Source organism: Platalea leucorodia, assembly GCF_965183815.1.
Source record: "Platalea leucorodia genome assembly, chromosome: 1".
NCBI lineage: Eukaryota > Metazoa > Chordata > Aves > Pelecaniformes > Threskiornithidae > Platalea > Platalea leucorodia.
The window spans coordinates 150,940,572-151,062,467 of record NC_138823.1 but is presented as its reverse complement, the minus strand read 5'-3'; the positions used below and the strand labels follow the sequence as shown (position 1 = coordinate 151,062,467).

Here is a 121,896-nt window from a genome sequence, read left to right as displayed (position 1 = left end):
AGCAGAAACACAAAAACATTTGGAAACAGTTAAAGTCTGGTCTTAAATTTTGTCTTATGTTAAATGACAGTACAAATGAGAGAATTTGGAGTTCTAGACAGCTGGAGACTTTTTCCCTCTCGGTATCTGTGTCTGAAATACAAGTTGGATATTTGGAAGACTGTATGGAATGATTTTACATCTCTATAATAAAATACTATGGTATTTTGTGTAGCTGACATCCAACATTTTAACAAAGAGGGTAAATCCTTGTGATTATTGAGGCTTTGTTTTGCTTCTATTTTAGTTGTACCCATATGTCTGCTTAAACAAATTTTTAAAGACTTAGTGGCACAAAGCTGCCAGCTACACATTCCAGTATATGAATGGAAAAAATATCTTCAGGATTTCCAAAAGGGCTCAAATGGCACAAACAGGATTTGAAAACTTCTTGATAAGAAATAAATAGAGAAAATTAGGTCACAATTTCTTTTGTAATAGGTCTACTTCTTTTCAGCAGTCGTCTTAATATTCACGACTTGAATATGCTACGAAACCTGGGCATGCTGTAATTTTCCTCAAGTGAAATTTAGATTTGTGGTTTAACAAAGATGTTACGAGGTTTCTATAGGATTATACGCAGGCTCACGGAAACTTGGTTTTAAGGGATTGAGTACCTGTTTTAAAGGCAGAGGGTCTGCAGGTACGGCAGAGAGGGACTGCGGATGCTACAAATGCGAGTGCTACTCTGGAAATGTGTCTTTGTTTTTGTAAGCCTCTGAACAAGGAGGCTGGCAAGTTGGCTGCAAACGGTCTGTGGTTTCTGTTCCCTCCGTGGTAAATATAAATAAGCGCCAGTAAATCTTTATCGGTAAGCAAAGCCAAAATTGTTGGAATTATGGAGAGCTGAAATGTAGTGCCCAGAAGGAGCGCTCCGGATCCTGGCGATGTTGGCAAAGCTGTTCCTTTACTTTCTTCTGATTTTGTTAACTTTTACAGCAAGAGTACAGAGATCACAGCTTTAACGCAAACTTACCAACCTGGGTTTAATCATTGGCAATTTTGTTCTGTTTTTTCCTCTTGGCCCTTGTACAGCGTTGGTTTAGTAATCTCAGTCGTACCAGGAGGGGGAACGGGATAATTGACTCATCTCGAAAAACAGCGAGACGCCACAAATCTGACACAAGGACGTTTTTCACTTCCCTCTCAATGGATGCTAGAGGCGGTGTGTTTCTGAAGCAAGGGGTCAAGAGCTAGCGTTTGATCCAGATGGAGAAGCACAGGCACAGCGTTTCGTCCCAGGAAAACAGACCAGCTCTGAGGGGTCCCTCTGGCCTGTTTGCTACATGGGAGCAGCAGCGTGGTAAAAAAGGCCAGGAGCAAGTTTAATTTTTATGCAGCCAGTGTTGGCTTCAGGGCTTCTTGTTTTAGAAAATGGCAACTGGGGGCGGTTCTGCTTGTTTTATGTGTGACCTCTGGACATTTCGTGGTGTGTGTCCCCTTTCCTAGATAAACGCTACAGGCTTATTCTTAAGAAACGATGGTTCCCTGAAATTGGGCTAGGCTTCAAGTGGTGGGAGCAGTCACCATGTTTAATAATCAAAGCACACGTTTGTGATGTGGAAATTGCACAGACGGAAGCGTGAGCTGAGACCACTCCAGCGTGCACGTAGGCCCTCTCGTATTTTACTCTCTGAGAGCTTTACGTACCAGGTATGGGTTATGCTTCCCCACTAAACCTACTTTGATGTAGCTTCTGGAGCCCTACACCCAGATACTGCCTGCCCTGTGTTAGGCACCATATGAACATGGAAAAAAACGAAGTCCCAGGTTCAAAGAAGTTCAATAAAAAAGTCGGAGAGATGGCAGAGCGGTGCAGACCAGCAAGGAGGTGCAAGGAGATCCGGTGAGCACAACTCTTCTCGCCGACCGGCCCCAGCGGCTGTGCTGGCATAATGGGGCAGCCGCTTCTGGGATTCAGCACCTCACAGGAGGAGTGGGGGGTTCGGGGGCTTCCAGGCAGGGCTTCGGCCCGTGCTGGGTCGTGCCCAGGCACGGCTGAGGGGTAGGAAAAGGCTGGTCCCGGCAGCCACGGGGCCGGCTTGTCTCGGGGAGAGGACCGAGCGGTGCACGTATGAGCTGGGCTGGGCCCCTTCCCGTCGGAGCCGGGGGAACGGGCCTTGGCCCCTCGCACTGACTGGTGCGGCTGGAGGCAGCCTGCCTGAAGTCGCATTTGCAGTCCTGGCTACTACTGATCGTCGGACACAAACGGGATCTTTTGGTTTGGTTGGGGTTTTTTGTTGTTGCTGAAGGCTGGCCTGAAAGCTTTGTTATTATTGGTGCTATCTGGATAGCATGAAAGAGCAGCCTCAGTTATTGGCCCTGCTGGGGTAATATTCCAGATGTTTTTCTTTACACAGCTGTTAAGGAGGAAGTAGAACCAAAACCAAAGATTGATTTGAACCATTGTTTTGTCAAAAACCAGAACTCAACCTGAATTATTGTCTTCTTTTGACTGCATTGAATTCAGATGCTCGTTGGCCACAGCTGGATCCAGCCCCAGCTCAAACCAAACCGAAGACGGCGCAGACTGACCACGCTTTGGAGTAGGTGAGACGCCGAAAGCCAAGAGTCTGCGTCTTGCAATGAGTGCAGCTGACGTTACCTTTATGCCAATAACAACTTTATTCTGTTGTGCATGTGTGCATATGTAGATTATGTATTTATCAAGTGCTGTAGCGTATACCAATTTATTTTAATAAAAAAAGCAAGCTTACAAAAACACTGTTTATTGCTTAATTTGAAGATTAATGACAGATTAAAGAAAGAAGTCTAGTGATATAATACCAAAGTTTTAGCGCAGTTAGATGCACGGTTTTACTCAGGCAGGACTCTCATGCATCTCAGGAAGCTTAGAATTTTACATTTCAGATATAGTGTTTTTACCCTATTTTGTGAAAGTCAAAAGAGCCTGATTGAATGCAGACTACAAACTTGTTCACTACAAACCTAGTTAAACATGAAATCTTGCTGGGATTAGCTTAATTGTTCCCTAAATGAAAAGGCTGCTTTGTACACAGACTATAATTTTATGCTTGCCAGATAAAGAAATGTGAACCTGTCAGGAGACACGGGAATTTGCCTGTGTAGGAGTATCGCTGGGCCAACTGTCTTGCCTTTTATGCGATACTGTGGTGTAAAACACCACTCCGCTGGTTTCGTTTTACAGAAAATAGTCTCTGTGGTGGTATCCTGTGGGAACTGGAGTATCGAGTTCTGTTTTCCCTTCAAAAGTCCAACTACATATGCACCCCGCTTCTGCAGCTCCGCGCGGCGTGGCTGCCAGGCAGCCGCGGGGGCCGGGGGACGCCGCGCGGCGGGGCAGCTGCCAGCCCAGGCGAAGCAGGAGGAGCCCCTCTTTGCCACGGCAGGGACTGCCAGAGGTAACGCCACAGCGCCTGAAATGAGAGATGTGATTTGCGGTAAGATTATACAGTAACCTGGTAAAAGAGGAAAATACTTTCTTATTCCATTTTTAATCTTCAGAAGTTTATGTGACACCTCTGATTATCAGACACTATTACTCTGACTGCAGTCTTCTGTTTTCCTTTTGGCTTCCCGACTGCCTGCCTGAAAGCAAGAGTTGCTGTAATTAAAGCCTTTATTCCTTATATAAATGTAACCGTAAAAGATGTGGAGTTCCCATCTTCCAAAGCTACCAGACCAAGCAAATAAAGACAAAATTTCTGCAACTGTTCTCAAGTGACCTATTCTGGTTAATCTCGTTTCCTTTCTTCCGAACCAGTCTTCTCAAAAAGCCTCTCCGTGTCAGGGGCCAATAGTTGAACACGGGCAATGTGGCGCAGAAAGGAGAGGCTGGCCAGAAGCGCTGGAGGGGAGAAGCTGGGGCACTGCCGGGCTCTGGACCACCGGGAAGCCTGCAAGCCTGGCGCAAAGCTGAGCAACCTATGGGCGAAACCAGCACGGGAAGGTGATTTAAGCAGCAAGGTGTCGTTTACTCCCTCTTAACTACGAGAAGGAGCCGCCTCCACCCCTGTGCCCCTCACTCAGAAGCGTTTAGCAGGGAGCGGTTAAGTTACCCTCTGTGCCAGGTAAAGCGCTCCTGAGGCGCAGTTCTTAACCCCATCGTGGCAGACTCTGCACGTGGTTTCCCTTCCCAGGGTCACGGTCTGATCGTAGCTCTCGACTTTGTGGTCTCCAGAAGTCATCTTCTGAAAAGTGGTATTAAAACCTGCCTACTCTTGGGAGTCCGTTCAAGTCCCGAGGTGTGCGTGGCTGAAGCCTCTGTGTATCACTGACAAGGTGGGTGCATTCTTAATCCAGAGCCTCCTTCACGTTCACCTGTGTTGCACCAGAGGGACGGCGGTGGCTGGCGTTAACGCCGCTACCACTGGCAAAATGGGATGCATTTGTACACCTGGTGTTTGTGATTGTCCTTGCGACCGCATTTAAGCACCCCCAGTGAGACACTCGTGCTCAGATTTTCTGCGGGAACTCCTGGGTCGCTCCCAGCTACGGTAACTTGTCAGTCACAAAATCGAAGTGGAAAACATGAGGCCAGATTCTCTCGAAATCCGAGGGAGCACTGCAGGGAGGCAGTGCTACTGCTCTGTTCCCTGCACAGCTCCACTTAGAGCAGCGGTTACTTGGCTTGGGCTCGCTAGCGTCATGTAAAATCCTTATGGATCCTCATGGTTCCAGTGTTCAGGATTGATGATTCTTCCTTCTCTTTTAGCATCTTGCGAATAACTTAGAATTTTTTTCATGCTAATGCAACTCCCTCTCTTCCTGGTAAATTGCCTCATTTTGTGCTATTGGAAAGCGCTTAGTCTGGATTGCCTTACTATTAGTACCTAACGGCTGCTGCTGCTTTCCGTATTATGTGTATGGGACAAGTATGAAATAGCAGCAGATAGCTGACACCACTCCAACCCCTAAATGAGTGATAGTAGGAACTCTCCCTACAGCTAGCCTCAAATGACTTTCATCCCTACCGCTTACAAACGCGGGGTTGTTCATGCAGTTAAGCAGTGTGGCACAGATGAGAGGGCAGCGGATCAAAGCGCGGTGCTGGCGAAGTTAGTAGAAACGTTTCGTTTTTATTTTAACAATATCAAAGTTCTACCTCTTGTCTTTCTGGGCCTGGGAAATTAGGAATGCCTTAGCTCTGAAGACCTTGTAATCTAACGCCAGGTCTCGCTGACTTTTACGGTCGAGCTCTAGTGCCTCGTTTCATGTGTGGTCCCTTTGACTTCAGCACCGCTCCTCACAACGGGGCTGGCAGCTCTGACCTGGAACCAAGCTGATGACTTCTCTGGGCTCAGGGTCTGGCTTTCAGATAAGATGCAGTCGGCAAAGATGATAAATATTTCGGTGAGTGATCAAACGTGTAAGAGCTGTCTGGTTATTATCTTTGGATTAATATCTGAGATCAGCATCTGGGAGTGAATTTCAATGCAACGGCATCTAAGTCCTGTCAAGCACACGATGACAGTAAATATGTGTTGCTGATAAATCTATTGACTCCGTCTAAATTATTTAATGCAAATTGTAGGATCGTGTTAGGCTGCCATGCCCTTTGCTGCTTAGCTGTTCATCCAGGTTTCATTTCTTTTACACCTACAACGTGTTCCCGATATATCTTCTCACACACTTTTAAGTAATTTCCCAAGTGCTCTCAAAGTGGAGGCAGCAATTCATCTCTGTCACTTTAGGCAATTATTACTGAAATCTCTAAAACAGTGTTTCAGAATAATTAACCTTAATTAACCTTAAGCCTTAAAAGATTTTCTCGTGTTGCTCAGCACGCCTGTAAGCTGCCAGTCGTACATTTGTAAACTCGGAGCTGTCAAGCAGTTAGTAAACCCATATAAAGCGTGCTCTGTCTGCTTTACTGATTTCGGCTCAAGCAAAGGCACAGCACTATATATTTCAACTTGTAAACCGCGTATCTTGTTTTTTCGTTATTATATTCCTGTGTAATACTTTCCAAACTCTATTTTATTGTATTCCACAGTTAAAAAGCCACCTGGTTATTCCTTTTCTATTCTTTTTTTTTTTTTTTTAAACAATCTCTAAGCCTTTTTGCATGTTTTTGTAATGTGTAAGACAGACTCAGACGACAGAGGTTTCAGAAGACTTGTGCAGCTGGTAGCTTTTTGATGATTTCATTTCACAATTCCTTTGGAATAAATGTGGGTACTAACGAGAACAATGAGTAAAATGTCAGTTGTCTAAATATAAGTGATCTGTTTTAGAAAAATATTAGCACTTTTGTCAGTTCAATTACACCTGTGCATCATTGTACTATAGCAGAGCAGAGAAATAGAGTCTAAAACAGATGTATGGTAAGTACACAAATGGGGTGAACCAAGGAAATATCATAAATCCTTTATATTAGAACATTTAGTGAATGTTTTAAAGACCAGCAGATGAGAGTATGTCCAGCTGTTTTTCGAACCCTGCGAGGTGATTAAAGGGAAGAGTAAAAAGCTGAAGTGACAGTACTGAAATACGGGAAGATACGTGCACGTGATTGGGAACACACAAAAGGAACAGCTAGTTCATGGGAACGGCAAGGCTGCCATGCATGGGAAACAGGGGAGATGAATATTTACCACTTTCTCCAAGTGGGAAAGCTGGTTGTGGGGAATCTCTGTAAATATCTTCTTACACAGGAAGTAAAATTGTATTTATTTATCTGAAGTAAAACATTCACTGCTCTTCTGAAAGAAAAATGAGAGACATGATGAGTTGCAAGACTACAGCCAGTTATGAGCAGCACCTAGGGTCTTCGTGAAACACTGAAATACTGAGTGCTAGAAAAGGATAATCAGCTTTATGGATTTTTAAATTAATACGAACTGCTACTCTCCCACTTTTGCTGTACAGCCTGGGTTTTAGAATGTCAAGAAAGTATTTGACATTTACAAGAGACTGCAGGCACTAGTACAAATCATTTTTATCCATTTATCCATTTTAACCACCACGCTGAGTGAATTGTTGGCTCTCTGCAATTACTCTCTGTGCTTCTTGACAATATAACCACAGATTATCATGAATTCTATTAATAATGCAAGGTGGAAGCTCTGTTCTCCGAGTCTGTTATTTTACTTCTAGAAAAAACATCTAATTTCTTACAAACCCAATATAAATAGGCCAGCTGACAAGTATCCCAAAAGAACAGAATATGCTCGGAATAGTGAGATTTGAACTGACGTATTTTTGGCAAAAAAAAGTTGCAGAGGCTGTATTTGTCTGAAAGTTTAAAAATAGGAGCCTTTGTCATACATGGCAGGAGAGGCCAGGTTGAGTCATGATTGATGTCACTTGAAAGAACGCTGTAAGCTTAGAAAATGACATCAGAATCATCAGAATATAGTGAGATTTAGAGCGGTCCCTGAAGCCAGGGTGCTGGGGATTCTGAAAGATGCTTTGCGGATGATACACAGCGTGCTGCCAGACATCAGCTGAGTGGGAGCCAGGAGCAACGGTACTTTCGGATTACGTTTATAAATGATGGGTATAATTTGTTTTACTAACATTCATTTTTAGTTAAATGCATGTTTCGAACTGTTTTCAGATTCGGTGCAAGCCCCCGGTTGAGGCTGGAAGAGCAGTCTGTCACTGCCTGACCTCTCCCCTTGCTCACCGACATGACACGTTTCCAAGAGCAGTCAGGAGCGCTTGCCTTGTTACCACAAGTCTGCAAATACAGCAGGGTCTCTTTCCATTTACTCTTCTCCAGTTTTAGTGCTCAGTTCCTGCTGACTTTACTGCTGAGCATTTATAAGTCAGACTGTAACAGTACATATGTATGTTAGAAGTATTTCTTTTAGCTCCCAGGCTAAAACTAAACTTTGTCTGTCTGTCTGCTACTGCTAGTGTTAAAATGGAAGTAACAAAACAGAAAAGGTGCTTGGATTTCGCTTTATTAAAGATAACCAATAAATCATGCGGAGCTGGCTGTGGTCTAGGTCACGGAGAGGCTGTGCAGAGCTTTTGCTGTGCAAAGTAGCGAGCCTCTTTGGAAGAGTTTCTTACATTTCTCCTTTATTTCCTACACATAGCAATCCTTTGCTCTTTAGAGTAAGTTTAGTGTGAAAATGAATTATTTACTGTAAGTGCACAATGCTACTTTTGATTCAGTTAGATCTGTTTTGCTTTTAAATAGCTTTTAAGTGTAAACATAAATTAAACTGCAAATCACATTTCTAAGTAGATTTGTACTTATTGCAGTTAGCAGCAGCATCTTTTGTTCCTAAAAATTATAGATATTAGTGAAAAAAGGAGTTGTACAGTTGCTCGGCTACATGCCTTTGACAATACTTTATGCATAAACAGTTTTCCTACTAAAATGAGTTCATTCCAGGAAAAGAAGGAGTTATCACGCAAGTGACTCCGTGAGTAAAGCATGCTTGTTAGCTAATAGCTGCTGTTATCTGCCATTTAGATTTGCACATTGTGCTCGTTCCTGTTCCGTTTGAAGAGCCAAGTGGTGGATGAATTATTCTTGGTATTCCTGATTTTTACTTCAAGCCAATAAACACCTGTGTGCGACTGCCCTGCCGGAGCCGTTCCACGAAACATCTGGGCATGCTCCAGCCCTGGGGCTACTGGCGTTCAAAACGGTCTTCCCTGATCCTGCTGCTCATTGCTGCGGCAATCTGCGGCCTGATTAAGCGCAGGAATCGGATCAGGAATCCTGTCACTCCCGTGCACCCAGCTCTCTTCGTGGTAGAAGAGGCAGACAAAGGGACAAAGGCTCTGGTGGATTATGTGAGTGGTGAGGGAGAGGGAACTGTGTGCGATTCCTTTGAGAGCAGAGAGTTTTCCGTGGGTCTTCTGTGTTATGTAGCGCATAGAGAAGACCTGCACCGGAGGATGAATCATTGCGTAGTAAAAGCGAGCGTGCTCTGTGGAATCTGTACTTTCTTTGTTGCAGCGGTTGGAAGTATGTAGTGAATGAAGCAGACAACTGTAGAGAACATGTTTTCATGATTAAGACATGAGTGCAGCCCTGGGGAACTGAATCGTATCCCTGCCTTTGCCACAGATTTCCTGTGTGATACTAGTCACTTTGCACATGTGGTTGTTAATTGTGTTTTTCTTGGTGCTTGGTATGGTGGAGTGTAATTTGTAGAAGTGCTGAGCACTTGCAACTGCAAGCTGTAGGCAGCGGGAGCTGTGCTGTGACTGTAAGCGCTGCTGTGCAATGAATACTGAGAAATCAGGCACCATGCATCTCAATGAGGCAGTCAAGAAAAGCGGAGGCAGGGATTACAAAGATTAATCTTCATGAGTTCAATTTACATGGCTGGAGAACAGCTTGAAGAGGCTTGTCCTTCTTAAACTCGTCCTTCCTTGTACCTAAAATCAGAACAGCAAATGTCAAGCTAAATACAAATGCAGTATTTATGAACAATTGCTAAGTTTAAAATACTTCTGCTAATCCGAGAATTAGTAGGTAGTTTAGCACTTGTCAGTCCTTCATCTGTCTTGCCTTTTTTATCTTTTTAAATTGAGATACTATTGTATCACTGAGCAAACAGTCACTGAAGAACCCACTAATAAAGCAATACTGTGATTACATGCATGTTTTTACAGACTATATGCAAAGCAATCGCTAGGGATTCAATAGCCTCTGTGTATCTTCCCATAGTCTTAACATTGTACAGCAAAAAGATGGCACTTTAAAAATACTACACTGTTCTGTTGGTAAGAGTTGAAAAAGACACACAAGACACTTTATGGGAAGGTAACTTCTTGAAGTGAAGAGTTACTCTTCTGCTTAGTCTCAAAATAAAACATGACAGTTTACATAATGTGGTGTATCTTATAAATCACAAGAAAAAATGTATAGCACATAAATGCACAGATATCCTTATATCAAGAAGGACAAAGCAAAAAATAAGTAGCTTTCATATGAGAAATGGAACAACGAGAACAGGAAAGCACATAACTCACAGATTTCTGTAGTATAAATAGCTTTGTCAGCTTAAATATACTTTGTCACTCCTTGATGCTGTAATCCAATTCCAAGGAGAATTATGATTTTTTTTTAAGTGCCGTTTATTTAGCATGTTTACCATATTTTATTAGAAAACTCTTCTATTCCCCCATTAGTTAATCACAGCTTTATAAAACATTACATTTGGAAGTGTCTGTTTTATATAACTAGAAGAGGTATGCTCAGTTCCACCAGAGGTGTTAGTTACATAGGTGACCAGAAAATTACAGGAATTTTTTTTTTACTTTAGTAATCGCAAACACATACTAAAATGGAAAACCAATTATTGTCTACATTTTGTTTATTTGAGATGTAGCCTGTATTTTTGTTGGAACACAGAGCCACACACTCAGGATGCAGACAAGGCACTGAAAGTGGAATTCAGGCAATCCAAATCCACAAAAGCGGTTCAGAAAACCTCTGCTTTACCGACTGTAAAATCTGAATTCACTTGGCTCCGGTTTCGGTCCTGTCAGTCTCCTAAGTGCCAAAGCTTCGGTTTCTGCGAGTACACCGAACTCTGAACGTCTAGCTACAGCTTCTTTTAACCCCATTAAAGACAAGCCTGCCCTCGGTTCCCTGAGGGCTTCACTTCACTCCGGGTGCCCTGAGCACACCTACCACTCACCGGCACCACCGGCTGCTTCCAGGAAGGGTCTTGCTCATGGCCTGGGCTCATGGCTACTTGGCGAGTGCCCGTGAACTTGTGGGGTTGCCTAGTACAGTGGTGAGCTGCGGAGGACTCCGGTTCCTGCATGCTTCAGAGTCACTGCCTTACTGTTCTAAGCTTCAGCCTGTTTTATAGAAGGGAATCCCACTGGACCGGGACTGTGGCTCCATGAGGTGCCCTGGGAGAGTGCCTCGGAGCCCTGCACCCGCACCGGCACCCCCAAGCTCCCGAGCGGAGTGGAGGGGTTCAGAAACACCCCCCGTGCTCACCATTCCTCTTGCCAGACTGGAGAGCCGAGCACAGCATGTCTGTATGTGCATCGAGGCACGCTCACATAATCAGAAAGCAGTAACATGTTTTGAGATTCATTTGAATATGGTCTACTCTCGGTCACAAGGGCAGCATATATAATTATCACCAAAAGTGGAGGTGAAAAACATCACCAGATCATCCTTTACTATTATCAGTATGGCAGACAACACTGAGTATTTTTAATTACTGTATTCTACTTCTATATGGAATAAAATTAAGCTGAATTGAATTGTACAGTCTCAATACAGTGAGACAGATTGCAAACAATATTCCCCCCTGAAGATTCTACTCAATCCTTCACCATGTGGAGTATTTAATTCCAGTTTTGCTTACTTTAAACTGAATGGAATTTTTGTACCGAATTAGGACAGCTAAGTCCTTCCACGCAGAAAACTACTGAGCTCACTGGATATTTTTCTGTCGTGGTGCCAAACCATACAGCAATCATGCTGAGGATATGGATGGAAGAAAGGTTGTTCTGTACAGTAATTCCATATAGGAATCACTATTGATTACAGAGAGGATACTTTATGGGCAGTGGTAAATTATGAGGTTTCTCTTGTAAGCGAGAACATTGATTTACATGAGTAATGCAAAGGCTCACACGTAAGCTGAACTCAAACTTTAACTGTCAGCCGTAACACATCTATTTATACCACAGATCTGTGCTTAGCCACTTATATTTAATTATAATCAGTTGTGGTGCCTCCATTTTCTGTGTTTACTCAGAGAATCACATTTCTGAGGTCAAATGCAATGACAGTTATACTGGAGTTATTTGAAGACATGCTTAGTTGTACATTCTGCGTGTATCTGAGGACAGAATTTCTGGAGAAGAAAGGATGGGTACGATTCGTCAGTCCTTCCTTACATGAATAAAATTTCACACACATCAATTTTAGTCAGGGCACGTCTGCGCTGCACAACACAGTGCTGTAGAGAGATAGCCAAAGCAGCTCAAAAGGAGCCAGTTCGGGTAACTGGAAGCAGTTTAACCACATTGCTTAATGCCTCACATTGTCTAATTTACCCTGTTTTTTAGCAAAGTAAATTAGCTTTGGCAAAGCATTGCACAAATAGGCTAGCTGCTTCCACTCCATGAGCCAGCTTTGGCACCAATTTCTACATCATACTTATTGTGCAGTATAGCGTATCTAGTAGGGGATGCAAAGGACTGCTTGCGTTAAAATTTGCAGATTCGGATCCTCAAATTTTATTCTGCACTTATTCGTTTTAATGGCACAAAACTTTTATTAACTCTTAAATGTCACTGCTTCAAATTTAGTGGTGTTACTGAACCAAAATATCAAAAGAATAAAATACCATTATAAATGAATCACTAAAGCATATCATTTTGGGCTTACCATGCTTAAATATGCTTATATTTACTTGACAGCAGTAGCAAACTGCTAATTGGTAGTAGATTTCTTCAGAATCTTAAGCCTAATTGCTTCTGACCCCTGGCATACAAAGACCATCCGTATTTCCAGTGTGAAAGGCTTTATGAAAATCAGAATAAATCACAAAATTTTACACTGAAATCTCAGCAGAAAAATGTCATTAATATAACTAAACTATGTTTTAGAATGTCACGGGTACAACATTTTTTAAAGGGTCTGGTAAAATCAAGTTTAACTGTCTTGACAGTATTGTTGATGGACCAAATTTTTCCTTCTATGAAATCGATGACAGAAATCTATTGATGACAATTGGAGCAGATACTAAAGTCTTGCCACATATGATTTTCCAGTAGGGACAGAATCCCCTTCCATCTCTGGGTAATTATCTCAAACTACCCAGTAAGACAGTCTTTTGGCATCATAATCAGCAACCTTTTTAATACCAAAGCAACAGATGCTAACTTGATATTCCAGGAAAAGTTACGTTCAAACTATTCAGTGTTCCCAAATCTAAACAGAGCACATGTGCACGCATTTTGAAAAGTGGCCTGCTTCATCCCCCAAAACTTTACATTCAGAGTTGAAGGCTTGCTGGAAATCAACAGCTCTTGTGATAAACTGAAATATTCATTTATGCATAAATCGGATGCAAAAAGAATAAAGGGTTTTTTAAAATAGATAGTTTTAATCTCTATCTCTGCTTGAGCTAAAAAATAAATTAAGATATAACAGCTATATGCAACTCTTTCTACAATAAAATAACTAACTACCAAAATGTGGGAGAGCTTCAGATCCTCCAGAGCAACCTTAATGATTCTAAATTTCAACTAAAATGCTTGATTTTATACAGTTGTTACCAGAAGAAGAAATGGAAAAAATCAGAGGAAAAATGTACCCATATGGAGGACTCTAATATCCATGGCACAGATCTTGAGAATAATACCAGAAAATTGGCTGAATTAACTGCATCAGAATGTACACTATGCAAAAAGACATGTATGTGTAACACGCAGTTCTGCTTCTCTCAATAAAAATAATTTTGATAAAAAGGCATCTTTCCTCCCAATTTGAAGTTCTACTGAAATGGATTTGGAATCGAGCTATAATCCCTATTCTCATCCACACAGGACTTATTTTTCAGCCAAGTTGAGTGAAGACGTCAGTATCATCAAATGTATTCTACGGACTTGAAGGAGAGTTGCTTTTTTATTTTGTTTTGTTTAATAGCTCACACAGTACAATCACTATGAAACAGAAATTTAGACAAGTAAATTATTTTTCTACCAGGCACTGGATTAATGCTCAACCTTGCAACATCCAACTGTTGCTCCATATTAATTTTACAGCCAGTCGCTGCTCAAACCCTGTAGCGATTTGGCTTTATTCTGATCTCCACTCCTCTCACAATTTCACATTTTCCCATATAATATTACCGTACCACCATAAATGATAGAAGCAGTCTCTTCAAAACCAGTGATTGCTCCAAGGTGCTTGAATTTCTGCCTTAAAATGACCTACAAAGAAGAGAAAACGCCCTGATGTCAATCTTGGCTTTCCTTCTGATTATATAACGGGGAAAAACGATTTGGAGATTTTTTTTTTTTAATTTTTATTTTTATGTTACTTTTCGTAAAAACTGTGCAGGGAACTACCCAGAATTACTACTGGTGATTGCCTAAGTAGTGAAGTGGGGTTAGCACAGTAATAACTGGAAGCTGAATACCTGAAAATAAAAGGATTTTAAATTCTCTTTAACTATGTAGTGTCTTTTGCATGTTTGTATTAGCACCTAGTGTGAGAATCCGGTCTTCATGAAACAGCCAAACTCTCTTTCCTGATTAATATCACCAAGTTCCAGTCCAAAATACTTTCCACCAATACCTCTCATTTTTCCTCTAGGAAAAGAAATCCGTAAATGGAGACTACTTATGACATTCTATTTCTAATTTTAAAACAATCTCCTTTTCACGCTCCCACCCCAAAACAAACAGCTCAATCCTTTCTCCCTTTTTCCCCCCTGAAAAAGGAGGCAAGTTTTAGAAAGCACTAAGAAAGCAAGAGGTATTGGGGCATGTTAGTAGCATTCACTTGCAAAGAGTTTATGTTTGAGAGCTAAAAACACTGTCTTCAATCACAGTACAAGACACACTGCTCTGCAGTATTACTTAATATCAAGTTTTTTCAAATTTCTAGCACCACAGGCTAAACAAGTAACTAATAAGTGTAGCTGGCAATTTTTCTTCCTACATTTTAAAATAATTTTCCATTTTTTGTTTTACTAGCCAGAAAGTCAAAATCTTTTCTAAATTACAAAGGTGAAAAGTGGTTCTGGATACCCCTGACTTAGAGTAAGGTGCTCTAATTTGCAGGGTCACCACTTTGTCCATTCCACTTCGCACACACTATTTTAGACAAATATTCTGTTGGTTTTGTTTTGTTTTAATTGAATCTCTGCTACTTTGGAGAAAAATATCACTGTTGAAGTTCCATATAATAATATGGATATCATATAATAATATATAAATATAAATTAGAATGCCTGATTTACATTGAAGCCTTAAAAGGCTTCTGTATCTTCTTGATGGCTGTACAGAAACTGTATTAACTTTGTAGTTATAATCCACTCATAAAACTAATGCAACTAACCAATGAGCAAGTTTTAACAGACATTATATAGCTTCTATGAATACTGAATTGCTATACTATTAAGGTCAGAATAATAAACTAGTTCTAGAAAAAGCACTTTATATAAACATCAAAATGCATAGACATTCTTTCTCCCTGGAAAAATATAAGCAAAATTTAAATGTTTTATGCAGGGAAGAATCAATCATAAACATAAAGAGAATCAGCCATTAATCCTTTCTGTGTGTAAGGGGTTGTACCAGTACATGAACAAATTAAGGTGGCTGATGGAGTCAATACTTTGGTGACTCCTCCTGTACAAGTCAGCATTTTAAAACAATTTGAAATTTATTCACATACTTAAATAACTCTACTCCAGAATATCTCTCTCTGAAGCTTTCTCTTTCAGTGTTACTGTGTACACATATTTTAATAGCAGAAATTTCAATACAAAATATTACATGAAGAGGGAATTGAGGTTGAAGATGCAGACAGATAATGTAGAAATTAAAAAGAAAAATCCTTGAACATAATTATCCCCCACTAAAGTATTACAAACCCAGGAAAAACAGCCTAAGTTTCACTGAAAAGATATCCCACCATGTTATGGCCCCTGATAACCTGACCTATATCTTGTTCTGATGCTACAAAGAAAACTTGTGACTGAATTTACTACGTCTTTAAAAATTGGAGTCTTCTAACCAGGTACTCCAAATATTATTATGACAGAGTCACAGTCATCTGGTTACTACACCATACTGACTACTTCTTCCAAATTATACTCAGAAATATTCAAAAGATCTGGGCAGTAGTAAACAGAAATGAACAGAAGGGAATAAACAACCATCTACAAACAGAGGGAAGCACAGTCGAGTAACACAGCTCATATTCTGAAATATTATATTCTTTACTGATAAAAACTTATTAAATCATATTCAGTCTTGGACTGTAAACCATGATTCCCATCTGGAAGCCATTTCTAAAAAAGAACAGCAGAATCTCTGTTATTGTCATTGTTGAGAAAATAACTATCCAGATATTGTTAATCTGTAACTTACTAACCAAAACATCGTCCTGCTTTATTTTCCTTGAAGATTTTTGAAGTTACTGTCTTTTTGCCAGACACCCATGCACAACATTGCATACCTCTTTGTCCCTTGCATTCAGTCCCATTTGAAAAATGGTCTTTTCTATTTTTTAATTTCTAGGGCCAAGACAGTGCATTCCACAAAGTCCAATCTTTAAAAAAAAACTCACTTCAGATCATCTGGCATTTTTGAAGCACATAATTATTCGGAAAACAAGAGGTAAGTAGGAGATCAAAACACAGAAATCAGAGACTCAGTCAAAAATGAATAGTCATTTGCTTTCTAAGGACTAGGTTTTGAAAATTGTTTTCCATAAAATTGTGCTTAAAGAAAAGATATCAACTGATTCATCATGTCCTCTCCCTCTTTTTACATTCTCATGTAGGTCGCCTCTTGAGCCGAAACTCTGCCTTTCCAGAAAACACTAGTCCCTAATTAAAAAACAAACAAACAAACAAACAAACAAACAAACAAAAAACTAACAATGGATTACAAGAATTTAAGATGTTTGTTAACAACTCTAGGCACCTCAAGATTGCATTTCTACTGATGTAAAATGAAATAAATGCAGCACAACTGGATTTTTTATTTCTCTAGCTAGCCCTTTTCACCAAAACAGTAGGACTTTTGTTTGGTTTGTGAATGCCAAAAAGATGTAAATTTTGCAACAAAAGCAAGCTAATGAACAATAAAAGGAAATCGATAAGTATTATTTTGTTTTCTCCTGATTTTCAACTTGTCTGACAAACTGCCCATGAAGCTGACCAGCTAAACTGCTATTTAACAGAAAGAATAGCTGGTATTATTTACCTTGAATGGCTCTTTTATTTTATGTAAGCTTCTACAACTGTTTTTTACAACTTGTATTACTGTTCTACTTTAACAGTAATAATCTACACCCTATTCTACAATAATGTGAGGAAAAAATATACGAGAAAAATTGCTTACACATTCTGGCTGCAACTTTGAGATTGTAAAAAAAATTTCCAATTGCCCTTCTCTCCATGTTAACAAATTCTTCATATTCCCCGTTTCTTTGTGCCAGTAACAAATGATCTCATCTTTGACTACGCTTAGGCAAACATTTCACCTACTGTTTTATAAAATGTATTTTACATTAAAAATGTAAAAATAACTTGCAGTAAAAAGTCAGTAGAACATAAATGTACTACCACTAATTTATAGAATTAGCCAAACATGGAGCAAATGCCACTGCTGGGTGGACCCAGTTCCTGAGTAAGCTGCTTTTGAGAATACATTACGACTTCATTGCCTGGAAGTTATCGCATGCTGATTTTGAGTCACCAAGAGAATACTTTCATAATTGTTTAAGTGAGTACTTAACACTAGCTTTCAGACAAAATTTTCTATCCATTTATACTCCTGTGCTAGGAGGTATTAATAGCATTGATCAATCTTGTAAAAGCTAAAGCTAATATTCTTCAGCCTGGTTAAGCGAGGGAGTTCCTAAGTGCTTATTTTTTAGTGATAGCTGATGCAAGAAGGCATGACTCCTTGTCATCCAGCAAGACAAGCCTGAACGCAATCAAGGGGATCACCCAGAGCTTAACTACCAATGCATTAACTGCAGCAATGACTTGCTACAGCCAACGTGTCTGAAAACGTGCAAAAGACTATAGAGCGCAGAGACTATGAGCAGACAGCAGGAACAGAAATAGTTCATATCACATAAGGGAATGAGTGAAGAGCTTTGGTACTGAAGAACGCAGTTCCCAGAACTCAGTGAGGTGTAGGGCAGGCATGGCAGAGTACGTGCGTGTGACCAGGCACCACCGGGAATCCCTGCACCCACAAGCTCTGCCCTAGGCTCCCTAACCTTCTCATCTGACTTGAAGTTCAGGGAAAGAGTTCATGAGCAGCAAAAGTGATGAGATCTGATTTCTTATGGAACTACATGCTTTGTCCCTTAATCTTCTGCTGTCCACCTTCTCCGTAAAACACCCATTGGGCAAGGCTGAGGTTACTCAGTTCATGGTATGAACAAAACACGACTGGCTGGTTGCTGCAGAGCATGATCTGCAGTTCATATGCCTGCCTTTACCTCAGCAAGGGCATTAATTTTGCTTTCCCCGCCATACGACTACCTCAGGCTTTACAAAACTTGTAGGAGCTTAATTATTTCCAAGACCACAACCCTCTGTGAAATATGATCCAAATGTGGTTCAAACATCACTTTGGAAAGAGGAAGAGGACGGGGACCAAAAGATAGAGACTTTGTGCTATAAATACTTTTTTTTTTCTTTAGAGATGGAATTTGATTTTATAAGGGCAAACTGCAGTACTATATGCTTAAATCCTGCAGAAAGCTACAAACTCATCAGCTGAAAATAAAAGTAATGGATTAAAAATGGGTTGTATTATTCAATTGCAAGGTGACAACAATGCCTAATATGATCTGAAAAACATATGCAACCCCAGAATGTAGTAGTTGAGGAACTTCCAAAAGAGATGAAGACTATTAATGCCATTGTAAAGGGTCCTGGTGAAATGTCCTTAGAAATAGTGTCAAATCTATTTAAGAAAAACAAGCTCAGACTGGAACACAGGCAAATAAGGGATACTAAGATGGTAAGAGAAATTAAGAACTTGCAGGTTGAGACTAGAGGAACTAAACTTGTTCAGCCTAGCAAAGCGAAGGCTAAGAGAAAATAGTCTAACTCAGAAACTGGGTGTAAAATCTAAGTAGGAAAAGTAGCCATTGCAAATAAGGTAAAGGACTAGTGTTGGTGCAAGAACAAATAGACACAAACTAGTCATACAAACTGAGGTTAGAAATTCCATCAGATGGTTTCTAGTCTTCAGAAGTTAGAGCAGTCTTCCTATGAGTACAGCTGAGCTACAAACTCAGTATTTGCCTGCCACAAAGAAGAAAGCGGAAAAGCACCTCCACCCTCTAGACCATCCACAGCCCTTTAGCTTCTAATACCAGATCCCAGCAGCATTCCTCACTGCTGGCTTGCAGGACGCGTTCTGCTTTTTCTTTTTTTGACTTATCTGTCCCCACGGGAAGTTCCACTGGTAAAGAAGCCTAAGCTAGTTAGCGAAGCTCCTTTTATGGCCAGTGGAGATGCATACTCTGAGGGCAAATCATACCATCTATCTTAGCCACTGAAATATCTTCTTTCTTTCCTGCTGTTCAGTGGAACAGAGTGATCTCATTTAGGAATTCTATTTCTTACTCCACCGACTTCTTGCTTAAAATACTCAGCTCTGTGTGAAAACTCACTGTCTTCACTCCCCACCACCCATGGTAGATCATACTTTTACTCCCTTTCACATTTTGCTGTTTGCACCTTCTGCCCATCAAATTCAACTTTTTAATGGTCATTATTTCAGTAAAAAGAAGATATTTAATTCTTTCTGGGAATGCCTTTATACATAGTATTCCATAAAGAAAATAAATTGCATTAAGTCTTTACGCAGGCTTTTTACTAAAAATGCTTTTTCATTTTCACCTAATCAAATGATTCATTTTCTATCTTCTCAAAGTTATGCAGTGAAACAAGGAAAGCCAACGCTATTCTTAAGTCATTATTGTGCAAACTGTATGTACTTATCTGTAGTTACTGCTTGAAAGTTTCAGTAGGTAAAATGTATATGGACAATCATCTCCATGAAAAAATGTATTAATCCCACACTATTATTCTTTGAGATACATCCCGCATACATTCCATGACCTTCCTCATTATTAGAGGTTTCTTACCCAGCTGAGCTCCGAGTTCGTAAAATAACTCTTGGCTACCTCAACTCTGTGTTGTTGGGACAGCTAGTTACTTCTGTCCTTGAAAGGATTATTTTCCTAAGCCTTCGGAAGGACACATATACTGGAAAGCTGAACATAGCTTCCTAACCTCAACTAGTGTGCAACAGGTAACCAATCCTTCCTAGGTCAAACCTAAGCCCATTTTTATCATCTGATAGGTATTTTGGCAGACCCAGATAATGAAACCGGAGGGGGATTTACAGGTGCGAAGGGAAGTTGGGAAAAACAGTTCTTACCTGCTCAGTGGTACAGAAGAGGAGGCAGGGAAGTGGGAGTGGAGTAGCAGCTTTATAACTTAAAAATTTATCCAGAGCGATAGCTCATTCACACTATGGATCAACAATATGACTGGGGAAATAACACTAATTTCCATTCTGTGTTTGGGGTGCTTTGTTTGCATGTTTATAGCGTTGTGTTGCCCTCAATATTTGAAAGGAGGCAGTGTCCATACATATTTATTTCCTTTATTTCTTTCAAGAAACACTAATTTCACCTTGCATTTTCTTTAACAAAAAGCATTTCAAGCATAATCTGTCACGCTGCCTCAAGAACTAAAAGTAGTCAATGTTAACCTTATTAACTAAACCTGTTTTCTTGTAATGAATAAAAGCTAGTGAAAGGTTTAAGCTATACTGGCTAAAATTCAAGCTAATTCAGGTATTTAGTGGTCTTCATTTAAACTCTGGTGTAAAGTAACTCTAATCGCCACGTTATTTAATTCCAGACCAAAAACATACAGCTTGCTTTGTTATTTTAAATGCAGCTGCTCTTACCTTCCGAGGAGACGTGCCCTACGCTTCAGCCTCAGCCTCACTCCCTCACAGGCCGGCAGCCACCGCCGCTCCCGGCCTCCTGAGCAGCGCCAGCTGCCTCACCCCGCTGCCGGCTCCCAGCCCCTTTCCCGAGTCAGGAACGTGTGTTTTCCACAGGGCGAGCCCTATAAAGGTGCCGCTACCCCCGCACCACCGCATTTTGAGGGGCACTGTGGCAATGGGGTGCCTCCGCAGCACCACCCGCCCATCGCACTCATCCAGCTGCTCTCCGGGGTTGAACCCCTTCGGCCTTCCCCTCAGGGAATCGCCCTCCGGGGCACACCGCCGTGGCCTGCGCCAGGGTCGAAGGAGGCGCAGCCCGGGGTCAGCGGCCCTTCCCCGCCGCCGGGCGCCGCTTGTGTTTACCCGCTTCTCCCGGTAACGGCTGCCGCCGGGCCCCGTCCCCATAGCAACGCCGCCGGCCTCGGCCGCGGCCCGGCGATGGCGGGGTCCGGCGCGGCTCAGCCGGGGCAAGGTACGGGGGCGAGCGGTGAGGGGCGTCCGTCCGCCGGGCTCCTTGCGTCCCTGGGGGCTCCACACTGCCGCCGGGCTCCAGGATGCCTCCCGCCTGCTAGGGCAGCCCTGACCCGGCCTCTGCCCCGGGGCGCGGGTGGGCCGGCGCCATGCCGGGCCCTCCTCAGGAGCGAGGCCTCCCTGCGCCCCTCTCACCGCGGTGGCCCTCGGCCCCTCCAGGCTTCACGGGCGGGTCTGTCACCCCGCTTCTTCCTCCATTTAAAGAAAATGTCTGGGGGTGTCATTGTTGGGGGTTGTATGCATCTGTCCCCCAGCACATACAGTTTTTAACAGTGCCATCAACGTTACAAGGAGAATCTGAGACCCTTTCTGTTACAGCTGTAACAGAGACCTCATGCTATCAGCTCCCTGAGTTTCTAATAGCACCAGGAATTAATTAATCAAGGTGAAAAAACCCTGTGTTTTCACCAGATTTCCCTATTTCTTTAAAAATATTTGCATGTTCTCTTCCCCACTCAGGGGATTTGAGCGAGATAAAAGAATCTAATCATTCATAGATATGTTTATTTCAAATTATAGCATCCACAGCGTATTGCATTTATCATTCGAGAGCTCAGTTTGGTAATTCTCTGACTGTGTTTCTTTGCTAAGGTGTACGTCTTTGATACTAGTTGAGACCATGGGAGCGGCATTGGCAAGAGCAGTTCAGTGGACTGCTGCTGGTTCTGGAACTGGCACACTCGAAATCACCCCTTTGAACGAATCTCTTCTAAATGAAATTATTAAGTTTGCAGAGGACTTCAGCACTAGACATCCTCAGGAAGCAGCATTTGTCTTCAGAGAGCCCCTTGAGTGGAAAACGCAATTGGGATGTTCAGTATTTGGAGAGGGTTATGAGATAAAGTAAGTCTGAACTGCAGTGTGTTTTGAAGCAGAACTATGCTCATTTAGCATAAAGAAAGCCTTAGTGTATTTGGGAGGCTGAAATGGGTGGGATTTTTACTGGTACATATTGAAAATTTTGAGTTAAAATTTGTAGGCTTTTTTGAGAGTTTGAGACTATTCTATCTTGGTTGTGATACAGACCTGTTTAGTTAGTGATTTATACAACTTGTACTGTCTATTCCTAAAACTTTTTACAACATGCGTGTAACAGTGATTACCTGTGTGATTTCTGTTAGTGTTAGGAGTGGCTCCTGTGTGGTGGGTTGGCCTTGGCTGGTCACCAGGTGCCCGCTAGGCCACTCTATCATGCCCCTCCTCAACTGGACAGGGGGAGAAAAATATGATGAAAAGCTCGTGGATCGAGATAAGGACACAGAGATCACTCACCTATTACCATCACAGGCAAAACAGACTTGACTCAGGGAAATTAATTTAATTTCTTGACAATCAAAAGTCATAGTAGGATAATGAGAAATAAAACCAAATCTTAAAACACCTTCCCCCCACCCCTTCCTTCTTCCCAAGCTCAGCTCCACTCCCCATTTTCTCTACGTCCTTCCCCCGTGTGGCGCAGGGGGACGGGAATGGGGGTTGCAGTCAGTTCATCACATGTTTTCTCTGCCGCTTCTTGCTCCTCAGGGGAGGACACCTCACACTCTTCCCCTGCTCCAGCATGGGGTCCCTCCCACGGGAGACAGTCCTCCATGAACTTCTCCAACATGAGTCCTTCCCACGGGCTGCAGTTCTTCACAAACTGCGCCAGTGTGGGTCCCTTCCATGCGGTGCAGTCCTTCAGGAACACTGCTCCAGCCTGGGTCCCCCGCGGGGTCACAAGTCCTGCCAGCAAACCTGCTCCAGCGTGGGCTTCCCACAGGGTCACAGCCTCCTTCGCGCATCCACCTGCTCCAGTGTGGGGTCCTCCAGGGGCTGCAGGTGGATCTCTGCTCCACCGTTAACCTCCATGGGCTGCAGGGGCACAGCCTGCCTCACCAGGGTCTTCACCAGGGGCTGCAGGGGAATCTCTGCTCTGGCACCTGGAGCACCTCCTCCCCTCCTTCTTCACTGACCTTGGTGTCTGCAGAGTTGTTCCTCTCACATATTCTCACTCCTCTCTCCAGCTGCAGTTATGCAGGGGTTTTTTTCCCCCTTCTTAAATACATTACTCCAGAGGCGCTACCACCATTGCTGACGGGCTCGGCCTTGGCCAGCAGTGGGTCTGTCTTGGAGTCGGCTGGCATTGGCTCTGCTAGACATGGGGGAAGCTTCTGGCAGCTTCTCACAGAAGCCACCCCTTTAGCCCTCCTGCTACCAAAACCTTGCCATGCAAACCCAATACACCCCTGATTAAGCACAGCTGTTTTACTGCTGATATTGAGGCAAATTAACAAGCAGTCTTGCATTACAGTGTCTTTGTGAACAGCCGTCTCCAAGTTCTAAGTAGGTAGTTTTAATATATTAACAGGGTTTCAGCCTTAATCAAAATAGCCGTTATACTGCTGTAGTTTAGTTATCAAATATTCTAACAGTTCTTCTTGAACATTAGTGCTGAAAAAGTGATGATAATCGAGAGGTTTGTGCTTCTTTTTTAATCTGGTGCTGACTGATTTTGCAATGATACCTAAGACTTACACGACAATAACTATTTAATTTTTGTCATTCTTTGACCAATGACATAGCAAGGTGCCATGAATGCACAAAATCATTTTTCTTGGCTAAATCACAAAGCTACTGGAGAATTTTTAGAGTTTTCCTTGATAAGTTGTCAAATTCAGACTCCGTTTAGATAACGCTGTAGAAATACCCTAATTCTGAGAAAATATTCCATTCCCTTCCACCAGAGAGTTCTTTCCAAATAGAAATATACATTTATATCATTTTAAGTCAGTTGTCATTTATGAACCTAATAGTCAGAAAATCACTCAGCAATCTTGTAGAAGGAACATGCAGGATATGAGTGAATATTTTGTGAGGCCAAACAGCAGGTGTGACCAGTCCTGTAAGAATATTTTTTCACAATTTGGCCTGTCAATATTCTATTTAAAGATGTTGCCAAGGTAAAGCAAATGAGTTACAGGTGTCTGATTTGCTGTGAATGAATCTGTTTACCTCGGAAGTTTTCTGAAATACAGTTTAAAAAAATTGCATATGCTTTATCATGTGAAGCTTGAATAACATTGAAGATTCTTCTCTAAAATTTGCTGCTTATTGAAGTTCTTATTTTAAAAACATATAATTTAATTTTTCTAGAGGAGCCACTCTTCAGTCTGAAGCCAAAGGTAAAGATGGCCAACCGTTGCTTCTCCTCACGGAATCAAGTCTCAGAGTTCGCAGTTTTGACCAGCTGTCCTGTTTGCTACAAATCGCTATGGAAGAAAAGTTTAAGGAAGCACAGGCATGCCTTGAAGGTTTCCTTTCTTCTTTTTTTTCATCTTTCCTCTTTCTTAAAAAATATGTCTTCTCCTTCAATTCGTGTTTATGAAATGTGAAGAAACAAAGGCATGCCTTCATTTTAAGTATGTAAGAAGGTGTTGATTCATGAAGGTGGCTAAAGGTGCTGATCCAGAACTTAATGAAGTTTCTATTTCTTCTTTTATTTTCACCGAAATCAGTAACAGAGAAATCTGGAATAAAGTTAAAATAAAACTGTTGAATCTCATATACAAATTCATGTATACTGATTAATACTGCAGCTATTGCAACAGACAGTAGGTTTAAATTTTTAAAAAAGAATGTCTTATTGGAGGCTAATAGCAGTTTTTCCTATGTTTGTAGTTTAATCCTCTTTCAAAGTGTTACATCCTTAAAAAATAGCCACAGAAAAACTTATATGCTTAAGACATTCTTACCTGCACAAGGTTCACAGTGAGCACTTCCAGCTCCTTCTCACAATGGTTTTGAAATATAGGTACGAGTACTTCTACTGTGTCATATTCAAGTCCTAGATTTTAACTGACAAGACGACCCTTGATATGCTATACTGGATATCCTCCTGTCATTGGAGGTAGAAGAGATCAGTAATATTCTTTGATAATATTAGTAGAAATTGCATCTGCAATACTAAAATATAAATGCTCATACTGGATCAGACTTCAGATCCATCTAATCCAGGGTCCTGTCACTGACAGCAATCCGTCATGAAAAATAGGGAAGAATAATACAGACAGGGTATCGTGCAGAGGCGTTCACAGATGCATGGGACTTCATTTGCAGGAACAGAGCAAAATATTTTCATAAAACCCATTGACATGCAGTTATGTCACTGTTTATCAAAAAGAACAGCTGGCATAGCTGAGGAAGTAATGGGGCCATTGGGAATGCTGCTAGAAAACTTTAAAGATGTTCTTTAACACTAAATCATATTTCTAAAATGATCAATTTTCAGTGAGTTAAACCCAATGATTTCCTGTTTTAGTGATCAGCCAGGCATATTTTCTGGAAAGGGGGCTGTTGATAAATGGAAATATTTAATATTCACCTCTTGGTTGAATGAATCTTAATCTTTGTTGTGAAAAGCAGTTTTGTTTGTTATGAAAAATTTCTTTTTGTTCTTAGTGTTTTCATATTTTTAAAAGTGCATTTGAAATTACAACAGAGGGATATGAAAGAATACATCATACAGTAATATTTGATGAATAACTATGCACATTATTAGAGTTCTTATGGTAAATTAATAGCATGAAAATTATTCAGCAATTGAGATAAAAAGTTTGTCTTGCCTAATAATTTTTAACATAGTATCACATTATATGATTCTGTTTCATGTTTACAGCTAACAGAGATCCTATAGTGAAAATTCTTGGCCCTGAATATGGGACTGTTGAAGGAGAAGATATGTCCATGTTGCATTTACTTGACAAAGTGAAAAAAGATGATGACCCTGAAACAGAGATGAAAACAAAAATCTTTGTTCTTCTTCATCAGCTGGATTTGCAACTGCTTGATAGTTCTTTGAAACACATTTCACAGTAAGTGCATTTCAAATGGAAGCTAAACATGCCAACCAATGCATTTTTTTTGTTTTATTGTTAAATCAGATTGGTTTCAACTCACAACATGTGCTTTTGGTGTGACATAAAGAAATTTATTGAAATAACTCTCACTGTTCAGTAAGTTATTGAAAAAACATTTTTTTTTCTGAAGATTTTGCTGTAGGTGTGGGTATGCAAGTGTGGGTATGCAAGTGTGTGCCAGCGAGTGTGGTTTTTTTATTGCATATGTTTTGCATTTTGGTAGCAAATTGAAGTAATTTGTACAAACAACAAAGTTAGAGATAAATATTTTCAAGGAAATGTTTATTTCTTCATGGAAGTGTATTAAGTATTACATTGAGTCTGTTTCATAGTTACAAGGACTTCATATTAGCTATGGAACTAAAATTTCACTAAACTAACAGATAAAATTAAGGAAAACAATGGGAGATGACCCATTTCCAGGTTTTTGTTGCTACTATTAAGACTCAATGTAAAAGAAAAAAAGTCACGTAATATTCTCTTTTCATTTCTCTAAGTACATCCTTTTGATGAATACATTTTGGACCATTTTCTATTAATTGCAGAGATGTAAGACTAAATCCAGCTGCTATAAATAATGAAGTGAATCTTCTCAAGAATTTCTCTGGAAAAGGAGAAGATACAGTACTGGAATCACTGGAATATACATCAGGTCCAAATCTGACCATATCTCACATTTATATATACCTTTATTAAAGTACTTTACTTCTGTGTGAAATTTGCTAAATTAATTTCAGTAATAAATTTGAAGTGTTTATTTCTACTTCAAAGTTATAAAGTAAAAGAAAAAGTATTTTCAGATATGGAATGCTGTTCTTCAGCCTTTAGTTATAGAAATAATCTCCAATCATATGAATTTCTTCAGTGGAAGTAGAGGAAGTGAACCGAGTCCCTGATCCTGAAAAGTGCTAAGCACAGTTGCAGTTCTTAGTTGGATTGGGCCATGGGTCACAGAGCTTTGCATGATTAATTCCTAACAGTGTGAGTTCTTAAAAGTAAGATATTGTTTTGGGAATTTTATTTGTATACATGTTATATTTATCATCAAGCATAATTATTAAAAGAAATTTTAAACTGGATAAAAACACTAATGCTAATTGGTTACAGATTACACATTCTCTAATGGATGCCGAGCTCCTCCCTGGAGACAAGTGCATGGAGAAATTTGTTACTTAGTCATCAAACCACATGACACTGATCCTTTGTACATCACGTGCAGCACAGCAGGAGTGTTTTTAAATGGCGTAAGTAATAATAAAGGATACCATGAAGTAATGAGTATTTTTATGTGCTAAAATCAAATATCCATCAGGTTTAGGGTAGTGGTGTTGAGGCTGTAGGACCTGCAGAGTTAGTTTATCAGTGCAGAAGGATAAGACACAGTAATAAATGTATGCTAGTTTTCCCATATGTTTTGAGTGCTTTTTCTATAAGTTTTATACTTGGCATGTATTCTGCGCTTTTTGCTGGCAGTATTTGTTTAGTCTTTAAACGTGCCCTAACAGTCCTTCACACTATTCCTGTTTAAAGGTGCTGTGGGACTAGATCCCTCTCTAGTGCCTCATTGCTCTTGATCTGAGCTCTAATATTGTTGGGTGGCCAATATAGAATGCTTTTGTCTTTTTATAAATGATAAGCAGTTCTTTCTTCTTTCAGTGGAAGCTTTTTAAAAATTATTTATCTTTTTTCTTCTACTTTTCATTTTGGTTACTTCTTTCCTTACAGATTTTATTTAGACATAATAGTCCCTTATGTATTTTAAGCAGTGACCAGAGCTCTTACATTCATTTTGAAGAGAGACTGATGCCCGTCAGGTGTAACTCCACAGATTGATTTCCTAAGAGTTAAAAAATCCAGGGAAATTTTGACTTAGCACGTTTTTAACGGATGAAGCTCATAAAGCTTAGGCTCAGTCAGGTCACATTATTTTCTGATCCTTTTAGACATCTGCCATGCTGCACTGGAAGCTCATATTTATTTGGTTGTTTGCCATGAGCCATAAATTCTTTTCAGTGGAACTACCCACAGTACAATTAACTGATAGTAATTACTTGCAGAATTCTATGTAAGATCTTGATTATCTGTTGGGATCCATGGAGATGATCCATGCATCTTTACAAAGCATTATTGAAATAGTTTGATGGACTCTGCGCCGAGCATGAGACTGCTGTACATAATTCATTACAGTGTGACCTCTGTGCTCTTTAGCAGTATTTCATGATGCAGATTAAATTATCTGTGTAAGGCAATGCTATTAATAATTCTCAATTTATTCTTTTTTTAAGGGTGAGCTAAAGAGTAAAGATGACATTGACTATGAAAGAAAAAGTGATGTATATAAAGATATTGTCACATTGTTAAGGGAGAGATCACCTAGATTTGTAGAAAATATGGCTAAACAGGTATGTATTTACTGATACTGGGTGTATATTCTACTTTGTACAAATGTACATTGTACATTGGTAAGAATTACATTATAAGCCTGGCTGAACGTTTCTTTTCTTTATCAAAGATAAATCTGTGATTAAATGAAGAATTTTAAAGACTCTGAAATGCATTTATTATTGTTCTTTGGATTTGTTTCAGTTTCTACTAAATATGTTCCTTTCGTAAATAGCAAATAATACACTATTTCACATAGCGTTCTATCATACCTTATCATGAGGTTTGATCCAATATGTGAGGTCAGGTTCTAATTTTGCATAAAAAGTTTTGCTCGTCTTCTGGTGTTATTCTTTATGGAGCACTGGAAATGTTAAAGCAGGAAAATATGATATCCTTACAGAAAAGGTCAACTTTTTATGACAATATTTTTCTGTGATGAAAACCACTTAAATTTTTATCTTCATTCTTTGTAACCCAAATATAAATAATAGCCTAACTTTTTTACGAGAACTGCCTGATTTAAATATCAGAGCTGAAAGTTAAGCATCCAGCTTACACGCTGTGTTGCTTCAGCCACTGTAAAATGCGAGTGTTTTGGCTTTTACTTAGAGCTCTATATTAGCTAGAATTACATAGTGCTGCTACAATTTTAGTTGTTTCATCATTCCTGATAAAAACTCTTTTTTCGGATTTCTAGTGTGGTTATAACAGATTAATAACTTGGTGGTAAAATTCATTACAGGCTAAAACCTGTCAAAAGTTTTATTGTGGTTATTTATATGCAATTTTAATTATTGCAAGAAGGAAGTCATTAACAGGGAAATTTTCTTGTCCTTTAGTTCTGATTTTCTGGGATGTAGGGCTGATATTTATTATCTTTGAGATACAGGTATTTGAAAGTTCTGAAAGAACAGAGCATTTCAAGTTGTACACATAAATACAGTAGCTTATATTAACAGTAATGGAATTAAATTTGTAAGTTGTTCTGTTTGAAAGTGCAATAAATTCCAAAATGTGTTTTATTTATCCCATAGGCAAGTATTTTTTTAATGTTATATCTACATATTGGTTTACATTTCATAAATGTGACAATATTTGAATGTTTTTAGACATAATTACTGGTTTAATGTATTCTCAAACTGATTTGGCTTCATTTGATGGTCATGAAAGGTAAAAAATGGTAATATTTTAATAATTTTTTACAGTTCTAATCCTAAATGTTAATATAGATTAATGTTAATATCGATAATAGCGATAATATACCTTTCTTTACTGGTTTTCTGCTCTTATAAAGATACTGTGGCTATTCAAGAAATGTGTACACTTATTAAATAAAAGTAAATAAATAGAATTTATCACTTATTCAGTATTCCCTGACTGTGTAAATAAGTTTATGCTGAAGAGTATAAATTATGCCATTTTAATGGTTTAAGAATATCATATCATATTGCCTTGCTGAAGAGCTGGTTTAGTCCATTCTGCATTCTAAAACTAGAATTTAGACAAGTTAATACTGTAGAGCTGCAGAGCATTTGTATTTGAGGGAAAATCTTCTCTACTCTGGAACTCTGAAAAGCGGAGAAAAGCTGTGTTTCTAAGGTTGCCTACATGAAATAAATTATGACTGGAAATAGTTTTGATTTATTTTCTGAGGAGAGGAGAGCTTCAAAAGGCTCATTACATACACATATATTGCAAACCCAGTTAACTTTTATAATATGTTCTTGGCCTTGTTTAAGCTAACATTTAGAATTGCTGTGTTGGCATACAGTGCTGAAGGAAACATACTTTTTAACGTGTGCTTAGCTGGTCAAGCTACAGCATTGATTTCCCTGTGATTTGTCTAGTTTATCATGTGTTAAATTGTCTTGTCTAGGAGTATATTTTCAGAATGAGAGAATTAGCATGAGTTAGTTTATGATTAGACAGTTAGGTCAGCAAGCCTGGAACAGCCGATTCACATCAGGGACTAGTCGAAAACAGACCATACTGTGACAGTCTCCTTAAAACTGCCTTGAATCAGACACATAACGGAATGTCTTCACCTATCTGGTAGTGACAGCTGCAATAATAATAATAATAAGTAATGATTGTATGCTGTCTTTCCTGTAAAGATTGAATATGTTCCAACAGAGAATAAGAGTTGACAAGGGTCCTTTCTGTTCTGGGTATTTTTGATCAGCCATGGTACTAGACACAGACAGCTGAAGGATTGCTAGGTGACACTCGTCTCCATTCTTATATGTGACTTGTTCAACAATGTTTTGTCCTGAGAGACAGGAGGTGAAAAAACTGAAATGGAATGTGTTTATATTAATTCTAAACTATATCAAATTAAATTACTTGGAACTGAAGTCTAGCAATTTATCATAGCCTATTTTCAGTTTTGTGTTCATTACTTTTTGTGGGAATTTTTTGGAAATCCTTTATGCAGCGAAATAGTTTTTATATAAATGATCCATTGAAAGCAGAATGACTGACTTTGCAATTCTAGATCTTAAAACTCATTTGGAATTAGGTTCTATAAAATTGCTTGTGTCACAAATTATTTAACATATTAGAATTTGAACAACACCCAACATTCAAGTATGTTCAGGAAGTTCCAAATTTAGCTAGTTTGTTTATTTCAAAAACTTTAATTTTCACACAGTAGCAGCTACTTTCCAGATTAATGTTTCATTCTTTTAAAGGTAATCTGCTTTTATCCTTATAATCTAGTTCTATATTTAATACATACAATTTTTAAGCACAGCATCCTGGAATTGTGCTTATAACTTACTGTGTTAATATTCATTATTCATATAGCAATATGACTGACAAACCATGTCTCCTTCTTTTATTAGGAATGTAATTTTTTTAAAGAGCCAACATGTGAGAAGAATTGTCAGCATATGGAAGTAGTTGATGCTAAAGTCTCTGGCCAATCCCAGAACCTTCACAATTTTACAGAAAAGAATGTATGCGAGAAAGTAAAAAGTTCTGCAGCAAGGAGATCCATTGACAAGAAGAAATTAGAACCATCTATGAAGTGGAAGAATACTGGACTTTCTGCTTCCCACAGATAAGTAGTTATCTTTATAATTGAATTTTCCTGTAGATCTCTCTAAACTGTGCAAATGATTGGACTGCATGTTATATGTTTGCATTATCATCTTAAGTTAGGAGCAATGAAACAAAATTTACTACATGTTAATTTCTAAGAAGAGAGTACGGACTACCGACGACATGTCTCAGTTTTCTTCTGTCATGCAACAACTTTGATGATGTTATGTCATTTCCACAAGTAAGGCAGAGAAATATCTTGCAACCATCTGCAGTACTGGTCCTCCAGGACTGTGATATTATCATATTTTTGGTGTAAAATGCCCTTTAAAGCAAGACAGAGTAGACAATCTAATCCAAACCACACTTTCTGAGGGAGGCAAAAGAGATCCAGGATGGAAAATCAGGATGACTCTTAGTTATACTACCAGTTTTTAATCATTTCATATTATGAGCCACTTCTGTAGCTCTGCTTAGCAACAGTCTTCGCTAATGAGATTATGCCAAAGTTTGGACACCCAAAAATAGAGTATACATACATTGGATATTGTTGGATTTGTCTTCTGAAATCAGTACTCCGTTCTGATTTCATGTTTCCTGATTTTGTGTTAATGGAGAAAGAAGAATGTATGAAGGAAAGGCTTTGATTGCCATCCTACAAAAAAAAGTCGGTATCTTCTCAAGTCTGCCAATTTGACATGTTGCAAGAAGCATTTTAAGAGATTTTGGATGTGACCTACAGTCATCAGTTAAAAAAATGTGGTTTTCCAGCGACAAGAGCTTATCTTTTTCCACAGTCATTGTTTGAGTCTAGAGGTAGTGAAATTGGCTGTAATTATGAGTAGTAGTCTCTTGTTGTTGTGACAGTGATAGTATGACCAGCCCAGGCTCAAAAGGTTTTCACAACATTGTAAATTAGGAACAAAAAAGCACCAGAGATTGTGCCCAACTCAGCCTAGGAGTCTTCTTGGAAAGCAAGATATATTGTATTCAGTGCGATCAAAGCTACGGAACAGCTCAGTGTGTGGAAGAACTAGGCAGACCAGAACTCTTCTGCCTGGAAAAAAGATGGCTGGGGGACAATAAGACAGACACAGAATATCATGACTGGAGATGGTAAATAGGGAACAGATAGTCACTGTCCATTCTAATACAAGAATAAAGGGCATCAAATGAAAATGAGCCAGTGAAACCAGTTCAGAACAAAGGGAGAGACTTCTTCATACAACACAGGGCTAAACTCTAAAATTCTTTACCACAAGATGGTAGAGGCTGTTTATGTGAGTTCAAAAAGCAACCAGACACATTCATGGAAGAAAAATCATCCAAAACTGCTAATGCAAGGATGATCACGAGTTCCCTGAAGCACAATTTGCTGAAGAATATTCGGGGGAAAAAATAATTTCTGTGTTCTTCCATTGTTCTTCTGCTGTTACCTAAATAGCTGCTATTGGTCATGGTTGGAGATGGTATCTTAGGATGAATGGACCTGTGGTCTGTCTGCATATACTCATTCTTTGTTCTTGTATCACATACAGGTCAGCATAATATAATTTTTCTAATATTCCACTATTTCGTTAAAGCAAAATTAGTCAGTTAAGACACAGCATACTTTCTGGTTAGTGAAGTTTATTGTGGAGGTTCAGAAGCTCATGTACGGACATAATATGTGTCCAACCATAGATTTTGGTTCTATGTATATATATAATATTTTTTTTTTAATAAAAACAAATATTTTAGTGACAAGGCCACAAAAAAGGATACTAAAGAAGAACGGAGAAGTAGTACTGTGTCTCTGAAAATGAAAAAGAAAGCCAGTGGCATTTCTTCTGAATCTGTTAAAGTACAACCAGCTTCAAAATGGTATGGGTTACTTATTTTTCTTCCTTCTTCCTTTTTATTTTTATTTTCCATATCTATAGTAATTATCACCATACTTAATATTTGGCCATGTCAATTATATTTTTCTCTAATTCTGTTATTAGGCAGTGTTGTCATACTTGTTTAAAATGTACTTGTTCATATTAGTTTGTAGCTGTTTAAAATGGGTGATGCTGTTTGTTTATTTTTAGTAAAACATCATGCAGGTTTGAAGACATTAGTGAAAGTTCCTCAGAGACTGAGGAAGATGAAGAACAGCCTGTACGTCATCAGGAAGGAAACACCGATTTGCCATCAGAATACTGGGGAATTCAGAAACTTGCAAAATATTTAAAGGTAAATAAGAAGTGTTGATAAATTTTATAAAAAAAAAAAAGCTAATTTTTACTGTCTACATCTGAGGACACCAGACCAGCTCCTCATCCTTTCTACCTTCCATATATTTTAGAATAGCCTTGCTATGTAGTATGTTCGGATCCTGGAACTGTGGACTTTCCTATCACACACCCATTTCTCCTGCATTTTTTTTATCTGCTGGTTTTGGCTTATATAGACCCTTAGATTAAACCATCTGTTCAGTATTATTTAAAACTTAAGATGGTATAATTTCTTTATTAATTATTGGGTTTCTGTTTTGCTTTTTGGGTGATACTTTCCAAGATATTTCTTTATGTGGATAGTAACTTTCAAGAGTTTTTATTAAAACTGAATACTTGCCTAAAGTCTTTCATCAGCTATGATTAATGCATGACTGAAGTAATTCTAACATGGTCTTGTGTCTGGATAGACGCTGTTAGTGGACAAGAAAATGTATGATAAACAGGCATCCTCTAAAATAAAAAAAAAAAAGGTTTTTTACACAGACTTGTTGAAAATCTTTTGGAACCTATAAATATAGATGTTTAGAATTCTGTGTATGTCTGAAACATGTGAAAAAAACTAACAACCCTCTACTATTCTGGAAAACTCTAAAACTAATTATGTGTTTCCCTCAGGAGAAATTCCTTTACAAGTTTGTACTGGAATTCATGTACTGTAAGTTACTAATAAAAGTGCTGGTTTATTTGGTTTTTTGAGTACAGCTACAGAGTGTACACATCCGACTGATAAAATGATGGTGCTGGCATTTGGTACAGCAGAAATACTTGTGAGGAATAAGCAAAGCTTTGGCTCCTTCTAGTCCTTTAACCATTGTAGAAAAGTAACTTAGTCTTTTAAACAGTTTTCAGTGCACTCACACTGCTTGTTCTCAGTTCGTGTATGTGGGACCTATGCTAGTGGTTGTAGCCAGGGAGACACAGAAAACCATGGTCTTTCTACAGTTCTTTTTGCCTTATATTTCCTAGGTTAGACCTCTATATTCTTGTCATTTTGCCTATGCTAAAATAACCCTTTGCAAGTGTAATCTGGTGTAACATTCCACGTGTAACTTGCTCAGCTATCTGCTAATGCTAAACGCGCCAATATACATTTTCCATGATACAGTTGTTTCTATTTGCATATTACAGTTCAAATCTTTCAATCTACTAACAGCTTGCTTCTCTGTCTTATGGACCACCTCTTTGTACTTTTCTGAGAGCTCAGAGAAATAATCATGCTACTTTTTAGTAAAGACCCAAGGTCCCCCTGGAGAGGATAGGTGAAATTCATTACTGTTGACAAACTCGCAGAAATCTTTTCATTGGCCTATCTATGGACCACCCTCTTTACTGACAAGGCTCTTCTCTCCTGGTTACATAATTCTCAAACTCCCTTTCCTCTCTAGATCCTTCACGTAGTCATGTTGAGATTTTAGTGTGGGACTCGATTGAATACTGAAACGTATCTACACTTGCATGAAACCATTCTGAAAGAAGAGTGAGAATGACAAATAGGAAAATACATTTTTCATGCTCCTCTGTTTTACAAATGAGTATATTTTGTTCCAGCTGTCAACAAGCAAAATTACTTAATGGCTTAGAACTAGAAAAAGAAAGGGGAGCATTTTTGATCAAATTGTGAGTACCTGTTAAGAAGTGCTTATAATACAGAATTCCATCATATGAAGAAGTTTTGTTATGAAAATTCAAATGTATACTTGTTTACGTATTCATGCACACCCGAGTCTTTCAATAGTTCTTTAAATTAGATATAAATTAAACAAAGTACTTGAAGATATACTTAAAATAGTTCTCTGTTGATTCTTAGCTACGTAAAGCAAGAAATCCCTAGTGTCAGATAAAGCTGAAAAGAGATGCCTTAGTGCCATACCACAGACAGTGGTTGAAATTTTTATTGATGGAGTGCTACTTTAGCTTGCACATGGAATTCATTTTAATTCAAGTATAAATACTGCACTTCTGGCCAGACTTAGGAGATTTTTTGGCATTCTTGTTGTTCATGTAGGCAAGTGTTCATGACACATGCAACATAAGAGAAAATAAATTTATGACTGCAATATTTAAGTATCTACAAGCATATATACATAGAAGCACAAATTTCAGAGGGCTTGTGTGTCTTCAAAGGTTGTATATGTTGTTTGCACATCTTAAAAATTTAATAAATTGCTTTGAATAATAGATGTTTGAGATACCAAGTTAGAAAATATAATAATTTGTAGGTGCAACCATTTTTTGAATGTCTGCTAAAGTAAATGTGAATCACAGTTCAGCAAGACTCTATAATTATAAAGATCAATTTGCAAGCACAAAACTTCCATAAAACCTGAAAGATACCTAGTTTTTATACCAATGTTAGATTGTCATTAAAGCTTAAAAAGATGGTTGCTTCCTGTCTAAAGCAAACTTGCCAGATCCTGTGAATTGTGCCTGTAGACTATGTATTTGTATACGTCTTCATGGAGAGAAAATTCCAGTGCAGGGGAAATTCCCTTCTGACTTTTTGCCCTTGTCCATTCCCCCTCCTTTCTGGGAAAGAGCAGCCATGTTGGAATTGCTCCACTGGGAAGCAGCTGCTTCTGTGGTCTGGCTCCTTGTCCTACCTTCAAGCTTCCCAGGGCTGTGAAACAGAAGATAGAGCATGTGTGCTCTTGCCATGTCTCCCCATCGACTTAAGAACGGGCAGCACAGATAGATCAGTGAGCATGGTGGTGGCGTTGTGTTAGGCATCTTTTGGGGCTAGAGTAGATAAAATTGGAATGAAGCCCTCTGTTCGTGTTTGTAACAGTGAGATTCACTCAGAAGAGCCTGCTTCAGATTTCACATTATTTATTAAAGTAGTGTTTCTGAAGTATTAGATTTCTAGGGGAAGGACTACATTTTACACGTGAAAAATTTTAGGAATAGGGCGAAGGGGTCACATTTTACAATGATCTTTTTACTAGAAAAGGGGGAACATCAGGTAGAAATGCAGAATCTTCTTTGCAGCAGAGCTGGGGTTGTTCACTGGAAAAAAAAAAAAAAGAAAAAAAGGTGATAGCTGGGCACAATGTTTTGTGTTGCCTGCTGTTGAGCACTGATTATTGCCAGTTTTAAGATAAAACAGAGATGTTGAGAGGTGAGTTGGGGCTGGTGACTGCGCCAGGAATAATTCCATTCTCCAGAATAAGTCTTTAATCCCTTAAGCCCTTGTGCTACTTGGTTTTGGTTCCCTGTAAGGGTGTGATTTATATGTACACCTATGCCAGGGTGAGCTCTGGATAGAGTTCTGCAGGACCATGTCAGTCACAGAATTCTTCCTTCGGTTTCTTACCTGGAAAGTCATTCTCCTTTTGGCTATATTTCAGTGGTACACTAGTGAAACCAGGCAAATCTCACACCTCATGTAAAATATCCACTAATTTCATATCTGTTTTGAATTACTCCAGTTCAAATGACCTCATTCCCAGAACAGCATTGTGTTTCTTTTCTACTTTGGAATCATAGGTGGACAAACCTGCTGTCTCTCCCCAGCTGTTTGCATCTTGTGCCAGGTCCAGGAGCTGGAGAAAGGCTATGGTGCTGCACAGGAGCTAGGGAGGATGTGCCCCGAGTATGGCCTTGAACACCAGCTCCCAGGTGCCCCTGCGTGCTGGTGCTGCGTTGCAGTGGATGGCTGGGAAGGGAGGACATCTGTCACATGACTCAGTGCAATCTCATTGACTAGGCAAGGAAAGGGTTGAAAGAGCTGTGGGATACACTGGATGTATTCAGGTCTGCTCCCCAGCTGCCTTTTGGCAGGACCTTTGGAAGACTGTTGCATTCAAGCAACATTTCTGTAGCTTGCAGGGAGCCCCTCTGTATTGGGCTTACATTACATAAAGATGGCAAACAGACCAGGGAGGCAGGCGTGTACAGGAATATTCCTTCTGGTCTTTGCCTCTTCCCTTTTCCTTCTCTCCAAGTCCCTCTGAAAGTCCTCGCTTATTTTTAGACAACTGGGTCAAGGAAATGAAAGTCTTAAGAGATCAAAGCTATGGGTCTAGTTCTTACAGGGCATGTGTTGCAGTGAGTATTGGCTGGGCAAGACCTACTGCCCATCACTTCTGCTTCCCCTTTGCAGTGCGAGCAGAGTGAGCCAGGAGGATGTAGTGTGGTTGCTGCACCGCAGGCAGAGTTTATTTCCTCTTCGTAGGAAGCTCAAATTTATCAGTTAGGGAAATGCAGCTGTGTGTTGGCTTGCAGGAAGGAATAGTGGATCCCCAGCTGAGCTCTTTGTACGTGGAGGGCAAAAGCATTCTTGGGGAGAAAGATACAGGTTAGAAACGCAGAAAGTCAAATAGACAGTGAAGAGATGCAGGATCTGAAATGAGAGGTTCATGTAGATATTGTTGATAAACAGTATGGGATAGTTTTATTCCCCAGGAAAAGACAGGGAGACATCTGGAGGTTGGAATTTAGGGGCTTGGGGCAAACTAGAGTGCAGGAAATCCATGTATGCATGACAGGTAGGAATGTGGACAAGGAAGGTCCAAACTATTACAGAGATAGGGAGCCTCTTTCAGAACATTTGAGGACCAAATCTTAAATGGCAGTTGCGTGTGTGCGGGGGAGTTCCTTTGCACTCTGTTTGCAAGCTTTGCAATGTGACATTTCTCTGCTTGGAGGGGAAGGAGGAGGCAGTCAACAACTGCTTGCACACTTGCCTACTATGCATTAATATAGTGAGTCACAGTTTATCTCTAAGATGAGACTTGTCTTATCTGCGGTCTAAGGTTTTAGATATCTGAAAAATAGATATCTTCCTCATAAAATTTTGTGATAGAAAACATCCAGCCTTTCAAAATAAATTATTACTTTCTTGTGCAAATGAAAATTGTGTAGCAGTCTCAACCCTCTTGTGGTTTAATGGGTGATGTATACAACAACTCTTTCATATGAGCCAATTATAAATTTATGGCACTTGTGAAGACGTTGATGTGGCTTGTAGATTTTTCTCAAAATTTGTATGAAGTAGAGGATAGATGCAGTATTTTTTAACTGTATAGCTTTCTTAAGTTATAACAGTATTGGAAATGTTCCAAATTATTAAGATTACACTAATACTCATTATAAAAAGTTAAATCAGCTTCATAAACTATGTGTGGATTAAGAAGTCAATTATATTTTGGGATTAGCAGAAAAGTTGTTCTGTTCTATTTTAAAACGCAGAACCTCAAAAGAGACATGAACATATTGGCCTAAGGAATAAAATGGGTTTTTCAGTATTAATTCATTTGAAGTGAAACTACACAAAAAGTAATTTTAAATTTTGTAAGACAAGAAAAAAAGTGTTACAGTGTACCCACTAAAGTACATTGTAATACTGCTCAAAAGCTTTGTGGTGGTCATAGAAAAAGTCTAAAACCTCTGGTATTTGTGAATATCCCTGAACAACAAACTGCACAGAGAACTGCACATACAGATTCTGAGGAAGTAACTCTCTATTTGTCTCTGCTTCCACTTTCCCGGGAAGAGTTACTGGTGGGTAGAACTTTACAAGTATAATTGGATTAACATAGAAGTTACGAATCTGGTCAGATATGTAACAAACTTAGAAATAATTTTGCGTGCAAAATTATCAAAGAAATTTATCTGTAATTTTGAAATCTGGCCCTAGATGTGGAATCGAGGCAAATACTAGAATCTAACAGCAGGAGCAAAAATATCTAATCTGTGTAGGGAATATGTGGCACATTATTTTTTCCACAATCTGTGGATAAGAGTTAACTGTTTTTTCTTTATAATATCACATTAGCAAGACTTGCATGAGATTATATTTTAGCTATTAAATACAAAATAAGCATATATAAGTGCACGTAAAATATTTTCATATATAAAATAATTTTGCCACTGTGTTTTCAGGACTGATCAACTTTGCAGGTAATTTAGCTGACCTTATTAGTAAGAGTGTCTAACAATAAATCTTTTCCCTTATGAAAGTGTATGGTGGGGTAATATGAAGGAGCTTATTCAACTGAACTGAAAGATCAAGATGAAAAATAAATTTTGCTGCAGTTTGGCTAAGTGGTAGACTGTTATTTTTCAGAAAATACCAAATGTATGAGACATAATCATGTGCCACCTGCTAGTGTTTCTAGGCACATGTTTGGCTAACCTGTCAGCCTTGGCAAGTCATGTCTTCATATCACTCTCTTCTCCACTGTTCATGAATGTCTTGTTCCCATCTTCCAGTATTAGCCAAATTTTTATTTTTAAGTTCAGTAAAGAATGTGATTACTGAAAAAAAAGGGGATAAAAATATGGGAAAACTGCATTTTGTAGTTAAGATATGTATTTTTTAACAACCTAGCCAGTGCTGATCATGAAAAATAAATCTTTTTATGATAAATTTACTGGGTAGGAAATATTGGCAAATGGTGAAATCTCAGATTATTATTATAATTGGCAACTCTGAAGCACTTGCGTAGCTTTCTCCTCAAAATACTGTACAAACAGTCATTCCTCATCACAAGAGGCATATAAAATTCATAACAGCCAGTTGATTTTTGATCATTAACACCAACTCTGATGAATTTTTGTGTAGTGGAGGTTTAATTAATGTTCTGAGGGTCACCCATTCCTAAGAGTTTCATAGCTCACTAGATGAAAGGCAAGATAGAGGTAAAGGGAAAAAAAAGGCAAAAAAAGTAGAATTCAACAAAAAACAAGAAAGAAGAGATGCTATGTCAAAAATTAAGGGCTGAGGAAAAGAATGTAAAATAACTGATGTTTGATTCTCCTCTTTCTGCAGGATTGTATTCTATTGTAAAAGCAGGTAATTAAATTAATGAGCTACAGTTTTGACACCATAACTACTGTACCTCTGAAATAATTGTAAATTGCTACAGCTGTCTCAATCTGACTTACAGCTTTATAATCATGAAGTAGATAATAAAATTGTTGGCTTTCCTAAAGAATTAGAACATGATCGTGTCTGAAAGCTACAAAGAGTTTTAAGAAGTGAGAACTGCATTCTTCATTGCTTTTAAGTGTTCCACCTTGGATATAGGCTCAATTTAATCACAGCTTACTATACACAGTTATTTCAGAAGCATGCCTGTGCTTCAGCCATATTTTCATCTGTATTTGTTTTTCCTATGCTCTCACTAAGCTCAGTTTTTAAGTTTGTTTTATTTCTCTGGAGAACATTTTTCTCTTAGTTTTTCATAAACTATTGCTATCATTTTGTTTTTCTTGCAAAATCTTTTTCGGCTGGTTTCACATCACACTGTCTTTTCTGTCTGCTCAGCGCTTATGGAACTTCAGCAGCCTGCTAGCTCTCCAGTAGTCTATACAGGCACAGGTCCTTCCTAGCTCAACCTCATTAAATTTTCTCCACAGATTCACTTCCACTGGTTTCCCAAATGAGTTGGATCCATAAAAGTAAAGTAGCTGTAATAACATTAAGGCTTTTATTCTCTTTGTGAGCCAAGTGCTAGGCAAAATCAAAATTGCTTAGGCAGGTCTGAAACTGTCACACAAGGTCAGTAGTACATCTGTATTATGGGCAGCAGATGTCACATCTCAAAGTCTGCAGTCAGAATTTACAAGTATCCATGCTAAATTAAAAAAGAGTAGTGCTGTTTGTGTAGGTGTTTTTTTAAATTTAATCCTAGACCCTTTTCTCTTTCTCATTCAGTCCTCATTTCGTGCTAATTTCTGCGTGTTCTTTTTAAAAATATATATGCTTTATTTTTCTCAGTTGAAGTGGCCAAAGGCAGGGAGGGGGCTGTATCCTTGTTCTAGTGCCAAGACATAAAAGGCAATACTTAGATTGGGATTCATCTCACCTAGCTCTAAGTGTAAACAGAGTAGGTGTTTGTAGCTGAGCTGGGCATTCAAGGCTACCTTTATGATCAGTGGAAAAAATAGTCACTTTTAGCATGTGATTCATCTGATATTTTAAGCATCTAATTCAGAGTGAGATGGATCACGTTTTCAACTTCATTGTTGACTTGATCTGAATTAACAGGAATGTAGGATGGCTATAGATGACTCGATCTTAATTATCAGGAATGTAGGATGGCTGTAGATGAGTGAATTTAGACAGATGATTCGCATCCCCCCAGTCTTGTGCATTTGAAATCATCAGTGAGTGTAAAGTGAAGTAGTCTTTTGAAGGCCTACTCTTATTCCAGATTCTTTATGTATTTGGAAATAGGAGTTTGCATGCTTTCTGGCATTTTTTCCTTGGAGTACTTTGTAAAGATCAGCCTTTTTGGTAACAGCCTTAGAAACTAATTGGCAGTCCTCAGTTAATGGGAGAATTAATTGATGGGCATCTGCTAGATACCTAAGCTCTAACTTTGGCCTAGCCAGCTTGGTGACTGTGCTTGAGCTTTGTTTACACAGACAATAGGCATGTGATCAGCATCCTATAGGTTTGTCTTGCTTCTAGTTCTTCGGAAGTGTTTCAGTAGACCAGACCTACTGGCTTTGCACAGCTCTTTACCTTCTTATCACCATATGCTGCGCTGTCTTTGGAACTCTGCAGGGAGTGGGCTGCAAAGTATCCTCACATTTTTAGGACGGTTCTTCTGACACTGTGTTGGTGAACAAAGAGAGGCTATCTGGATTCTGGAGAAAAGAAGGAGTAAGTAAACATCTGGAAGGAATTTGTAAAAATTAGGCGTCCAAAAAAACAGCAACGTGGAGATTTTGTGGCATCTGACTGAGATCTGTCTGAGCAATCAGAAAAGCAAAGTAAAAAATCCAGTAATTTCTACACAGATGCAAAGGACCTTACCTGCCTTCTGGTCGCTAAAACATACATATGTTCTTTCTTTGAGGAATCATATGAATCTAAGTTACTCACTGTTCTATGAGAAACAGCATTTTTGTTCTCTTTACCCGAGAATCACTTTTAAGTTTATATCTTGGCTTTCTGAGTTACTTTGGTCTGTATTAGCCCAACTAGCTGTTCTCACCTATCTGTACTGGCACATGATACATCTGAGAGCTTGTTTGCTTGTTTTTCTTGCAAAAGAAATTTAGCCATATTTAGCAGTTTTCCTGAAAGAACATTTTTTGTTCAGTTGGTATCTTTTAGGAGGGAGATTGCATAGGCAGCATAAAAGGCGTCTTTATGGGATGGGAGGGAATTGGGAGAGAAGCATAGCTCAAGGACACCATGAGCCCTAGATGTTCACTGCTCATGTCAACGGGACATTTTGAAGGCCATTGAAGGATTGCTGTAGGGTAAGTTTGTCTCAAGGGCTTGTGATTCCTGTAGCATCGCATATGACTTCAGCCAGGGACTGAAGGCAGAAAGGGAGGAAAGAAAGCGGATAAAGACTAACGTCAGGTGGAAGCCTATATAAAAATATATATATATGTATATAAAAAATGTATATAAATATATATAAAAATGTATACAAAAAATGCTCAAATATTTAAATTTAAGGAGGTAGCCCACTTGCAACAGGACAGCATAGGACTGCAGCAGTTTTAGATTGAATGAAGTTAGTCCTGAATGTCATGGCCTGATTCCCTTGAACTTGATACAAGGGCTCTTTGCTGGCCTTGCAGAGGTTTTCAAGTCTGCAGCCAGCCTTGTTCAGAACACAGAATATCCAGATACTTGTGTAAAGTCAGTCATCTCAGGATGAAATGTCTGAACATAACTCTCTAGTTTGCCTGCAAGAGCTGAAGGCATTGTATTGTTTGTATAGGCACTATAGATTCATGACAGTATAGGGTATTCAGGCTTACCATCAATACAGGTATCCTACCAGCACTGATGTCCTCTATGCCTGAAGAAGACACAAATGCTGAAGACTTGGTTGCGGTGCACACACTCATTGTGTCCTATCTTAGTGTCTGTGATGATCCTCCAGACTCTGGGTTATTACAGAGAGGCTAGTCTTTTTATATACATAGTTACTATCCCTTTAGAGCAGGCAGCAGCAAGATGGAATATGAGTATCTTCTTTAACCTCACAACTGAAGATGTTTTGTGAAGCTGTGAGTGGTATTGGCCATGTTTCTAATGCTCATCAGGCAGGCTGAGTATACGTATGATGACGTTGCACATTACTATTACAGTTACTGTGGCAGTGGAGTTCCCACCCAAAAATGATTCATTACTTGATGGTAGAAGTTAGTGTGACCATTTCTAGAGGGAGTTGTCTGACCTCTTGGCCACAGATGTAAGCACGCAGAAAGCTTTGCATTTCAATACCAGAGAGCATTGAATGGAACAACTCTCCTACTGTGTGTGACTTGCCAAGTGTGTAAGTCTCTGTTCTCCAGAGTGACCTCTTCAGAAAGTGAGGAGAGGGCAGGACAGTGACTGAGATTCAGTATGTCATGATCCAAACAAACGAGTGAGCAATCTTCCTTCAGCTGGGACTGAAGAAATGTGGTGTGGCCTGTCACTTTCAAAAACATGGTGCTATCATCAAGGATGCTGAGGTAAGTCACCTGTTCAGGGACTCCATCTGTGTTGGTGATAGTGGCAGCTGAAGGCAGTGTACTACTGGAGAGACAAGACAGTACTAACGAGAGTGGCTTCTCTTACAAAGAATGGTGGAAGATCATGGTTTGTGCATTAAATACAGCAATTTGCACATGCTGAAAGAGCCTGTCATGGGGGGCAGAGGAAGCCTAGGATGGTTGCTGAAGCTGAGTTTATTCATGCTGGAGTATTATTGGGAGACTATGGTGTGAGTTGGAGACAGTCTTAAGACTTACTCTCTAAATATGGTTACCTCAAGCCACTTTGCCAGATGAGCTGAAGTCTGAACTCCGGTACGGCTACCAAAGGTACTACAGGGGGCCTGTGGTAATTAAAACCTAAGCCAGAGCTAAAATTCAGAATGACCTCAGTGCTCACACATTCTCTTGAACCGTGACATTTTGCAGTAACAGTAGTTTCTGATGGATCGATTAGATTAAATCCCAAATTAACATCTGTTGCAGTGATCTGATCCAGAAATCACAATGGGATTGTGGGTTTGTTGTCCGCCTAACAATCTTTTATTTTTCTCCCCAAATTTATCTAGGATTGAAAAGAGTGTAGTCCATTGTCTTTACAAAATTGTCCAGATGCAACTGAGGAACAAATACACTCCTAAACTGAAAATTTCACAGATGAGAAGAAGATAAAGTTGCACTGTTAAGATATTATATATTACCTTGGCCAGGTTTTCTGTGGTTTTTGGGTCAGCATTTCACTTCTCTCCAAATCTGAGGTTTGAGAAGTTCCCGGGAAAAACATTCTACTATTCCTAGTCCAATGAAGTAAAAGTTCATATGTTTGTGCATGAACTACATTGACTCTTACCTCCTCTGTAGTAGAATCCAATTACTATGAATCAGAAAAGGAAAGCTAACAGAATGGATGCATGTCTTGGGATAGTTTTCAAGAGGGAATCAACAGTTGCCTAACAAAACCTTCTGGTTCACTCAGAAAATAATAGACTTATTCTTTTCTTTGGAAACTCATTTCTTTTCAATTTCATAAAATATGGTGACAATTTACTCACTGTGTCTGGGTCATAACACATATGTCACTTCTGCCACTGTGAAGGGTCAGGATCTAGGTATTAATCTGCAACTAAAACGGTGCAACTTCTGTGCACGGTTTTAGTCCAATGTGAACATTTTGTATTTTGTGATTTTGTGATGCCTGTGATTTTCCACTGGCTTTAGTTATATTAATCAGTATGGTTTATATACTGCCAGGCTGTAGCCAAAGAATGCCAGAAGATTCAGGAAATGGGGCAGGGAATTATTCCATAACTCAGTTATACTTGCCCATAACTCATCTCTTAACAAGTTGCAGCTTGTATGTTTCATAAACTAAAATGAAAAATTGGAACTACTATTTAAATCAAAACAAAACTGAGTGTTTAGAGGTTCACTAGCATAGAAAAATTGCCTTGCTGAAGCATATTATACATTTTATACTGCAATACTCAGTCTTTCATTAAGCTTTATCAAAATTTACTTAAATTTTGAAGTATTTTCCAGCAGAAAATTACAAAATAGTCTGTGATTTGAGAGAGTCAAGTTCAACAGAAAATCAAAAAGTCACAAAGGTGCAAATGAAGAATTTATACATTACTACTTATTTTGGCTTTCTTGTTTTTTTAAAATGGCAATATTTTAGTAATATTTTGGGCTGGAATTCCACTTAATGTTTTTGTTCTAGGAGTTTTTTCATTCTGTTAATGAATTTTAATTCAATAATTTCTGGTATAACAGTAAAGGTTTCTGTAATTTGACCTACTTTCTTTTGGATATCACATAAAACTATTTTGCTTGTTCAGTATTTTCTGAAAATATATTGACTTGGTATGTTCGGTCTTAGTTTTTTCAAGTATCTTGTAATTGCCATTCAGATTATACATACTCATAATCAAACGTAGGGTAGTACTATACATAGGAATGACAAGACTGCCCACAAACAGCAATTTTCTTTCCTGTTACTCAGTCATAGGCCTACCATCACAGACATGCACATTAAGGTATGCTTAATACAGTAAATAAACTGAACTTTTACTGTGGCAAAATAAATTTAAGCCATAGGTCTAAACAGAAGAAAAAAATCCTTGACATTGCCATGCAACGTAAGACAATATTTCATTTTCTGGTTGCATTCAGTCATATTCACTCTAAGTCCAAATACAAATTAAATAAATTAATAAAAAAACTCCAAATAGGTACCATATTTATAGAGATGTTTGTGAGCCAAAAGCTGTATAATTTTAATTTTATTTAACCTTGCTTTCTCTCAGGAAACTGAAATGCACTATAACTTTATTGTAATGTTTATATTTTTCCATGCACGTATGTGCATTTTGCTACAAAATGGGCAACGCATTTGGAATCCTCTTCTTTATAGTCTTGTTAGTACTTTTATTACTTGTACTCCAATAATGCCTTCAGGTTTCATTTGAAAGTGGGGAACAAAGATACTGGGGAAAGGCATCTGGCCAGTAGCAGGCAGGAATTTTGTCAAAGGACTCAAGGACCACTGGTATCCTAAATCCAGGTATGGTGCCTTTCTCGTAAAACCGTCCTTTCTCTAGTGTCAATTGTGACAATTCTAAACTCATATACAAGTCTCTGCTGTAGGAAGATCAGTCAAAGTGGCATAACTATGCCGCATGCGATGTCAGAGGGTTCAAGCAAAAGGAACAGGGTAATGCATGCCGTAAAGCAGACTGTGCCAGGTTAGATATTCCATGGGTCTCCTGTACAGCTCCTGTACAGTCTCAGCTATCTGAAAACCTAATGTTTCCGCCTGCTGGCAGCTTTCCATCTGCAAAAACTTTAATGGTGTTTACCCTTTCCAGAGATGACTCCAGAGGAAATTTTGTATATTTCTTTCCTAGCCTACTGAACTGAGATCATAGTTTCAAAATTTAAAGGTTAGTATTCACTAGGAAGGGATGTAATTAGGATGGGACATGGGATATTGAAATCTTAAGCCTGCGTATTTTATTGTCTATTATCTGTATGTATGATCTTATTATCTATTATGGATCAATCATCTTTTTTTAAAGAACAGAAGGAAATATCTAATAAAAAACATTTAATATTTACAAAATTTCATGGTCATAAAAGTTCACAAAAAAGAAATAATAGAAAATAGGGCTAGAGCAGAATTCAGGAGGTCATTTACTCTATCTGCTTGCCTCCAAAACAGCAATTCTTTGTGTGTCTTCTGGACAAATTTTCTTTAACTTTTCTTTCCTGTGATGGAGATTTCATGACTGCTGTAAGCAATATATTCCAAAATTCAAGTATTCTTGCCATTAAAAAAGTTTTTCTAATACCTAGCATAAATCAGCCCTGATGTCATTTAACCCCATTATTTCTTGTCTTACCCACAATGGACCTGGAGAACAGATGATTGTCTTTATAGCTGTTCTTTAAACCACGTTCTTATTCTCTTCATATCTAGAGTAACCAGCTCCAGTTCCTTCAGTTTTTCTGTGTAGATCATACTTTTGAGATATTTTGCTATCCTCCTCTGGTCTTCATCAAGTTGATCAGTATCTTTTTTGAAGTATGATACCTAGAACAGATGTAGTATTTAAACTGTGGTTTTGTCAGCACCAAACTGAAGAAGGATGATTTCTTGTATCTTGCAGGTTACAAATCTGGTTATAAGCCTCCCTGTAAAGTTTGCTTTTTTTTCCTGAGAACATTGTGATATTGATAGGTAATATCTATGTTGTGTTCCATTGTTAACACCAGATTTTTTTCTGCAGTTCTGCAAACTAATGTCTTTGGCATCAGCCAATTCTCTCAGTACCATAGAGCCGGATACCACGAAGCTCAGCTAGTATGAAAACATCTAATTTATCTACGTACTTAGCATAAACAGAGTGTTACTATGTTATCATTGACATTAAGTATACATTGCTAGAGCATAGTAAAGACTAATGCATGAAAAAGACCCATTAATGCTTTTAGCATTCTTGGTTGCATTTGTTGAAAGCTTGCTGTCGACTAACAGTTTTCTTCCTCTTTATTATTACAGAAGTATCAAACAAAATTATGGTTTCAATTTGTATGTCCCTTGGTAGTTGTATTTTGGTTTGTGTCCTTATATGCTTGTGTTATTCTTTGATTTTCATTCTTAGTTACTCAATCTTGTTCTTACTCTCTGTATGCTTCCAGAGGTTCAGCCAACTGAAGAGCTCATGATTTTGCCTGATTCATCTCTTTCTACACTTCCTGTTCTTCACCCTCAATGAGATTTTTGCTTTTGTACTCTTTTTTAAGACACTGATGACTCTTCTGAACTTCCTCTTTCCTTTTTTCCCATTACAGCATGCCTTCTGGTTTCCTGAATTTACATAACAACAATGGATGAATTTCTGACCTCCTACTAGCTTTTATTTAATTGCTATTTGATACATTGCCATTTGAAAACATTACTGTACCTGTGCAACATCCCTGGCAACCAGCCTTCAAACTGCCCTGACTTATGTTTGGAATCAAGATGATTTCAGCTGCTTTAGGAAGTAATGGCTGCAAAATAAGCACGAAGCCATCTTTGCCAGTTCTTTTCACTGTAAAATTCATTTAACAAACTTACATAGAAAAAAGTGAAATGCTTAAGACTATTAAAATAGGTCCCTGTAGCTAATTTTGGTTTTTTCCCCCCAGTGGAACTCTCTTGTGGTGAAAGAAGCCCTAGCATGACCTTAAATACTAATTTTAACAAATATTAGCACCAGCAACTAAGTAGGTAGCTATTTTCTGCCATTTTCTATTGTTGAAATACCATAACTTGAGATCTTTGAGCAGTGGGGTGGGGGAGAGGCATGCTGTATTTGAATGTGTTTCTGCCAGAAGGTGTCAGAAGGTACTTGAACACTTCAGAACCAGTGTCCAGCGTTCCATGAGATCCTAAGGACGAATTTCTGAAGGCCTGAGGATTTTTAAATGGAGAAAGACAGGACATTAAACAAGCCAGTGAAAATGGGGCCTGGATGGAGCCAGAAGTTTATGCCTCTTGCATCTTGCTGTGCATTCAGAATAGACTAAAACCGATGCATAGTCATATTTGGAGACACATCACCAAATAAGGATGTTTCTAGTATAGTGGTGACTAAACCTAGCACTGTTCAACAGTTTTGTCAGAGTTCTGGATGTGAATATGAAGTCACTCTTGAAAACCAGAAATGACAAAGTATGTGGAATAATAGGACAGACTCTCAAAGGCAGATCTGAATTGCTTTGCAGGGTGTCTCCATTCAGATCAAATGTGCTTCACGATGCCCAGGTGCAAAATTAAGTAGATGAGGACACAAAATTCAGAATATGCCTGTACAGTGCGGCGGGGTCTTCTGGAAACAGTTACTCTAAAAACTTTAGAAGTTAGCATGCAAGCAACTGAACAGTTGCTCAGTACTTCTGTGGCAAAGACAATGAATGCTCTTTTTTTGTAATCAGGAGCAGCGAGTAGGCTTAGGGAAGTACGGTTACCTTGTTGTACAGCGCTGGTAAGACTGATTTTGGAAGCAGTAAGTCTTGTTCTGGTGTCCAGATTTTCAAAATGTATTGAAAAAAAGCAGTGAAGTCAGGCAAGCTCATTATTTTAACAGTAAGGATGATTAGCCTTTAGAATTCCCATTTCTTGACATCTTTAAATCAAGACCAAAGTCATGCCCCAGACACATGCAAAGTATATGTTAGTCAAATGATAGTTATTTTGTGGTACACAAAAATAAATGGATGAAAACTTAATGACCTATATTATGAAGGCAGTCAAACTAGCTGGGCTAATATTCCTTTTTACATTAAGTCTTGATTTATGTTTTTAAGAATGAAAACATAATTCAGCAACCTTTGCATGACACCTCTGTAGCTTTCACCATTCCTGAAATGCCCTTTTCAGTTGTGGAAAGAATATAAAGGCAGGCTCCACACCCTGCCCTACTGTAATGGAGAAATTTTATGGGGAAGGTCTCATAGAGACCTTTTTCTTTTCTTCCTCCCATCACAGAAGGTGAGATTGGACTCACAGATACCAAATTTATGTACAGTCTTATCATCATCTTATTATCATCGTTTTAGATGATGATAAGACTGTATATAAAACAGCTGCCTTTGATACGTACATTAAAAGTTTTAACTAGGTTAATCTGTGCATTATTTTATTATAAAAGTGGTCTGCTAAACACCTCAAAAATAAAAGCAAAAGACAAGATTTGCTGCACATTCTTTATAGTTCTGTAATTCTCAATTGTGAGCTCTGAGTATCATAATAGAGACATTACACATACATTGCACAGAAGATGCTTTACTGAGAGTGTAGCAGTGATAATGTTTTATTTTCATTTAATTTGTGGATATATACGGTTTACCACCATATAGGAAGAGAGGCACATTTTAAACTAAATCTGTGTTTAATTTCAAGCTTTAAAATTGACTGTTGATCTGCCAGTAGGGTTTATTTTGCACCCAGCATATCAGATTTCAAATGGTGTAACAACATGATGCAGATTTTATGTCAACTTAATGGAGACCTAACTATTTCCATGCATGTTAAAATCTATGCTATAAGTAGTGCAAGACTTACTGTAATGATAACTTCAAGAAACAAAAAATAATTGTTGAAACCATCAGTAATATTTCTTATTTTGTAGAACTGATTCTTCAGCACATATGAAAATTATTTTATTGTGGCTTTACTTTAAAAACAGTTCAAGTGGTGTGTGCATTTTTGAAGCCGAAAAAATAGAATGCATATATATATTTTAGATACAGTTGTATTTTTTATTTAATATAGGAGAATTAAAAGTTGTTTATTTTTTAAAAATCGGGTCCATATTAAATGTCACATGCCAACCATTATACATGTAAGATAAGCGAATTATGAATTACTACGTTATGTATAAATGTAGTTTCACTATAGGAGAACCACTCCTTAAAAGAAGAGACATCGCTTGTCAGGTTAGCAATATACTTCTTATGTTTATGTAAAATAATAAAAAGAGAAGTTTTCTGTTTAAACACCTGCTGCAAAATTTTTATAACACAAAGCAAAGTAAATCTCAGTGTCTAAGCTATGCGAAAAGACCACAAACTTCATAAAAGAAGAGCTGTTGGTCCTTTTGACCTACAGAGTAATCTGTGTAGTTTTGCAATCATATCTTATGGATTTTTTAAAAAATCATTTAGACTTTGATATGTGTGGGTAAGCTGATTTCTCTATGAAAATATTTGAGAAATTGCTACAATATTTTATTCCTTGGGACATATTTTACAAAATAGATCAAAATATGTTCTTAAAGCTAGACACGTTTAATTTTCTGCCGAAGTCAAGATGATAATGAATATTAAAAAAAGGAAACATGAAAAAATTGTAGGAATCTTCCCTTTAGGACACTCTATGTTACAGATGTTAAAAAAATTACCTTTATATTTAAACAATTATCTGTGGGGAAATTCTGTGGATATCTATTGTTACAAGAAATTTAAGTAAAAATTAGCTATGAAGCTCCATCCACATACACTTCATTGATTAGCGGAAGTGTTTTGTCTGATGTAAGTTACTGATCTGAAACTTTATCAAGTATTTTTCTCACATTCCTTTTGGATGTATTTTCTCACTTGTGATTCTCTACTACATTTATGGTATCTGTTGAAGACCACGTTAAATTTAAAGACTTTTTTCTGTATTTGTCTTGCTGTTTCTGTTTACATTTAAGACATATGCTGCAAAATGCTATGTTTTTGTTAGACCTACTTGTTTCGTATCAGCAAACACTGTTTTTCAATATTCTGTATTTCAGTATGATGTGCACAGTTGAGCAAAATATTTTCCTCAATATTTGGCTCGAAGTCCTTTACAGTTTCAAAAGTGTCATTTGAAAGAGATGGGCTTGGGCAGCACAGTTCAGATCTGGATGGGAGCCAAAGCTTCCCTGGAATTCAGAGGCATGTGGGAGGTGGATACTGTGTTTTGCTTTACTGGGTGCTCCAAGTTGTAACTTCTGCATTAGCACCAGTAGGCATTGCTCATGCACTCCAGCTTCTGTTGCAGCTACATGGTAGCTCAGCCCTCCTAACTTCTGTGCAGCGGGGTTCATACCAGATTTAATTAATAGTAAATCTATATTATAGGTTCAAAAAAATCCATTGTTATCATATGGTTTTAACTTCTTGCATACCACAGGGTGTATTCTTTGATCCCTTTCTTGCTTTTAGTCTAGTAGCTGTGACTGAAATAGAGCTTATCTTTGAGAAAAACATCCAATCTTGACTGAAAAATTTCCAGTGCTGGAAAACTTTTCATCACTCTGAGTAATTTCTTCCAAAGGATAATTAACCATACAATGGAAAACTTGCATTTTACTCTTCATCTAAATTTTAGTACCTTTAACTTCGACTCGTCAGACCTCTGCGCTAGACTGTAGAGCTCTCTGTGATCACGTTCCTATTCCTCATAGATTTATTTATTCACTATGAATAAATCATACCTTAATTTACTTTTTAATAAACCAAATAGTGCTTCTCATGTCTGTCTTAATGCAACTATTTTCCAGGCTTACAGTCATTTTTAATTCTCTTCTCTGAATCATCTCCATATTTTCACTTTCCTTCTAGAACTGTAAAAAGGAAAATTAGACACAGAATTTCAGTAGTAGTTGCACGAGTGCCTAAAAAGAGATAATACCTATGTTCCTATTCAATACTTTCTTATACATCCCAAAGTTCATCCTTTTAATCAAATGTTACCCTGTAATCTCAAATTTGTATTCAACATCCCAAGTCTTTTTATATGCTCTGGTTTCCAGGATAGAACTCTAGCGTTGAGCTATATCCTGTTTTCATTATTTGTATGACCTTAAATTTAGACATAACAGAAATTGTGTTGGGCAGATGAAAAGACAATGTGTCTAATAACCTGACTGCAACAGGAAGGGAGACACGATAATCAGGATGGAAGTTTTCTGTGGTTAAAGCTCATCTTTTGCACTCCAGATGTCCTGACCTCTGATTTCCACAAATGTGGGAAACTTGACTGCATAACTTGTAGTAGTGTGAAGCTCTGTTCATGTTCTACCAAGGCAGAAGAAACCCAGGACCATGAATGCCCAGGGCAAAGTAAGAACAGGGCAAACACACAGCTTTCTAATACTCTCCAAGCCCCCACCTGTTTTTAGCTCAGGGAGTTGAAAATTGAATGAGGTATTTATGTTTTTACTGTCCTTTAATGAAATCTTTTAGCTTTCACAGAATCCTTTCACAACTAGTTTCACTAGTCTGTTGCCTCATTTGAAGAACCAACTTCCTTTATCTCTTTTTAACCTGAGTCCTATTATACCTCATTATTGAAAGAGATTATATCTGTATTAAAAGAGACATTGGACAGTCAATCCCCATCTGTCCTGCTCAGTGCCATCCCTAACATTGTAGACCTCTATCATATCCCTTCAGACATCCCTCTTCTAGACTGAAAAAAAACTTGCATTATCTTTGCTGCTCTTCTCTGAGACTTTTCCAATGCTATAGTAACCTTCCTGAAACTGAGGCTGCAGAACTGCAGGAAGTTTTTAAGGTGAATGTGAACCATGGATTTATGCAGTGTTATAGTAACATTCTGTGTTCGCAGTTTTTTTCCAAATAATACTCCAATTTTCCAAATCCTAATGCTCCATTTGTTTTTTGATTGCCATCTATGCTAACTCCAAGATATCATTTCTAATTTTTAATGGTCAGCTGACAACCTATTATTTCATCTATGGAGTTTGGATTGTTTTTTCTGATGTGCATCACTTCTTATTTTATCATTTGCTATTTTATTGCCCTCTTAGTCTTACTAAATTCTTTATCAGTTTGTCACAATAGACCCTGAATCATAATATCATCAACAAACTTTGTCACATAACTAGTCCTTCCATTTTCAGGGTGTTTATAAGTATGTTGGATTGCACAACTTCAACACTGATCTGTGGAACTCCACTAAATCACATCCCTTTATTGAACTGACTATTTGTTCTTATCCCCAGTTTCCTATCCTTTAGTCATTCTTTTCAATCCATGCAATGACCTTTCCTCGTATAATATAGTGGCTTAGTTTCTTTAAAAGGTATCAGGGAGGGACTTTGTCAAAATCCTTATGGAGTCCAGTTAGACCTATCAACTAGATCACCATCACCTCAGGCTTGATAAGTTTTGTAAGGTAGGACTTCTCTTAACAGATCCATGGTGACTTTAAGTATATCATATTGTTACAAGAATATCATATCATATTTAGACAGATGTCTGCTAATTCTGTTCTTTATTACAGTCTACCAGTTTGTCCAGCACAGATGTTTGGCTAAAAGGCCTTGGATAACCCTTGAACTCTTTTCAAAGTTGACATCACATTTGTTGTTTCCCAGGACATTGGTAACAGGGCAGTTTGAAGCAAGAGGATACATGCCACTTCTACTGAATCAACTATTTTACCCTGTTTCCTTTATAACTCAGTTGAAAACTATCTAATAATAGCAATTTGTTATTGTTCATGATGTCAGGGTTCTTTTATAAAAACTTTCTACAGTGACTTCAGTTTCAGAAAAATCCTCTGAAATGGCTTCCACAATGGATGATTCCAGTTGGGATCTCTCTGGTTTCTTCCAGAGTGAACACCAATGCAAAGAATGTAGATAGCTTCTCTGAAACGTCTGTATCTTCACTGTGTGTTCTTTTGCTACCTGCGAACACTCATACAAAACTCACAATATTCGACTGCCTAATTTACTAGTCCATTCACAGCAAGCCTTGTTAGTAATGTCACCTGTGCTATTCACACTCATTTCAATCTCTATGCCATTTGCAGACTTTATCAATAATTCCATTTCTTACTATGTCTGCGTTATTTAACACCATAGAATCAAAATAATCTAACATGTTTCTTCTCTAGTAGTAGTTTTACTAGTACTAGTAGAGGAGATTAAGTTTTATATTAAATGCACTTTACACATTTGTTAATTATTTGCTTTATTTTAGGGAGGTAATCCAACAGCTACTGTAATCGCATTGTGTTCAATGAGAGATTTCAATCTGGCTCAAGAAACTTGTCAGCTGGCCATCAGAGACATTGGATGTCTTGAAGTGTTAATTAATTTACTTGATACAGAAGAAATTAAATGTCAGGTAAGCAGCTTTGTCGAATACAGCAATGAATATGTCTTTTCTATTAGAATATTTTTTCAATTTTCAAAGTTATATAGTATAAAGAAAATTGATTTCTTTCTTTTCTCATTTCTATATTTTCTCGATTTCAAAGATTTTTTTAGAAAAAAATTCAATTTCTTTGAGTTTCAGTTTCTTTCTTCTGATTCAATTTAAAAGATGAAAGTGTTTTAGATAACACAGCATTTATAAAACTTTTTCTGTTTATGTATACTTAAATAACATTTAACTTCCGTTATATTCCATTATTTAGATTGGTTCATTAAAAATCCTGAAGGAAATTAGTCAAAATACACTGATCAGACATGCAATTGCAGATCTTGGGGGCTTACAGATCATGGTGAAAATACTGGACTCTCCAGATAAAGATCTAAAATGTTTGGCAGCTGAAACAATTGCTAATGTTGCTCGATTTAAACAAGCACGAAGGACAGTAAGGCAGCATGGAGGGATCAAGAGATTGGTAAGCAGACATTAAAATTTGTACCCCTGTCATATGCATATTTTTGTCCAAAAATGCATCATATGTAGTATACATGATTCTTGTGGTAGTGTTTGCCATCATTAAAAAGCAGTATAATATCAAACTTTCCTGTAGATAATTAAAAAAATGGGTTTTTTTAGGTTGGGCTGTTGGACTGTATTTCTGTGGGATCAACCAGTCTGACACCATCTCAAGCAAAAGATACTGAAATAGCACGCTGTGGGGCTTTGGCACTCTGGAGCTGCAGCAAAAGCATCAAAAATAAAGAAGCAATCCGTAAAGCTGGTGGCATTCCATTATTAGCAAGATGGCTCAAATGTTCACATGCAAACATCTTAACCCCAGTAGTGGGGACACTACAAGAATGTGCCTCAGAGGTGAGTAAACACATATAGCTAAGTTATTTCTAATCATTAAAACAATTAGCTACTAAAAGGAAGCATTACATTTGACTGTCACTTAAACCAGGGCAGTTATCCCATCAGGAAGTAGATCCTTTGTGTGGTCAAACTGATTTTGAGAAGGTCACAGCTTGTAATGAAGTAAAGACCACATATTTTTTCTTTAAAAGGCTAGGAGTAGTTTGTGGAAGAAAATATATAGAAATGAAATCCTTAATCAGTTTCATTTTTTTCCTCATTTTTTTGATCATACTTGAAAAATTTGGCAAGTTAAGATGCTATGTATCTGTACATTTAAATACTACAAAGCTAACCTGCAGATGTGGCCAAGGAGATCCAATGCAGTGCAGGGCAGTGTGGCTTACAATGTCCTTGTGAATTGGGTAAGGTGGTGTCTGATTGATTGCAAAAAGAAGAAAGGAATATATGTGATTTTTCTACAGATTTACTTGGCAGGTTTCACAACTTCAAGTATATTCAGTTTTTAAATTTGAATACAAGTATTTTTTACTGTCGCCGTATAAGATGAGTGGTTATTTCTCCATTTGTGGAATCATATTTGAAATTAAGGTGCATTGCGCTTAAGGTCAAAAATATACCTAAGTTCTCTTGGTGAATTTGAGACATGGAAGACATGATTTTCCAAAAGATTTTACATTGTAAAACACTTTATATTTTCAAAATCAGCTTCTTGAACTACACAGGTTTATGCATGCTCCACGAGACAGCAACCTGGCAGATTTTAGCTTCAGTAAGTCTATATTGAGAAGGTGAAGTTTTTGAGGGTTTCTTATCTGGCCAAATTTGGAAATAACACTAAATGCATCTCTTACACAGATGTTTCCCCTCTCTTAAATAATGGTCCCCTGTTTCAATGCCTGTGGGTTAAAATTTGGAAGAAAAGATCTCTAAAAAATTTTAATTCTAAGAACATGTTTTTCTAATCTGGTTCTAGGAATAGATCTGTTGTTTTGGCTGCTGGCTCTCGATGAAATGAGTGGGTATTTCTTGATCCTATTCTGAAGTATCTTTTTCTTCCTTGGCTCTGAGCAGGGAGTCTGGACACCTTTCAGAATGTTCTGAATTCTGTTTAAGCCAGGTGGCTACAAAATAGGCATTGCAGCACCTGGTTTTACAGGTGATTTGAAAAGCACTGCAGAGAATTTATGTATTTGATTAACTTTGAGAACATCAGTAGTATTTTCAAGGCAATGCAGGTGACTTGTGCTTAAGATAAAGTACAAGGCTTCTCAATATCAAAGCCTGGAATTGTAGCACTGTATTATTGTGACTAGTGTTATTAACTGTTAATATACAGGATTCAAAAGATGCAGTTTATCTTTTTTAGCCAAGTTACAGACTTGCAATAAGGACAGAAGGAATGATTGAGAACCTTGTGAAAAATCTGAGTAGTGAACAGGAGGAGCTTCAGATGCATTGTGCAAGTGCCATATTTAAGGTAATTATATTATTATAATCAGTAGATCAGAGCCAGGATTAGCCCTTTGTTTTCATGTGGTTGTCAGTTTTAATATTTCTTAGTTTTACTATTTCTCTAATGTGTAAGAAATTACTTTATAAAAATGTTGACAGTCTTTCGCTTAATTCTTATGAGAATATTTTAGCTGCATAATTAATATTGTAATTAAGTTCCTACTTGCTCTTCTTGTGTGCAAGCCCTAAATTGAACAGGTAACCAACGGAGAGAGGCGGGGTGTACTGTGCAAAGAGCTGGTTTGGTTTTTTTGTGTTTGTTTGCCCACAAGGTGGACAATGTGACAGTATAAGCACTGCTGCATATACAGTAGTCATTTACTGTCAAACTCTCTTAGTGAGTTGTTAGTATATTCAGATACTTTAATAAAATATTTATATTTTCTTCTGTATTAGTTTTTACTACTTAAAACATAATACACCTAGCTTTTGAAGACATCATTTTACACGTTTTACATGATATATATGTTTAATTTTTTTTGCATAGTGTGCAGAAGATAAAGAAACACGTGACCTGGTTAGACAGCATGGAGGTCTACAACCACTGTCTGTTCTGCTTGGTAACTCTGAAAACAAACAACTTTTAGCAGCTGTGACAGGAGCAATCTGGAAATGTGCAATCAGTGGAGAAAATGTGTCAAAGTAACAATTTAATTTTACATTTATTACATTATCATGTTTTGATTTTATGGGTCTCTATTGTTTTCAAAATTGTTATGTCATGATTCTTCAAAATCATACTTTATAATCAGTTGGGCTTTCAGCTTAGGTTTTATAGTACTTAAAAAATTGCCACCTGACCTCGTCAGGGTACAGTGAAAACAGTGTTAAGTTCCTGGAATCTTAAGAGTCAATGGTGCCTCTAAAGAATAGTTAAGATATAGGACACTGAGTCAGGAGGTGTACTAGCACATACTAAACATTTGACACTTGGGCGTTTCTGATATCCTCGCTCCTCTCTGTAGCTTACAAACCAGAATCACTGCTGCATGGTAGAAAGAGTAGTTAGCACACTTAGCTTTAATGTTTTACGCCAAGGGAGACAGAGAGCAAATTATCTCGTTCTAGGGGAGATATATAATACACATTAGGTCCACCTACTTTAGAAATATACTAGAATCTAGGATAATTAGCCTAGATGCCTCTCTCCTTGACTACAGAAGGGGCTCAGAAAAGTAGCTTAGTCTGGACACCCAGCTTTTAAATGAGTGGAATTACTTGATGAGAGTCCTACCATAGGTACCTACAACCTTTCAGTATCAAGATTCTGAGTGATTATCTGAGAATGTGACAGCAGGAGTTATCACCCTTCACCTTTCATGGAAGAGCTTAATGATTGAAATATTCGACCCCCTCATCTAAAATTCATTTATCAGATTCATGCACCTTACCTCAAAAAAAAGCCTGCTCCACTGGAGTATGTGCTAGGCTTCACACTGAAGTTATGCTGCACTGTACAGAGGAATGTAAGATTCATAGGCTGGAAGGGGCATCAGTAAGAGGTAACCTCTTCCTGCAGTCCTAATTTTGGTGTACTTTGCTGGACAAGCAGATAGGACAGATAACTGCTGGATAAAAATCAGAAAGAATTCCAGTAATAAGGGTTTACAGTCTGGCTTTTTACTGTCCTAAATGAGTTCCCAGACTGTTGGTATACAGAGCTGTGGTCTTTACATACTGTACTGCTGTCTTGCTGCTTTTTGCATTCTTGATTGCACAGTAACCTTGCTTTTCAGAAGGGTATATCCTTCTTTCCTGTGGGATTTGGGTATTTGCACAGAGGCATCCTCAGTCTGGATCAATCAGTAATGAGATGGACTGAATGGCTCCCTCTATACTAGTAAACTAAACAAGGCCAAACCTTACAGGGTTCAGGCACTATGTTATGATTATCTGTACTGTTTAACTGCTAGCACAGTCCCTTACACAGCTTGGCCTGTGCCAACAAGCACTCTCCCAGACAATGCCCAGACGCTTCTTGGGAACAGTGCAGGCAACAGATTGTTTCCATCAGGCAGAATGGGTGAGGCCACCCTGAATTGTGAGGATAAGAGATTTTAGCCATATGGATGCTATGTTGTGCTTCTTGTCCTCAAGGTTAGAGAATGAGCCATGGCCTGTTTTATTTATTAGTATAGCTGTAGCCAATAGTTCTGTCCAAATGCAAACAGATTTTTGCTGGGCTACTCACATATCTTTGGCAACTGCTTGACGCTCCATGAAGGTTGCTAGCCAGGCGCAGCTCCAGACTTGAGCTGAATTAATGTATTATGTAGTGCTGAGTCTGAAGCAGTAAACCCTATCCAAACTCAAGATGGGAGGGCACTACAGAACAGAGAGGGAGGGTAATATGAAAACACATAAGTAGATCTGAGGGGATGAGCTTGAGTCTGGCATGAAGCTAGAGCTAACAAACCCTGCTGGTTCCTGCAGGGCCACTTAATTATCTTCGAACTACTCCACAGTATTTCCTGTACCTGAAGTACATTGCTGAGATGTTGTGCTGACTCAGCAACGAGCTGATACAGGTGCCTGGACCTGACTAGCTCAGATTCCAGTTTGCGTGCAAGCAGCCGTACTGCTTCTGGACACAAGATGGCCTGAGCCAACAGCTCTGCCCATTGCAGAGCCAGCTCATATCGTTCCATCTGTGAAGCACTTGATATGCAACACAGATAAAGTAGCCAGAGAAAATCGGGGCGGGAGGTTAGTTTGCTTGCTTTGTTGATCTTTTTTTCATGCTGTTGATGTTTTCTCTTGAAAAAAATTTACAGGGATACTTCCAAATTATAGTGAACAAAGAGGGGAAGATTCCTCCTTAAGCAAAGGCTTGAATCATGAAAAATGAAAGTTTCTCATTTCTCAGTTACTTTAATTGTTATACTGATAAACCAGCTTGGAAAGATTAACTTTTATTGAAACAGTTCTAGTTCTGCCATCAAAATCTGAAAAATATTTTTTTTTTTTTTATGAAAGAAAAGCCACATGTACAACTGATTCCTGGAAAATACAGAGTATTTGTAGCTGAAGTAGAAATTTCCAGAAGCACAAATGAGAACACTATATCCTCAGAGAAATTATCTCTTTAGGGGATGAACTATGTGTATTTACACAAAGGTATAAATCAAAGCATAATTATTCGATAATATACAGGTTACATCTAGCTTGATATACCAAGTGGAATTGTCAACATGTATCATACAAAATGTATGAAAGGAAGATACAATATTTGTTAAGTGTTAAGAATCTTCTAAGTTCTGGACAAAATGAACTTAGAAGACAACCTTGGTACTGAGGAGTAAAGTCCTGTTCTGAAAGATGAACTTCTGAGATTTAGCATGTATCTGTTTGTAGGATGGCACTGCCAGGATTTTTAAACACATATTTTTGATTTTCAGTACCAAAAGTGCTATGAAGAATGAGGGAAGTATTAATATAGCAGTCAAATTTCTGTCAATTTATTACTTGATTTCAAAATGGAATCTTAACATAGATGAGGGGATCAAGTGCACCCTCGGTAAGTTTGCAGATGACACTAAGTAGGGCGGGAGTGTTGATCTGCTGGAAGGCCCTACAGAGGGACCTGGACAGGCTGGATCGATGGGCCGAGGCCAACTGTATGAGGTTCAACAAGGCTCAGTGCCGGGTGCTGCACTTGGCTCACAACAACCCCATGCAATGCTACAGGCTTGGGGAGGAGTGGCTGGAGAGCTGCCTGGCAGAAAAGGACCTGCGGGTGTTGGTCAACAGCCAGCTAAATATGAGCCGGCAGTGTGTCCAGGTGGCCAAGAAGGCCAATAGCATCCTGGCTTGTATCGGAAATAGTGTGGCCAGCAGGACTAGGGAAGTGATCGTCCCCCGGTACTCGGAACTGGTGAAGCCGCACCTCGAATACTGTGTTCAGTTTTGGGCCCCTCACTACAAGAAGGACATTGAGGTGCTGGAGCGTGTCCAAAGAAAGGCGAAGAAGCTGATGAAGGGTCTAGAGCACAAGTGTTATGAGGAGCGGCTGAGGGAAATGGGGTTGTTTAGCCTGGAAAAAAGGAGACTGAAGGGAGACCTATGTCTCTCTACAACTACCTGAAAGGAGGTTGTAGCGAGGTGGGGGTCGGTCTCATCTCCCAGGTAACAAGAGATAGGACAAGAGGAAACAGCCTCAAGTTGCTCCAGGGGAGGTTTAAGTTGAATATTAGGAAAAACTTCTTCACTGAAAGGGTAGTCAGGCACTGGAACAGGCTGCCCAGGGAAGTGGTTGAGTCCCCATCCCTGGAGGTCTTTAAAAGAGGGGTAGATGTGGTGCTTAGGTACATGGTTTAGTGGTGGACTTGGCAGTGCTAGGTTAACGGTTGGACTTGATGATGTTAAAGGTCTTTTCCAACCTAAACAATTCTATGATTCTATAGTACAATAGAAATGTGCTAGAACTATAGGTCTGACCTTAGGAAAAAGCACTTATTAGGCCTGAACTAAGTATAGAACTTGTCAGGGCAAACCCTTTAAAGGCTAACATTTTGTGAAAAGTAAGGGTGATGCTTTGGTCCAGAGAGGGGGAAGAGGGTCTGATATACTACTACTCTAACTATTGTTAACATGGCAGGAAAAAGTACTGGAAGTCAGGATGCCACAGTACTTGCCAGTCTTCCAGTATGTTTTCAGTTATTTATAGATGTTGCATCCACATGTCAAGTTTTAAAAAACTCTCAAACTACTCTTCAGATTGCTAGATAGCTAAATTAGAGAAATGTATTTTAAAAGGTAGAGTAAGAAATTATGCTGTATGTCACACTTTCAAGAACTGGTTGGAGTGGTTTACCTGTATTGTGATTTCTTCAACAAGATACTTTACATACAGAAATTAAACATTATACTTTAATTATAAAATTAAACTTGTAACAGTAACATACTGAAAATAACAACTTCCATTTTATTTCTATATTTTAGATTTCGGGAATATAAAGTCGTAGAAGCTTTGGTAGGACTGCTCACTGACCAGCCTGAAGAAGTTCTTGTAAATATTGTCGGAGCACTGGGAGAATGTTGCCAAGAGCCAATAAATCGAACTATTATCCGTAAATGTGGTGGAATACCACCTCTAGTGAAGTTGCTTACTGGAACTGATCAGGCACTACTTGTGAATGTCACCAAAGCAGTGGGAGCTTGTGCAACAGAACCTGAAAATATGATGTAAGCTGTTCATATTCATAGCATTTTAAATATTGAAAAAAAATTTTTTTTTAGTAATTCTGGCACAAATATAGTCAAGTCTTATCTGACTTAAAAGGATATTTTAGTTTTCCACAGGGCTGTGTGGGTTAGTTACATCCTACTGTAAAATGTGCTATATATTAAAAAAAAAAATCATTAAGGAAGTATATGGAATATAAAGCTTTTACATTTTTGGGAAAATCAGATAAACTTTTAGTAAATTGATTTTTATTAAAGTTAAAATTCAAAGTTACAGAGCGCCATTTTAAAGTGCTGTGTCGTAGGTACCTGTTTTACCACCTTCTTTTACATCTGTTCTCAAATCATAAATAAGAGCCTAAATTAGAGAAAGTAATTCCAAAAGGAAATGTGCACATTTACTGTCATGAAAAATCGTTTGAAAATTTGTAAATTATTACTTGTATTTTATCTGTTTTGTCCCTCTCCATCATTCTTTTTATGAACTCAGACTTTTTTTGACCCTTTTCTCCCCTCTTATTCCTTTGCAAAACCAAAGCAAAAGACTGTATTTTTACTGAGAGCGTTGCTGCTCTCTTTGGTTTTGTCATGCAGATTTGTAGAGCTTACAAAGATCCTTGAGTTTTATGATTAAGTGTTCCAGTTAAGTGTACAGTTAAATGTTGAGGACAGCATTTACTGTGCTTACCATTCCCTTACAGGAATATTTACCTCAAGATTCTTGGCATATTTCCCTCCTTATACATAAGAAAGGTCAGAAAGAGAGTTTTATTAATCTCCTCCTGTTCTGATTTGCATAATTCACTTGATATTCTTATAACAGTGCAGGGAATTCTTTTCCTGAATAGGGCTTTTGTTTTCATGCTTTGGCTGTCACCCAGTGGCAAAAGGCTAGATGGTACACAACTGTAAACATGGGTTGTGTGAACAGTTAGCCACGTAGCATAACAGTGTACATAAATGAAATCACTTTCACGACGTCTCACTAAAAATCAGCTTTAGAGTAACGTATCAACCTAACAGAATCAACATTGTAAATCAGCTGAGAAATGTAAATGCCAATAAATATAAATTGATATTTATAAAACCTCAGCCATACTCCAGTACTCAGGACTATCACTTGTAGTATCCAGTATGGATAGCTTCATACTGGAATGTGGTTAGTATAAGCACCAAAAATCACGTAAGTTGCTGCTAAAATTGTGATGAACAATCCATCTTGTTTTTAAGAAAGAGGGAGTACAGATTGTTTGGGACAAAATTTCATGGAGTTTACAAAGAGTGGACAAAGGGATAAAATGTCAAATTTGGTTAATCTGAAAAAATTCTCTATTGAAGATTCTCAACTTCTAAAATGTTTTTTAAAATATTTTAAAACATTAACAAGTAAGCAAGATCTTAGATCAAGAGTAGAATATACTTTTTACTACTACAAAAAAAACCCTTACACAGAAATTATTATTATTAGCAAGACTGTGACATGTACCTGATGTATTGTGCTATTTAGACTTGTAGTACTAGAAGAGCTAATGCTGCTGTCTTTTCCCAAAGCGTGATTCATCCAGGTGTGGATAAGTTTGATACTGATCCAGGAAAATATTTAAAGACAATGTTAGTTAAAACATTGACACCAGTGCAACACGTGTTTAAATGATTTGCTTGGTTGAGTGCTCTGCCTCTCACAGGGTTAAGATATTAGATTCCTGCCCCCCGCCCCCCCCCAAAAAAAAGGGACATCCATTCCTCTCCCTTCTCCTCCTCTCAGACCAGTAGAGCATGAATTGAAATTGTAACTCCTCATCCAAACTGCTCTCCTCCTTTTTGGGAAGAGTAATTCACCAAAGACATGAAGGATACATAGTCTGGAGCATCACTGTTCCATTTACAGAATTTGGGACTAAAACAATGAGTAATCTTGTTAGAAGCTACTGTGGAGTTCATTCTCTTTCTGTAAACATTTTCTGAAGTTCTTAACCAAAAGGACACATCTTAACAAGGATGTGGAGATGTGCTGCAGTGGGATGACCCTGGCTGGATACCAGGTGCCCACCAAACCACTCTATCACTCCCCTCCTCAGCTAAGCAGGGGAGAGAAAATATAACGAAAGGTTCATGGATCGAGATGAGGACACAGAGATCACTCACCTATTACAATCACAGGCAAAACAGACTCGACTTGGGGAAATCGGTTTAATTTATTAGCAATCAAATCAGAATAGGGTAATGAGAAATAAAACCAAATCTTAAAACACCTTCCCCCCTCCCCGCCCTTCTTCCCAGGCTTAAATTTACTCCTGATTTCCTCTACCTCCTCCCTGCCAGTGGGACGGGGGGACAGGAATGGGGGTTGCGGTCAGTTCATCACACATTTTCTCTGCCGCTCCTTCCGCCCCAGGGGGAGGACACCTCACACTCTTCCCCTGCTCCAGCGTGGGGTCCCTCCCATGGGAGACAGTCCTCCATGAACTTCTCCATTGTGAGTCCTTCCCATGGGCTGCAGTTCTTCATGAACTGCTCCAGCGTGGGTCCCTTCCATGGGGTGCAGTCCTTCAGGAACACTGCTCCATCCTGGGCCCCCCATGGGGTCACAAGTCCTGCCAGCAAACCTGCTCCAGCGTGGGCTTCCCACAGGGTCACAGCCTCCTTCGCGCATCCACCTGCTCCAGTGTGGGGTCCTCCAGGGGCTGCAGGTGGATCTCTGCTCCACCGTTAACCTCCATGGGCTGCAGGGGCACAGCCTGCCTCACCAGGGTCTTCACCAGGGGCTGCAGGGGAATCTCTGCTCTGGCACCTGGAGCACCTCCTCCCCCTCCTTCTTCATTGACCTTGGTGTCTGCAGAGTTGTTCCTCTCACATATTCTCACTCCTTTCTTCTGGCTGCTGTTGCCCTGCAGTTTTTTTCCCCCCTTCTTAACTATGTTATCCCAGAGGCGCTACCACCATTGCTGATGGGCTTGGCCTTGGCCAGTGGTGGGTCCGTCTTGGAGCCAGCTGGTGTTGGCTCTATCGGACATGGGGGAAGCTTTGGGCAGCTTCTCACAGAAGCCACCCCTTTAGCCCTCCTGCTACCAAAACCTTGCCACACAAACCCAATACATATGCCAAAATTGTCTTCTAGAAACAAGCAAAGCAAAGCCACTTATAGCCTGTAAGTATATACAGATGATGAGAACTTCCTATTGCAGTTTGATACTTAGCTGTTTCTGGTCTTCGCGGTTCGTCTGGCTGGATCCCTATTACATTCCTTATTTCATAATCACTTATTCCTCAGAATGGCTTGACAGCTTCTAGGAGATCAGTTGTTCTCTACTATTAGCGTTTCTCCTGGCAAATTTGGCTGGCAGGTCTTAAGGCTTGTTTTCTTTGTCATCTGGTACAGACAAGCACTGTTTAAAGAGTTACTGTTTTAGTTTGGCGCTACAGAAACTCTGAAAACTGTGATGATTTTTCTGGATTCTGCTATCATTGTCTTTCATATGTACCAGAAACCCAGAACAAAGCAGGAAAATCTAAAGGGAGCATCAAGTTGTCATAAGGATTGAGAATTGTCAGATACATTCTTACATTTCATTAGCTGCATGTGTGTTTAACAAAGTATGGATTAGAGACTAAATATTCAGTTGAGCAGTCTTCTATTTTGAATGTGGTTATACTTGCAGCAGTAGGTATGTGGAAACCATACAGACCTAGAGTGGAGCTCATGTAGTTTCTGTGAATGATTCAAGGGTATGTAATGAAGAGGATGGGATTAATATAAGAAATAAAAAACTGAGAGTGTTCTATGAAACAGTGCAGTTAACTTCTGAGGGAAATACTGTACGTTTATCATATGTTCCACAGAGGAAGCCTGCACTGACAAAGAGAGAAGACTGGTCGATTGGCATAGGTGAATCTACAGCTTTTATATGTCTTTCATATATTTTATCTCTGTCATGTTTCCTAGTTGACACTTTAACTTCTGCAGCTACTGAGTGGAAGGTACAATATTGTTACTTTTCTGCACCAAGCCTTTACTTGAAGGCAGCTTCAAGCAATTAAGTGATTCTTATTGACTCTATTGAGCTGTGTAAAATAAAGAACAGCAGCCAGCTTCTTTCACAGCAAAAAATAAGTTGACTTTTCTTAAAAAAGCGTAACTATGTGACTGAACTTCCGTACTATTATGTGGACAACATGAAGCTGTCCTCCATACTCAGTCTGCTCCGCAGCCACTGACAGAGATGCTGCTGCACATCTTTTATGTCCATTTGTCTTTTTGAGGAACTTTTTACAAGTTATTCTTTTTCTCTTACTAAAAACAGAGGACTAGTGCGTATTCTTTAGCTGCCACTAGATTTCCATTTGCCCTTTTCATTTGAAAACCTATAGACTTCATCTCTGGCATTCAAAACTGAGGGTTTAGAATCTTAGAAACTAAAATGTACAATTATTTTAGCCAAACAGATGGAGTTTGAGTCATTGGTATATAATACTATTTATCAAAGCAGTCCACAGCAACTAGTGAAAGTTTTAAGAAACATGCTAAATTGTGGTTTCTAAAAAGACAAGATTACATTCTGCCAGAATTAAACCCTGTAATCTTACCAGTGAGCACAATACAGAGTCAGTATAACTTTGTTTATTTACATTTGTATTTGTGGTCTAAATTGGCAGGCAATTAAACTAGACTTCTCAAAAGTTCTGGCAAATAACACTGTAACAGAAAAAGATGGTAGATATGACAAACAGATGTCTAGGCTGTGTGTATGCATGTGTGTTTAAGCAATACGTGTTGAAGTTTCTACTGGAAATGTTCAATATTAAGTTTGAATTTGAAAGAGAAGTACTATTGCAGATTAACAGCTTTGCTAGTTTCAGATATATTAAAAAAACAAAGTAAATTCCTAGAATTGTAACCCACATCTTGCACAGACATCTCATGACATTCAATGATGTCATGATATCAAGGATTTTAAATGAAATAATGTGAAAAGTCTTTATTAAACGACTGTTGACTGTAAACAGCCAACAAAAGTCATTCCAAAAAATTATTTTGTTAAATTATCTGCACTGGTCAAATAGCAAATACCAATTCACCGTAACCTGAGATTTCCCAGAGGCTGTCCTAGACAGTGCAGTAATCTCTGAATGGGTTTAATTGCATTAAAATTATTTGCCCATAAGACATATTCTATATACACCATATGTCAGCTGTTCTGTGTGGAAACCAGGAAGATGTTTTGCTCATACACCTTGCAGTTGCCTTTTTGTAGGAGGGATGTCAGCTCCATACCCCTTCACCTCTGCTGTAATCATGTCTGGCCAGCACAGGAGTGCATGATAGGAGCACCACTTTATAAAGGAATTTTCCCATAGAAAGGAAACTAATATCTAAGCACTTTTATAGAGGAAACATTTTTTCAGGGCCATTTATTTTAGTGTTCCCTTTGCTTTTATAGCAGATATGCTCATTTAACACCCAGTTTCTTCATCTGCTACATTGTGCAGCGAAACCATAGAAAGATAAAAAATTGAACTGAGAAAGGATTAGTCACTTGTTTAGCAATGCTTTCTTTAAGTGGCAAATATATATCCTCAGCAAGATGAAAATGAAAGGGTTTATGCTTGTGTGGTGATCACACGATGGTAATTCTTCCAGTATGAGAATTTAAGAGCATCGTTCTTGTATGTAGAGTTGTTTTCATTTGAGTTAATCTAGTGTAACTGAGAGAAAGCAGAAATTAGTGATGAACAATGTACTTTGGAGATTTGTTTGTTTTGTCTGTACTTTTTTTAGTTTGATTTTACACATGTTGAATGAACAGAGGACTACACTTTCATATATTCTGAGCTGTTCTGGTCTTTCTGGTCTTCAAGCAAAAGGCAAAATTCTTCTTTAGAAAATGAACCATAGAGTAAGGCTAGTTTAGCTTGAAAAGCTGAAGGGAAGACAAAAAAACTGAAAAGAAAATGAAAGTAAACTTCAAATTGAAAAGGAAGCTTTCAAAAAAATAGAAAGGAAAGATAAATCAGCCTAGAGGTTGTTTTTTTAAGTGTGGTGGAAAAAGCTGAGCTCAGTGTTTGGCATCTATCTCTTGATTTTTATATACTGGTTGGAGCTGGGTCATTTATATTTAGCCCCTCTTGGGAGGAAGTACCTCATGTTGGTAAATGGTCAGTACTCCGCTTGACTAGAAGAAAGATTCATGGGTTCTTTTTTAATTAATTCCAATATAGGAAAAAATTCCTTGTGCTTTCTGAAATGACAGGAAAGTAATGTTAAAATTGCTGAGAAGTTGGCGGTGCTGAGAAATTGGGAGTTTGGAGGGATTTAAGACCTTGTTTTGAAGCTTTTACTTGAGTCATCCTTACTATGTTGAACATATATATGTGATTGTGTAGTTTGTGATCATGCTGTTTTATTTGATGTATTAAAATTTCTGAATTTGTCCTTTGAATGATGATTTTCTTGCAATTGATTTGGAGCTGAGTATGTAAAATAAGCTGTCGTAAATTAACAGATCTTAAATAACTTATAATGTCTCAACCATAGCTTTGTGCAAAAAAGTATTATTTTGAAAAACATAGTTGTTTAACCAGTTTGCATAAAAGCGTTATGAATAAAATCCCTCGTTATTTTAGACAGAGTTCATGTCCTTAATTATTTTTTCTGCTTCAAATGATGGTAGGATTACATACAAAGCTGATTTTATAATTATTTTAAAGATTTTCTGGCAAACCTATGGATCGTGAACACAGATGACATGTTTTATGTGATGTTTTTAAGCATGATCTGTATTTAACTTTCTCTTGCATTTACAATTAAAGATGTAGATGAATTTTATACAATTGAATTTTTACTTTTGAGGTTAGAAAATGAAGATATATTTGCTTTTCTTTATCTTCAGCTCATCTGCTTTGGGTTTAACATATCTTTTTGAAAAAAGGCATGTTTGTAAAGGCTATTAAGTTTTGTTTGACCTTCCTTTCCGTTTAAGGTATTCACTGGACCCTAATGTGAAGTTACGATCCCCTAGCCTGATTGATATGTAAACATAACACAGATGGTGTAGAGATGATTCTGATGATAATTCATTTTTCAGCTAGTCACGAAGATACTTTGATTACAGTGTGTTTAAGTAATTATAACATAGTGTTCAGTGCTAGTCTTGTTGTTAAGGAACACATGGGAAACAAGTTACGCGTTATTCATGCTCAACAAAGGATGCACTGTGGTGTGACCATTTTAATTTCTAATGCTAGATTAGAAACATAGTATTTTAAAATATGTCACAGAGTAAGGTAAATACATTAAGCACAGACTGAATAAAAAGTTAAGTACATAGTTTTGGGCATAAATATTTGTTTTGGAAAGTATTTGTTACTATATGAAAGAAGTCAGTATGCTTGAATTCAGATTTCACTTTGCGTGCAGATCATTAAAAAGTCACATGCTTGTTTTCACGTTTATATGAGTTCTGGTTATAATGTAGCTTACTTTACTTTATCTTCTATAAGCGTTTTGACAGTGCTGAGAAAAAAGTAAACAGCATTAATGAGATTTAGTTAGAAAACATATTCTGTCTTTACATCATTTATTCACACCCATCTGCTATAGTAAGCAATGTTTACTGACTATGTTGATGGCAATTAGCTGACAATAAAACACAAGCACTTACATAAAGCAAAACAGTATGCTGAAGAAAGTCATTATTAAAGCAGTGTTCCAAACAAACTGATATAATTTAAAATGTAACATTTCCTACTCCATAATTTTTTTTTTTTTTTTCTCTTTTTTCTGCAATAGGATAATTGACCATCTAGATGGAGTTCGTTTGTTATGGTCATTGTTGAAAAATCCTAATCCAGATGTTCAAGCAAGTGCGGCTTGGGCTATTTGTCCTTGCATTGAAAATGCTAAGGTAAGAAGGTACTTAAAGTAATAGGTTTGTTATATATATGCTCACATATAATTTTTATATTTGGATGATGTCCAGCAATACTTTGCTGTTTGCTACTTACACTCTCTTTATTTCATTCTGTTAACTGCTTAAAAAAGATGATGTATTCACTTTCCAAAAGTGAATAGTCCTCCATCTAGCACTCATTATAGCATTCTGGTTTGCCTTTACAGTGCTTACTGTCTTTGGAAAATATATTTTAGTAACTTATCAGGACCGAAACTTACTGTTCCCAAATAAAGCATGCTGAAATCCTGACAATGCTGAAAAGAGAAAGCTTCTACTCACAGGCTATGAATAGCACAGGTAGTTGTAGTTGTTCTCCACTGTGAGGTACTTCAGCTATGTTCTCAAGAGACCATCATTTGGTTTCAGAGCATATTTCAGACTTGGTGCCAATGTAATCGGTGGATTTTCTGCTCAGACTGCCAACAAAAAGTGCCAGTTGTGAATAGTGGTTGTTGTGCAGGTCAGTTGTGCACAGAAGACTGAGCTATTCATTTATTTCATGTCAGTTTCCAAATAGAGATAAAATGGTTAGTATAAGCTGTAAGTCATCTTCAGTGAATTCTTACCACTGACCTGTGGTAAAATAAATGGAGAAGGGTTTGTTTCCCATTAGAAGTTTCCTGGAATACTAAGTAGACTTTTATCCTTAATCCTTGTACAGTAATATCTTCCGTTTCTATTTACCTCCATATTTAATGCAGCATTTGCATCTTCTCTCTACTGTACCACAAATATATATCCTTCTACATATCAGTTGAGATCCTGACTATGTAAAGAATGGAAATGTCTTCAAAGTGCTAGATATCATTAGCATCCTTTGCAGGCAGTGTTTCCTTTCTGAAACTGTGCACTGTATGGTTGTTATTAATTTATATAGATGGATGGATGTAGATACAGATATATGGATGAAAGTGTTGTGAGAACATTTGGTCTTGATTTTTGTAACTTCAGCATTTTCTATTTCTTTACAATGATTTCTACAATGGCAGCCTGCTTGCCATTTTTCAAGCATGCTCGTTATTCTGAATTATCTTTCCATCTTCTTTTTAAACATATACAAAGTAGTATAATAAAGTTTTTTGTTACCTAATGGTGGGGTGTATACATGTCTCATCTGTCAAGATATGACTGTACCTGCCTCTCTCTTGAACAATATTGCCATAACTGAATGTTAAAATATTACTTTATCTCAGAACTGAGGTAATACTTATTATGTGTAAGACTCTGCAACCTGTAGTGCCAAAGTAGAACTGCACATTGCTAGAGCTTCCACTAAAAGCAGTTTTTCAGAAACTAAGGGGATAGAGGACAGCTACTGAAATGATAGACTACATGGATTTTTTTCTTGTTTTTTTCCCCTGCGTATTTGATGAGTGTAAGCTATGTACATCCTTAGTGTAGCCATCCTCCTTTCATCTCTCCTGGCTGCCTGCCCAAATGCTAATCTGTGACCCCACAAAGAGTTCTTTGTGTGAGACTGAGGCAGAGTGGCACACTGAAACAAACCTACCAATAATACGCTTTCCTCTGACACTGAATGGAAAGAGATATGTATAAAGCAGTGATTATAGCCACACTGTGGAAGTACAGTAACTATTTCTATCTAAACAAATTTTTGATTTTTTTTATGCAAAGTTAATAATATTCAACGATTTACACGATCTTCTAAGAAGCACAGTTTGGTTTATGCAGGGCTTGATTCAAAAGCAGTAATAAGTATATGACTTTAAAAGGATTATGTGCATTCTGGCTTTTCCAAGCCTGTGCTTTGGACTGCAAACCATGTTTCAAATAGCTGTGAGCTTGGAATCTGGATTTGTTTTCTTTTTGTGTTCTTTTGTGGAAGCTGTAGTGGTTCTCTTCTGTAGTGTGGAGGTTCACAGGTGAAACAGAACTTGTTAATAGTATCAGAAACAAATTTTTATAACAATGTAGTGCAGCATCCATTTTTCTGCACAGACATTTTCTGTAAATACAACTCAAAGGTTATTTTATATGATATTTATAAAATCTTAGACGCTAATCTATCATACTGATAGGGCTGTTATTGTCATGGTATGTGAGTACATGATTATCTCTCATGCACTTACTCTCACCGTAATCTCTTTAAGATTGGAAAGTCTACCATTTCTGTTTTACCATTAGGGGGATAAGAGTCACAAAAGGCCACGACTTGAATTCTCAAGATGTTTAGGCGCTAGCCAGGTTTGAGCTTTTGGGTCTAACTAGTTTGCCTGCTGTTAGACAGGAAGTTAATTGCAAAGGGAGCAGAATCCAAGTTCCCATAACCCTAGACTACACATGTCGACAGGTACATTATGGTAGTTGGTTCAAGAGTACTTCCGATAGGATAGAATTGTATCAGTATGATACAGCTAAGTGATATTGTTTGTTACAGCAATATGATATAGGTCAGTGATATTTGGTCCATGGCAGATCTAAAACTTTTAAAATAGAGGATATAAATTGTACACTGTAGTACATAAACTGTTAACAGCTCTAACAGCCATAATATTGGTTGGGTATCAGTTATCACTTCTGCATGCCAGCATTAGTTCTAAATATTTTTAGCCTTAAGAATTTCTTGTAGAGTGAAGATCTTACAGGTAGGCTGGCAGTGGTATAATTTGGGTGGTAGAACTCTCCTGAGAAAATTTGCACAGCACCTGTAAGTGCTACTTGTGAGTCTTAGACAAATATCTCATGATTTTGAATAAACTAGTTCATACATTTCTTTAAAATATAAGACTTAAAGAGACAAGAATGTAATTTATTCAAAGGAATTATCTTAATAGAAGCAGATTCTTTTTAATTAGTTCCTTACTTCCAGAAGGAAAAGTTACTACTGCAGGCACATTGGTAATGACAAAGTGTAAGTGCGCTGTCCAAGAAACACAAATGATTATGAAAAATGGCTAAGAAAAGTCTACTCAACTCTGTTGATGTTGGAACGGCAATATTTGGTTATGATGCTTCTTTGAAAAACAGTATTTATAGTGTTCTCCCAATGTACATCAGCCCAAACAGAAAAATTTAGAGAAACTCTACAAAGATGTAATTTGGGCTATTATAAAATTCATCCAAAGGCATTGTGCCAATAAGAGGAACACTTCCAGACTGAGTTTGTATGAAAATACCTATTTCCTCACAGAGTGACATTTAAATAGTATGTCTTGGGGGGGGGGAAAGTTCTAGAGGTTATTTTCCGTCCACATATTTAGTAGAGTTTTGGGTGGAAACATTAGAGTAAGAATGGTAATGTCAGGCCTCATCCCTTCCACCGTCCTTTGTCTGTACTTGCGTATCAGCTTTCAACTTTCAACATTTCAGTTTTAGCCTTTGTTATAGCTACAACTATAAAGACTTTCTTAAAGAACTTCAGGAAGCCAGCTACGTACAAAGTCTGTCAAAATAATTTAAGTAAACAGTCTGAGACTGGGGATTTGAGGGAAGAGAGAGGGAAAGTTATTCCGTTTTCTTAAAATGTACTTGTAAAATGACATCTCACACTTTTCTGATAAAGCATGGTTTTTTTCCCCCCAAGTTATTGCATCCCTTTCAGCTCTGCAGTAGAATTTCATGGGTGTGATTAAGACTGATCAGCCATCTAAAGTTGTCTGTGTATTTCCTACATACGGGGAAAGAGAATGTCCATGCTGACATAAAAAAACCCAAAATCAAAACTAAACCAGGTTTAAGAGGGAAGGGTCATGAGATGGCTATCTGTGAAGGTCAAGTAGCCTTCATTCTTGCAAAAGTACTATATACTGAGGAAGTGACTTCCACTGGAGCCAACAGTCTCGAGTTAACCTGTGGGTGGAAAATATGCTGCTGCTGACCCATGCTATTTAGGATTCCTATATAGATTTTACTTGTTATGGAAATTTTAACGTAACCATATGTATAAAACCACAGAGAAAGTTTCTTTACTGAAAGTAACAAAGAAAGGTAGTTGAACTTGGAAATTCTGATATTTAAGAAATAAAATTATTTGCTGTTTTAAATGAATTAAGATGCTTTGTTTACACATTTTACTAATTTATAACTGTAGTGTATAAAGATCAGTCGTGCCTTATAATGCACACTGTTGTTCATTTGTTTTATATTTTAAAAATTTTACTTAAGTAGTACCAATACATTTTTGTTTACTTACCATTCTTTGGTTAAGCCTGTAATGTCAAATTCCCTGCTTGAGTATGTACGGCATTTTCCAGTTTCTTTGTTTTCCTTGCTATGCTTCTTGCAATTCTATACAGAAACCTTGGCAGTTCAAACTTAGTGCTCTTATTGCTCTCTTTCCATTTTCCTGTTTGTTTTCTCTAGACATTATAATTTTTAACATAAATCATACCTACTTCTCCATATTTTATCTCAATTTTATGCAGTTTTTAATCCTTGATATCTGCATGTAGACTTTCCAACTTTTAAGCATTTGTTATGAACTAAACTTCAAGAAAGTACTATAAGAGAGACAAAAAGGAATTTTTGGCTTGCCCCTCAGGCCTTCCAGAGCAGTAGGGTCCTTGGAGATTTAGGAAGCCCAGCAAGTTAGACTTGACTTGGTCAATCCATAGGTGGCTGCCGTGCTTGCCAGGGTGCCTGCAGAACCAGTCTATCCAATGATTCTTGACACAGGCTGCCTAGAAATTTAGTGAACCAACTATCATGAGGACTTTGGGCCTCCTATAGATATGTTACCCTAGAGATCCTGAATGGACTGCCATAAATTGCCCATATTGAGCATAACGCGTATCTCCCTCATCAGGCAGCCTCAGGTCCCAAGTTCCATGCAAAGCAGCTGCCTGAGAGCTTGGAGACCATAAGAAGCCAAAAAGCTTAGGAGCTCCTAGAGACCTGGCTTTCCAGCTGTTTGGCAGCCCATCAGGCAAGAAGTCAGGGATTCTGTGAAAACCAGAAGCCAAGCAGCCTGGCAGGCTACTCACCAGCCATCTGGCTGACAAGAGAAAAGATGAAGAGGCACGTTGGTAATTTAGCCTGCCTTTCGGCCTGGTTTCTGTCAAAACTTTTCAAGAAGTCGTTGTGTTCTTATGGAGGATTTTGGTTCCATTCCATTAGCATTTTCTGATGGAATACTGTTCCACTGGAAAATATTTGACCAGCTTTCCTTGTGACTTAGTTTATAATAGCTACACATGCTAGTCAACAGCTTGTCATGTAGCTTCTGTACTTTTAAATTAGACTTGCTAATTGGATTTTAAAAATCTATAGAAAGTTTAAACCCCATCCTCCTCACATTTTTTCTTTTTCATCTCTTCTTTGTTTTTCCTTCTTGTCCATCTCACTTTTTTCCTGTCTTTACTCTCTCGCTTGCCACATGGGACTTCCATAGATTTTAAGGCAAGAAAAGAGCATGGAGATCATTGTGTCTGATTTGCTGCATAATATAAACCAGAAAATTTCAAGCAATCATTTTATCTCACGCAGAAGCTTTTGATTGAACTATAACATATTTTATACTTCATGATGTTGTTCAGATTCTCAGTGATCTGTAATAGTAAGTGGTACAATATGATATGATTGCCTTCTCATATACCACTGTAATTTATGGAAGCATGCCAGAGTTGCAAAGACACAAACAGTAATTGTTATAACAATTTATTAGTCTGTGTTGTCACTGCATTGCTTGTTTACCTAGACTGTCCTCAGAACATTCCAATATTGCTGTCTTGCAACTCTACAATATTAAACTACATATTAGTGATGACTATCTCATAAGCATATTAATAACTGTAAGAAGTTTGCTTAGACACTTATTTGGATTCAATTCAATCCCAAACCAATGGAAACAACATTTAGTTTTTCCAGTTATTCAATGTTATCTGTTTCTCATACTTCCATTATTAAAGTGCTTTTCAAAATAATCTAAAGCAAATCATGACGTTTTCTCTACTGTGGCCTCAAAGGACTTTGATATTAGTAGTTTCACTGCTTCTGTGAAAAAAATTAGAATTTTGGCATTTGCCCAGTGCTGAACTTCAGTGAGAGTTGTGAGGAGGGGGAGGAAGAGTAGGTGTAGTCCGCCAGACTGAAAAGTAGGGAAAACAATAGACAAAAGGACTACTAGAAGTTGCATGAGTGACTATGTAGACCTCTTTTTTTTTTCCCCCACCATCTTTTAGAGAACATGCATTGCATGCTTTCTTAGGCTGTACACTTGGCTAATGGCTTTTGTTTCTTGAAACCATCAATAGCAATATACTTGCCAAGTATTTAACTGTGCAGTGATCAAATCCCTGAAGAGCCAGGAGTAAGGAATTCTGCTCTTCCAAGCTACAAAGTAGCATTTTGCTGCTCTGGCTTTAGCTTCTTCAGTGAGGTGAAGAGGACAGGAAAGTTAATGTTGATTGTCTGCTGTTGTTTTCCCAACACATTGCATTTTCACAGCACAGAAGATTTGTGAGATGTAGTGAAGTAGTCTCATCTTACAAGGTGTTTCTTCATCAGTTCTGATACAGTGCAAGCCTCCACAGCTGTATAGACAGGAATAAAATTAGCCTTTAAATATAAAGTAATTTGATTAATAATACCATTGAGTTCTTTAATAAGAAAAATTAATAGAAACTTTATTATACAAATTTTGTGTTTCCCTTTTTCACTGAACAGCTGTAATATAGAAATTCATCTGTTGCATTTCTTTATTTTGAATTTTAAATTGGGTTGTGCATTAGGATGACAAGTTATTCAGTTGGCAATAGGGGATAGAAATGGACAGCTTCCTTCATTAAAGAAAAGGTAGTTTAAAGATGACTCTTGATAACTAAAGTTTATTTGCACAGCCATACCATCACTTTTTTGGGCAAAAGCAATTCAATTTGACAAATTATCTTTGACACCCTAAGCTTTTTAAGATGTTCTAAGAGTGAAATACTACTTGTTTTTAGTGGAGAAACTTTTGTCTTTCAAGTGGAGTATTTTTAAAGACAAACACAATGTGTTTTTGTAATACAGTGCTTAGCTTTAAATCTTTCAAATAAAGAAACCAGTATTCACTTTGGAAGAAATAAGAAAGGAATTCAGTTACAAAAGAATTCAGTAGTTCATTTACAAGAACTGTATGTCTCAACTTAAGGCTGGTGAACTTTATTTACTTAATGAAAATAACCACAAAAAACATATAATATGATGACAAGAGAACTCAAAAATCTCAAATGTTCTCCTTGTATAAATACTACAAAGATCAAGTGATTTTTCCAAATCTGTCTTTCTGCGAATATCATAATGCTTTCTGCTCCTAATTAAAAAAAATATGTGTAAAGCTGGTCTGTCTCACATTGGCAGAAGCCAATGTAGAAATAAGTGAAAAGGGAAAGTTAACTAAATTTTGTTAATAGTCATGCAGTTCAACAAGATGAAAATATGTGATTAAAGAGTAGTAGGATGAGGCTTCTATTAGCACAGCAGGTAACTTTGCTGGCCTCAGCATCTATGCCAGATAGTTTGTTTTGTTTTTTTTTTTTTACTGCTTGAGATTGCAAACTCCTTCCTTTGAATCCAGTTTTGAAATAGTATTTCTCATACTTTCTGAGGATAAAAACTTTGCTGCCCACTAATTAGAAGATGTGGTCATGTGAAGTAATGAAAAATCCTGTTATCTCTTCCCATGTTCTTCAGCCACTTAAAATGTAGTTTAACAATCTATATTTCTTCACATCTGTCACTTCAGGTTAAATATTACATTAAAAGTTATAATAATGATGAAGATTTAAAATGAAGATATTTCCTGTTAATACAGCAAAATGTCTTGCTTCCCTTCCACCAGTTTTTTTTTAACATTTTTATGGCTTCTGTAAATGTCTTTGTGTTTGGCCTCTTACTGTGTGTTCAGTTCAGTAACTATTATTGTTAAAGCAGAAATACTCAACTTATCATTAACACATACACTCAGATGTATACAATAAAATTACATATTTTATTATTTATCAGTGGGAGTGATTTTATCAATATTCTTATCTGTAAAGGCTGTTTCTTAGGCTTTATTCTTACCATACCATTTTTTTTCTTCTGCCTAGCTCAAACTGAGTAGCCTTGTTAGGACAACTAAGAAGTAAGGTTTTGACACAATAGGTAAGGGGGGGAGTAAATTGTGTAAATTCACTTAACTGTATTCTTCTTTCAAGTTGTTTTTTGTATAGCTGTATCCTAAGATGTTCTCTAAGCTTTCCAAAATACTTGGGAGTTTGTTGAATAACTTCATACGTAACATTAAAGAAAGTAAATGTAGTTTAATGGCTATATTAATAGATTAGAGTTTGCAGTATGTAAATACTGAAGTATAAATGTAGTCTTGGACTGGAAATGGAACGCTTTCCGCTTCAAGTTCAATATCAAAATCACGTTATTACCCAATAGTAAACTACCCAGACTTTGAAACAGGGACATTTACATTTCTACAGTGAAGTTTAAGGACTATGGGTAAATATGAAAGCTTATCACACACTAATAGCTGGAAATGACAAACCCTTTGGGTTAAGTCTCACAAAGAAAGTTGTGTGTCAATTAATTTAGAAGGTGGAATTTAAAGATTGCATTTTTTTCTGTGTGAAACAAAAAGTGCAAAAAAGATTTCCAAAGACATATTATATACGATTTTTCTTCTCTTCTGTTACAAAAATAAGTATACATGAAAATGCCCAAGAGTATTTGGAAACTAAAATCACAGAAATTACTTTAGACTTTATAGTATGAACAGCTATCTGATGATTAGTACAAGTATACTCAAAGAACATAGATTCAAAAGAACTACATCCAGACCTCTGCAATCACAGGCACAACTTCATATAATTTCTTCTTTAAATATCTTTAAAGTATGGCAATTGTATATAATAAATACACATCTCAGTTAAAAAAAAAGTAGAAATTTACTGTACAAAGCGAGTATGTGGTTTTGCTAAATGATACCAAAAAGATCGCATTTGTTTAATTTTTTTTTTGAAAAAAGAAAAAGATCTTGTAAGTAACATAACAGAGTTTAAAGCTCTCATTTCCATCCTTCTTTCTGCTCATTGTTCTTCAAATTTCTTGCGTCTTTACTTTTCTCTTTGTCTTGCACAGACCACCAGACTACACCCACAGTCACATTTGGGAAATTTTCCTGACATGTGGTTTCTGCAGTTTCCCTCTGCTTTTCATCACTGGTAGAAGGTTCTATCCTTGTGTTTAGCTGGTTTCACAGACGATTTTTGAAAGTCTTTCTTTTACTTATTGCTGGATTGTTTATGTATTATTCCATCAGTTTATTTGGACTGTACTCCTTTGCAACATGTGGAAAGTATAAGCTTGTCAGAAGAGAAATTTAACAAGTGGGGTTATAATTACCTGGAAAGAAAGCATGTACAGGTAGTAAAATATAAAATGTACATATTGGTTCATTTAGATGGGATACAGATTATCTTGTCTCTTCATGAAACATCTTTCAAGAGCATGAATAATAATACGCAGATATCTGAACCACGCGGAAAAGTAGAATCATTTTCATGTATAGCAGGGACTCTTTCAAATCTTAGACACTTTACTGTAGAGTTCACCTGTTGAACAGAAGCCTTTCTCATTTGTCGAGCCGATATTTAGGCATAAGGTAACGCACACTTCTGTAGTAAGTTTCAAGGAATTGAAGTAAATGTAAAATACCTAATTTTCTTTCCTTCTCCTCTGCTCATTTATCTGTCTAGTCCTCTAATACGTATAGGTAAGAAATTTCTGTGTAGAAAGCTTTCTCTGTAACCATTATCTACAGCCTTTGATCAAATTTTAAAATTTCAAGACAGACGTGAAAACTGATATCGAGAAATATTGTTTTTATTCAGGTGATTGTCTGTAGATACATTTACATTGCAGTATGTACACACTAGCAATGATAAACTTTTATGCTAGCATATCCATGGGAAACAGGCTGTAACCCACCTCCCTTTACATGCAGCTCGCATGGTAACAGAAGTGGCAGAGCACTGCCCTTCCTTCTCTATTTCTCTCAGCTGCTTTTCTGAGTCACAAACCTTTATTGTCCTTCTTCTGCATAAACATTTAGATCCTCTTCTAATTTCTGTGAGGACCCCTGCTACTTGTTCACTGTTTTTTTGGGACTTCAGCATGAAGTTTGCTCTTGGATACCACCCTTTTTCCACATGCTGTGGCTTCTGGTTTTGACCCTCACACTCTATGGCTTTAACCTCTCCCTTTCAGTCTCAAGAATTGCACTGCCTGTGGTGGAAAATATTTCATTCCTGATGGGCCTACCCACTGCTTTTGCTTTCTGTGAGAAGGAAACATCACAGCTAAGGGTTCTGTTAGGCATTTGGACCCAGAACTAAAAAAGATGAACTGCAGCATCTTCTGGAATTTTTATTTACCAAGTCCATGAGCAATTTGATGGGTTTGCTCAGCACAGCTAACACAATACAATTGGACCCTACTCTGTTCATAAATCAGCCCCCAAAAAGAAATAAATGTATTCAAAACCATTCTTTGTCTCAGGGTCACTCCCTAGCCCTAGGAAGGTTCATATTATCCATGTTTGCACTTTCATGAAGTCCTAAGACCTTTTAGTCCAAAAGGGTTTCACGAGAGTGTCTGGTAGTTTTTATTCAAAATTCTCCTATTGGCCAGTTGAAGGAAGCAAATGAAGAAATTCCACAGGCAGACCTTTGTTTCCGTCTTGGCACATTTACCATCACTGAGGTGCATAGGCTAAAATTTCTTCTACAAAGTTACTGCTGACCCTTTGGCCAGTTGCTTTTACTCTCTTTCCAGTGTAGTAACAGTCTGACACCAGGCCATCCAATGCCACCTGCAGATGTACCACCACGATGTCACCAAGAATCTCCTCTGACCTATTTTCAGTTCCTATTTTCAGTACCCGTTGTGAAGGGTATGATTTGGACACTAATGGCATACTTTTAGTAAATAGTTCCATAAAAATTAGATGACCGTCAAAAAACACCTGAAGTTCTTGCCCATAGTGGTTTCTGACCTGTATCTATTTCGTAATCAATGGTTCATTTGCTTTTCTTAAGTCCTATGTTTCTACAGAAATCCTTAAGTTAGCCATAATTAAGTCGTTTGCTAGTTTCTGTGTTCATTGAACAAAGAACTTTAAGACAACTACTCATCTTTCCAGATCCACATCTGAAAGGTTGAAAATCTAACAAAAAATGTTGGGCTGGATTATGGGCCCATTCAAGTAGAAATGGTGATTTCTCCAGATTACATTGCAATACTTCAGATCCTCAGGTTAGGCACTTGAAGTTCCATCCACCCCTTTGCTAATTATTATGTTTACAATGAAGTTTCTGAAAATGCTGCTGCATTTTGCAGTGTTGTCTTTCAGGCTCTGTATAACTAGGCATCCTGAGAACCCCTTCTAGATGGTTGTTGGCAAAATGTTGCTTAGTTACCCACAGATGGAATAAACATGTGAAAAATCATTCAAATAAATAGATGGTTTTCTATTCTGGCATTGTTTCTGTCCACGAGGAAACTGAAAAGAGATTGTCTAAAATAATGTAATCTGACATGGTGGAGCATCCTACCAAACAAAGAGATACATTTCTTTTCAGGCATCTCAGTTTAACAGATTGCAATGAATCTTGGTGTACGGCATTGGTCAGTGACTATGTAACTTAATCAGTTAAGAATTTGTGCTTAAACAAAACTTAGATTTATACCGTGTGCTTTTAAGGGTACATGAAGTACTGTATGCTGCATGTCACTTTATCAGGTACTGTCAGTTCCTCTTTGCTTGAGACAACCAAATGAATTCCATACCCGTTAGTTCAGTCTCACAGCACCAAAACTGCTGTTTTTCTCTGTTTTACACATTGACATGTAAACATGTGCTTGGTAATTTGAGTTGGCTAACAAACACAGGAGTGTGAGAACAGCCAATGCGGTGTCAGACCAAAGGTTCACTGAGACAGTATTCCGTTTCTCCTAGTAGCCTGCAAGGGACGCCTAAGGAAATAGTAGAACAACAGGGCAAACTTGTGGCCATGGTTCCCCTCCCCAGAATGCTCTCCCACCTTCAAGAAATCTGTGGCTCAGCAACTTTCTAAATCAGAGGGAATACTTCTATACTGAATAACTCTTAATGGCATATTTCTGTACTGAATAACACTTTTTTTCCTGTGAATTTGTCTAGTTAATCTCTAACATGTAAACTTCTAATAGCCACTGCAGTCCTGCTCCAAGGACTTCAACATCTTAACTATGCTTTGTTTGAAAATAACTTTGTTTCATTCCGAACAGGCCACCTGCAAATTTCACCTGATGCTCTCAGGTCTTCTAGAAGAGAGATCCCTCTGTGCCCTTTCCATTCTACTCAAGATTCTATACACCTCTATCATACCACTCCTCATTTTTCTCTTTTATTGCCTTGAGTGTCCTAGTTGGTTAGTCATTCCTTCTACAGAGCAGTTCCCTACCTTTGGTTATTCTTTTCATCTTTCTCTAAACCTTTTCTAATTTTACTGTAACTTTTTCAAGACAGAAAAGATGGACCAGATCTGCATACTGTATTCAAGATCAAGGCACACGGTTTAGTTTTCTGTTTCTTTTCTAAGAGCATACTTGGACATTTTTCTGGAGTTGTGTTTGTGTCCTTTAGCCACACTTTACATTGATTGTTCATACTCGGAGGTGCACCATGGTTCTCCCACAGTTGCTGTCAGGACTTCTGTAACTCCCCTCTTAAGTATTCCTGAATCCTCATTTGCATTGATACAAGAAAATAATATTACCACTCCTTTGTCTTAGCTGTCAGACTTAATGTAGGAAATAGAAGACACTATGAGAGCCTAAACAGGGGTGTCTATTGCTGTTTTAGATGCCCTAAGGTATGTGAGGCACCCACCTGGCAAATACGATACAGCAGATAAGGGAGACTTGCACCCTTCTGGAGTGACAGCTTGAGGCCATAACGAATACCCTGTGGTATCTAAAATGACACTAGATACCTTTATTTAGGCATTGAATTTCTGCCTAGATGGTGGTATGTAAAACAGTCTAACTCTCATATGTCAATCAAGAGAGCTCTGAGTTCCAAATTAGCCATATTTCTTGGTGAAGGCAACACAGCAATAGCTGCAGTTTTGAATAATTATGTCATGCCAATCTCTTTTTTTTAACATTTGCATATAAATACAGATTGAATATTTAAAAATAATGTTTCTTTTGATTCTCATTTAGGATGCTGGGGAAATGGTTCGATCCTTTGTTGGTGGCTTGGAACTGATAGTCAATTTGCTAAAATCAAAGAATAAAGAAGTTTTAGCAAGTGTATGTGCAGCCATTACAAATATAGCTAAAGATGAAGAAAATTTAGCTGTTATAACAGATCATGGAGTTGTCCCTCTGTTGTCCAAACTAGCAAACACAGTAAGTAACTTCTAAACATAGTATTTATACTAAGTATCTGAGTTTCTTATGTCACACTCAATTATACCCCATTAAAGGTTATGACAAGAGTGGTAGATTTTGCAGCAGCTACAAGGAAGAATTGTAGAATCCTTCCTCTATGAGATGTGTATTGGACATGAAAACACTCTGTGGCTGGTACTGAAATTGCTTTGGAAGATGAGCTTCATTTTAATAGTTACTGTTGCTGAATATTGCTTTTGAGATGCAGCTGCCGTATGAAAAAAGCACAAAGGATCGAGAGAGCAATAAATCTGAACCATGCAGAGAATCTCAATGATGGGACTATATGTTACATTTTAATGCTAATCTTATCTAATTTCCAGTCAGTCTAAAAGCACCTTTGAAATAATATAAAAATTCACAGCACTTCCTACAAAGCAAATAGGGACTACTAGCTCCATGCCTTACAGCTCTCTCCAGTTTTTAATTGTACTGCAGTTATATTGGGGTGCCTTAAAGATGTTTGAGAATACAATTCTGCTTTCCTATAAAATTTTTATTGTATTATCTTGTCTTTAATTTATTATGTTTTTACCTTCTTCAGAACAATGACAAATTAAGACGTCACTTAGCAGAGGCCATTTCCCACTGTTGCCTGTGGGGGAGCAATAGAGTTACCTTTGGAGAGACCAAGGCTGTAGCTCCTTTAGTACGTTACTTGAAGTCAAATGATCCATCAGTTCATAGAGCTACAGCTCAGGCTTTATATCAACTTTCAGAGGATCCCAACAACTGTATCACTATGCATGAAAATGGAGTGGTGAAGGTGAGGTAGAAGGTTTTTCTTATTTGGAGTTCAAATTATTGAAGGGTTTGGCATGGTCAAAAGAAGAGATCTTTAATTTGAAATAGTTCTTGAATACTGCTGTATACCTCAAATTTTCTGAACTTTATCCTAAAAATGTTTGGTTAAGTAGTGAATTGGGGAACAGTATTTCAGTCCTAAAGATATTACAGCTAGGTGGTTGTTAGGAGTGGAAATGTGATGTGGACATTCACCTCTAGAGTACTTGACTTGACTCTGACTTGGGCTGGTAGTGGCATCTCATCAGCATTTTGTCATTCTCAAGTGACTTTTGCAAAAGAAGTTGGGTTATCTTAATGGATAGTTGCCTAGTATGGCAGAAAATCACATAGGAACTGAGTGTAACTGGATTTGGGAACAAAGTAAGATAGAATGATACAAAGGCTTAGTTTACATGGAGCTGTTTCAGTGAATTCTGTATTTACTTATAAAAATTGTTATTTTAGGAGTTAAATATGAGCGTGTTCTGTGAAGACCTTACTCTAGAAAGAGTTTTTCTCTCAAAAAGATTTTTCTAGCGAAGTTTTATCTCACTAGTTGAAGCCAGTAGAGTTATTATTATTATTGGCACAGGAGAGGTAAGGATTATGGCCTTAAAGATGGAGATTGTAGGAGCTCTCAATTTTCATAAATTTCCTGAAAGATTCCCTATTTGCAGACTTTTTACTTCCATGTTCAGGTAAATGTATTGAAAGTAAGAGTTGACTTATGATGTAGTGTTATTATTAATGTTGAATTCATGCCTGCAGTAATGATTGTGCACTTTACTGTCAGCAATTTCAATTCTGGCACAGTCCTGCATCATAATACATGTATCTATAGTTGGCTATATCTGTAGTTGAATTAAAAAGATGCACTGGTCAAAAATGTTTAAAGGCTCAGTTTAAATGCCAGTACTTGAACTGACTGAGATCTAAGCTGCCCTTTCAGTGCTGGAAAGTAACATTTTCCCATCACAATTGCATTATACTGGCTATGCAGAACAGGGGAATATATACTGTACCACAGCTCAATTTGAAACTAGTGTGTGATGGATGACTTTTTAATGTTGCTTATCTTTCAGTTCAACTGACACAACCCATTTTCTTCCCTCCTGTCATCTGTTGTTTTCATTCATTTTATTATGTAAGTTTTAGGTTTTATAAGTTGTAGCACACTGAACATACTGTATAAAACCGATTCTGATGATATACTTTTGTAATAATTCCATCTCGGTCTAGGTTCATCTTTTTTTTTCAGTCCTAGTTAAAATATTTAGACTAATTAAAAACATTTATTTGCACTTGCAGATAGATAGGGATGTACAGAAAAATATCACAGGTGTTTAATTTCTTTATTATTCACAATATTCTGGAATGACTATAATATGTTAAGGGAGAAAAAAGGGAACTGTTAAAAGGAAGAATGAAACTACAAAGTAAAGGAACTTGAGTTATGCTTGTTGCATCTAAACTTTTTGTCCAGGGTGCACTTCTCTTCTGGTGTACAAGAAACTTGTTTTTTTGTAATGCAGTGGATGAGTGTTTGAATACGGGTTTGTATGTGCGTCCATCACAGAACCGAAGTGGAAGTGCCTCTCATCTCATAACTGATAGGTGGCCTGGACATATGAGAGGCTATATGACCAATTCTCATCACGTGTGCCAGCACACGCCTGTATTTGTATCATATAAGCAAATGTGCATTAGTAATATGACAGGAAGCAGCTGCATTTGGTCCCTGTTGAGACTAACAGCCAGTGTAGCAGTTCTGCTGAAAATGACCCGGAGAGTAGGTTCAGCAATCTGAACATGAGTCAATAAGGTGCCCTGGGAATGACGAAGGCTAACAGGATCCTGGGCTGTCTTAGCGGGAGCATCGCCAGTAGGTCAGGGCTGGTGACTTAGCACTTATTAAGTCACATCAGGAGGACTGTGTTCAGTTTGGGCTCTAAGTCCAGTGGAGGGCCACAAAGATGGTTGGGGAGAGAAGCACATGACTTGTGAGGGAACTGAGCTTGTCCAGCTTTGAGAAAGAAGGCCTTTGGGCAGCGGTGCCTAATAGCAGCCTGCCAGTATCTAAGAGAAATTTATTGAGGTGACAAAGGCAGACTCTTTACTGAAGTGCATGGTAGGATGACAAGAGACAATGGTCATAAATTGAATCTGATAGGTTCCATCTGGATATAAGGAAAAAATTCTACTGTGACAGTAATGAAGCACTGGAACAGTTCCCCAGAGAGGCTGTGGAATCTCCATCCAAGGGAATTTAGACCTGGCTTGACAAAGCCATGAGCAACCTGGTCTGAATTCAGTGACCCTGCTTTGACTAGGAAGTTGGACTAGATGACCTCCTGAGATACCTTCCAACCCAAATGATTCTGTGATTCAGATCATCTGATTTCTGTCAGATGGAAAATAATGAAAATAAGAGGAAGTATGGAAAATAATGATTCATCTTTGCAAACCACTTCTTCACCATCTTTTGATAATTAAGCAATATTCTTCAGCTTCTCAATGGACTTTATTGAGCCATACCTATGGCATATTCAATTAGGGAAAACAGCCATGGTTGTGATCATGAGCTTTACCATTCAGTATCCAGAAACAGTCACCCTGTCTCATGTGGCAGAAACCTTCTTCACTATACTTAATCAGATAGGTATCTCAAAAGAAATACTGTCAGAGGAATAGATTTAATCACTCTGTTGTTTAGATACTTAGGGAGATGTGTAAGATAAATTGTCTGAATGCCACTCTGTATCATTCAGAAATGAAATATTCATTCCATGAACAGAAGATTCACTTGAATTTTAGGTCAGGGCTACAAATGTATGGGACTAGGAGATGCAGTGCTATCCCACATACCTTGAAGTATTTCAACATTCCATGAGGTTTGACTAAGTCTCCTCTGTAGTTCACAAGATCTCAGTTTTTTGGGGGGAAAGCAGTCTGACTGCAAAAAAAACTGGTTCTGTAATGAATCTTTAAAATGCAGCCAAACCTGATCAAGAATTAAGAGGTTAAAGAGTGTTAAGATAAGAAGACCTGTGACCGCACATTGCCATGAAGGACCTGGAATAATTCTTCGTATCTGCTAAGTATCACAATATGCAAAAGTCTCGGGAAGGATTTTTGGAAGTAATTCAGAATATCAGTGAAATCACCTCTAACCTTAAAAGGCTGCACTGTTGATTCATGCCATAAGCTGTTCAGTTTGGTAGTCTGGAATCTCTTCATAGCCAGGAGGTGACTGTGAACCAAATACATAGCCAGGAAAGGAAACATTATGATTCCTTACTGCTCATTTTTCTTACTGGCAGTAAAAAATAAAATATCCTTGGAAGACACTAATTTACCTGAAGGAGTAGTTCTTGCTAGTCCCCCAAAAAGGAAAAATAATTGAAGTTTGGTGAAATGTTTTTTCAGATAAACTAAATCAAACTAGTCAGATGGTTGATGTCATCTATACCAAAGACTGTCAGCCAATGCACAGTCAAGTGTACCAAATAAGTGTAAATCTTCAATAAGAGATCTGTCCAGCTCTTAGAGTAAACTGTCTGCTGTTCAGTGTCCTACTGAAGTCAGTGTGTATAGCATAGAATCTGAAGTCCTAGGGTCACCCAGCAAATGCGTAACAATGAGGTGTAGCAATTTACAATTGTAAACAAGTTTGATACTTTTAAAATTAGAAGATATTAATTATTTTAAGAAATCTGTCCAGCTGAAGAAATTCTTTAAGCACATCGCATAATTAGTGCTAAGAGCTACAAATAAATAGGTAAGCTACATGGAATTATCTTACTCAACACCTGCACATATTTCATTTTTCTGTGTGTTTGTTTTCAATTACATTCAAGTGAACATTCATGGAGGTGCTTAATTACAAATGCTGCAGACATTTAATCTGAAGAATATGAAAGTAATTATATCTAAACAAATAAAAACATTCTTCACAAATAATATTTCTGTATTTTTAATTATCCAGATACTTTAGAATACCATTTTTTCTAACATAGGTATAAATGGAGCTGTTATTAAAGCTTTGTTCCTTTAAAAAAGTCTTTAAGAAATCCTTAACACAAGGCAAATTGATAAAATAGGTAAGTCTAAACAGCAGGACCCTGCAGCAGTTCCCAGCTCTTATGTCCAAGTGCATAGCCTGGCCACATGCTGATTGCACATTAGGACTACCTGAAAGGAGGTTGTGGCGAGGTGGGGGTCGGTCTCCTCTCCCAAGTAACAAGCGATAGAATGAGAGGAAACGGCCTCAAGCTGCACCAGGGCAGGTTTAGGTTGGATATTAGGAAAAACTTCTTCACCGAAAGGGCAGTCAGGCACTGGAACAGGCTGCCCACGGAAGTGGTTGAGTCCCCATCCCTGGAGGTATTTAAAAGAGAGGTAGATGTTGTGCTTAGGGACATGGTTTAGTGGTGGAGTTGACAGTGTTAGGTTAACAGTTGGACTTGATGATCCTAAAGGTCTTCTCCAAGCTAAACAATTCTAGGATTTTATGACTAAACCTGGATACATACATTCTGGTCTGTGTAAAAAAAAAATGCACGTGCAGAACTGGAACCGCAGTATGTACGAACAGTTGGGAATCAGGATTGCAGGGCATATTGCAAAATGCATTTACCATTCAACTAGAATATAGCCAGAGAGAATCCAATACCAGTGTATGTGTTGAGGTTAACATGGCTCAGAGATCCATATTAATAAACTGTGAAAAACCTATTCTGCCTAGGTCATAGTGACAAAAGTGCAGTGAGAGGTCATCAGAGCTAGCTCTCTGGAGCTATCTTGTGCTTTCTTACCTGGCTAGCTCTGGTACCACGCAGCTCAGTGTCAGATGATTTGCCTTTTTTCTAGTACTATGACCGCAGTATAGGTATATCCATTTTAAAAAAGTGTGTAGTTTGCTATTTTTCAGGGAATGGAATTCTCCCACCCATAAGAGGACAATACCTATAGTCATCTAGAGTTTCTAACCCTAAATAAAGCCTGGTTTAATTAGCAATTATCCTGCTGTGATGTTTCCAACCACTTTCTAACGCTTATATGTTGTGTTATACCTAGAATGGCAAAGCAGCAAAGCAAAGTGAAGCAATAAATAGGCCTTTTTGGAGGATATAGCAGACCAGTGAGACATAGGGGTTCCTATCCAGTGAGGACGCCCATATAATAAGTGAAGCATGGTGGGCAGTCTGAGAAAAAATGTTCTGTTGGACCTATGATAATTTCTCCAGATGTGCTAGTCCAAGTGCTTTTGTTCTGTGTTGCCAGAGCTGAGCAGATCATGAAGCAAATCAACATGTGCACCATGACAGCTCAGGGCACAGCTGGCCAATCCACCAACGATTATGAGATTGACTTCTATGCTGGCACTGTTGGAATTACCATCGAGAATCAATTATTGGAGTTTCAGAAAGGCTAAAGAGGCATTCCCAGATGGCAAGGAGAGTGGGTGGAGGAGAGTTAGTTGCTCAAATGCATGAGTACAGTGCTGAATCTTACCTGGTCTATTCGGTTGGTCTGCCTGGCACAGGTGAGACAGTGGTTGCGGCACTGTGTCTGTGCTATTGGGTATCTTTGCACCATGCTTCTCAGTGATGACAGAATGTCCGGGTATTTTCATTTTTCTAGCCTCTCCAGTGAATAGTTGACTGAAGGCATACTTTGTACTTATGTAGGGGTTGTTATGTACAGATTTTTCCAGGACCAATCATATTTTTGCTTCTGGAAAATTTGTCTGGGTTCCTCTGATATTTTTTCATCCTTTTACCAGGTATCTGGTGTTTCAGTAATCATGCCCAGTTGAATTAATGTCACAGCTGCTGTAGTTCTGACTAGGTTGCAATACATGCATAATCCCAGGTGTTCTTCAGCACATGTTCATGTGCTGTGTTCACATGCACAGAAGTTTGATGCTTCAGGGAAACATTTACTCTGCGTGAATGACACAGTTGCTGAGTGCTTGAACAGTTGGTCAGAGACTTTCTCAAAGCATGAGACTTTCTGACCATTCACTACGCAATGTGTATATATATGTTTCTGTCCAGGAAACCAGGAATAAAAATATATAGGGAAAGTAATTTCAACCAGATTCTCGTATTTCACATTTTGCCACTGCTGCAAACAGTATTTGCTAATCAGAAACAACAGGTATATGCACACAGTTGTGAGAGAAAACCAGTGTTCCAGGTATTCACCTATTTGTAACTGCACCCAAAATATGTTCAGTTTTCTCAAGCAAGGCTGTGTGACAAAAAGGTTGGGAAATACTGGTGTATGTCAGCTGCCATGTGAAATTCTGAGTAGACAGACAGACAGGGTGATTTTGGAGGAAGTTTAGAAAGGCAGTTTATGAAGTTTTTCTTTTATGTTCAGTTCTACACTCAATATTCTTGTGAGTGGGAATGGAACAATGGTTATGACCTGTGACAGATAATCAATGCTTTCTTTCTACCAAACACCAGAAAATATTTCCTCTTTCTGAAATAAAAATTCATGACCGTGCTGGAAAAGAGATTTGTATTTTCAAAGACCCAGTAATGACATGTGGGCCACTAGAAAGCAGGAGAAATTTTTAGATATCAGACTAAGGAACAGGCATCAACCTGAATTCAAGATTGGAGATAGCTGTCCACAAACCAAGGGAGAAGAGACATCCAGTGGGGGATTGGCAGTTTAAGGCCAAGATAAGCAGGAGTACCAGGCAACGTTCTTCACACTTGGAGTCTGTCACAATTAGAGGGAAGAGAAATAGGAAAAGTCAGAGACAACTTGAAGTATCCAGCCGTCACCACATTCTTCATGGAAACAGCAGAAAACCTCCCTTAAAATGTAGCTGTTGCAAAGGAACAAAGATGTCTACCTATAGTTGACTGCTGCTGAAACCTTAGAAAAATCAAGCTTGTTCATGAAAAGATCTCCGACTGTCCACTAAAGAGTACACGTTTTTTTATAGGAATGCTCTTTTAAGATGAATTGTAGAAAGACTGTTTTGCAAGGCACAGACAGTTGAGGAAGGGCAACTACTTTAGTAGTGGAAAGATGAGTCTAAACATGTTTTAAAGGAAGAATTCAAGTCATCTAAAGATCCTGAAAGAATATTTAAATCATTGTCCTAGAGACCACGTCACTGTGTCAGTGCTTCTCTGTGTTAGTCACACATTTTCTTGGTTATGCTGGCAAGCTGTAGATTGGGATATGCTTCTGAAGTGAGTGAGTGAGGATGGTGATGTGTATAGGCACTCACGAAACTGCTCGTAATAGACCTTCTAAAAGACTTAAGATATTTTGAAAGATTCACAGTATATAAAAGTGAAAAACACGTAACTGATTATTCCTGGTCATTCTTACTTTCCAAATGAAGAAAGATAAAAGGTAATCTATTGTGGAAGTTAATTTCTGCTATTGTGGAAGTTAATTTCTGACTTTGTAAGTGATACAAAGGATTTGTTTTTGTGGAATATCATTATTATTTCTGTGTAAAAAAGGCCTAGGAAGTTTGAATGGCCTGATCACCTACAAAGTTGAGGGCAATTTTTCATGATGAGGATAGCTTCTGAAGTGAGTCACTCACTTCACTCTCTGAGGAGATTATTAAAGTAATGAAAAAAAGTAAGAACAAGGGAAAATAAGGACCCAAAATCAGGCTGTGGAAGAATAACATTCATCAAACTCATCATTCATCTTAACTTCAAATGTTTACATTGTGGACATGCCCATCTGAAATAGTCACCCAAATTCTTATAATAGTCAAGGAAGAGGAATAGATTCTTTGTTGTGTTTCATCTCTCCTAATTTATACATTTATATGAAGATAAGGCACCTCAGTCTCTACTGGCAGTATATTCTGGTCTCCTTGGGCTATAATGGGAGTGCAGGTTCAAAGTTCAGATCTGCACATCTACACTGTAGGTATCTATGTTTAATGGGGTGAATCCCATCCTAAGGCAGTGGAGCACTTGTTTAAATGACTATACAATCCAGTTCGTTATTAGATAGGAATGACAGAATTCTGAATAATAGTGCAATAAGAAAGAGCTATTAAAAAAATAATTTATTCTCTTCCTAGAAAAATACAGATGAGATGCATTTATAAGCTATGATGGTGATGAAACACTATCTGCCCAGCAGTAACTGAAGCACACTTTGAACATGATCTAATAAAGCCAGATGTTTTAAATTAGTGGATCTAACTAACTTGAATCCAGGGATTTTGAAAAAGATCTTTGGAGTATTAAGGATGGATTCCTTTCATCTAACTTTGGCCACTTTTAGGTATGGAGTTTAAAGCAGTCTAAACTAAGACACCTTCTGTAGTCAATGGAAAGAGAGGGAGGCACCTGCAGACTTGAGCTAGCTGAAAATAGATGCCTAAGGTATCTGGAAGGAATAGACTCATGAAAGTGCCTAGTTTTCTCCACTGAGTATAGAAAGGACCTAGGTTACTAGCTCAGACTAAACAGCTAGCTTTCAGACAGCTGAATTTAAATTAATATCCTCCTGAATGTTGATTTTCAACAAGCCTTGCGGTACAGGGGAAGTTGCAGGGCTGGAAAGGTAATGTGCCAATATTTAAAAACCCAAAATAATATTATAGTCCTGTAAACTGGACACTATTCTCACGTTAAATAACCATAGGTGCATACATTATAATACTAGAAGGGATCATTTTAATGATCTAGTCTGACTAGCCTTGTTCATACAAACCAGAGACATTGCTTCAATTTATTTCTGTTTGGAATAGAGTATATCTTTTAGAAAAACATTGACTCTTTGCTTAAAAAATTCCAGCGATGGAAAATCCACTAGAGCCATCATAACTTGTTCCAGTAGCTAAATACCTTCCCCATAAAAACATTTGCACCTTACTTGTAGCCTAAGGTTTGTCTAGCTTTATCTTGTGCAATTACATGTATGATACTGTTGCCTGGTAAACTGAAAAGCCCTACATAATTTCTGTTCTCATACACGTTCTTTTCGAGTAAGATCAAATTACTTGTCATATTGTCTGCTTTTTAATTAGCTAAGCAAGTGTAATCTCTGATGGAATTTCTATCTTTTTAATTCTTTAATTGTATTTGTGTGTCAGTTCTGAATTTTTTATTTTTGAACTTCTCTTTTGGACTGAATTTCAACATACTTCAGAACGGAATTCAATATTCCAGTAATATCTGTATGAATACTTAAAACAGGTAAAATAACTTTCCTGTTCCCATGTAAGCTCTGTTTGAACATCAGAGATTTTCATTATTCTGTTTGGCCACAGTATTGCCCTCAAAGTTCATATTTGGCCAATTTCCTACTTTGATTTCCATGTCTTTTTGGAAACTGTTCCCCAGGTTAGACCTTTGCATGCTATAATGTTGGCCTTCATGCAGTAAAAATTAGGTAATATTGTTAATGTAAATCACCAGTGATTTTAGACCTTGTGATATAAGTTGATTTTTTTTTTTTTCAGGAGATTAAATCAGATTTGAGTTGTTGTCAATACACTTTAAAAATGCCAGATGAGTTAACTCTCATTTTTGTAAGAATAATTAACAATTTAAAAGCAGCCACAAAATGTATTCAAGCATTTTGTTGTTTTAGAGAGGAAAATTTTAAGAGACCAACACACTGACTCTTCTTGTAATGCCTTTAAAACAAAATATTGCCTTTCCACAATGGAAGATTGCAGGTTTGGCAGAGATATGAGTCATTAGAAAACTGAAGGAGTTCACTGGCTGAGAAAGTGGTAAATACTTTTGAATTATGTAGACACAAATGGATTAAGGTCTATGAAAAGAATACCAGTGGCTTTGATTGTGACGTATGAAGCTAAAAAACGCCTGTTCTGCTTGCCAGTGAAATGCTGCATTTGCAAGTACCTGATCAGATGGTGCATAAATATTCTAAAACATTTAGCGAAATCTTCCCAGTAAGGTAATTTCCAGTATCTCATATGAGGACATCTTGATGTTTTGACTTAAAGTTTGTGCTTGAAATCCCAACTAATTAAATATCAAATAGTAAAGGTATTAATTTTTCTATTTATCCATTTATTCTCTGTACTGAGATGATGCTTAAAGCCATTGATCACAGATAAGTAGCTCACTTTACTAGGCAGTGATGTATACTTAAATAAGAAGATCCCAGAAAACTTTCAGTTTAAATGTAGCACACAGCAAGGTGGAGGTGAACAGATAGGAATGGAGTGGTAGAAAAAAATCAATAAAAATATTTGTATTGATCGTATTTGATAGTTCAAGCAAACAAAGACAAAATTACTGCTAATTCACAGCTGCAACTCAATCATCATAAGTAAAACATAAATACCAAATACTGACTGTAAGCTTTTTGTGAAAACTGAGGAAACAGGACCACTGGATAGTAGCCAGTCACCCAGACTTTAAGGCACTTATACCATATGGGAACCATAACTGGTGCTGTTGGCAGTTTTTTGCATGTGTGTGTCTGTGCTGAAGGCTACACAAAGTTAAAATAAATTAGCCTCTGTTGAGCTCTGCATTGTTCTGAGCTGCTTTTATTATCCAAACAAGTTTATTTAAAGATAATATTGCTGTGGTGCACTATGAACAAGTCCATTTTCTCCTGTTCTTATTCTGTTGTACTTACAGAACTGATTATTTTGGGGCTAGAGAAAGCATTAACTTAATGATTATAGTACATATCTGAAATGCAGAAGATCAGACTTTCCATTCATGTTCTGACATTTTTTAATATCGGAAGTGTCTATCCAACCTACCAGTGTATAGAACTGATCTTTAGCCTTGCTCTGTGGTCTGCTTTATTGAATTATTTGCACAACATAGAAGTGCTCCGTTTTCTTAATATTACAAAATATTAATAGATGCCTTCTAGAATATCAATTATTGTAGCTTATAGGAACTTCACCAGGGATGCTGAAAACCTAATTTCAAGTGCTTGGAACAATAAGGCAGGCAGAGCAGAGACTTACGCTCCTAAGAGTGGGACTTAATTTGTATATTCATACATTTGAATATATATTTTTCAATTAATCCATCAGATTTGTTCCTGTCTTCTCATCAGGCTATAGCTTCAAGAGATGCGTGGGGATTTTTTCAGTTTCTTAACATTTTTTTTTTTTTTTTTTTTGGCAAAGAAGGTGTAACAGCTAGAATTTATTTTCTGAATTCTGTGATGAATTAATACATAAGAGGTATTTGTGCTTTTTGAGTTCTGTTCTTAGTGGTAGAAAGATTAATCATACATAGGCTCTTCCATTCCCTTGCAATAATCTAAGATATAAAACCAGTTGGTTTAACCATGATTTATGAAAGCTGTTGTGAAATGTAGATTTAATATTTGGAGAGTTCTTTATACTTTGTTATAATGACTGTATTAAAAAATACATTTTGTGTGTTTTATTGTGCAGAGCTTCCAGAATATTGGTCATTGTTTGCTAAAGTCATAAATCCCTACAAAAAGTTTTGGCTAACCATTTTATGTGAAAAGACTTTCATAAGACCATCACTGTGAAATAAATAGATGTGAATTACAAAATATGGAAGACAATTACTAGTAATTTCTACTGAAAACATTCTAAAACCAACTTTTTGCCACAAACCTTATATATCTGAAGTTTAGAAAATTAAATGCAAAAGCACTGGCACCTACTGCTTTAGGAGTATTTGGCTATGGGTTTGGTTGTTTTGGGGGGGGGCCTTTGGTGAGAACACTGAGTACAGAAAATAGAGTTTTACATTATTAAGCAAGGTTTAAGATAAGATCTTTATAAATCAATCGAAACTATTTCGTACACAATATATATTATCAGCAATATATATGCAATAATATTATCGGCGTACAATGGTATGTATTTGCATATTTACATATTTGTATTTTTATTTCAAGTTTAGAAGAACCCACTTTTTAACTATCATGGTTGGCTCTATTCAGGCTCCACAGTTCAGGCTGGAGATAGAGCATGTTTGGCACATACTCCAAGCTGACGCTTGTTGCTTTTTATAAATTAGTTGTTACAGTTCTTGGACGTCAAGAAAGAGGGCACTAGATGGCAAAATTTCTGCATGTCTGTTGGCTACAGAAAGTATGCCCAATCCCTTCACCCACAAATGTATTGATCACATCACACTTCAAAATTTCAGATATAAGAGGTTCCATAAACTAAGTCCAACACTGGCGTATTTTGTTTCGTTTCAGAAGGATTAATGAAAATAGACAATGTTACGCCACTGCAATTTCTGTTGTGTTAGCAACTGCCAGGTGTGAACATTTTCCTTACAGTTTCAGCTCCAGGAAACAGAAACCAGTAAGCCTTTACCTTCATAATAAGCAAAATTTCACCATTCATAAAGTAGGGGTACTTACATGGAAAGCATTTTGCTTTTGCACCATTGCCAAAGGTAATGAAGTTTGGCTTCAGTGTAGATTAAGCCTCAGACTTTAGATGATTTTTCGAAATTTCACATTACTAAAGTTTATGATATGTAGCAATTGTTCTGTTAAAATTTGGCTGATCTCAGATGGGAAAAACCAGCAGCCTAAGAGAGATCAGCTTATCTTTGCCCAAACTCTGTGCTTCAGGAGACCTCTAATGTAGTAACATTTGGATAGCAAACCTAGAGACTGGCATAAAGCTCCTCTTGGCACATTTTAAACATCTTTTAGTCTTATAAAAAGAAGCTTGTCCCACTAAGCTGTAGGTTTGTTGGAGCTGTTTAACAGTAGCTGTGCCCTGCAGCTCTTTTAGTGATAAATGAGCCACTTCAAATAAGTGCAATTGCAGCCAACTGTGCAGAAGGAATCCTTAAAAAAAATTTAAATAGACATTTTTGAAGCTTAAAAAATGCACAAACAAAGTATGTTAAACCAAAATATATGCTGCTCCTTTTAATGGAAAAGATTGCTACTGGCTAAGTCTGCCAGCTTCAATAGGTGTGCCAAAAAGCCAAGGAATCTGGCAGAGTCCATAGATAGCAGTTCCATCTTTCATCTATATTTCTTTTCTGTATTTATCTTGCTTTAGAAAATGCAGAGAATGTCTTTTCCTTCCGACTTGGCGCTATTTCCAAACCACAGAAATACACAGAGCAGCTTCTTGCAATTGTTTAGCTCCCTGCACCAGTCTTATTCTTGTGACTATGTGAAATGTTTTTTTCTAATTTGGCAATAATAAGAAAGAAGAATATTAAAATATTTTTATGTTTATGGAATAATATCTTATCTAAATTGTCAGATATTAAAATTAGTTTTCTTAATTGAGAGATACTGGGCTTAATGTACAAGGACAGAATGCCAGGTAATTATTTTTGGCATTCAGCTGATCAAAAATAGTTTCCTTGTATGTAAGGAGCTATTCAAAGAAGCTGAACATAAAAAATAGTTAGAATATACATATATATATATATAACACACACATACCTATACATATGTATACATATGTGTAAATAGAGGCTGAATTGTCACTTAGGAGTCCTTAATGTACTGAATTATGCATTCATTGTTGTCATCTATGAAAACTTTTTTTTTTTTTCCCTCTTCCTGCAGAATCACTCACTCAGTTCAAATTGCCTTCAAGCCCCAGTCATCGTAATCTCTTTTATGTTACCATTTTGAAGAGCCCTGTCTTTTAAGTAATATGGAACATCTTATTGCTGTCACTTTCACGGTATAGATGCTAAGGAAAAGACTTTTTGCAATGTGTAGATTATAGGGTGGGCTCTAGTGTTAATGTTCCTCATCAGTGTTCTGTGCTTTGGCATAAAGTCTGAAGGCCTGAGGAGGCTGTCGGGGACAGCAGGCTGATGAGAATTCTGTCACTGACTTCAGCGAGGGCTGGATCAGGTTATAATGCAATGGGGATTATATAGCGATCAATTGTATGTAAAAGCTAAAATGTATCTTCTCCTAGACTATGAGTGAAGGTCCATACAATTTCATTTTATTGGAAATTTTATTTTATTTAGTTTTACATTTATCTCCAAGGATAAGTGGCTGTATTTACCAGCTGCTAATCAGTACAGGATTTCATGCAACAGTTTATGATAATTTTTAATCTCTGGAAGTTTTGAAGAAAAAATTAAGGTTAAAGTAAAAGAATATGGGTCAGTATTGCTAGTTAATTACCAAAGGAGTCTGATACACTGCAAATTATATACATTATCTTCAGATCTGGGGAAACTGGAAAGCTTTGACTACAAGAAAGACATTGAGGTGCTGGAGCGTGTCCAAAGAAGGGCAACGAAGCTGGTGAAGGGTCTGGAGCACAAGTCTTATGAGGAGCAGCTGAGGGAACTGGGGTTGTTTAGCCTGGAGAAAAGGAGGCTGAGGGGAGACCTTATTGCTCTCTACAACTGCCTGAAAGGAGGTTGTGGCAAGGCGAGGGTTGGTCTCTTCTCCCAAATAGCAAGCGATAGGATGAGAGGAAACGGCCTTGAGTTGCGCCAGGGGAGGTTTAGGTTGGATATTAGGAAAAATTTCTTCACCGAAAGGGTAGTCAGGCATTGGAACAGGCTGCCCAGGGCAGTGGTTGAGTCTCCATCCCTGAAGGTATTTAAAAGACAGGGAGATGTGGTGCTTAGGGACATGGTTTAGTGGTGGGCTTGGCAGTGCTAGGTTAATGGTTGGACTTGATGATGTTAAAGGTCTTTTCCAACCTAAAGGATTCTATTCTAGATAGAAAGTGAATTTAAGTTTTATCTAGTCTATTCATCGCATTTGTGTTGAAGATAAAGGTAAAAATATAAAAACCTCTCCATGACATAGGATTGAGAAAGCACGCACTCATAAAGGTGCTTCCATACTGCCATACAGGTATGACAGTTCCAAATACTGGATTCAGGCTAAGATACATAAATTAGGGCTCTGTGGAAATATAGAAAGATTAAAAAACTCCAGAAGGTATTTAGAACATCTAAAATCAGAATTGTCCTCTGGAGGTGCTTACCTTGTCCACAGGTATGTGGGATGAATCCAGATTTATTTGCTCTTTTTATCTCCAAACATTGTATCTGTGCAATCTGCGCAAATCCAACAGTCATTAGACTGGATTAGCTCCTTCACAGAATTCCAAAGAGAGGTAATTGCTGGACTCCAGAGGCATTATAGGCTAATGGAGCATGTATATATCTAAAGAAGGTCTGTCATACTTTTGTACTGGATTTGCTGGACATTCACTGTATAGAGAATATTTTATTAGTCTTTTGCTTCTCAAAACATTTTGTCTTCTCATCAGTTTGCTAGTCTATTCATGTGCAATAATCTTGTTGCTTTTTGGAAGTATTGAATTGACCACACTTGGATTTTAAGAGAGCATTCAACAGCACTCTTCACCACAAACTCTTCACGAAGTTAAACTCCTATGCGATGAGAAGGCAGAGTCCTAGAAAGGATAAATAATTGGTTAAAAATGAGGAATCAAAGTGTAGGAATTAGTATAAAGTTTTGCAGTCAAGGGATCTTGCCATTCAGTATTTCATAAATGATAATGGGAAGGGTGGTGTATGGTGAGGTTGCAAACTTTGCTGAGCATACTAAGTTCTTCATGGTAGTAGAGGTGAGAGCCAGTTGCAAACTGCAGTTCACAATGTCGAGCCGTGGAGGTCACATCTCCTGTGCAAGTACATCACAGCTCAGTACAAAGTTTTTACCTTTCATGAAAGCACTGGATTTACTACACTGGACAGTATGGCACACTACACGTGCAGCAGATGCATAGGGACTGCCAGTAACTATCTGTTAATAACAAACTGAAAAGATGTCCATGTATTTGGGCAAGGCGATAAAGTCCTCGCAAACAATTCGGACAGAAAAATTTTCAATGTAACATACAGCTAGGGACACCCTGAAGCCCTGACTTGGATCTTGGGTTTGCTTCTGATTGATCAGGCTGTTTTTGTTAATCTTTCCACTCTTCTTCTCATAATCCAAGCATTCTCATAAAATTTGCAGTTAAATGTAATAATTATTTATCTTTAAATTTCGGTTGATTTCCTGGGGAGTGGGGAGAAAAATTGATATTCTGTTTAATCCCTTCAGCACCACAAATGCACACAAGGGAATTGTATTTTGAGAAACCACTGTTTGATAAATGCCAATATTCTGGGTAAATATGCTCCTGTTCAGGAAAGGATGTTAAGTTCCTTAATTTTATCCTGATTCAAGCATGTGATGCAGTGTTTTCATGGAAAAGTAGCCTCTCTGAGTTGGGAACTGATGAAAAAGAGGGTACCTTGTAGGAGTAGCACTTTGTCTTACACCAGCTTCCCCATATTGTTATAATTAGGTGGCAGTGTGCCCCAAGTATACTCACCCAAGAATGTCCAACATGCTGTTAATAATGTTCTTGTGCTAGCATTAGTGATGCGAAATAGTATTTTGGGTAGCTAGTTAACTAACCTTACCAACCATTTCATCCTACCTGAGATACAAAGTATCCACTGTACCGAGTTCAGAGTATTAATTGTGATTCTTTTTACCATTTGCAGTGGTAGCATTCAGCTAGAAGACCCACATGAATTTTTTCTTTCTATATTAAAGCATAGAGTTGCATGGTTTTAGGAAATTAATTTTCACATCTTCCCCCGCATGCTTTAACCAGCTTTAGCAGAGCTTTTATACATGTGCTACAACCTCCACTTGCCCAAGCATAACTATAGCTTTCTTTTTATAAAACTAAAAAAGCCCAAGCAAATGAATAAGTCAAAAACATCCCCAAAACTTGATGCCTGGAATTGAAGCTGAGCAATTACTCAATAAAAAAGTTGAGGAACAGGCTTTTGCTCTAATCAGGGGAAAGTTTTAGATTTGACTTCTATTACTGAATTTTTCATTCCCTACTTCATAGGTATGTCTTTCGAGAGGGAAGGAAGCAGATCAAGGCCTCTAGTATTTCCTGGCTGACATAGAGAAGTCAGGCTTGCAGGTATTATTGCTTGCTTGCAGACTACACAGTGTCTTTAAAAATCTCTGATCTCACAAAGCTTCCAAAATCCAGCAGCCACTCAAGCAGTTTGTGGCCAGAGTGAGTCCTTGAGTGGGTTTGGGGAGATGCTTTGCTTCTTTTTTTAAAAATATCTGTCTAACTCCACTCTAGAGAACTATATGCAAATCACAAATACTTTGGTTGAATATGACCTGAATGGAGTGCTAATTCAAGCCACCCCTTATGTTTTAATCGCCAAAAATCCAAGGCATTTTTCTGTCACAATAAGTGGGCGTGGTAATGTTTTTCCACAGCACAGACTTTAGGAAAGCATATAAATTTCCAGCACTAGTAAATATATTTTATGATCACCATATCACACTCTGTTCATAAAGTAATGCTCAAGTGACTCAGAAATTTGGGTTCATTATAGGAAGTTGACTCCTCAGTATAAAATAATTTATTCCTTATGTTTTTCTCTAATAACAAAAAAGAAGCAGTTTCACAATCTTGAAAAGTAACTTCCACTCTATGTTCATCGTTTCTTTCATCTTTTTCTGGTATCATACATTTAAATCTACAGATATGAATGAATATGCAGACTATACACGGACCTTTGCCCATGAACAGCTCCAGCTCATTTCTTGCTTCATCACATTCAGTTTCATATTTATATGAATAAAGCTGAGCTGTGTTCATACCATCTATACATTTATTTATGCTGTGTTCTAATTGAACATTTTCTAGTACATTTACTAATCTAAAACCAGACTATAAGTTGAACGATACAACTCATCTTCCAGTTTATGTAAATGTATGCACTGTTGCCACCCACACATCTAAAAACATGAGATTATAGATCAGTCTTCTTGCATGCCACAAAAAAACCCCAAACAGCTTTAAAATACGCTGGCTCGTTATTTGAAATAAATGCTATTGTATGAATCTACAGTGAGAATATCCTGCTTTTATCCCCAGACTTTGATATGTAAGGTTTACTACCAAAAGCACCCCACTGGTTTTGATTATAATGATCATATATAGGCAGAGAGACAGACACTTAGACCATTGGACCTAAAGCTATATTAACTTTAGAGATCAAAATGAGTACTTGGAATTGAATACAGAAGAGAATTTGAAGTCTGTTCATGCATACCAGTAGATCTAACATACTTTTAAAATACTAGTACAGTCAGATTTTGTACGCTGTTCTGAGGATAAGATGCAACTTGAGATAAACATTGCAAAATTTGTCACTAGTCTGGAAACTGTGGTGTCTCTTTGCTGCAGGTCAATGTTGTCTTCAGAGACAGACTAGTTATAGTGCACTTCAGGAATATTAGACAAACTAGAGAAAAAAAATGCCCCATGTTTTCAGGGTATTGCTGACAAGTCAGGCAGAACCCTTCAGTATGTGAGGGTTAATGGACAGCTTAAACCTCCTTTTTTTCCGCTGACTTGCTGCTGATAGTTTATTTGCAACTGCCCCCTCTTAACTTTTGTATAATCTTCATATGACTGCTAGAGATAAACAGACAGAATGACAGTATTCATATTGATAGTAATGTTAACAAATTTGGAAAACCAAAATTAAATTATCAATTCCTTCTCAATTTCCTATACTACCTCCTCAGTAATACTTGGGAAGGAATGACAAGGTAAAAGTCATGCTGCTGTAAAGTGAAAAAGTGTGAAAAAGCAGGTAAGTGTGGAAAAGGAGCAGGAAATACAAAGAAGAAAGATTGATCAGACTGGCAGCAATATAAGGGAAGGGTAGTTCCCAACATGTTACTGAGCCAAACTAAATTATGAAAGGAAAGGAACATCCATGACAAAAGTTTACTGTTTTCAATGTCCATTACATGTAGTAAGTTAGCAGGCTCCTGTTTTAGTCTTAATAAAATGAATTTCCAGTGAACTGAAAAAAGCTTTTTAAAAAATGTCACTCTGTCGAGATTATGAAAAAGTTCTTTATTCTCTCTATCCCACCAAAAGCCGTTTATATGTTAATCTTCTCATGAAAACTACAATGAAATAAAAATAAAATAGAGAAAGTGGTTCAAATAAAAATATGCTGTAAGACCCTGGGCTTCATCACTTCTGGATTATCAGATCTGCCTATTGCTTTTTGTGGGATGAATTTCATATCCTGTAAGACTCTTTGTACCTTGGAATGTTCATGATGATTGAATTCTTTCTTAATGTTGCACCAAACTTCTTACAGCTGAATGTAGATTCAAACTATCTGTCTTTAAGGACTCCAATTGGTTACATATAATCCTACCTTTTAAACAAAGATTAGAAATCATTTTTATTACTAGTTTTATTTAGCTACATTACCTTTGCATGGTATGTTTATATTTAGTTAGACTTATATCTGAAATTGTTAGAAATATCCCTCTGAAGTCCTACAAGTAACAACTTGAGATGGGAAAACCGTTAAGCTTAGTGTATTTTTAAGTGGCCTGCAAGTTTACAGTTTTGAAACTATTTTATGTTTCACCATTTAGCATTTTGTTCACTGTCTCCTTGTCACTGATATTCTGAGTTCCCTGCCCATTTATTATGCCTTTGCACAGAAGGGGGGCATCCTTCTCTAGATAGTTATATAAGAAACAGACAATTAATACAGATGAGGTGAAGAGCAAGCTGTAGGGTTTATTCATATTTTGTAGATATATAAAAACTTGCAAGTATGTATATGTACTTAAAGTGTGTATATCTCGTATTATAATGCCCTTTAGGCATTCAGGCTGTATGTATTTCTCCAAAGTGATGCAACGCAACATTTAGCCTCACTGGAGAGTATGAGAACTATATTCTTATTTTGTATTTTATTAGTGTGTGCTCAAGAGGATTTCTTTTCAAGAGTGCTATCCCCATTGTAGTAGGCACAATTCAGATGTGTTGGAGAAATATGGACCTTGTCCCAAATACCTTTTGGTTTAGTTGCAATACAGGAGATGACTAAACAAAATAAATAGACAAAAAGGGACAGATAGCAGATAGGAAAAACAAAAAAAAATTAAGCTGTACCCAGAACGATTTTAAACTTCAAATCTATCATGGCGTAAAATCAGTTGAAGTTCACTGAAGCTGTGTATTCTAAAGAAATAGTTAACATCTCATGGTAGGGTACTGGTAATCAGATGTTCAGAATACTTCACTGAATCTGCCAAGCCCTACTCTTCTTTCTCCCTTGTTTCTCAGCATTTTGTGGGATTCAGCTTACCAACAGCTGTTTTGTCACAGGCAGTCACATAGGAAAAAGTAACAACTTGCAGAGGACAGGACACCTGTCATAAGTCCTGAGCTAGGTGAAATGGTTTAATCTGGAAGTGCACCACAAACTGCAGACAAGTTTGTTCTCATCCTAACATGTCCTGCACCTGTTTGCAGAACGTGCACAGGTTTGCCTGCCCCTGCACTCTTCACTGGTTTTCTGAGGGAGGAAGGGAAAGATGAGAAAGAAGAGACAGCTCCTGGCCAGCCTGCTGGCCACCACCACGGTCAGGTGTACCTTAGGCCAAGCTGCATCCTTTGGACCTCCTCATCCCCCCAGCCATGCCTGAGTGACTCCCAAAGTTTGTTATCCTTTTTCCATGGCTGCCATAATGGAGATGTGTTTCATGAGAGAGAGAAGAGGAAATACAGGAATAAGAGGAAGGAAAAAGAAGCCAGGTTCAATCTTCCTAGGATTTCTCCCACCCCAGCCAGAGAGCTTCAGCTCCCACCTCTTTATGTTCAAAGTGAATGAACTAGGCTACACCGGGGCTGCTCTGACTTTGGTCCCAGGGAGGAGAGACCTTATACGAGAGGGAATCAGCACAGTAGGTGTCTGCCCTGCCCATCTTTTGCCTTTACTGGAATTTCTTGGTACTGAATTTTGTACGTCTGCTAGCTCAGTGTTCCCTGGCACACTGAACTTTACGTCTGAAATCTATTCTCTTCGTGCCACCTGAGAAAAACAAAAGTACCAGAAAACACTGCAGAACTTGCATGAGCATCTTCTTAGGAGGCTGTGCACGGTGCATGTTGTCTTACCCTTTCACTCAGCTGAAAGAGGAAATCAGGAAATCAGCATGAATTTTAGTTTAGAAACAGTGACTTAGCTTAACCTTCATTATGCTTTGATTGTGCAGTATGTTTTATTATTTATAATTTAATTTTATGAGAAGTATTTTCATAGGAATATGTGTAACATAACACTTAAACTAGGTGCTTTAATATTTTCCAGTGTGCAATATGGTGTTGAAAGTTAGCAAAATGCTGGCTGGACCTAGACTGATACTTTCTTGGATAAGCTTCTACCATATGCTTTTATTTAAAGTATTTTTTTCTTTTAGGTTAGATTTATAAAAAGCATGTGAGAAATGTCTTTTTTGGAAAAGAAGTGTTACGCAATTAGAAAATCACAGTGCTAGAAATTTAGCATCCTTTAGGAAATGTTGCATGTAAAAGAAGTCAGATACTAAATCTAAATTTAAAAAAAAAAAATGGCAAGTCCTACCACCAACTGGAAATGCTATGTCAATCTACAAGATGTCATCACCAGCACAGCACATAGAAGCAGCAGTTGTATTGAAGTAAATGTCTTTAGTTCCAGGAATGCTAAGCTCTATGTGAATTCTGACTAGCTTCCCACTATAGATATCAATCTTGTTGAAGGAGTTTGTCCATATTTCCTTCTGATTAGAAAAAATCAAATAAAATTTGTTTTACAGGGCAGAAAACCTAAAGAAGACAGGAAAAAAAAAAGGCATTAAATATTCTTTTTATAGTTATTCTTTATTCATTGTTTGCATTCATGTTCACAGGACTCCAGAGTATTGAATAGGCTGATCTTTTATCTGTTTTATATGAGCAAGGGACCCTGTTTCCAGCAGTACTGTTCTACACTTTCCACTGTTTTGGAAAACGTGTTGTAGAAACATCATGTGACTAACCCCTTATTTAAAATTAATACATGCAAAACTGTGTTCTTCCTGAAATCACCACTTCCTATGTTTCCTGCTTCCCACCTCTGAGCCTGGAAGCTGCAATGACTGTGGCCAAAGGAAAATGAGTACTTATAAGTTATTGTACCCATACATGGACCATCACTAACATCTAAGATTTTGTCAGATTTGGGATTTCTTGTTGCAAAACTTGTCTACACTTTTTCTGCTTTAAAAATCCCCTTGAGCTACTTCTTTTGTAGAAGTGAAAAATTCTAGAAAGACATCTTCATAGAAAAGATAATTACTAGCCCATTTTTATTACTTACTCTTCCAGGAATCCATACCCATTTTGGAATGATACTTTTACAACTTCTTACATTGATGCTTATGTTATCTTGTTGGAAATAATCATTTTTTCAATTGGTTATTTTGTGATTGTAGAGGTAGGATTTTAAGGAAGCTGTGCTATCAGACAGTGGAACGTGGCATCATTCATGATGCATGAATATCCAAGCAAATATTGTGGCTTACCCCCTTACCCCTTGCTATTCCCCTGAGGAACAAAAGACTTCCCATTTTTGTTACACCTTTGGTATGCCAGAAAGCATAAGGCCCAACAATAAGAGTCTGCAAAGCATGTCTTCAGAGCAACAATCCCTCCTCCCAGTCTGGGGCACTCCAGACTGGTCAGCCTCACATTTGTCTTTGGGGAAATTATGGAGGGAGTCCTCTTGGAACGCATTTCTGGGCACAAGAAGGAGAAGACGATTTGGAAGAGTCAACATAGATTTACCAAAGGTAAATCTGATTGTCCTCTATGTGTCTAAGTTTGTAGATGAGAGGAGAGCAGTGGATGTCATTTACCTTGGCTTTAGGAAGGTTTTCAACACTGTTTCCCACAGCATACTTCTGTCCAAGTTAGGATGTATTGTATTCTAGATGTGTGAACAACCAAATGGATTAAAAGTGGTTGGATGACCCAGCTCAGAGGATAGTAGTTAATGGGTTGTACTCTACCTGGAGGCTGGTGACAAGGGGAGTGCTGAAGGGCTCTCTCTGTTGGGACCATTTAACGTGTTTGTCAGTGACCTGGGGAAGGCAGTGGGCTACTTACTCATAAAGTTTGCAGTGGGGACAGTTTCGATACAGCCAAGGGAAGGGCTGCCATTCAGAGGTACCCAGGCAGGGCTGGAGCCGGCCAGCAGGAACGTTATGAGATTCAGCAAGGACAAATGCAAAGTCCTGCACCTGAGAAGGACTTGCACTTGCACTTGCAGTGATACAGGCTAGGGACTGACTGGCTGAGGAGCAGTTTTACTGAAATGGGCATGGAGATTTTGGTAGAAAGCAAGCAGAACATTAGCCAGCAGTGTGTCCTGACAGTGAAGAAGACACAGTACTGGGCTGTATGAACATGAGCACAGCCAGGAGATTGAGGGAAGTGATTGTTCCCCTTAGTACTCATTAGAGCACACCTTGAATACTGCACCCAGCTTTGGCCCTCCAATGTGGGAAAGACATGGATAAACTATAATAGGTTCAGCAGAGGACCACCAGGATTGTCAAGAGCTGGAGCACTTGCCTTATGAGGAGAAACTAAGGGAACTGGGCTTTTTCAGCCTGGAGATTCAAGCAGACTTAGTAGCAGCCTTCCAGTACCCCCAAGGAGGTCAGTCATCAAAAAGATGGAGCTAGGTTTTTCGCAGTGATGCATGGCAAGAAGATGAGAGACAACAGGCATAAACTGAAACAAGAGTGACTGAATGTAGGGAAAACCTTTTTCTCTACAAGGACAGTCAAACACTGCAATAGGTTGCACAGAGAGGTTGTGCCATTTCCATCACTGGAGGTTTTCAAGATTGGGCTGGATAAAACCCTGAGCAACCTAGTCTAACCTTGTAGCTGACTCTGCTTTGAGCATGACATTGGACTAGAGACCTCCTGAGATCGCTTCCATTCTGAATTATTCTATGATTGTGCAATCCTAATATAGTATCACAATTCTGTGCTATTTTAAAGCTGGGTTAGTAATAGCAAAATCTTCTTAATTGTTCTGAATATTTAAATGATTTGGCTGTGCATTGCTCTTGCTTTTGGAGCCCAGAAATGCTACATATGCTCTGTATGTTCTCCAAACAGCTTGTATTTGTGCTTATTTGCTGGTATGACGTGCTAACTGTGCAAAAAATTTTGGACTCTCGCCTTAGAATATAGAGACCTGCCAACAGAAAATGAAGGCTACATAGTGCTGCAAATGCTTTCTCTGTCTATGGAAAGTGCCTCTTATGTGCCAGAAAGAAGCATTTATACCACATGCTTTTTTACTGCTTCTCACATCTGTTAACATTTACATGTGTCAGAAAACAATACCTGAACAGTAAAGAGAAGGGATACATGAAGTTCAAGGGCATTGCATCAAGAAAAAGGACATGTTATATTGCACTGGTGCATTGGAATGGAAAAAGATTTCTTGGACTTGTCAAATAGATCTAATATGTGGGTATGGTCTGTGTATACTGTCTATGAATACATTTCCATACCTGAATTGGATGACCCAATTGCCAGCAAATTGAACTGAACCCATGAAAGGGTCAAGGAGTGGCAGTCAGGAAGTGAAAGAATAATAACTTTCTTGGTACATACAAAAAGAATAAAATTTTATTTCATTTAAGGAAAGATTTATATCAACATGTTCAAAGTTAGATTCCTAAACATGGAATTACCTACTTATATTGAAATATTTTGCATGTTCGATAATCTTCTCTTCAGCTGCCTTTTTGTAGCAAAAGGAGTAGGTTGACTGACAAATGTTGCTGTATATCCTCAGTCCTCAGAGGCAGCTACTGTATTAGACTGCGTTTCCAAGAATATTTCTTTGAAGTCGTATTGTGAAAATCCTGAGACATGGTGTAGTACAGGACTTTGAATGATGTAGCAGTTCTTATGGATGTTACCGCTGGCAAGCGATTTAGAAAAACAACGAATTAGAGAGGAACTGATTCTTGATCTCCCAGACTCAGAAGGAAAAAATCAGTATTTGATATCTTTATTAAAATTGCTGTTTGCATTGGTTGCATTCATACCACTAATTCTTTAGACATCTATTTGTGTACTTTTAACCAGTGTCATGTAGTAGGCTGTTCTTTGATACCTAACCCTGATTTTTCAAAATGCGCCTGCAATAAAGACCACAGTTCCCCCCCACACACTATTGTTATTGCTTAATATTGAGCTCTGCATGGAAAGTGACAGAAAAATATTTATTTTCCTAAGTTTTCAGAGCCTAGGAAGAAGCGTTGGCTGAAAGAAATAAATAACCTTGAACTGAGTCCTACCTAACATGTAGTCATAATAAAGGCAACAGTCTATTTTTGCTTTTTGCTATATTTCTGCTAGATAATGTATCTCCAAAACATTATTTTTGTGATAAACTTCTGCTCTTACAAACTGATAACAAGTCTTATGCTGAAAGTATTATGAAAGTTTGAGTTCCACACTCACTATGCTGAAAAAGCCTTCCACTAGGTCTGTGAAGATGCAATGAATCATCACATAAGGCATACAGTTTCCTTGCCCCCAAATTTGCAACTTATAGCTTTACCAAAACCACCGTATGAAGGGTATGTGCATACATATTTTTGGTTTTGAGTCAGGGATATGAAGGATCTATACCAGTTTTCCTCAGTAAGTTATACGAGAAAGTTGTGAGGCACCCAAAGAAACACTTGAAGCTGATCAGAAATCAGCTGGTGGAAAATAGCGAGGAAGAAAGATCTTCATCCAGCAGTATTTCTTAAGAAAAAAAAGCAGTTAAGCATCTGATGAGACTTGCATTCTGGCCTTTGTGCTTTGTAGAGCAGCTTTATCACGACACAGAGGTGTGCTGCTTGGTCCTCCTGCCAGCTGAAGTCAGTGGTGAAACTTCCACTGGCTTCTCTGGTTCCTGCCCCTGGCCCAACATTTCCATGCAAAGAAAGTATAAGAACTTAAAGCTTTCTCGTATCATTTCTTCTCGTGTCATTTTAACTCTGGCATATCCCTTTAGGAGTGTTCAGACTTCAAGAATTCTTATCTAGCTATTTGTACAGAGATATCTGATTGCATTAATGGAAATTATAGGAAGAATTGCTAGAAAAAATTATCGTCGATGCTCAATTTACATAATACTCTTTTTGACATAATTCAGGCCCATCACAGGCACCCTTACAAGTTACATGTAGGGGTCAAAGGGTGAAAGGTGACTGGCAAGATGCTTGTTTTGTACATTTGGCTAACACAAATACTTCCTCAAGTATAAAATGCTTTGATCTCCATAAGCAAATGCCATATGTGTGCAGCTGTGGCCCGTGCCTCACGATTGCTGGAAGGTTAGAAAAAGGTAGCATACGAATTTGATGTCTGCATTCAATTTATGCTTTTATATTTAGCAGTTCATAATTTTGTGTAATATTTTAGCTGTGTGAAAAATATGCACTGGAGTTGAGTGATAACAGATTTCTCTGTGGTTTGACTCAACATTGTTTGGGTGAACACAGAATCCTAAGTATTGCAGACTGAAAATATAGGTTTTAATTAGAGCTGTCTGAGCTTCAACATACCTGAACGCACATTAAGCTTGGCAGATTTTCAGAAATCTGAGGATTGTATGGAGATGATTTAAGCTAAGCAAGTGTCTTCTGTTTTCCAGCATATATTGCATTTGCAGTTGCATCACAACACACTGAAGAACTGAGATCCAAACCCATTATTAATGGTTTTCTGATATGTAAAAATGTTTTATCATGAAGGCCTGTCTTATGTCACACTTGTGTTGAACAATACCTTACTCCAAGGGAATTTCCATTGAAAAAATTGAATGACTCCCAGAATAAAGGATCTGCTCCACATGGCTGAAAAGCTGAGTCTGCTCCAAAAGTTTGGTGCCTTTTCTGAGCTTTTGTTTTTTACTTTTACATGCAAATGTTTAAGAATGATATACCCAGATCTGTATCCCTCAAGCAGTTTAACATGAGTGGTTTGCTGTGACAGTAAAGAAGTCTGCTGCAGTCAATGGGACACAAGGGTGCATTCACATGGATCCAGTTTCATGATCAAGGCCAAAAAAAAAAATGTATGGCTTTGTTTATTAAAAATCTTGAGCATGTGCAAATATACTAGTGTACCTGGGGGGGAAACCATGATTTCAATTAAAGCATATGCAATTTCTACTTACAAGAAAAAATCCAAGACGCAACCAATAGACAGGCATGATACAATAAACAGAAAATCAGACATGAAAATATCAAATTACAGGTACAAATATGATAAAATACAAAGTGTTGTGCTCTATGTGTATGTTAATACATATAGGTATACAAAAGTATACATATATAGGTATACATACATATATAATACAGTGTTTATGATTTTTTTGTATTTTATTATGTAAGTTCATGCAATTGTTCTAGATATGATTTGAATATTATTTAAATAATAGCGTACTTATTTGGTTTTCTTATGCTGTTTCTCTTTTGTATTTTTGCTAGCTCCTGCTGGCTATGGTGGGCTCTACAGATGAAACTCTGCAGGAGGCAGCAGCTGGTTGCATAGCAAACATTCGCAGATTGGCTCTAGCAACAGAAAAGGCAAAGTATGGCTGATGCCTTAGCAGCTTTTACCAACACACTTGTTTTGCAATACAGCCACATTTAAATACATGATTACTCCTTCTAGCATCTGTATTTCATAGCAGAGCTCATTTATATGAAGATAATTTAATAACAAAAATAAATCTCTGGAAAATTATGCTTGGTTTTGCATTATTGGTTTGTCACATCTAGGTTTTGTAAAACACTCACACCTAGTTTTGTGTGTCTTTTAGTATTACATCTTTCAAAAGACTATCGGTTAAGATATGTCAAAGACTTTCTACAATTAATATGCTTGTATTTGAAATTCATTGTAGATATAAATGGTTTTGCATATCTGTGACATTACAATAAATTTTCCTTCACTGCGTGTGTGGTTGTGCAGTGAGTTATGAATGTCTTGAACAATTCCCTCTGTGCTAAACTTGTCCAGTCATCTTGTCATTATGTTTTTGCCTGTTTGATCACTCGCAATTCACAGGAGAGGACAAAATGCAGATATATCAATCTCACATCTGGTGTGGTATAACGACTGCAAACAGGTGTAGCAGTAGCCATCACTCCAAATTTCCTGTTTCTACCAATATCAAACAAAATAGTGCTTAATTTTATAAGTAGTTGGTGAAATGTGTTTTAATTAGCATGTGTTTAGCTCAATTTTAAATTTACCATCTGTAAATAAAAAGTGGAGAATTACATTTATGTTTACACATTATCTTATCGTGGGTTTTTGTTTTTAAACTGAGGACAACATTGTATTGATGTACTTACTTTATTTTTCTACATAACATTATATTCAGAATTAGAGTTGCTTTCCATAACCACATAAACAATGGTTGATATTACAGATTACAGACCCACTGTATGTACCGTGCTCAACCAATAATACTAAAGCATTTCCTTGAGAGCAGTAATGTCTTAATTACAAGCACAGACTGCTGACAAAACTGAAAAAAACCCAAATGCTTAAATAACTTCTGTTTGTCAAGTACTCACTTCTAAATGATTTTTTTACTGCCCTTAATAATTAACAAGTTTCTTGTTTTGGAAGCAGTTTGTAATTTCATTATTTTTCTTCTAACTAGCGTGGCTACTCAAGGCAACTAATTTTACTGCTAGCAAGCTTCTAAGGAAGACATAATGCAAATCCAACTTTTTATTTGTGTTTTCTCTGAAGCAGACATGAAGGCTCATTTAAAATTTCATTTTAGAATGATGCAATTCTGAAAGAGGAGGATTGCATTGGGCCCTTAGGGAAGATGTAGAGAGTATTTTAAAGGAAACAAACTACGCTCAGGTGCTGACAGTGTGGAGATCAAAATATTAATCCGAGTAGTATTTTTTGATCAATGCCAACACCAACATAATCATGGGGTTGTCACAAGTTCCATCAGCAACCGGTGACCAAGCAAATACTATTTTGGGTATTTTCCAGCTCTGCCCCCTAGACCTGGTATGTTATTTTGAATAAATGTATCCATATTATTATACTGATGTCACAGCTGTAGTAGTATCATATGCTTCATCACTATACCCAAAAATACTTCTAAAATAAATGCTAATTGCCAAATTCATTTGGAAGAGGAGAGGCTTGATTTTATTTTTGTCTTTTCTCCGAGAGAAGCTGTAGATGCAAATAGTTTATCACAGTCTTGCTTATGAAAAATATGTAAAATGGTGGCTTATTTTTCTAACTGTTGAGGGGAAAAAAGCTCCCTGACAATAACTGTTGTCCTTAACATGACCTCTCAAGGCACTCTTGACCGTTTAGCATGGATTTCAAATGGAATAAGTTCTAAAGTAAACTTAATTTTATGATACAGGTGTCAGGGTAATAAATGTCATGTTCCTGACAATGACATGCCCTCAGCTTGCCACCCTCACTCCCGCTGGTAGCCCTTATGCCTCTGAGTAGTTGATCTGTAGTCTTTATTTTAAGGCCTGAGACAGTTAATCCCAGACTTAAGCTGACGTTTTTGTGCTGTTTTCTTTTCCTTTACCATGCCTGCAGTTTTTAAGTTCTGTACAAGGAGAAGAAATGCTGAAATCGATACAGATCGCCACACAGGCAAAGGATCAGTATTAAAAAAATACATCTTTTTTGGCCAAAACTGGTGGATTCCATGTAATTAATACAAAGAGATTTAGTTGTTGGAAAATGAATAAATGAATGTGATCCCTGGCCTCCCTGAGCCGTGCAGTACAGCGTGTACATTTGAAAAGCTTCCACTTTCTCCACAGGGCTGTGTTGAGTTTCACAGCACTGCAGCCCTCTGAAAAGGGATCCTCACAAAGCTGGGTCCCACTTGCGGCTCACACACCCCTCCTGGCAGCGCCCGCCAGCCTATTCAAGCCCTGGCACCGGCTCGAGCGGCCGCGGCCGCCCGGGCCCGGCATTCCCACCGCGTATAACCAGGCACCGGCCAGCTCCCGCTCCCCGGCTCCTGTGACTGGAAGGGAAATGCCTTCACTCCTTTCTCTTTCCACCAGCTGCTACTTGTCCACATAAACCTGTAGCCTCTTAGGAAATACAGTTACATTGAGCACTGGAGCTCATTATTATATTCAGCGCAGAGCAATTTGATGTACAAATTCAATACAGAGTGTTATTTTAGGTGCAAAAATGAAGTGACTTAAAACGGGGGATCAGCCTCTCCCCTGTTCATTTGCCATCACCTGCTCAGTCCGCTCCCTCCTTGTTTTCTCTCTGCGATCCCTGTATTTTCACAGTCTTGTAATAGGGTTTTTTTCAGTTTATTTAGACTGGTGTTACCGCCAGCAGAGAGTATCTGTCACTTTTCACAATTTTGGGAGCCAGCTCCCAGCTCTGCGTGTAGCACCGTGCTCCAGCTTACAGCCGTAAAGGCAGGCCTGCCCTTCACCGGCTGCTCATTTTCAGCTTCGTTCCTCATTTTCACTAAAATGTCAGAAAACATAGAGGCCAAGTAAGAAAAGTTGTCACGAGAAAGTGTTGTTTTGAGTACGGAAATACTATAGTTGATGAGAAAAAAGCAAGGGAAGAAATCTTTCACCTTTATGCAATTATTTCTGGAACCTTAAAGGCCCACCACATCTTTCAGTCTACGCGTCTGTCAGCAGCAAGATAGCTTTTCTTCTGCCACTCCGTGACTTTATGATTTATTGCTTGGTGACAGATAACCATTATCAATAATTTAATTGTCCCAGGATGTTCAAACTACGCATTTGAATCTGGGATTTATGTTCATTTCCTCTTAATGTTCAGGCTAATGACAAGTGCATGTGTTCTGACACACAATATTGTCTCCAAGTTGTTAGGGAAATATAAACTTCACGGCCTGGGTGAAAGGGATCTGTGATATATTAGGGGCTTTGTTATTCTGCTCCGTCACTGAAACTTTTCTTTGGCGAGTAAATGAGCCGGAGATTCACAGGGCTGTCTTGAGAACTGACTCGCTAATTTGCTGTAGGCTAACTGATCGCTTTGTGTGAAAGCAGGGTACCTCTGTCATTCCACCTCTCCTAAAATGAGTCGAATGAGCTGCTGACACTGGGGTCAGATGTGAATCGTCCCAGGAGGCTGAACTAGATAACATGTTAGTTTAAGAATTTCGTCTCATAATAAATTAACTGGTTGTTCCTTGCACATTTCCACCAAAATAATCTTTGTTTTACACATGACAGCAGGATGACTGCAATGGAAACATGTAACATGTTTCTTCAGCAGTGGTATTCAAGTTTCCATGCGGGCCGTTCGCAGAGCTTATTTCCAGAGTCAGAAGCTGACTGCTCCCCCACTGTAAATTGTGGTTTGTCTCTCCTTTAGCCACTGAAGCTTTGCCACGCACTGCTCGGGATCCAGAACAACAGAAGGAAGCAATGCTGCATCTTGGCCACTTCTCGATTCAGAGAACCTAATCCGCTGCTGTTCGGTGGCCTGGCGCGTGCCAGGACCAGCGCGTCTGCAGCCGTAGCCGCTGCAGTGGGAAGTCACATTGCACCATTTCTGAAGGAATTAATTTTACCAATTGTCGTTCCCTCTCCTGCTTAAACAGAGATGTTCCTCAATGCTCAATATTTTGCTGCTTTGGCTATTGAAGTCAGCCAAAAGTCATCCATTTTCATGGATCTTTTCCTTGAGTGCAATTTTACATTGTACCATGTGCTTTTCATCCTGTTGCCTAGTTATCAGTTCAGTAATAACTTGTGACTTGCTGGGAAGGATTTCCATAGACAGCATTACCATGGCCTGTGTTTATCGTCTTGACTTGTTTCTGTGCTATCTGCCAGACACCTTCCAGTTGGCAAGTTCCTCTCTCTTTTCCAGTTGTTGTCATTGGCAAGTTACGTGTTTTATCCTAGTCTACATGGAGCACGGTACCCTTCAGCTGCTTGATCTTTCTTCTACAACGACTGTAATCAATTCTGCTTTGAACACAAACATTTTCTTTCTGAAAGGTTCATAAACCCACGTAAGACAGCTTTGACTTTGGCTACCAAATTACGTGATATGGCCTAATCCTATCACCTTTGCAGTTCTCCAGTGGCACAAAACCATCTTGACTAATTTCATGTGTTTTCTCGCATCATCTGGGAATCCTGACATGGTGACAAGATAGTAGTTGGCCAGTCAAAACCTTTGCTTGTTGTCATTTTGAGCGTGTATTGGAGAAAGGCCAGAAGAACGACACTGTACTAGTGCTGAACCATGAAACAATAGCTCATAAACCCGCAGTTTTCAGTCATCTCCCCATTGCGCCAGGATCCTGGAGTGCCCTTAAAGCTTCTCCACTCTTCATTAGGTGTGAATCTGCCTAGAAGCTTCGGGGGAGGCAAAATTGTTCACTACAGTCTTGGTGGCAAGGTTTTGTCCAGCCGTGCTGTGACACACCCCACTTCTCCAAGGGGCTTGGTGAAGGCAGGAGAGCGACACAGAGCACCTGTGGTTCAGTGGCTGCCTCTGGCAGCAGAATTTTGCTCCAAAGGCTGAGCCTTGAACTTCATCTTCCAGTACCCAGATTAAATAACCAGGGATGTGTGTACTGCTTCTGAAAAAAAAGGCTTTAATAAAAATGGTAATTAAAAAGTTACAGATGCTGATAAAATTAAAAACATATGATATGGAATTGAAATGATTTAGTGTTGAAAAATGTTGGTTGATTCAGTAGTAGTTAAATTTCCCAATAACTTGTCTTGAACAAGCAAATAGTTTTAAGCATTTGGCTACGTGTCTTCTTTTAAAAAAATGTGAACACAGATCATGTTGCTGGTTCCCTCTACCACAAACTGGTAAAGGCTGTGCTATAAAATTAGTGCAGTAAACCACTCATCTTTCCAGTTGCCGCATTCTCTTCTCCCATCGACAGCCTTTTGGGGCCTCCTTGGCTCTTCAGCAGAAAGCACCAAGTGCAGTTCTGTTGCTCTAATGAAAAAATAACAACAACGTCTGGGAAGCCATAGAATGATGCAATAACCGTGCTGCTCTGCTTCCTTTAATGTGATGAAGCTTGCATATTTGCCTGGCCCCAGTGTTTTACTCCTGCCAGTATTGTACTGTAAAGAGACTTGGCAGAACACGTTCAAAGGCTGTTCGTGGTTTTTCACTCAGCATTAAACCTTCCAGTGACGGAAGGGTGGGGGAACCCATATTGGGACAAACAGACACTCAAAAAGTAAAAAAAAAAAGAGGAGAAGGAGGTTGGTGGTAGATGGTCAGCAGTTTCGTAAACCTTGGTTATGGGACAGGGGTTGATTATGGCCAAGCTGAGACCCACTGGAGGACGATACCATGTATTAAACCAGTGGGTCTTCTCTGCCCACTTTCCAGCAGGCAACCAGCCCAAAGGAAAAACAGCTCCTAATGTTCTGAGAGAAGAGATCAGTGTTGCTTCAGTCTGATAACCAAAGTCACACTGTCCTTGATAACTGCACTCGGTCACAAGGGGTGCGGTAGCGCAGAGGCTCTAGGATTGCCACTTCTTGTGCTGCATTTGCCCAGTATACGGAAAATTCCTGTCCCCGTGGCTGCCAGTCTTGCTCTGCAGGCCTTCACTGAACTCACTTATGGCTGACTTTCTTTTTTAATTACACCATTTGGAAAGCAGACTACCTAGTCCTTACCCCTGCATGAGGTTAGGCAGGAAAATATTCAAAGTGGAGCTGGAGCAACTCTTGGAGAGAAATATTCCATGTGCACTTGCAGATGAGGGGCAAAATATATTCAGAAGCAGAAGTTATGGTCAGATTGATGCCTCCTTCCAACCCGTTCCACAACTGTCTGTGGTGGGGTGTCGTGTAAAAGGAAAAATATTTGGAAAAGCGGACATCTGTGGGCCAGCCTTGGTATGCTTCCCAGAATGTAATGACTAGGTGAATGTTTTTCAGCGCAGCAACTAAGGAATATAGGTGACTGCCAAGCACTGGATCTGATGTGGCGTGAAGAGGTACAAAACAAAGAGGAGTGATTTCTCTGAAGAAACGGAGGCCTAATTCTTTCCAAACTTAGCATTAAAAAAAACAAAACAAAACCAAAACAGAACTCTTTTCAGTCACCCTACGTTGCTTTTCAGATTTTTGCATATCTTTAAGACACTTCCATTGCATGGACATGCTCATTTTCACCAGTCTTAGGGCTCTACAAGTACCAGTGTAGACTCATTATTGTCAACATTTCTAAATCAACACAGTTACTGAGATCTATGTTATGATTTTAGTTCCACTGGCAATTACTGATATCTAATTACCACTTAATCTGTTCTGAACTTTGTAGGAATGTGTAATAGAAACCACTTTAACTTTTGCTAGAACTGAATTTGAATCATGTGTCTCCTCTCCTACATGACTGCCACATCCACACCCACCATCCCAAAGAACTGAAACACATTTCAGCTTTAAGAGGAAAATACTCTGTTCTCTACCATGTACATCCTTGCTCTGGGAGATGGGAAATGCAGGCTCAAGTGCCCCACAGCACCCTCAGACACTTTGCAAGTCTCAGAGAGTCTCCATTAGAGAAAGCCAATGTGAGCGAGGACCCTCATGGCCTGGGAACAGCTATTCCATGTCATGGGCAACCATTACAACTGGGACAAAACGCAGCTGTGATGCTGGGGCCTCAGAAAGTGCTGGACAAAATACACAGCTCAGAAGAAGCTTCAGGGCTGTGAAGCATCTCTTTGCAACCTAAAGTAAGTGTCTACGTCCCTGAGAGGGCTAAGATCGAGCACAAAGCTTCTCCATGGGGTTTCCCAGTGCCACGGGCCCCGCTGTAAGCGTCCTGCAGTGCCGGGGAGGGGCCTGACAAGCAGCCTGGGCTCGGGGCTTCCACTGTGCGTCTGGCAGGGTGTGCAACGGATGCAGAGAGGCATATATTTTCATAGCAAATCTAAGTGGCAGTTTAGAAAGGCTGACCCAGCCAAAGAAAACCCTGGAAAACACCACAGAATGAAACAATAAAACTGTCTAAGAATTTAATCCAATGAGAAAGTTAGTAATTGTCAGAGGTCCACCAGATTTACATTTCTAAAATGAAACAGGCCAACAAAATAACAAGTTTGTGCTTCTATAATCAACTAGTAGCAGTTTTACAAAGTAATAAGAATGTGGAGGGAATTCAGTTACAAAAAGTGGCTGCCACCTGCAGGTACCCCTTCAAGGTTTTAATCAATAAGGTTTGCAGAAAAATAGGTGAAATCTCACTTTGCTGGGGCAGGTAACATTTTGCATTGGCCAGTACCAAGTGGGAATCGGGCAAACATGTCTTGAATAACTGCAAACAAAATGATGGCAAAACAGCTGAGTGAGAGCCAAAGGGGGCTGCAGGCTGCCTCTGGAGAGCTCCCGACGGCTGCGGATGTGCTGCAAAGCCAGCCTGCCGTGACCAGGAACAGCTCCCTTGGGCAGCTCTGGGCGACAGGCAGCAGTGCAAAAATTCAAAGACAAGTTGTAGGATATCACTCCTGCCCAAGGAAGATCCAAAGGGAGGGATGCGGGAGTCACTCCCAGTGATTCCCGCGTCTGCCACTGATGTCCCGGTACCCGATGTGCTCCAGCCCTGGGAGCACCGGGGCAGCACGACTGCACTCGCGCACTCTGCTTCTCGCCTTGCTCTTTGCTGCAGGGCCCACGTGAGTGCAGCTGCCTCCTCGGCTGCAGGGAGACGTGCTGGTCAGTCACATCACTGTGTGGAAGGAGGCGAGGTGGAAAGAAAGATTTCTTAAGGAAGGACTTCATTAAGAAGCAAAGAAAGATTATTTAGTTTCTTGGCTCGATAAATGCAGATTTTGGGATGCTGCATGGTGGGATGGCAACCCAGACTGTCAGGACCCAAAGGCACGCCCTCTTTTGGGGAATCCTTCCAGCCAACGAGGCATATGAAACAGTGCTGCTTCTACTCAGGAAAAGGGCATGTGCCCTATACCCCATGTACTACCCTTTCCATGAAGACTTGAAAGTATATGGCGATACAGTTCACCCTCCTCGCTCTGCTGTGAGAAGGTAGCTCCAAAAAACCTTACAGAAATTTTTCTTGCAGTGGGGGATCCCAACACGACCTGTGAGTCAAATGCCCTCCTCGTGTCACGACATTCACTGAAGTTCATGGGCATGCAGCTTCAGGAGGGCATCCCTCCAGCCTGTCCAGACCCCGCTGCAGTGAGGCCTTGAGTTTGCCAGCCCTGACAAGCAGCTGAGCCCCAGGGGAAGCAAGGGGACTCGCAGAACGAAAACGTGCATTTAGCTCCATGGCCTGCCTCGCCTCCAGCTCAGACGATTTCCTTCTGTCTCAGTCTGATAACTGTGCAGTCTCCCAAAACCTTCTCAGATGGCTGCTGTCCTGCAGATCCCAACAGAAGCAGGGTGAAAGAAAGCTTACAAAAGGCTCGATATCTCTCCGAGCAGTCTCCGTCTCTGGTAGATTAGCAATGCAAACAAACGAAGGCTTCTTGGAACTAGCCAGACACTTTTGGCAAACCCAAGTGTTTGTGACTGCTACCTTCATTGGAGATGATTGACAAGACTGTGTCCTTTCCAAGCATTTTCAGCATTTCTGTATTATCAGCCACTCGGTCCAGAGCTGCGGAGTCCATCCAAAGGAGGACGGAGGCATGGGGACTGCTTGAAGCAGCTCCATGGGTAAGAACCTTAAAAATCTGGATCTTTTGTGTAAGAAATCATATTCCTTGGCCGGTTTGTAAATGTTCATTGCAAACTATCTAGT

The 121,896-nt window shown here is 38.3% G+C and overlaps 1 protein-coding gene across 1 annotated transcript; it reads left to right on the top strand.

Moving 5' to 3' along the window:
* Window positions 1–21,853: 21,853 nt before the first annotated feature.
* ODAD2 (outer dynein arm docking complex subunit 2) lies at window positions 21,854–112,712 on the top strand (the record flags this gene model as incomplete). The annotated part of the gene is made up of 19 exons (XM_082327305.1): window positions 21,854–22,077; window positions 24,367–24,524; window positions 25,889–26,084; window positions 26,675–26,781; window positions 27,237–27,373; window positions 28,415–28,531; window positions 31,358–31,575; window positions 33,297–33,419; window positions 33,629–33,773; window positions 55,301–55,447; window positions 55,740–55,949; window positions 56,111–56,347; window positions 57,720–57,830; window positions 58,353–58,507; window positions 62,807–63,049; window positions 70,836–70,950; window positions 84,199–84,387; window positions 84,974–85,195; window positions 112,599–112,712. The coding sequence occupies 19 exons, from the start codon at window positions 21,854–21,856 to the stop codon at window positions 112,710–112,712; spliced, it is 3,168 nt and encodes a 1,055-aa protein (XP_082183431.1).
* Window positions 112,713–121,896: the final 9,184 nt, after the last annotated feature.